General features: G+C 41.8%; 9 protein-coding genes across 13 annotated transcripts; 2 read left to right on the top strand and 7 right to left on the bottom strand.

Moving 5' to 3' along the window:
- Positions 1-3,911: 3,911 nt before the first annotated feature.
- Positions 3,912-19,747, bottom strand: rassf8b (Ras association domain family member 8b). 2 transcript variants are annotated; one of them, XM_079184103.1, is made up of 10 exons: positions 19,497-19,747; positions 16,706-16,773; positions 12,613-12,784; positions 10,629-10,979; positions 10,260-10,465; positions 9,665-9,868; positions 9,481-9,555; positions 9,062-9,184; positions 8,246-8,372; positions 3,912-7,747 (listed from the first exon to the last, which is right to left on the bottom strand). In XM_079184103.1, exons 3-10 carry the CDS (start codon positions 12,722-12,724, stop codon positions 7,632-7,634), a joined length of 1,314 nt encoding a protein of 437 aa, XP_079040229.1. In that variant the 5' UTR covers positions 12,725-12,784; positions 16,706-16,773; positions 19,497-19,747; the 3' UTR covers positions 3,912-7,631. The 2 variants fall into 2 exon arrangements, with proteins under 2 accessions (XP_079040229.1, XP_079040230.1); XM_079184104.1 differs by lacking the exon at positions 16,706-16,773.
- A 7,860-nt stretch (positions 19,748-27,607) lies between these two features.
- On the bottom strand, positions 27,608-37,412 carry pkp2 (plakophilin 2). 2 transcript variants are annotated; one of them, XM_079184178.1, is made up of 13 exons: positions 37,147-37,412; positions 35,804-35,874; positions 34,135-34,754; positions 33,874-34,012; positions 32,964-33,171; positions 32,659-32,836; positions 31,694-31,811; positions 31,230-31,391; positions 30,304-30,480; positions 29,591-29,744; positions 29,235-29,427; positions 28,999-29,086; positions 27,608-28,369 (listed from the first exon to the last, which is right to left on the bottom strand). In XM_079184178.1, exons 1-13 carry the CDS (start codon positions 37,337-37,339, stop codon positions 28,307-28,309), a joined length of 2,364 nt encoding a protein of 787 aa, XP_079040304.1. In that variant the 5' UTR covers positions 37,340-37,412; the 3' UTR covers positions 27,608-28,306. The 2 variants fall into 2 exon arrangements, with proteins under 2 accessions (XP_079040304.1, XP_079040305.1); XM_079184179.1 differs by having other exon boundaries at positions 30,304-30,477.
- A 1,363-nt stretch (positions 37,413-38,775) lies between these two features.
- On the bottom strand, positions 38,776-51,329 carry nudt4b (nudix (nucleoside diphosphate linked moiety X)-type motif 4b). The gene is made up of 5 exons (XM_079184075.1): positions 50,871-51,329; positions 44,415-44,525; positions 43,087-43,131; positions 42,768-42,855; positions 38,776-42,011 (listed from the first exon to the last, which is right to left on the bottom strand). The coding sequence occupies exons 1-5, from the start codon at positions 50,964-50,966 to the stop codon at positions 41,791-41,793; spliced, it is 561 nt and encodes a 186-aa protein (XP_079040201.1). The 5' UTR covers positions 50,967-51,329; the 3' UTR covers positions 38,776-41,790.
- A 14,841-nt stretch (positions 51,330-66,170) lies between these two features.
- Positions 66,171-70,083, bottom strand: ube2nb (ubiquitin-conjugating enzyme E2Nb). Its single transcript, XM_079183377.1, has 4 exons — positions 69,979-70,083; positions 68,313-68,559; positions 67,677-67,817; positions 66,171-66,362 (listed from the first exon to the last, which is right to left on the bottom strand). Exons 1-4 carry the CDS (start codon positions 70,006-70,008, stop codon positions 66,319-66,321), a joined length of 462 nt encoding a protein of 153 aa, XP_079039503.1. The 5' UTR covers positions 70,009-70,083; the 3' UTR covers positions 66,171-66,318.
- A 1,266-nt stretch (positions 70,084-71,349) lies between these two features.
- mrpl42 (mitochondrial ribosomal protein L42) lies at positions 71,350-72,793 on the bottom strand. Its single transcript, XM_079184186.1, has 5 exons — positions 72,693-72,793; positions 72,304-72,367; positions 72,065-72,149; positions 71,728-71,891; positions 71,350-71,473 (listed from the first exon to the last, which is right to left on the bottom strand). The coding sequence occupies exons 1-5, from the start codon at positions 72,769-72,771 to the stop codon at positions 71,428-71,430; spliced, it is 438 nt and encodes a 145-aa protein (XP_079040312.1). The 5' UTR covers positions 72,772-72,793; the 3' UTR covers positions 71,350-71,427.
- A 196-nt stretch (positions 72,794-72,989) lies between these two features.
- pwp1 (PWP1 homolog, endonuclein) lies at positions 72,990-78,869 on the bottom strand. The gene is made up of 15 exons (XM_079184064.1): positions 78,683-78,869; positions 77,869-77,927; positions 77,551-77,720; positions 77,327-77,412; positions 76,932-77,028; positions 76,632-76,742; positions 76,262-76,392; positions 75,992-76,062; positions 75,746-75,842; positions 75,566-75,627; positions 75,341-75,452; positions 75,051-75,141; positions 74,487-74,608; positions 74,283-74,388; positions 72,990-74,098 (listed from the first exon to the last, which is right to left on the bottom strand). Exons 1-15 carry the CDS (start codon positions 78,746-78,748, stop codon positions 74,001-74,003), a joined length of 1,479 nt encoding a protein of 492 aa, XP_079040190.1. The 5' UTR covers positions 78,749-78,869; the 3' UTR covers positions 72,990-74,000.
- Positions 78,870-79,317: 448 nt separating this feature from the next.
- On the bottom strand, positions 79,318-93,270 carry ano6 (anoctamin 6). The gene is made up of 20 exons (XM_079183431.1): positions 93,016-93,270; positions 89,354-89,424; positions 88,678-88,806; positions 86,510-86,575; positions 86,144-86,431; positions 85,884-85,997; positions 85,636-85,751; positions 85,249-85,383; positions 85,031-85,136; positions 84,759-84,819; positions 84,370-84,515; positions 84,121-84,198; positions 83,404-83,632; positions 83,147-83,316; positions 82,960-83,057; positions 82,637-82,767; positions 82,037-82,242; positions 81,764-81,960; positions 81,451-81,556; positions 79,318-81,355 (listed from the first exon to the last, which is right to left on the bottom strand). Exons 1-20 carry the CDS (start codon positions 93,107-93,109, stop codon positions 81,131-81,133), a joined length of 2,766 nt encoding a protein of 921 aa, XP_079039557.1. The 5' UTR covers positions 93,110-93,270; the 3' UTR covers positions 79,318-81,130.
- Positions 93,271-93,849: 579 nt separating this feature from the next.
- ints13 (integrator complex subunit 13) lies at positions 93,850-100,625 on the top strand. The gene is made up of 17 exons (XM_079184028.1): positions 93,850-94,256; positions 94,567-94,817; positions 95,008-95,082; positions 95,321-95,523; positions 95,762-95,842; positions 95,933-96,023; positions 96,130-96,258; positions 97,671-97,755; positions 98,008-98,100; positions 98,329-98,418; positions 98,517-98,695; positions 98,776-98,940; positions 99,132-99,286; positions 99,372-99,602; positions 99,740-99,870; positions 100,074-100,209; positions 100,301-100,625. Exons 2-17 carry the CDS (start codon positions 94,593-94,595, stop codon positions 100,335-100,337), a joined length of 2,106 nt encoding a protein of 701 aa, XP_079040154.1. The 5' UTR covers positions 93,850-94,256; positions 94,567-94,592; the 3' UTR covers positions 100,338-100,625.
- A 5,948-nt stretch (positions 100,626-106,573) lies between these two features.
- LOC306714192 (high affinity choline transporter 1-like) lies at positions 106,574-118,560 on the top strand. 3 transcript variants are annotated; one of them, XM_079184150.1, is made up of 10 exons: positions 106,618-106,698; positions 114,700-114,774; positions 115,465-115,657; positions 115,882-115,995; positions 116,214-116,369; positions 116,569-116,717; positions 116,846-116,989; positions 117,226-117,379; positions 117,626-117,843; positions 117,973-118,560. In XM_079184150.1, the coding sequence occupies exons 3-10, from the start codon at positions 115,474-115,476 to the stop codon at positions 118,492-118,494; spliced, it is 1,641 nt and encodes a 546-aa protein (XP_079040276.1). In that variant the 5' UTR covers positions 106,618-106,698; positions 114,700-114,774; positions 115,465-115,473; the 3' UTR covers positions 118,495-118,560. The 3 variants fall into 3 exon arrangements, with proteins under 3 accessions (XP_079040277.1, XP_079040278.1, XP_079040276.1); XM_079184151.1 differs by lacking the exon at positions 114,700-114,774 and having other exon boundaries at positions 106,574-106,698; XM_079184152.1 differs by lacking the exon at positions 114,700-114,774 and having other exon boundaries at positions 106,584-106,685.
- Positions 118,561-121,467: the final 2,907 nt, after the last annotated feature.

The following is a 121,467-nucleotide window of genomic DNA, read 5'->3' as shown; positions in this document are numbered from 1 at the left end:
TCAAACAAATCAAATACTTTTTAAAAGAGCTTTAATTAAACACTCTAGAAATCTGAATTCATTTGATGAAAGTAACTGAAGAATTAAATGATTATGATATAGATGATTAATTATCCTGCAGCACGCTGCTGAATGAATATGTTCAGAGTTTCAAACACTCATTCTTGAGAGTGGATTATGGTGCAAATGAGAAGCCAAAAATATATTTCTAAAGCTGTGCATATATCCAACATAAATGTAATTGTACCAAAAGGTGAAACAGTACCTAAATTAAAATGGTCAGAATGGCCACCTATAAATAGGTTGGAAATTATGCTAATTTGCTTTCTTGACAACACTTAAATGAGAAGATCAATAACCCTCTAATGTCTGCAATTAACTGTGAAGCTGGAGCTAGCAGCCAGTTAGCTTAGTTTAGCATAAAGAGTGGAAAGCAGGGGGAAACGGCTAGTCTGGCTCTGTTCACATTTTAGACACATTCTACCAGCACCTCTTGAACTTAAACTTAGCAATAAATACACTTCAGTCAGGAACACTCTCGTTATAGATTTTTACCATTTATTGCAACAAATGGAATACAGTTAAACTTGGCGATAATGGCTCCGCTCTTTGAATGCTCCCCGGATTAGCCAGCAGCTACTGAGCTAAGACCGGGAGCACGAGCAATAACCCCCCTGGTTTTACAGGACAGAGGTACATTTTTTTTAAATACATTTCAAACATTTGCCAGAAGATGAACTAACGAAGAGGTGGAGGCTGGGGTGGAGGAGGCGAAGCTTCGCCAGCAGTGAGGTCTGTAGCAGCGTAGATGTAGAATGAATCAGTGAGAAGGAAGCCATATTTAAATAAACCTCCGTGAAGTGAGAGTGGGCTGTGATTGGTGCGTGGCCGATCGGAAGCTATGATTCAATCGGCTGGCTGTCAGCTGGTTACAGCTGGGGCGTATAACTTCCGTGTCCTGCATGAATTTACGCAAGCTTCATGTAGTTTGTAAAACCAAAGAGTTAAAATGACAAGTTGTGGTTTCACAGGGGTTGTGTACGATTTACAGGCTAGCCATTTCCCCTTGTGCCGAGGCTTTATGCTAAGCTAAGCTAAACGATTGCTGGCTGAAGAGTGGTATCAATCTTCTCATCTCACCCTCGGTAGGACAGTGTATATGTTTGTCTCCCAAATGTCAAACTGCTCTTTCACCTTGGACCAAGCTTCAACGGGAATTACTTGAATAATACAGCAGTTCCACGCTTTTTAAGATTGCAGTAAACAACATCAATCAAGCATCAGGTCCATCGCGCTGCTGCCTGACTGACGGCACAGCCCAGTGCACCACCACATAACTTGGCAACCCTGTAGTTACTTTTATCCAACAGAGTGTGTGGTGGTTAATCAAAGCCCATAATTTCCATAATTCATGGATGCCCATCTGTTTGCTACCTCCCCCCATGCCCAGTGCAGAATAAACAAATTCAGGAGAGGGGCCAAGGGGCTATTTAATGACAGCATCAGCCCTGGCTTGTGCAAATATCCACACACACACACACACACACACACACACACACACACACACACACACACACACACACACACACACACACACACACACACACACAAATATAGTATAATCAATCTTCAGGCACAACTATAATTCAGTTTAAACACAATTGTTTAATCCATCTAAGGTGCACAATTTGCATCATAATTCACAAATTGAGGTTAACTAATTAGGCTCCGTGAGTGTAAGACTATTACTCATCCCCATCACACTGTGCCTATTAGAAGACTTTCAGATAACTCACATGAAATCTGTGATCTCCATCCACGCGGTTTCTTAAAAAAAAAGTCTTGTGACACCACGGCACTGCACAGATTTCCTTCTGATAAAATCAAACATGCTTTGATGTTATTGCGAGCCAAATGACAGCTTTGTGATTGAATCAGCAGAGCTCAGGATAGAGAAAGGCGTCGATAACAGCTCAGAGGGAAATGGATTTGTTGTACGAATCTGGGATAAATTGCCACCTAACAAACATTTTGGAAGTAGAGCAGCCAATAAAGCGCTAAATCTGACTCTGAATCTGAGTCGTTTGATTTGATTTATAATAAGAATTTGATAACAAGTTTACAGCCCGCAAATTGCATTAATAATTTTGCACACATGGCTGTCAATAAAATACTCACTGGGTATTTAAGAAAGACAAAAGTTTAGGGTATAGGGGTGTTACAACTTTGTGTTGAAGAGGGGCTTACAGTGTTCTTTAATTAAAAAATATGTTGTATATGTATCATTTAAAATCCAAATTCCTCCACACGTCTCCATTTAACACACTGATATCGAAAAATAAGATTTTAAACGGAACAATACTGTAGCGGTATAATGGCTTGAGGCTTGGCTGGTGCCTGCATTCTGCGAACTGCTGTCACTTACTTGGGAGTTTTATTTCCTAATGAGATATACTGCATAATACGTCACCAAAAGTGATGCCTGCTTAAAAAAAAAAAAAAAAACGATTAGACCTCAAGATGGCACCTTATAAACCACAGGAGACAACGATGGTTAACAAAAAAACCAACTTGTTGGATGAATTTAACAGCATTTAAGGCTACAAATCTTCAAGCATGGTCTGGTGTGAGAGGGTCACAGATGTAATAAGAGCCCCTCTGACCCAGCTGTTGAGCTCCATTAAAGTGTCAAAGCAGAAATACCTTTGGGAGAGACGTTTCGCTCAAAACTGGTCTGATAAGTCCTCCAACTGTATAGTATCAAAAGTTGAAAATGAATCTGAAACTGGTTGTTGTTTGGAGAAACTTTTATTCCAGTCAATCTTGGCAGTAGTGTGTCTGTGTGTCTGTCTCTCGAACACAAAGCCGACTGGCCGTGGGGGCTCAGAGTGATTCTGACAGTTACTTGACTTCTGAAGTGCAGGTAAAGAGGCTGCTGAGACTCTGCTTCCTGCAATTCAGAAACATATTAAATATTAAGTTGTTTTTATCCTTCGCAGATTTAGAGAAGGTCATCCGCGCTTTTATCTCATCTCGTTTAGACAACTGCAAAAGTCACCCTCACGTCTCCGGCTCCTTCAGGTTGCAGCAGCAGCTTAAGTAAGAAACCGACAAAAATAAAGTGGCATTTTGTTGGAGGATGAGTGTCCCTAAAATGTCGTGTTATCACCATTGCGTGAAATGGTGACAAGCATTTTGATTTCGGGGATACAACACTGGAAGGCTTTCAGCCCACCCCCTTTACACTTGTTTCTTCGGTCTAGCCGGGGAATGTGGATTCCTCCATGTTGAAGCGGTGTGCATGCGGCTGTATTAGGAGTCATACTTCACATAGGCCGATAACGAGTTGTACCCTCTCCTAAACCAAAGAAACAGTAACATGGTTTGACCATAGATGTTACATTTGTATCTCCACACTGCAATGCAAAAACAATGCTGTTTCTTTTTTTTCTCCATGTTTTCAATGCAAATTATTATCTGGTGAGGAAGCAGATCCTTTGCTTGAGAGCTCAAGTCCTTTAGCACAACATCCTGCCATCAGATTCATGTGTAGGACCCCTTTACATGGATCTCGTTTTTAAAACAATTTGACGTGGAAACACTAAAAGACAGTGTTTTGAAGTCATGGAGCCAACGTTAGCTAGCTTCAGTCAACTTCTTTGTGAAATCGAGGACCCACTGTTTTCTAAAATTACTAAACATTTTGTAGTGGTAAAACTATCACCATTACAGTTGTAAACTACCTAATTTGTTGCCCCACAGCAACAGCAGTGGGGCTCCCTGATAGGTGACTATGCAAATCCTGTGGATTTCCTATATGAAAAATATGAAAAACAAATATTCACCACTGTATATCAGTTTATTCATTTCTGGCATGTTTTTAAATATATTTCATTCATTTATTTGTACATTTTACATTTCTCTTGAATTTGATTTTCATTTCTTAAATGTGCGATTGAAAGATGACCCAAAGAAGAAAACGTGTTCAATTCTGAAAAATATCTAGTTGGTGAATTTGTGTGTAAACAATACAAAATAAAAACATGTTTACTGTACAATAATTTGTCTCCACAATGAGTTAATGCTATTCAGTGAAATTAGCCACAGTTCATCTAAATGATTCTAACCCCAGTTTGTCTCCAAAATGTCATGAATCATGAGCCAGCCGATACACTTTGACTTTGCAAATCATAGACTGTGTTGCAAATAATGCTACACCTCTCTCAGAACCAACTCATTACCTCTTTTGCATTTGACATGTTGTATCTAGGAGCCAGAGCTACATGGCGAATTTGTCAAACAGATGCTCAAGTCCCCGTGAGAGCAAATACACAATTGAACTCGTCAAAATGCTCGAGACGTAAACAGCATTCATCCATAATTACTTTCTGCCCATTCTTGTCTGGGTAATTCTGTGTCTTGAGCTATCCCTGAGCCGCAGCATTTCTACTTTAGCTTTCAAAACCACTGGATGGCTGTTTTCATAATGGCTCCATCACATTATTTGTTCATGCTCCATTATTGAAAAGCACCATTGATGGCACAACAAAAAGCAATCGTGAGCAATATCTGTAAACTTACTGTCATGTTTCAATGCGACACCGATCTCTTTTACATCCATAGATGTTGTCTTTGCCCGAATTTAATCAACAGGAATGACGGTAATGTGCAGGTTTTGCCATTGTTCTGCTCGTGGTACACTGAGCCGTCTGCTCTTTACCAAAGCTCAACTCTCCACCAGTGTAAATGTCAGCAAGGCAAAAAAGGGACACAACAAACCCAAAATGAAATCATTCTGAGATGAATTGTTGCATCCTTGACAGCCAGTAATTGGGAGTCCAAATAAACCAATCACACATTATTGCATGCACGCACAGCTGCCTATTGAACGAGAGCATTAAAACCTAACCTCTGTAGCATTCTGCATATTTCAGACTTCAATCTGCTTTTTAAAAAAAGTCCATAGACTGCTGTGATCTGTAGACATTATTTACAATTGTTTTTTTTTTCTGGTAAGGCATGCTATCATTCAAAAACTTTCAGTCAACTGCGATTCCTTTATTAGCGGGTTACAGTCTCCGTATCACAGCTGACAATAATGCTGCATACTAAGGGAGGCGGAGGCGAGAAAAGAAAACTTTCGTTCATTTCTGGGAATAGTTTGCAAAAGTTGTGACGTGAATTCCTCCGGTTACCTTTGTACCGCAGAGCAAACAACAAAGATCCATCTCACCGGAGGGAGGAATTCACTTTGTTATCGCTCACAGCACCAAACACAAGTCTCTTCCTGTGGGCTCAAGTGAGGGTCAATAAGATATCGAGCTGGTGAAATGATTTCAAAGCTGGTGGTTGTGTATCACGCTCTGTAAACCTGGGAGAAATAGAAGTTGGTAAAAATTATTGTAGATTTTGAAGAAGACGCCAATGTGTGCAAAAAAAATCTGTCAGTGGTTGAGGAAGTAATTGCAGAAGTGGTAAGGTATTAGCATCAGAATGTACTGAGTTACTTTACACCAGAGAAAAGATGAGGCTGCACAAACTCTGAAACAAGAGAACTGCTTGTGAATATTTGAGCACAGATGCAAATCAGAAAGCTGCGTGTGAAACTCAGTACTCTAAATTCCCACACTGTTTTCGACACTAAAGTTACACATGCACACCCAGATCTAAGTTACAAGTATGAATTTTAGTGGCGTTCTTACAGCCCAAAGTAGGTCCAAAAGGCATTTGTGTGCATTTGCTATTGCTAAAACTTGTCAAAAAGATATTTAGACATTCTCACATCTGCAAATCTTGTCTACAGAGTCATCATTTTGAGACTTTTTTTTTTCCCACAGGTTTCACATCCACAGACATTGAAATTGTTTCAAGTTCAAAAGCTTATGGACCCTTATTAGAACATACATTCCCACACAGTCTGTGTCAGTTTCATCGTAGAAATCCTCTGAGAAATATCCTTTTATTCCGTGTTGACAAATCATCAAATGAGAAATGGGCAACAGCGGTAACAACCAGACTTTCGTGTATTTTTTGTTTTAGCCTGATGAAGAGAAAAAACAAACACTTTCCTGACAATTTCCTCTGTGTCAAGTTGCAACAAGACAGAGCTCAACCATCTGGCACAGCAAACCACGAAACCCGACAGTCTGACAGAAACAGACTACTATTTGACTCAAGTTGGTATATTTCACGGGTATAAGTTGCATTCACATAAAAAAGTACATTCACCTAACTATTATAGATTTTCACACTGGCTTTGGTTCATAAGAGACATCTTTAGTTCATTATAAAAATCAGATGGAACAAAAGATTGCAGTATGTGGGTGTAATACTGCTTTAAGAAGTGTGTGTTTTCTTTATGTGTGTGTGTGTGTGTACATGCATGATGAACACAGTGAAATATGTCAAACAATCCAAGTGGCACTTCAGATTATAAACTATTAGGCTAAAGTGCTGAAGCTTTGAAACAAAAACAATAGCCAGTCATGTTTGACCCATGACAATGAACAGAGACAGATAACATCAGACCTCAGGCAACTTTCACACAGTTAACTTTCACGCGTCTGAATAATATATGTTCTGTTGCCACCTGGTGGTCAAACTGGGAATGAAGTCATTGTTTTAAAAAAAAAACTTTCCAAGCTGGATTTACACTGCAGGCACAAAGGCCTCTGTCATCACTCATCCTCATCGCTTCTTTCATGTTTCAGAGCTTTTGGAGAAAGTGCTCAAGTGAAACAAAGAGGAGATTAATGGCTCTGCACCAAATATGACACAAAACTGAACCTGGAGCCAAACAATTTCACCAAAGAATGTCCAATAGTTGAAGATGTTCCTCCATTATTTCCTCCTCTGTCATTTGTTTTATACGATGGGCAAACATTTTTCCATTTTTGTCAAACACGGGAAATATAAAGCAAATGCATTCCTGTTTAAAAAAAAAAAAAGATTGAGACACTGTTGAGTTACACTGACATCAGTTACCATGACTAGGTATCACCTGAATTGGAGTATTTTATCAAATTTCGATGGCGCATAGTTTAGTAGCTACTTTGAGTTCTCTTTTAACATTCTAGACATCTGGTTTTCAAACACCAGAGTAAGGCAATCAGATATGGCTATGGTTATAGCACAGGTGTGGTGTTTGTGCATGCTCGTGCATGGATTATGTTTATACATGTCCAAACTTTATGATTTACGACATAAAAAATAAAGTTTATCTGTTTGGCTGAAGCCTCATCGGGCAACAAAAATACATTTGCTGGCTTGTAGTTTTTTTTTTTTTTATTACTGAGAAAATGGAAGTTTAGAGTTGTAAGAGGAATCTTCCCTCACCTACTGGAGTACAGACGGTTTAAATGTTAGTTTGCAAATGGATTTTTGACATCAGTTTGATTCTCAGTCCTAGTAAGACGGAAGAGGAGGCAGAGCAAGAAAGATGCAAAACAGATGTGAGAACTGTTTTTCTTTTCTTCTTTTTTTTGTGATACCCCACTCATCCTCCATACATTGTTTCAGTGCCTTGCTCAAGAGCATTTCAACAGTTTGGGGAGTCTTCCAGTCAGACGAATTGCCTTGACAACATCAGGCCGACCCTGCTGCTCAAATAGTGTCTCCCACACAGTTTGGGGTCAAACGTAGATGCCTTCAGGGTTGAGGCTGGAGGTCACGGCGCTTTGAAGGGTGCGGAGGTCGCTGGGTAAAAGCCGAGACGAGCCAAGTCGTTTCAGAGAACCAGAGTCCACTTCTGTAGGAAGCAACAAAACAAAACAACTTGATTTAACAATCTGACATGACACTCTTGTAATCTTGGACCGTGACGCTCTACCACCTCCTGATAAAAACAAAACGTTTGCCGGGGGATTCTTCTTTTTGAGAAGGAAAATGGGGATTTTCCTTTTTGACGAACCGTGAAAGTCTTCAGCATTTAGGGCTGCCAGTGATTTGGTCCATGTAATGGGGTTACAGACTTAAAGCTGTTATTTCACCACAGTCTTGCCTCAGCAGCTCAAGTCTACAGTCCAACGTGTCCTTCTCAGGATGACCACAAGGTGACACTGTGTGCATACACATGTGACCACAATGTATGCAAAGCATTTCAGTCAAAATGTGGTTAGCTATGAAATTGAGCTTTATGAACAAGGTTATAGTAATATGGCAAGGGGTTGAGTCTCTGTTGGTGTGTACATGCATGTCTATGTACGTGTGTGTGAGAGTGTGTGTGTGTGTGTGTGTGTGTACGTGCCATTGTTGTTTTCTCCTGTAGGTTGAGCAGGCAGCACGGTGACCTTGGTACCAGTCTGCTGAATGAACTGCTGCAGGTTGACCTGTCGTAGCTCTTTAGTCAGCTGCTCCAGCTCCTGCTCCTTCTCCTGTGTTGGAAAAAAACCCACCATGACAACTAAATGAAGTCTATGCCAAGGCTAATAAATCATACGCTCAAGGTGCATTCAAATGAGTACTTCTTTTAAAACATGAGTTCAGCCCCTGTACCTAATTTGGAAATGTTTTTTCTGCATTCGCTAAACTACATTTATACATTTGCTTTTTAACTGTGCTCAGGATCTCTCCAGAATTCATAACCCAGTTGAGGCAGTTAAAGAGAGGATTTAGCTCCCAGATGGTTACGTAACTGCAAGCGAGGGATTGTGCACTTATTCAGGCCCCTCTCTAATCAGACGAAGAATGCCGTAATACCCTCCTCTCTCCCTTCCCCTTCTCATTACCTCATGCTTCCCACACCCTACTGGACCTCGCCTGTACATAGAGCACATCACTTCATACAAGGACGCACGCAGCCAAAGGATCCAATGCACATCCCCGCAAGCCAGAGATTAAACTTCGCTTCACTGCCCACAACTTAAATGAGCTTAGATTTCTATGGTTCCACCTGTGAGCAGAGGACTGAATTTCCCTGCACTGAAAGCATTTTAAAGCCGTTTTCAAAACTTCGACATCACTCCCCACGTATTCTGAGCTGCCACGTGTGCTTTAAAATTCAATTTTCAGGCTTTGGTGTCAAAAAACTAAAATTCAAATAATAAGCAGAATCTGCGCTGACCTGTAATCTCTTGCTGGACTGGCCAAGTGAGCGTTCCAACGCCCTGCAGCTGCTCTCCAGCCGAGCTGTGTGTTGGCTCTGCGTTTCAAGCTCTGCCCTCACCTTCTCCAGCTGGGATTGCACCTGTAATCCAGAGTGGCAAGTGAGGAGAGAAAGCCAAAGCTCATAAAAACTTTTTTAAGGAGTAACGGGCAAACGTAACCGGTCCTCACAGTGGAGATGTAGGAGGGCTCTTTCATGCTTTAATGTGGTTAAAACTTCAAAATGTTTGCAGTGAAAAATCGATGTGAAGTTGCATTTTTGTGCGACAGACACCTGAGAGGGTCCTCAGCTGTAGAGACCTGAATGAGATCTCAGCAGTTCACCAAACCGCTGTCTGATTTTTGTTTATTTGGAGACCAAAATAGACTAGATCGTACCTCCTCCTCATTGACCCTCTGGTTGAGCTCAGCCTCCTGCTGCAGCTGCTCCTGCTCCAGGCCACCCTCCATGCTCTACAGAACATGGCATATAATTAATCAAAAGGAATAACTGGCATGAAGATAGTCTTCGCAGAAAAAGTAATTCCACTTTTCATGCCGTTTATGAACCCAGCTAGCTCACCTGTATGTGTGCCAAGTACTCCGAGAGCTTGGCCTCGCAATCGCGCACGCGGCCCTGCAGCTCGACTAGCTGTTGCCGGAGTTGCCGCTCGCTCTCGCGCTCAATCTGCAGCTCGTTCAGCCAGAATTCCTCCTCCTCCATCTCTGCATCGTTCCTCCTCACCTGCTGCTGTAAAAGCAGCAGCTCCTCCTCCAGGTTTCCTCCCTGGTATGAGAAAATTAGCTCCATGTGAAAACTCTGGAGCCCCAAAAAACATATTTTTAAAAAAACATGGTAAAGGGATAAAATGATGATGCAGGCACATACGGACTCAAAAGCTGGGACAGTGATATAAATTGTGAATGGAACCTGGAGTTGCAGCCCATCTGCGCCCGCTGAGCTATTAACATTTCAAATGATCTACGTTGTGCGTAGTACGGAGGCTACGCCAGAAAACAGCCGGAGCAGAGTACGAGAGGCCAGTGACTGTCTACTACTTTGTGTGAATGCAATATAACTTAATGCACTTGTGAGGTTCTAGAGTGCAGGTGTTATGGCTCTGCACACATCATCTTTTCCTGTAAGTAACAGCACGAGCAGCTGTGGTTTTACTCACTTCATCGGCCTCGCCGGCGGCCTCCTCCCAGTCTTGCAGCTCGGCCTCGCAGCCCAGCAGACGGCTCTCCAGGGCCTGGAGTTTGTCTCTCTGCAGCTGCACCAACCGGCTCAGCTCTCTGGCTGGACTCCCAGGTACAGATGCTACTCCAACACCTCCAACCCTGCTCAGGTTCAGACTCACCCCCCTCTGCTGGGGCTGTTTGGCTGAGTGGATGGATGAAAGGATGGTTATTCGATCGTGGAAGGGAGGGAATGAAACAGAAGGGGGACAGTAGAACCAGGACTTTTGACAGTATCTGCACAACTAGGAACAACTATTACTGACAACAGTAAGCTTGAATATATTGAACAAACTAAAACACACTACCTTCAGCATCTCTGCTTTTCCCAAATATGTCCCGCAGACCCCTGGCCCCCCCAGTGAAGGTCAGAGACTTGCGTTTGGGTTCCCTTCGTTTGAGCGAGCGGTCAGTCCCCGACTGGCGGAACTTGGCCAGAGGTGGCAGGCTCTGCCGGTAGAAGCCTCGCTCTGGGACGCGAGCCTGCCCGTCAGAGGTGGGGCGCTCGCTAACAGACGGGCCGGTTCGCTGGAGGATGAGCTGGACGTCGCTGGCATACTGACCCCACTTGTTGAGAGACACCACAGGGTTCTCGTGCGGTGCCAGGTGACGTTCTGTCTCACGCCACTTCTCGATCAGGGTGTACCTGCCAGTGCGTCCTGGGACAAAACAAGAAAATGTATGACAACTTAAAAGGCCATGATAACATATATTTTCAATCAGCTTCTTACTATGAGCGATGGGGTTCTACAAGACCACAGAATACAGTAATTTTCCAAACAGGTTTGATTAGTTCATTAGAGATTGTTTGTATTTAACTTTTTTCTCGTCCTCTTCTCCCTGTTTTTACGTGGGCGGGACTCAGTCGCAGCTTACAGGTGACGTCATAGACTTCCATCCACCTATCACCAGTTAGCAACATTTATAATCAAAACTAGATGACGGCTGTGGGGTTGTTTTATTATTTTTGCAGAGATGATGCCTTCTGCTGATTCAGCTCAAACCTGTTCAATGAAACTCTCTTTGTATAGTTGGTATTGCTTTCTCCTCCCTTTAATCTGCGGCGTACCCCAAAGACCTATTCTTGGCCCCCTTGGACTCATTCATTCACTTGAATTGTTATTCTGCTGACGACACCCAGATTTCCGGCCTGTAAAGTAACTTGCATCATTTAATGGCTCGGTACTTCTTTGTGTATGTTGTCATGGTTCAAACTTACTGTTACCGTAAGCACGCTTTAAAAATGAACTTCAAAGTGCATCGCAAGAAAGAGGAAAGAAAGAACAGATTCAACTCTTTCATACCTCTCCCACCCGTGTGCAGCATTGGTAATTTCAAAGAACTTGACAATCATGTTTAGTAAAACAACTTAACAGTGGGAACATTCAACTCAACAAACAGTGATTGTGTTGGGAAAAGGGCTGTGTTCAATGGTTCACAGCTCTATGTGTGTGTACGCCTGCATTCTTTCCTGTGCAAATATAGATAAGAGCAAAACACTGCCCATCGTACCCTCACCCTCGTCTCACACAGTAAGGGTCCTTGTAAAAGAGGCGCATTCATCACTACAGCCATTCACATCAAAGTGCCCTGGCCTGGACAAAGGGCACAGCGAGCACAAAGGACAGTGAACGCCATAACTTCTGCTACATTGGCACCATGAAAGACGGGTTTTAGCTCTGAGAAAAATCTATGTTTGGGGATTAGTGAGAAATACCTTCAAATCTGTCCATTTTAAAAACGGTACACATCCTTCAATTTGATGAAATCATATTATTATGGTCTTGACTTCACAGCTATATAAGCACGGTACAATCCATGCAATAAGTAACATTGAGACAGAGTGTCAACTTAATTCTCTGCAATTGTACAGCACGTAAATAGACCAAAGTCTGCAGCATGACTCATCTCGTTTTGAGCAGCCCATTTATGGTGAAAATCTCTTTGTGCCCTCGAGTCACTTTTCATTTTACTGCAATTTATCATCTCCAGTATTTCTGACAAACTGCCCGGCCAATATCGGACACAACCCACAGAGCAAATCCCCATTAGGATTTATGTGGGACTAAATATTATTCACACCACCGTAGTTTAAGGAGGCAGATAGAGAAGATTTCATCTCACAGGGTAAAATCCACTCTTCTTGTTGGGGGTCTTTGTCATGTTATGAGTTGTTTTTTTTGTGTATTTATATATATATAGTCAATAGTAATTGACATCTACAGCTCATATTCTTGTGCTATTAGATCTTCTTCGAGCATCGATCACTCGGTGACGTCTGTTTGAGCTTACCAATGGCTTGTGCCAAAGCAATGACCACTTCCTGGCATGTGGTGAACTCTGTGACGCCGCACACGATGCGCTGCACTCCGTCCACCCAAACTTTCAGCTCCATGGCCTTCATCCAGAGGCCCTCATTCCTCCACACCACAAGGGGGTGCTAACAATGTTTAACTGTCCATCCCTAAAAAGGAAAAAAATAAACATTATTGAGTGCAATGAACTTTGTTGTTCTTGTAAACATTTGTAAAAGCTGCACTCAATACTTTTATGTTAACAATGAATTAACATCAGCTTGTTTTGTTTTTTACGGCCCGCTGCTGTACTGTTTGGGTTCACTCTCATGGCTCTCATCAGCATTGCAGCAGCAGCAGCTGCTTTCAGTTACAATGCTCTAAACCCACACTACGTTACCTGCAACAAGCTGTTGAACAGAATGGAGAATTTAACATTGCAAAAATAATGACAACAACATCAACATCATTCCGCTTAAACACAATATCCCTAGCCAACCTTTATCATTTCCTACACTTCCCAGAATGACTTTACAACCACTAGACAACCCACTGACTACAACACAGATGGAAAGAGCTCAAATCTTTATAAAAATATCAACCAAGCAGCACATGGTGGAGTGACACCAGCCTCCTGTAAACGAACAACATACAACACACGTTCTTCTGAAGTAGTTTCCTGTAACGCTGCTGATGAATTGCTGCAAGAACACACTTGTGGTGCAGCGATTGTGACCGTCTACATCCAATACATTTTTCATTTGCTGGTGGCGGTGCAGGAAAGCTCACAGCAGTTGCATGCACGCAGAATTGAGAGCCATTTCAAACCGCTGACACAAGCACCTCAGCAGCGAGGCAGTCATTACGAACCTGGCAAGGCCACGACGACGGAGCCTGTGCAACAGAGCAGTGAAGGAGCTGGTGCCTAATGCTCAAACTATTGCAACCCTACTGGGCAGCAGCCCTCCTTTTTCCTGAATGGGCCATCAGTTCAGCTCTGATCCTTGACTTTCATATCGCTTGAGGCCTCCCTTAACAAGTTAGGCGCCTTCCATCTTCATCACAGCTGGAATGGGACCCCAATCCCTCCTGCAATTTAACCACCGGTCCCCCCTCGAGGCCTTTTCCTACTGAGACTGCATAATGTTGCTCACTCCTCTGCACCGGAGGCATCTGGTAAGGGCAAAGCCCGCCTCTGGTGGGGAACGGGATGATTTGTAACTGCAGACAGCTACTGCAAGATGCATCTGAACCCAGATGCCGGTGAATGAGACTATATCCGTGAATAGGGCTCAGGCGAATGGGGGAAATTAAAGAATTAAGGGGGAATGAAGGTGAAACAGTAAGGGGACAGATGGATCAACAATGCAAAGAAGAAGGCTTAAGGGTAGCTACAAGAAACCTTTGGGATGAAAAAGATATGAAACAATATTCATTTTGGTGGTGGTTCGGGCAGAAAGTCAGGGCAGGAAACACATCACGTTTATTGAAAGATCATCTACTCAGCATGAGTTCCATCAAGTGAAACCATTTCTATTCTGAACGCACTGTTCATTGGAAAAGTTGGACTTGAGGATTATTTCAAAACAAACTTGTTGCAATAACAAAAGCTCCATGACATGGTTTCATAACACACAAATATCCGAACAGATGATGTGAAACTTTAAACTGTCACAGCTGCAGCTGAAATGTTTTGATTCAATGACGGTTGATATTGAATTCTCACCAGGAAGAAGAGCCAGTGTTCACACAAGCTTGTAAATCTGCTCCCTCCCTCTCTCTTTCTCACACACACACACACACACACACACACACACACTTGGTATGCGCACATCTGTGTGCGAAGTCGTACTGAAGTCATTCACTCCTCAGTGATACAATCATCATAAACCTATTATCAAAACAGAAAGAACTGCAACTGAAGCTGCAGCAAAGTCAAATTTCACATCATTTAAGTCCAATTGAGTCAACTATGAGAGACTTTAATATGCAAATGTTCATAAATGAAAGGTGGAAGATTTAGACATTATTATATTTTTATTATAAAAAACATAAAAAACTGATTACACTAACACGCCTTTCTGTGTTGTTATTTTGTACAATTTCCTGAATTCCTTGACTCACATACTCCCACTGGCCCTCTGACACAAATACCACAACATGTGCTAGTAGGCGTGAGAAACAGCGCACAGCGCCTATAGGAGCAGGCAGCTGTGCAGAAGCAGATGTTCTTATAGGTTTTTATGACTTTGATCTTTGATGATGAAACAGCATTTTCATAACCACTCAATAGCTGACTTCACAGGGATCTACAGTAAATGTTGTACCTAAGAGCAGAACAGGATATAGAAGCTGTGACCTGACGGGGTACGTCAATGTCAGACTAATCGAATTCTCTGCACAGCAGCATGAACCCTGCAGTCTGAGCTTCGATTGTCTTTACCCCGCTAATAACTTCCGCCTCTTTCACGACAGCCGTTGCTGCGATATTGTTCAGAATTTTCATCATGCTATTTCCATACTTTTTTCGCTGGTTACGTCTTTTGATTTAAATTACAGTCACTTTGAAGCCCCCCCCGCTGCCAGAGTGTGAATAAATAAATCATGCATGCTAGATGGCGAGTGTACACAAATTAGTATGCCGCAACACGTGCGGTTCTATTTCAGTGTCGGGTTCCTTGTAAATGTATACGTTCCATATTTAGTGTCAGCCTGAGACATCTCCAGAGTGAGGAACCTCTGAACCTGTGGGGAAGGTGCCGTTTGGAAATTTATTAGCCATTAGTCGCAGTTTAATAAACACAAAGACAGTGCTTCACATTCCAACTGCACACTGAATCCTTCACATAGTCATCCATTTATAGAGAATCCAGGACAGTAAATTCTAACAGACATAGTTACCACAGGTAGATTCAGGTGGAATTATCTTTATTTAGCCTTAATTTGTAATCAGTGTGAGGCTGTGTGTATATTTTTGGGGGTTGACATTTGTGGTTTGGCACAACTTTGGCTGTTGCCATGTGGTTTCACACACATGAGGAAGACGGTCTCTTCTCTGCTTCACCGTTGAGCTAAACTTAGTGGTGACTTCAGTCAGCCTCCCCTAAAGTTTCATTCTCAGGATGCCACAGGAAGGCAGATCTTGGGAGGGGACAGTCTTGGCAAGTCAAGTGCTTCTGATACGTCATTCCTCAAACATGGAGGGATATTTATTAAACGGATCAGCACAAAAATACCATTTAAAGCCCATTTAATATCTGAGACGAGCATTGAAAAGGTTCAACGATGTTACGATTGAAAGATGTAAAAGAAAAGCTTTTAATGTCACACCAACTACAAGTAGGGGTTTAAATTCAAAACACCAACCAAAGAGTTCATTTCCAGCCTTGCTTCAGCCCAGTGCTCTCTCACTCCATTACTTAATTACACTTTAACAAACTCATTGATTGAGTTTCAACCCTGGCTCATCTCACCAGCAGTCTGCCAACAACAAACAGGACACAACAAAATGATGATTATGGAGTGTCACTGTACAATCTAATTATTATTAAGGGTAGAGCTTCATGGAAATAAATACATTGTGGTTAATGTAACTGTACTGCCATGTGAACTCCTGTATGAACAATGTACTAGAAGTGTGCAACAATTTTTGACATACTAACAAATATACTTAATGTATTAATGATGTATAATTACTGAAATATGCTGTATTTTTTTAAAGAACTGCTAATAGTATATTGAAAATACCACCATTTCTATAGTGCAGAAATCATAGCACACTTCGGGGTTAAATTATATTTTACTAACAGACCTGAAAATGTGACTTTAGTGACATTTGTATCAAGACGACGTGGCGTTTTAAATCAGCAGCAGCACGGAGCAGTTCAACAACAACGATGATGCAATCAGGGGACAATTTTTAAAGCAACAAGGAGGCTGAGGCAGCAGGAGGGGGTCCACGAAAACAAGTGGTGCACAGACAAAAGAGCATGCTACAGTGTGTGCGTGTGTGTGCGTGTGTGTGCGTGTGTGTGCGTGTGTGTGTGCGCCCACATGGCTAGCGGCATGACTGGATGCAAACAATCCCTCACCATGGCGACACGGCTCTGGCTTTGTCCGAGGCCTTACACAGATGACTGGATTGATTGGAGAGCACGGTCTGGGAAAGTAGACCACACAATCACTAACAATTAAGAAGCAACCCCTACTTTCCTGTCACTTCCTCTTTGTTTCCTCTGAATGTGGGCTGCAAGAAAACGTCGAGGTGTATACTACTACTGCAGCAGCGGGGTTTCTCAAGCTCAGGAGTTTGTCTGTTGGTGGAAATTAAGTGAGTTTCAACTGGAGCCGTCGTGCAGTTTAGTTGACCTCCAAAAGGGGAAATTCATCTCTGGCTGTACAAGCAATTTAAGTGAATAAACACACTATAAAAAAGGTAAAACATACACAGCAAGTATGTTCAGTGCTGTAAATATAAAGCCTTGGGTGCTTTAGCCAAAGCAAATATGTGAACACGAGTCGGCAAACATGCTAGCAGCTCTGTGAGACATTATTTAGGCCCAGCGTTGCTTTGAGCTAAATGCTAACAGCAGCACGCTAAATCTGCTGACGTCAGGCCCAATGTTTACCATGTTCACTTTTGTAGTAAGCATGTTGGTATGCTAACATTTGCTAAAAAGAACTTAACACAAAGTAAACTTTAAACTAGTTCAAATATTTCAGTCTGTAACAAAGTGGACGAGCCACATTGCCATCCATAGAGCCACGCCACAAGATATGCTTATGTTAGCAGCTTTTTCAGACATAAAAAGCTAATTAAATTAGGATTTGACCAGTGTCCTCGGACAAAATGTCACTTTTCTTGATTGCTCAGTGGCCCTCGCAGTAATATGCTCATGACTTTGTGATTTGGAGTTGGCACACAGCCTCATATCATACAACACTATCTCATATTTCCTGTTTCTCCTCTCTGTTCCCACTACATACACTGTTAGTCCACCCTGAAATCTGACAAAGATATTAAAATGATTCAAACGTGAAATTGGATCAAAACAGACACCTTGAAACCTCCCATTTTCTCTTCAATTTACGACCTCTGCTTCAATCTCTCCGTGAGTGCTCTGCTAGCTGCAGCTGTGTGCTACTTCCACATCAACTTTGTCAGCTGAGGAGAGTGAGGTGGCTGCAGGTTAAAGACAAAGCTGGAATAAGCTGAGGGAAAAGATTCAGGGAGTAATCGGACAGAACAACTTTCAATTCAGGATACCACGGAAGATTTTCCTGTGAACAAACAGGCAGTGGAGTTTTACGTGGATGCAACACCTGCTATTTGGTGGACATCTTAATCTGCAAACATCTTATATGGCAGTGGACATGTGTTTATCACACTTTCATGTGTATAAATAAGTTGTTAAACTGCTGAAGACATATGGGAATAAATTCAAAATATAACTCAGCGTTATATTTATTGAATTTCCACAAGTGCTGGGATCAATCACCATATTGAAGTTGGGTGACCAAATTTCCATCTTGCAGTCTAAAAAGTTAAAACTAATCAGCTTGGTGGAGACAATAAGCCTTTAACCCTGTAAGACTCAGAGCTTAGCTGACATGGAGGTGGTGGGAGGGGGAGTCTGGACTGGATTTACACTGCAAAGTCTGTTAAATTACAGTGTTGTGCTTTGGGAGCGCATGTTGGACATGTTTACTAGTTTAGATAGCCAGGCATTGTGAGATCAATCATTTTGATGAAGAGATTTGATGTCCAGCTTTCTATTTTAAAAAGGTGATACAAATACTATATTGTTTATTCTAGTTTTTTAAATGCTATCTCATACAGACCTAAAGCAATTCATTAATTAGCAAATAACAGAAAATTAACAAGCAATTTTTTGACTATCAATTAATTATTTAATTAATTTGTTAGGATTTGCTGCTGAATACAAGTTCAGAAATTGTTAGTAGGGTAAAACAGGCAATTTCACGACGGCACCTTGGGCTTTAAGAAATTGTGACAGGTATTTGTTTGTATTCTTTGACATTTTATAGACCAAAAGATACATCGAGAAAATAGTAGTTGCTCTAGTTGCTATTAGTTAGCATTTTATTTGACAAGAAATGGTCTTTAAACATCTATTAGACACAATCCAAACAGGAGACATGGACTATTGGGCAAGATATCTCTCAACTACAAAAGTGTTTTTTTGCAGAAGCCAAATTCTCTCGTGCAATAATACTTTATATGTTATATTGTCCTGCACACACGTGAATAAACTGTTCTTTCATTGTATTCCTGCCACAAACACAATGTCAGTGACTTTTGCCCTTGCTTCCATATCACAGGTGCGCTTCAAGGACTTCCTACTCTCTTACTACTCAGATGAAGGAACTCTGATTAAAGCCACTGCTGAGTGAGCGCTTATTGCCCAACTCTATTAAGAGATTCATCATTGCAGGGCTCAGCAGATCCACTGACCACTCACTCATTTCCTGCTGGCTCATGCATCAGGTATGTCACCATGTGGAACACCACAATCACTCCCATTTAAGGATGTATTCTTGTGTGAATGTACAAACGTTGTAAAATAGTCTACCACGTTAGTATTTCAAAAAGGGAGGATAAGGAGAAATACATGAATACATCTGACCCAATTGCGAAATAAAGTTATGCAACTACAGCTGACCAGTGATAGCTCTGTGTTTTTTCCAGTCTTCCAAATAAATAACAAACTGGACATTCACTATGAAATAATATAACTGAGGTCATTTAATAGCCAACAACCTTGTTTTATTGGTAGCAGATTTTAAATGTTGCCTAGACTGACGCATTGAAGCTGGAGACATTGACTGCATTCAGTCCAGCGTAAATCGGCAACAACATACCTGTATTCAGCATTGGATCACTGCATTTAAACTCTGCAGTTGTGCTGTTGCCTCAGTGTTTCTCTCTGGGATAAAAAAAAAATCCGGTACTTTCAGCTGCTTGTTCTGCGGGTTACATGCGGGAGATCCTGTTTATTCCGCGCTGATCCGAGCCTGCATTAGAGTTAACGGTGTGCGCACGTCCCCCGCCTGTATCACCCGTGCTGATGTAAACATGCGTCCGGCCGGTTATTGGACATCCGACATGGGGCTCTCAACATCTGCCGCTGTGCCTGTTAGCCCGCTGCTCTGCCCCGCCAGTGTGGGAAGACCACAGGGCGCGTTGTAAATTGCATCGGAACTGAACTGGGACACCGCAAGGCATGATGGACCGGTTAAAGCTGCAACGCGACGCAAATGGACCCCGAGATGCACTCAGCTCTGATGCAGTTGGCAGTCACATAGAAGCTGAAGCGGTTTCTAGGCAGTTTATATTTGTCAGGTGAAAAGCAGCGTTTCCAGGGTGACATTGTATCCATAAATAAAAAGTGTTGTTCACATATTTATATCTGCATGGTTGTTAATGTCACAATCCAATTGGGGTATGTGTTTATTTATTTGTTTTTATTTCTTTAGGATTTGTGCAGTTTCTTATTTTCTGTTTTGTTTTTTTTAATTAATGTTGGTATATAAGTAAAGAAAAAATACTGCATTGAATGTATCTGATAGTTTTGTTAAAATAAAAGTTAAATGACCTAGTTTAAAGTTGTTCACGACATCTAGCCCAACTCCACTCCTTCTCCCTTGTTGACAAATCCATAATAACGTCCGTATTAATATACGTTTCCAAACTTTGACAACTGATGTCATCTACATCACTGAAAAGTCTATTCTCGGTGCAAGTTTCCACACCGAACTTGTGGAAGTTGCATACTGAACCGTGATTGGCTCCAAACTAGTTGTGATGTCACAAAAACCTGTTCGCACGTTCACGTCTTAAACTGAACTCTTGTGCGCGCAGAGAAACTTTGTGAAAACAGCCTTCTAGTGTCAAACTCTGCACACATACGTCATTCTGCACAGTGAAGCTCAACCATCCATCAATGTAACAACTAGCAAAACACAGGGGACTTTAAATTCCCCCTTTGAAAAGGTTTCTTTTCAATACAGATCTTTTTCACGCAGTGTTTTGGATAAAAACTTATTCTTAGAAATTTGACTTTGAGACAGAACAAAAGTGACGTCATTCCCGTCTCAAAGTCAAAAAACATATTAAAGTTAGCGTTCTACCCTGGAGGCTCTGCAAGGATTTCAGTTCTTCAATAGTTTCTTAAGATTTATAAAAAGAATATCTATAATTCAAGTCAAATGATTCCCATTCTTGGCATATATTTCATGTCCTGATGCTCCATGGCAACATCCACTAAGCTTCACTTCTCCGTGCTCTTATTGCAGCCGTGACATCATCGACTGGCCATTTGCATTATATGCACATCTGTGTTAATTCTGCCTTATGAGAGCAGCAGCATGTTATATTTAAGAGATGTGTTTTACTTGAAGAGAAGTCTTTTCTTAAAGTGTGATGTATCTGCGTGTCTGTGTCCTTATTTAAATTCCAGCCACACTCGTGTCTCACAGCATTAATCATGACAGCCGCCTGTTCTGCTGATCAAGCAAAATCACAGATGACCTTCAGCTTTTCAGTATACCATACATTTCAGTGCAGATATGATGTGTACGATATCATGCAGGACTTGTTCAGACTGAACACTTTTTATTTTTTTGTGCACAACACTTGCACACAACAGTTGCTGCATCTAGTGTTTAATCTGTTCTTTGACGCTCAATTAGGCCGTCTCTGGCAAACCCATTTTCTCTGCAAATGTCTTTACATGAGCCATAAATTTGATAAAACCCACAATATGGTTCTGCTTCGAGCCAGCTTTAATTATAATAGCACTCGATCACTCCAGTGTTGTCGGCCTACATATCAGTTTAGAACCAAACTATGCAATTAAACCCCCCAACATATGGTTCAGCTGTTGTGACAATCAAGCCATATGGGATTGATGTTTTCTTGCAGGCAGTGGTGAAAACGTTTGACAGACACTTTCAGGATTTAAAGCCCTGTCTTTAAAATTAATGTCCACTATTGACAGGCTCCTGCTTCTATAGCGTCACGATCATGATTTAAAAGCAAAGCAAAAGCTTGGTTATTCATCACAGAAAGATGCAGCGTTATGTAGGTAGAGCATTTGAGCATTTGAAGCCCAAAACACCGTATTTCAGTCTGAAAGAAACAGAAGTCATTATGGTCCCTTTACAGGTGTTGTCACTTTGCCTCATTAGACCCTCCTTCCTTGCATGACTCCACCGAGTATGAAGCGGAGCAGAGGTCTAATCAGCTAGGACAAGTGAAAACACCTGTGTTTGTGTGCAGCTGCACCTGCTCTTCATAAGTGCAAACCTAGTTATAATGTATAAGTGCTTAAAGTGGAGATTTATCTGTTACTGAATCAAAACTGGTCGCACCACCACATAAAATTAGTTTTAATACACTCCGGTAGGTCTTGCGTCGCTACATTAAACATGCTAGCTTGCTAATGTCTGAGCTATTTTTGAATGAGGAGTAAAAGATGTAAGGCACAACTTTTTCGGAACGACATCCCGCTACAAAACGAAAGTTGGGTTTGGGCAACAAAACCACTGAGTTTTTAGGGAAAACATCGTGATTGGGCTTAAAACAACTACATACAGTTAGGTTGAGGCAACAGAACCACAACAATACTTTGTGCCACGCGGTGTCAAACAAACAATCTTGTGGTTGAAAGCCCTGTTATCTTTCTCTACATTTAATACGTCACTACTCTGACCATTGCATAGTCACTTGGATGCGTGTAATCGTGTGTCACCACGAAAACTTAACATGTTACATAAAACCAATAGATTGCATTTCGTGACTAGTTCACGACCTGCCATGGTACTGGGCTGGCCTATAAGCAAAATAGCTGTAAGTATTTTTTCTAACTCTTGTTAAATCATTTTTGGAAGTTATGCCACAGCTCATGAAGCTGGGGTGACTTCCTGTTTCTGTAGTTGATTGCTTCTGGCACCATGATTTACACATGATTTAAATATTTGACAGCGAAGAGATTTCTTCGTTAACGGTGCAACCTGATTCATACAAATGACTAGCTGTCTTCACACAGGGGCTGTCATGAAATCAGATTGTCACTACATGTCGTGGCCACAATAAATCACAATAACAACACTACAGCGATATCTAAAAAAGTGAATCACATATTCTTTTTTTAATTAGTTTATTGTGCGTTTTGTCTCTTTAATGGCAAATTCATGGCACTGACAATACGATAGGGAGGTGGAGAGAAAATCTGTACTCATACAAAAGCGTGACAATATTATCATGTATTAGTAACACAATATACATGTTCCCGTTTTCTAAATATTACGGTTATCGCACCGCTATATAGTGATAGCCCTACTACACACACAAACTTTAGTTTTTAGATTTAGCTGGTCTAACCCAATCCTGGACCTTCATGAAAATATTTTCAACTGCACACTCTTTAAGACACCCAGGATGGTTCTTAAACCCTCCACTGCTAATTTTCCTCTGATTTTGAGGAGGTAGATTAAACTCCTTGTCTCTCTTCACCACCCTGACAAATTCTTGAAATTTGTGTCGAGCAGAACCAATCAAGTTCTCTGTTGACGTTGTTGTCCCTCTCTCAGACCCCTGACATTGACCTTCTGCTTTTTCTTAAATCCATGTGGCTGATTGCCATCAAGTCAAGAAGCTTGCGCTTGACCCATCTTGGACCTACAGACTATAATCACTCTTTTGATCAAACTCTTCAAATACCTTCTCTACGCCCGACACGACACAACCTCCTTGACCCCAATCAAGCAGGACTCAAGCACGCACTCTTACTCTCTGAATTCCAAAAAGGACTTTTCCTTTTTGTCACCTCTGCAGACCTCGAGATCTGAGAATTCACCTGCATATGGTGTCTTTCTACCTGGCTGACTGCATCTATCAGGTTTCATTGCTGGAATGCCTCAGAAGTACATGCAGTCTTTGGCTCCCTCCTTGCTCTTCAAGTAGTGAAGTGATTTTCTCTCTATTTTATGTCTCAGGCTGACATATTTTACTTCTATAGTATTTGACATTTGCATCACCCTGAAGACACATGAGACAACTGAAACTAAGGGGAAGAGGAGCCTTGCACATCAAAATAAATTGTGTTCAAGCAAAAGATTCAAGGACGCTGAACGACTTTTTTTTCTTCCCAAAGAAAGCATGAGTCTCCTTTAACACCAGCGATGTCGGTATTCGGTCCTCATTTTTTTGTCTTTATAGTAGATAAGGACTTTTAAAAATGGTTTAAGTGCCAATATGTTCTGGTTTTACACCTTGTTTTAAAGCAAAAAAGCATATTTATCTGTAAGGACTGCACATTTGTGCTCATCTAAGCATGTCTCAGTCCAGTTTATACTTTGTGTGCCACTGAATGTCCGTTCTTTGCATCTTATGTACACTAATGCTCCAACACTAAAGCCTGTTGTCTGGTGACTTGAAATTGTGAGAGAAGTATCAGGCGTAGACTACAATTCAAAGGGGACAACATAAAGTATTGGTGTTGGGTCTGATCCCATACAAGCTCCCATTCATTTTCAGAGTGAATATATATGTTTTAAACCAGTGGTTCCCAGCCTTTTGGGCTTCTCTGAAGTAGTAAAGTTATCTACTAATTCAAAAGGAAAAAGAAAGTAGAGAGTCTTAAAAAAGTTTGGGTAGATTAAATGCTTTTCAGCTTTGCTTCTCTCTATGATCTTGCAACCGCTCCGATTTATTTTCTTACCCCTTGTGGTATTTGTGACCTTATGGTGAGGAATTCCTTTTCTACGTTGATAATTGTATTATGTCAGAGGAAAATTCACCTCATTTTTTTAAAGGGCATGACAATAATCAGTTTGTCAAAACCAAAATGTAACTTTTTTACAGCTTTTTCATTTACGTTGCTTTGATTTTGGGGATTTATCTGCTGTCATCTTACATCTTTTAATGTCTAGCTTCAGTTCAGCTGTTTGGATTTCCAAACTTGTGACTGCACATCCTTGGGAAATTGTGCTTTGTCTTGGGAGGGTCTCACTAACTGCTGAAACCTTTATCCCACTTTAATACAATCCGACTGTTCTGCCTCCCTGTTTTAGTGATTGCTTTGTTTTCTGCCAGTTGATGACTGAATATTAGAAGGATGCTTGTTATCTGGCACACTTGGATGTTTTTAATTAGCTGTGCTTTGACCAAGTCCTCTGCTGCTCCCCAGGACAGAGATTAACTCAAACGCAGATAAAAAAAAATAACTGGGCTTTAGGGGGACATGGGTTCTCTAAAGAGACGGTGTTGAGCCAAAAAAAGAAAGGGGCGCATGGTTTGGGTTGACTCCCAAGCTGCCAAAATATATTTCTGAGCCAGAAAGAAAAAAAGAGTGCACAACACACTATCGCACCCACAGCACAAGTGACCATGTGCTCCAGCAGACTGAGGCTTTTTAAAAACTCAGCACAGCTGAAGGCAATGTCTCCTAATGAGCAGGCAGGCCCACAGCTGAGCTCGTTAGTAGTGTAGTAGTAGTGGAGGAATTTAAACTTGAAGTCAATCAAGAATAAAACTACAATGGTAGCTGCAGTTCTATTGTTTTCTTTTTTTCCAAATAACCCAAAACAAATTAAAGTTAAAATATTCTTTTAACTTCACTAAACAATGAACACAGTTCTCCCACATTTCATGGCACAGCGGTGTCTATGGTGCTTCTGAAGCTGCAATGAGCTCTGTACTTAAAACCGTCTGGTCCTGACTTAAAACGCGTCGCATGCTGTGTCTGACTTTGTGACATTACAGGGCGGATACTTCATTCCAGACATTCCCATGAGATCAGAGAAGTAAAAGCACGTATGCAGTCCCAGGAAACCAAGAACATGCTGTGCCGAGTTTGCAAAAAAAAAAAATCACTTCATTTCAGATCCCAAATGTTCTTGAGTGATTATGTCAGTAGAAAGCAATTTGAGTGCCGACATATCGACAATTGCGTCAGTGTAATGAGAAAAAAAAGAAGTGAAACTGGCCTCGCTTCAGCTTGTTTTCCACTGCTGCTGGTCCTGTGAAAGAATCCCTTCTTTGTCTCTGAGCTCTGTCTACTAAACATATTCAGTCATTATGTGGTATGGTCCTCTTCACTCCACTCTTCTCCAGGAGCAAAACAAACCCATTCGCATGTGTCTTGACACCTGTTGCTGTTGGCTATTTTGGTGTTTTGGACATATAATATTTCTATGTTGGTCGTCAGGCTTCAGGGGGGTTAATCCCTCACACACTGGCTGATACCGACAAGGAAAGAAACTTATCTTGGGCGCTTTTGAGCATAAAATGATCATGTATGTGTTGATTTTAATCGACTTTTGTCTTTAAGTCTGCTCATCTAATTAATCCTATTAAAACAGAACGAGGCTCTCCTTGTGAAATAGAAAAATTGACCAATCCTCATAAGCCGCAGAGAGACAAGTAGGTTATTGTTAAAAGGATTTGGCTTCTTCAGAGCATTTTTTTCTCTCCTTGCACCAAAACCACAGCTCAGAAATCGAGGACTTTATCACCAAAATAGTTCACAAAGTGGGTGAATTAGAGATTATGAGCGAAAAAGAGGAAAGAGCAGAGTTTAGTTCCTCAAATAGAAAGGTTTAGGGTTTTCATATGAGGGCTAAACCACTTTGAAACATGTGGGACCAAGAGTTTGTGAATATGAGAAACAAATGTGGGAACAAAGTACCACTTGGGGAACATTTTACAGATCAAAACTGATCTTTTCTCTGCTCCTCTTTGAGGTGACTGATGAGCAGTTGCGTTAATGCTACACCACTGCCCTCTGCAGGATGTAACGACAACAATCTTGTATCGCCCTTACTGGATTTACCTGCAAAAAAGGATTCTGCATCTTTAATGGGAGCATAATCCCATCGGAAAGGTGGATCCACTCAGTTATTCCTTTGAGAATTGCTTTGCGTTGCCTGTCTTGTAATAGATGCACACATGAGTTTGGATCATATACGATGCACTTCGAGATATAAAACAATTTTCAGCTCAACAAGGCCAGAAAACTGGGGAGAAAAAACCATATGAGTGCTCAAAAGTTGTTTTCCGTCACGTCATGCTACATTATGTCCCATCTACTCTCTGATGCAGACTGGAGAGGACAATCACTGATACAAAGCTGTAATTGCCTGCTTCGTTAATTTGATTTAGAAAATTCAACCACCGCCTGAAATCAAGTGAGGGCTTTATAGATTTCCCAGTTGGGATTGGCTTCATTAGACAAAAAGGTCTCTGGGAGCATTTGCCCTTTTTAAATCAAAAGTGTCTGAGCAAGACCACCAAGGCTCCGAGGATGAGAGTCCTATCCGTTCCTGTGAGCTGGGACTTCTACACATGCTCACCTGTATTTCATTATCAATTTCTGTCACACACAATTTCTGATCTTAGTCCAGTGTATCATTGCATCATTCTGTGCCCCCGCCCCCCCTTCATCTGTACCGCAGTGCAGCTCTTGCCAGGTCCCTGCAAGGTTAACGCTGCTTCAGGGCCTCAAAGTCACAGAGACGGGCCTGACGGGTGCGTGTACACACCAAACATCAGATGTCTGAGGCTCTTAAACATTCCTCATCTCCTACAATAACAGTTTTCATCTTGTCCTTGCACTGCAAGTCAAGTTATTTATATATATATATATATATATATAATATTGATAGTTTTTGATAAATGAGGCAACCTTTTCACGGATATTTCTTTCTCTGAACCTTTAGCATCTAGGGATGTTTCCAGTATATTAATAGACTTTGCAAAACAGTCATTCGTCATCAAATAACGCCTAACCAGTGAGTGACCTTTTTTTTCCGCACTCATTATAAAGTTAAGAGTGATTTATTAGGGGAAAAGAATTTACTGCACATAATAAAACAGTTCTTCTACTTCTTTTTTTTTTTTATAGCTTTTGCTACTGAACAAAGTTTACTGAACATAGAACACAATAAATAAGTTTCATTCAAAACAGTTTATTCGTCAGAGGATTCAAATCAGACGGCAGGAAATCAGCTTGTTTTTGATGTGTGTGTTACAGTAGGACATCATTCTATTCAAAAAACACATTTTAAATACATTTATTCATTAAAACAGGTTTGACAGAAATAAGGCTGTTGATTTGATTTTCATCCTTCACAATTACTTTAGTGTGAATGTTTGAATATCTTTATTGTGGTTCTTGTTGCTCAATTACTGTGTCGCCTGAAATGCTAAAATAAACCAAAACACACAAAACTGTTTTCTCAACTGTTGAGCTTCCACTGCAGTAAACAAACTACACACTCATAAAGAAATGCATTCAGTTTCATGAGAGAAACGTTGCATTTTCAGGAAAGGTTTCTACATTCATCTGTCAGTTTTTCTAACAATGAGGCATTAAGACAGTGGCCAGAAGAAGCATCTGATGTATCTAATGAGGAATGTCAACAAAACAAAACAAAATGTATTGTGTCAGCAGGTTTATTGTTCTGTTAATCGTTACCTTAATAGAACATCCCGCTCTTGTACAACTTTAAAGCCCTTTCATGGGACCTTTAAGGGAAATGTAGGAATATTGTCTGCAGCATTGGAAAAAAAACACAGGCGGCCCATTACAGGAGGAAGAGTGAGGCAACCAATGATTGTTGCCCTTATTGTAAACAGGTGCAGCTTGAGTTTGCTCTTCGGCTCAGTCTCATCTGGAGTTCACAGCCTTTGTTGTCCTCGCATTAATGAAATCCGCTTTCCTGTAGCCGCACTGTTGAGAGACAAAGTGGGGATTATGGACACTATATCTATGTTGTAGTGCAGAGGTTTTTAAATCCAATATGTATTGAATTTGTTTCACATTGGTGCCCCCCAGTGGCAGTATAGAAAGACACTGTGGCAACAACAGACCCATAACAGATGACTGATGTGTTTTTGTTAATGAATAATAGAGACTGTTCACTGTGAGCACCCTTTACGATGTAACGTATCAATGTTGAATGGATCAATGTTTACGTTGTGTGTGATCTGCTGTACACAAATGAACAGCAGGTAGTGGCTTCAGCTAAAGCATCAAGCAAGTTAAACATGAAAAAGCTAATTAAATTCCATACAGACCTAAAGCAAAATCATTTCACCAGCACTATCTGTGCCGTGACACTCGCAAAGACTGAAAACGTTCATTAAAGCTTCTAATGCTGGACTCATAAACAGTGCGGAGCAAAAAGATGAAAATCAAAAGAGGCTGCAAGAACACATGCGGATAGGATGGCAACATGTTGTGAGCAGTGTGTGAAAAGATGTTCCAGCTGTGCTCGCTCACTGTGTGCAGGGTGGTTGTCCTTTTAAGAAAGCATGTGTTGTACTGTAATGTGCTGCATGGATATAGTAGGAACACACCTTCTTGTAGGCTCCATGGAGATCACTGTGTTTCCACATGGTGTGCAGCAAGACGCATGCAGCCTGACCCGCTCTGGTTGGTCCATAACTAGGACATTAAAAGTTCAAATAAAAAAAATGTTAAGAGACTCTTTGCTTCTTGGTGCCGATGGGAGGTGGTCCTCATACATTAGTCATAACTCATACAGTGATAATAATCAAACAGGAAATGATTCCTAAGGTGAGCGCAGACTAACCCGTTGTCCTTGCTGCTGATGTTGATGATCTTTTTGAGGGCTCCCTGGTTGACGATGGCTTTGACGTGCTGCGCGTCACTCTGACTCAGGTTATTCAGGGTGTGACACAGAGAAGCCGTCACCTCGGTCGGCAGGTCGGTGCCGGTGTCGTCGTTGGGTAGCATCGCGACTACCTCTGGCAACACCTGCTTCACTTCAGGAGGAGGAAACAAATGGGAAAGTGTGCGAAATCAGAAGGTGCGGCTCGGGGTCCAAAGTGAGACAAAGCGGTCGGCAATCAAATTCTCGGTGGAAGAAAATAACGGGGTTGATATTAAAATACTTAAAGTATCTCAGTTTGTAATGGAAACAGTTACCGATGTCAGGGTGCAGTTCCTGGTAGCGCGAGAGGTTTTTGACTAAAGATATGGCCATCCTCTTCACATTACTCTCTCCCTCCTCTAACATCTTCCTGACATGCTGAAGGCCATTTTCCCGTTGAACAATAGTGAAGGCGATGGCTTCAGTCACCTGTCAGGCCACAGAGAAATGTATCAAATGTGTCACTTTGAATTGTATTCATACACATAATAACGATTGATTTATGTTGCTGATAAAAGGTTTGCTTACATCGATATTTTTTGTACACAGGAGTAAACGATCATTTTTTTTAAATCTACAATTCTACAGAAACATCTACTTGTCACAGAAACACTCATTGTGCCTTTTTAAAATAAGTTACTTGATAATACAATTTGTAATGAACTACATCCACAAGTTTTGGATTCTTCCATCACTTGAATTCCTCCATAATCGAGTGCTGAAATGTTTTCTCAAGTTATTGACGAATATCACTTCAATTTAGTTTCATTCCTCAGTCACAATGGCATGTCATCCACAGACCAGGTAGATAAAATACAGTATATTGTTTACTTAATCGGTAGGACAGGTGCGACCCCACTAACATTTCTCAATAGCAGAGTGTGGAGGGTATCAGGCTGTGTGACCCGTGTACACATCTGTGTTGTTTTTCTCTTCACAGAACAAACCTCTAAATAGAAACAGAAAGTTCACATCCGTCCAGTCTTACCGCTCCGTTCCCAGCTGTGATGTTCTGCAGGGCTCCGGTGACAGCCTCCTGTGTGTTGTGACGCACACTGCGGGCCAACAGTGACAAGTACATGCGGATAGTGATGGCACTCCACAGCCACTCGATGCCTCGGGGGTTAGCCTTCTCCTCCAGCAGGGGGCACTGTCGCTCCAACTGCTGGGAAGAAACAGTTGATTTCTTATCACCGGGTTCAACAAGAGGCGGCTATTATGCAGCAGGTTAACAATAACTGATTTACGTCATTTCTTTTGTCTTGTGTTTTTTCTTCTTCCATCTCTTATTGTGCATTTTAAGTTTGCTTAACCAGGAAGAGGCTGAGCATTAATGCCATTTTGCAGCATCATCATGCTGTAATTTCACATCATCATAAAGAATTGACTCTGTCCGATGCAGTCACTGAGCAGCTGCAATGCAGAGGATTGTTTAAGGGGTCTGATTGACATGCAAAGACTTGTGAGGAGTGTTTCATTAAATCAAAAGTTTTATAGTTTTGATGCATATTCTTGATGTGTGTATACAGTATGTAGTTGGTGATAATTCTCTCTGGGGTTCTGACTACGGGCGATTCCTTTTATATTACACGCAGTCATTTGATATGTTGTTAATGTTAAAATGTTGATTTAGATTAGCTTTAATGAAGCATTGCGACAACAAGTTTATCACAGCAGGTATTTCTGCTGGTCGCGCAGAGACCCACTCGACAGAGCAGGAATGTAAAATGTATCCTTTGCTCTGATGTTTGTCTCCCCGCTCATAATATAAGAGAAAGATAAATATGATCGGCTGCTGAGACGATGTTTTATGGGGGATTAAACCTGCAGCAGTCTTCACAGAATATTGCTCTCAAATATCGTACCGTAGAAAAACATCTTATGTATCGTAAATATGGATTATTTGGATTATACCTCTGTGATCTTGGCACTGCGATAAGAAAAGCAGCCAACAGCCTTCTGCTGGGGAGCCAAGTTTTGTCGAGAATTTCGAAGATCCAAGGTGTACTTCTTGGGAAGCTCGGCCTCGACCTGATAAGACAGGTTGTGAAGGATGCAGACGCAGTTCTCTGTGGACTTCAGAGCAGATATAGAGATAAATATCAAATTAAATACAGTATGGCAGGCTGTTAAATCACGGAGATACAACATACTGAAACTTGAATGGGAGTAATACGTAGAGTTCAAGCAATTTTGCGTTGCAAATTGGTTCCAGGTTTCCATTAACTATTTATGTTTGGATTTTGGAGTATATGCACTACAGAACAGAAAAGAAGTATGGGTCACAAAGTAAAGTATTTTAAGTCGCACTACAAATCAAACTGCGGAGGAGTCCGTTGTGAGCATTTTCTCTGGAATGGTACTCATTATCATTTCACCTTATCATCGGTTTTATAGTCAGCTATGGCTCCGCGGATGTAGTAGACCAGAGAGTCAATAAAGTTCTCACACTCCCTCATTGCTTTCCTGCCATCTGGACCAGCAGAGCTCAGATTTCTGGAAGCAAAAACAGTCAAAACAATATAGGTAATGTGATGTGTGTGTGTGTGTGTGTTTCAATCAGATACACAGTTTTCATTCCCACTGAACCATATTAGAAAAGTCCCACATTATATCGAAACAAATAAAAGTCCCCTTCTGTCAACCGCATAATTGTAAAAAGTCAACGGATGCACTGTTTATGGATCGCAGGACTTTCCAAAGCCAGTAGCAATCATGACAAATAACAAAAAAAAATGTTCATGTAATCCAACTTCCCAAGGAAAATACAACAATTAACATTCTGACTCCGCACAATATGTTCTTTGTGCGGCGATGAAATATAAATTGAAGAGGAACTCATCATTTTTCTCATCCACAGGGACCTCAAAAGGCTGGGGAACATGCTTAGGAGAACTTGATAACCAGCGAGGACTGAGTGATCTCAGTGCAGCCGAGCAGAGAGAGGAGAGAGCTCGATGAATAATTCAGCCCTTCACTCATTTGACCCGGTCGCCTAGGGAGCAGCGAGTCTGATATCTCCTGCTTGGTAAACACAGAGATGATCTAAACGCCTTAGTCTCAGACCACATCAGATAACTTATGATTTAACACAATGTCATGTAGAGAGAATGTATCAAAAATAGGATTGTGACTTTTTATTTTTTGACTATGCTTCATGAGATATTTGTGGTTGAAAATGAAATAACTTGACAACTATTGGTCATTTCAATTTGTTCAATACTTTGGTTTGTGACTAAATACCTGCAAAAGTAATGCCATTGCCATCGGCCTCAGCAGTGCTATTTAGCAAATGCTCGCAATAGCTGAGCATCTGCTTTCAAAGATAACAAAAGGAGCCTACCGTAGGCAGCCAGTGGCATTGTGGAAAGCATCGGCGTCAGCTAGGAGCTCGTCTTTTGGGTTCTCGCCCTCAAAAATGCCAGAACTGGGTATCAGAACTGACTGGGTGAGAACCAACAAGGCCTCTTTGGAGAGACACTCCTTCAAAAGGTCATGAGAGGAGAGGTTCCACAAAAGACCTAGGAGTGACATGGAAATACACTTTATAAAAAGGCAAAGACATTTATCTCAAAATGTTACGGTCTGACAGCTTCTATACACAGTAAAAAAAAAAAAAATACTTTATGTATATATTAAAAAACTGACCAGTAAGTTCTCGTCTGGTCTCCAAATTACGGCTGCTCTTCAGTGTACGCAAAACGGTGGCCAGGCCATCGTTTTCCTTCACCTCCATCTTGTTTTCGCTGCTCTGGTAAACAACATTGCGTAGAGCACCGGCGGAGACACACTGCACCACCTCATTGTCGTTGCACAGGAGCTGCAAGAGCTTTCCAATCCCGCGGAGATAGTACACCTGGAAACAAGATTGACCGATTCAATCGACATACAGACGCAGAATCTACGCGATTATTATCAGCACATGAAAGGGCTGATATCCTTTTCAAAGCCATAGCCAAATTAGCTATTCTATTGGTCCTGCTTAACCCTCCCTGTCTGTATGTATAACCCCATTCACGGCGTCTAAGGGAGAACTTTGCCAGATATAATGTTGTGGGGTTGGGCTGAGAGGAAGAAATGCTTAAAAATATATATTTTCAAATCAGGTTTGGACCAAAGTATTTTGTACTTAGTTTAAAACACGTTTGGATATAAACGGATAGTAGGATTTCACACAACTTATTAAAGGCTTTCATTGTCTTTAGGCAGTAATTGTGACACTGTGGTTCAGATCCTAACCCTCCACATCTCGCCTCATTATCTTGTCTCGTCTGTCGTGGGGTACTAGTTTGAGCTTGAGCAGAGTCGGCTGACGCACAAAGCTCCAATGTTCTACAAATGAAGATAATTTAGATTTTTGGTGCGATACTAAAACAGAAAATGTCAAACACACAGGCGTCACGTTACCATTGCCAACAAACGTGTTATAATGCTTGTTACTGTAACAGTGACTCTGTGAGAAATTGGTACATTTAAACTGTACCAAAAAAAGAGGCACAGGGGCTTCAAAAACGCGAATGCTACTGAAAAGTCATACAATGCACATGAGTAAACAAACCATCTTTTTAGCATCAGCGCTCTTGAGACATTGACTCTGTATGTGGCTGGCTGCAGAGATCAGCGTGTCCTCGTCATCCTGGGTAAGCAGGTTCACGGCCCTCTCCAACGTCATCTCCGGAGGATTGACCTCTGACTGCCTGTGTGAGAAGACAGAGTGAAAATGCTCCATCCGCAAATGTCTCAAAATACGCTTCTTGGCAAGAAGATGCAAGAATATGTCAAAAATATTAACTGAAGAGAAACAAACACACAAGCTTACAGTCTCGTGATATTCCGAGCATGTATCTGCTGAATGGGGACTTCTGCTTCCATCTGCCTCCCCATGTCCACCTCCACGCTGGTGACCGAGGGCGGGTATGAATTCATTCTGCGGATCCCCTCCCTCCTGACCTGAGCCAACCAGGACAAGCCCTCCTCGGGCGGGATAGCGCCAAGCATCTTATCACCACTTTGTCTCTGCACGGTGCGTTTCTCCTGTTTGACGATAGTCTGGTTGTTACTCCAGCGGGAGCCGTGATCACCACTTTGCTGAAACGCTGCGTTCGCAATCACAGGCTGCGTCGCCGCCGTCTGTCTGAGTGACCTCCGATAGAGGGTCCCGCGGGCAGATGTGGACGCGAGCGGCCGCGTGCGGCGGGGCGCATCTGAGAAGGCATAGCGATGAAATGAATCAGAACCAAGCGAGTGGTCCAGCATAGTGCTCGCCCTGTGTGTCTGTCTGTGTCCTGGATGGGTGTACATCCCATAGCGGGAGGCACTATGATTGAAGCGAATGCGTGGTAACTCTGGGCTCGGTGGTGGAGACACTTCCACCCTCCTCGATGGTCCCCGCACATTGTTGCTTGATAGAGAGCGGTGGGTGAGGCCCAATCCATTTACCTGTGAAAAGAAAACACAATCCACACTTTAATACTTGTTTATTCTGCTGGTACTCTCACTTTAAATTCAAATGAGAGGACTTCAAATTCAAATGGCAGAGTAGTCCAACTTGCACAGTGTTGCACTCTAGTTTACTGTACAAAAGGTCATTATGATCCCTGTAAAGAGTCAAAATGTATTAATTAGTTATTGAGTTATATAATGTACCAATGCCTACTGTGACTGTGCTGTATCACAAAAATGTGCATTATATGAACAATGTTATAATGTAGTTATACCGGGAAACTATAATGTAGTTTCCTCATTTAAATAATGTGCAATAGACAAGATAATTCTTTTAGGATATGCAGTAAGAACATTTGGCTATATCTATATTGAGCCCTGAAACAGACAAAAATGTGACTGAATCCATCGAAAATATTGTTGTAAACAGAAGTAAGAAATATAAAGCTTTTTACTTTTATATTTTTCCTTTAACCTCCAATCAGTTGGTAAAAAATGCAAAATGCTTTTCTTTTTTTTTTCTTTACTGCTGATCAGTTTATAAATTACGTGAATATATTTCATTAATTGATTTGTGGTTAAGGGAAAAAATACCCTTTTTATTTGACCACTAATCAGTTGACAAAATCAATGAGAACTTATTTTATTTCGCCAGTTTCAGGGCTCCGTACACCTTGAGCTGACACTTAAAAGTCACAAATTAACTAGGAAGTCAAGCTGAATGTAGGAACACAGTGATTCATTCAAGAGGGCAGGAAGCTCTGAATATAAAGCAGCAGCAGACCATTTGACTACATTCAAATTACAGCACACTACGTCCATGCAGTTCTTTTACAATGGACAGGTAAAACAATTCAAAGAGAGGACATCCTAAATAAGTAGCCGAAGGAAGTGGCTGCACTTGATGGCTATCTGTCACAGAATTAAGAGTTTATCAGCTGAAAAGGACAATAAGATTGCATGTACCTTTTAGTGACACATAGAGAAGATGATAAATGCCATTAAATTGTTTGTTTGTGCATTAATGAGTAAAGAGAATGAGGTACCTTCATGTTTGATAAAAGTCCATCGGTACCATCAAAGCTCTTTGCCGTGTTTTTCTGTAAATGGACACTACCTGAAACAAGTTGAGGAGGTTTTGTTAGAGGGCACCGTTTCACACTAATTACCTAAAACGCATGGCAACACTAATACTTCCTCGGATCAGGGAGATGACTCCTGGACTAGCTGCCTAAAATACTAAAGTGCAGTACTCTTAGTGTTGCTAGTGTCATCAATGTTGTCTTGAAAATTACTTTTGGTTGATGACTGACTAGATTTCATAGCTGACCCACCCACATACTTAATTAGGCTACCAATACATAATAAATAATGTACACAACTCAGTGGAAACCAGGCCAGTGTATATTAAATATATATAGGCCAATATATTATACATTATTCAATTCAAGCTCTGTCTGCTGTCACATCCATCTCCCTTTATGTGTATGAATGAAACTGCAGAAACCTGTTGGACAAGCAGACAATGCGGAATGCATTACAAAATGATAGTAGACTATCAAGGCTACACACACAGAGCGTATATCTCCTGGATCGAGATGGACACTTATAGGGTTTGGTATCTAAGTGGGGATGAGGACCCGTTAAGAGGGTCACAAGAGAATAATAATAATGATAATATTAATAATAACACATTTTATTTGTATAGGGCTTTAAAGGGTACTCAAAGGCCCTTTAAATGGTAAAGACAGAAACAATACAAGCAGTAACAAGGCAGAGAGATGACATAACAGTAATAAACAAAACAAAAACATACATAACTAGCATCACAGGTTAACAGCAGATTTAAATCGGTTAAATGATTAACAGGACCGGAAAGATGAAAAAGTTTTGTTCTGCTACTCAAATCTTTATACAGCTCACCTCTTCAGACTTTACTAGTTACAATGTAACAATCAAATGAAGCAATCCGAGAGGTGCAGCTGAACTTCCCGCAACTCAGAAACACATTCAACCAGTGCCAATGGGTTAGAAGCAGACACTGCTTCATTCAAAGAGGTCACACCAGCCTCAAAATGGTGGAATATTGTAAAATAATATGGTTTAATTGTCTAATACTCTGCTTCCCGAGCTAAAGGTCAAACTGATTTAATTTTAAATAGATATTAATTGTTGTAATTATGAATAGTGGGAGGGAGACATGTGCCACACCCCCTCTATTATTATTATATTTATTATTATCTTGTGACCATCTTAACTTCTTTTTTTAAAGATCCTTTCAGGTGTAGCTTACAAAATGTGTCAAATAGGAGTGGCGTGTCCAGAAATGCCTCTTCGGTGCAATTCAGCCATATACGAGTCATACAAAGATCTCCAAACTGAACCTTACCATTTGACACAGACTTCTTCGCTTTCCGTGCCAGTGTGAGCTGAACCTGCTGGTGAACGCGCACACTCCGCTCATTTGAGCTCGCTGTCGTCGAGGATCTTGAAGTCGGCTCGGCCGGCAGAGCCAGACTGGTGTCATCCAGCACGAGCGAGTATTGCGCAGATAACGCTGATTTAAAGAACTGCTCCTCCATCGTGGACTAACACCCCCCCAAACAAAATCCGTCTATGTCGGTCGTCTTCCCGGATGGGTAGCCAACTGCTTCTGGACTGATGATCAGTCCTGCTTTGTTGTCCCTCGGATCATGAGGTGGGTCGACCTGCCTTGCTGACACCCCGTGGGGCGGGGCTAGAGGCGACGCACCTGAGGTGTCAGGTGTCGCTGCTGGCTGGTGTCGGCTGGTAGTAACTTTTACTCAAGTACTGCATTCATTTCGACTTAATTGTATTTTAATTCAATCTATAATCATACATATTTCACATGTATAGCTTGGTGCTAAACAGTTTAAAATACCGTTTTTAATCAGTAACTTTTGAAAGTAACGTTTGTTGATACAACTTTGTACGTGTTTGGAAGCAGGACCTTCACTTGTAACTAGATTAAATATTACTTTTGAATATTGCTTTCACCTCTATTTGCAATGCATTGCTTCATCATTAACCTTATTTGTCCAAGGCGCACAAAGTTTAACGAGATTATGTGTCAATATTTACTTTAGGTTTTTGGTGGATATTTAGGGGCACAATTTGGAATGTTGCACCTTAGGTGTCAGAAGTTTCCCGGATGATCAGTTTTCAACTCTGGACCTCAGCCCCGCCCTCTTTGGCTTAAGTTGTGAGGGGAGCTGAAGCCTGAAACAGCAGGCATTTCCCACCAGGTGTGTTTTTCCCAAGGAGCCAATCTGTCTTTACACAAGTTGTGACATTTTATAGACCCAACTGCTGCCAGACATGTATAATAGAGTCTATTTAAATTAAAGGCCTCCACATTTGCACTTTGTACTGTTGACACTAATATGAGTAGCTGTTTGGCCTTATCAACTTCTGTTCAATTCAATTACATTAAGATATTATGTTGTGTTTAATTATACTACTTCCAAACAAAACTGGATTATTTTTGTGTCCGTGTGATTGTGGATAAAATGCAGATTTAGTTTAGGGACATCCAGCATTCAAGAATGATCGTCTGAGAAAGTATAGGAGTCTTCTGAGGGGCCCTGCGAATCTAGTCCCAGACTCAAAATGTCATCTGATATCATGCAAACTGTCTGAGCCAAAAATGTCAGCCAATAAGCGCGTATCATAACAGATGCCAATCGCTGCTGAGAACAGGGGGGTGTGGGTGGGAAGTGGCACACATCGCTACCCTGGGGCCCTATAGCAGGTTCATCTAGTCATGACTCCGAAGCTATTGAAACGCTGAACCTTTGAAGATTTTGTTTTCCTTAATTTAAACATAATGGCTCATCGGCTGCTGGGTCTGGCATTGACAGGTCTTATTTTTCTACTTCTAGAAGCCACTAGAATCATTTGCCAACGAACGATCCTCGACTCTCGTGACAGTTTTGCCTCATAGACGGCACAGTTGATTAAAATAAATGAGAATTCAACAACAGCTACAATACGATTTTTTCCCCTTTTTAATGCAATCTTGTCTCAAAAACAATCTTTCCAGTCTACGTCATCAAATCCCTTTCACCTTAAACTTTTCTGTGCATAATATTCGTGACAAAACGGTGAGAAAGCTTAAGTTTGCTCTGAGTAAAATGCTCTGGTTACATCCATGTGACATTACAACGTGTTCAGCAGACAATCAAGCTGTTCAAATCCACCGTGCATTTAGTGGACGCTTGCTTCCAGGCCGTCTTGCTTTTTTTTTTTGTACATGAGCACATACATTTCATTTGTGGGACTCTTATCCCGACTCTCATGCTTTACTCATAACAGGAGCGTTCTCAGATCAGCATAGACCATCGAGATGAATGGGTTTATGTTAAATTTATGTTATTTTGATTCTAGTGAAGTCTTATATGCTCAGCTACGTGACAAGTGGAATTCAAACACAGTATGGGGGTAAAACAAATAATACGTGCCTGTGGTTCCTTAAGTCTTAATTTCAACAATGAAGGATTTCAATCTCTAAATGATTATATTCTGAAATTACAATTTTTAAGATCATTATTCTTTTTCACAAAGCAGTTGGCCAGAAATGATATGTATATTATAACATTACAAATTTTCCCACCCAACACTTTTTGCAATTTGGCACATCATATTTCACGTTCATCAACACACACACACACACACGCACACGCACACAAAGGCTTGAGGTGGCTGGAGTCCTAACGTTACCAATCGAACAAGGCTGATAGTTGATGGAACTTGAATCGGTGTTTTAAAGCTTTCGATATTGCAGACTTTTGAAGCATACATCGAGGTCACATGGGAAAACTTAAACCAGTGTTAAACAGTACGTGTTCATTACAGTTGAATCAAGAATAAAATAAACATCTGTCTTTTTTTTCATCATCTTACCAAAGCTTCCAAAACACTCCCCTGATCAGACTGTCTGATTTCATTTTCCCCCCAAAAAAATGATTTAAAAAAAACCCCATTTCATAATTTATGTCTATACTCAGTCTTGTGCATCTGACGCACACAAGTTGATTAGCAAGATGCTATATACATTTTCTTAAAAAGAAGGAAAAAAAACTGAATTTATCTCCAGATCCAGTCTGTTGTTTTTTGTTCCAAGTTAACTTCGCTACCGTCCTCACAAAGACCGATTTCACCAGATCGTGATTTAGAACGGATTCATTCAACCTCCCACCAGCCAACGTGTACATCCTAAACCCGTGGCACATCGTCATCGATACAAATATACTGTACATACTGTTCTCAGTGGGTTTTCTACACGTTGGTTTTATCCTGCCATTTGTAGGCCTACATTGTTAAAAAATATATAAAATATTCAGAGAAATTGTACAGGTACATTCAGGTTAAAAACACAGTTAAATGTTTCTCTTCAAAGCTATTTACAGGTTCTCTGTACGGTTTCCAGTATTCATTCAGCGGTCAACACAGGAGTGAGTGGGCGTCTCTTTTCAGTGACAACGGGTTATATGAACAGAAAATAACTGCCAATTTGAGCCTTTTTTTCTTTGGATTTCTGTCTTCATATTTAAAATGTAGATGTCATTGTAGACTATTTCTGATAGACGGTTTTAGCCTTTAACGATATATAGTCGAGAGGCAGACGGGATCCATGAGAGAGAGAGAGCGCGAGACGGGGATGACCTAGAGCCAAAGTATGCGTCTTAGACCCCACCATGCACCCAAAATCATGACGAAATATTGATATTAAAACCGCATTAAAAGCTATGATGGGCATTTTTCACAATTTATGAAAGTTTATACTCTAGACCAAATCATTATAAGATTAACCAAGAAAATAATCCAAGGTTAATCCATAAATAAAATAATTAGTCGCAGCCCAAAGTGCTAGTAATGTTAGTTAGTAGCAGATGGTAGAAAAAAAACAATCATATCGTACATGGAAATGATGTCATTCGGTGGTGTGTTTTACCAAATGAGACATGATAAAAACGCAAACATTAATTCAAAGAGCAGTCAACCATGATTATTGTCGTTTAAGAGTTGAGATAAACTCATCTGACCCTATAGCAGCACTTCAAACCGAAGGAAAAGACTTTACACCAGTAAGTAGTTTCACTTCAAAAAACGTGGGAAACAGTAACACTGGCACGTGGCTTTGAACAGACAACGGTCCAGTTTGTTGTATCGGTCAAGGTTAGTGGAGACGTAACGTCTGTGGGCACTGGCTGCAGTTTAACTAGGAACACAGCAGTGTTTTGTCAAAGGATATCGAACACGACGGCGCGACTCCGATCCAGTTTACTGAGGCGTCAACTCACTGACAGTTGGCGCTATCCTGACAGATAATACGTCTGACCTTTGACCCTCGACCCTGGCATTGACGACCACAAGCCATTTCTGGCACGACATTTTCTATTTAATTTAGTTTGTTTTTAATTGTGTAAAATATCTTTTCTCTATTTTTAACATTATGATCAAATGAACTTTAGTTTGGAATATGTCATTAATTGATGATTACACGGTGTAAAGAGAATCCGACCTACATTAACAGCAGAGGAAAACCTTGAAACATATCAGTGCTCTGGTGTCTCATCCCCGCATGGATGTGCTCCGGGGTCAATTACTCTTTTATTGACTAGAAAGCATTTCCATTCTGCTAAAAAAAAAAAAAAAATAGACCATTAGTGAGAGAAAAAACAACCCAAATAACAACATTCATACAAAGTTTCTGTAAGGCATTCCTTCACCAGGTCATTCACGCCAGCTGAGTGTGCAGCTTCCTCGGTCTGGTGTTCGCCAGCAAAAGAAAAGTGTTCTTGAGATATTTCACAGTCTTTCTGTCGGAGACGTCTCCTGCCCTGCCACGCGAGTCTTCAACACAGTCCCGGTGATGGCTTTGGTCTGTCCTGCAGCTAAGACTAGAAATGATACATACAGGAGAGCCGCAACTCTGAAAAGTCATTAGATTCATGCAAGACTGTACAGACTTTCAGTGAACCATCCAAGCTGGACAGCGCACGCTGCAGTCCTATCTGCAGGAGGAGCCCAACACATTACCCGTCGAGGGCGAGGTCGCGGTGGCGCTGTAATGGGGGTAGTTGTCGTTGGGCGGCGGGCTCGGGAGGATGGAGTTTCCGTTGGTCGGGGAGCAGCTGAGCTGGAGCCTCCGCAGGTACTCGGCGTGGACGGGTTTGTGGATCTGCAGCACTTTGATGGCCTCGTCCACGGTGAACCACTCCCTCTTACGACCTGCAGGGGGAGACAGAGCACAATGTATGAGTTAAAAGGGCGCTTTTAAATGTTGGGTGTTCCCATAATTAGAGAGCCGTAACATAAAAATGATATCCCTCATTCCTATACAGAAGATACACGAGACACTTTTGTCCTCTTGCATTGTACCAAAGCCATTTATTCTAGTACATATACAATAAAGCTCAAGGAAATCATGAGCTTCAACATGTTACTCTCGCTTTTCTAGAATAGGAAGAAATGGTAAAAGGAAACTGGGAAACGTAATGCGACGCAGAGCTGAAGCATTGTGCAGCAAGCTACCACAACACAGTATTTCAATTGTATCCTCAGCTAATTGGTCCGTTTGGTTAGCAAGATTAATTAAAGCAAGGTGAAGGTATTGAGGATCACAGACGTACATAAATGCTCTAATATGCACACGAAAACATGGCATATATACCGACATATGTGCATTAATATGGTCCAACATAGTGGATGTAGCAGGCTCTGGTTTACACTGACGGGTAGAGGATGCACATAAAGCAAGGCTGGTGTCCAGGCTACTGTCAGCTGTGATGAACTACAGCTCAGAACCACCGCAGCTACGACCGGTGGCCTAGATTTATAGACACCTGTGGTCACTGCATACCCCAATGCCCATATAGTCTCCATGCACTATACTGGCCTCAGTGTACTGGAAAAAAGGTGAGCTCGATGAAAGACACACACCACAGCATCGGCAGACATTCAGGGGAAGGTGAAGGGAACCTGTACCTATGTTGACGGAGTCTTCCCAGGCCTCCAGTGTTTCTGTCACAGTCAGCACGTACACATACGTCCGGTGCTTCCGATCCTGGTTTTGCTTGCAAGGGAAAGAAACTGAATATTTAATGATCATACAAAAGCATGTGTAAACGTGCATGTTTCCCTTGTCAACACTATTCTAAACAAAACATATTACACAGAAGTTATATATTGCATGATAAAAACATTTTTTAAAAAAGAAGATGGGAATTTGTGCATCTAATACCCTTTAATGTGCGGTTGCATTGGTACAATAAACTGAAAGTAAGATAAAGCCGTGTAAGCTTACCTCAAACACGCCGAGCAGACGTCCTAGCTTGCCCTTCACACCGGCCTGAAGAATAAATGAAGAATATTTTTTTTTAGAATTTTAGTTTTTCCCCCTTCTGGCTCTGGCGCACGGAACAAAGACAGCAAAGGACATTTCTTTGTGTGATTTTCTTAAAATTTTGAGGGCACTCTATTCACTCCCAAATGAATAGAGGGTGGAAACATTAGAGAAGCAGTGTTCAAACAACAGACTATATTCTGTGGCAAAACAATGGGTATTGTGTATTACATATCAATGTTTAAAGGGCTCTATGTACTGAGCTCCACGGTAACCTCCCAGGCTTTGTTTGGATGTATTGCTTGACGAACAATTACCAAAACAAAAACAAAAAAAATAAATCCTTGCAAAGAGTTCATTTTTGTCCTCTGTGGCCTCACAGCTGCTTCTATATAGGTTTGTCAGCCTCTTAAAAAAGGTATAATCATTTCTATATGGAATTTATCTACACTAGTTGAGGCCTTCAGGAAGGACTTAAAGTAATTCTAATAATAGGTACCATTATCAATCCTTGGTAATGTCCCTTGGCATGGAATAAACAAACCTGGCTCAAAACCTGAATGACTATTATTGCGGAAATGTAATTATGTCCCCTTCACAACACATCATAGTTGCTTAATTAATTCACAGGAATTAAATTACTGCCAGGACATATGACATCTGTGCTTTCCCCCCTCAGCATACTTCACAAGTGTCACTGTGTCGCACCGATGTGTCCGGCGGGTTGCGTCCGCGAATGCACAGGAATCCAACGAGGAGCCAAGTTTAGACCGCTGACGTGGCTGAGGACACAAGGTTCTCAACCAGAGGGACCTCTGGAATACCAGCACATTCTCCGTTCACCCAGCTACTGACACCGTGTTCCGTCACAAATCTCACCCGCAGCATGCGCACCGCAGCCAACCGCTTGAACCCTGCCACCTCTGCTTCTGTTTTTTTTTTACTGGTAACGGACAACTGCAGTGACGTGACAGAGTCGTGTGAATGTGCATTCAAGACATTTTAGCAGGATTTTTTTATTTAAAAAAAAATGATAAATGTCTTTTCTATGTCCTCAGCCGTCATTTCAAATGGCCTTTGAGCAAATACAGACCCAGAATCAATTCTTTGCTTCTTTTAATACCGGTTATATAACCGACGGGTGTTGTTTTGGATGCAGGTTAACCTTAAACGCAGTAAAAAAGGGGGCTATGTTTGTTGTTGTTCAACCATCGACGAAGACTTCCTCTACACCGCACAAGAAGAGCTCACTTAGTCTTAAGAAACAATTTATTCTTGAGTCTATTCACCTCCTCAAACACCTCTCGCACCGCGGCACCACACGGCTCCTCCTCTGGCTCCATCCCACCCCCGGGGACGATCCACTGTTCCGGGTGCCGACTGCTGCTGACCAGCAGAACCTGGAACAGAAAGAAAAAAATGTAAATTCCTTTATTTTACTTTCAGATTGAGCTTTAGATACAGAAATCCATGTCACATCATAAGGAAGCAAGAAGTCCCTGTCGTTTCTGAGACTTAAACACAGAAACTGCAGATTGAAATGAGACATGACCCTTGACCCCTTTGACTCAAGTCTCAAAGACAGACAGCTGATGATTGGTGCTGCCGCTGCTATTTATTCTCTGTTGCTGTAGACAGGATCCTAAATCCACCACAGCCTTCGTCGCTTCAAATATTTGATCCTGACATGGTGTGGATGGTCTTCTGAGTGAGACTAATACATGAGAACGATACAAACATGGTACTTTACTTTCAACTGGTAATTTCAATTACTGTAAAATATCACACACAAAAGAAGTTAGCTCACTCTAACTCGCACATATGGAGGCATTTGGGGGACCTTAGCATGTACCCGTTCACCTGCTTTCACCCACTTTTTTTTTTCTAGGCTGGTTAAAGCTCAATCAAAGCTGAGTGAATGTTGAGGCGGTTCCAACACACACACTGAGCCCGGCAAACAATGCATGTAAACCAAGTATGAGCCTGCTCAAATTCTGCGAGTGCTTCCCTAAGCGGCCTGCGGAGCTTGAATTACACTACAGTTGCAGTGTGCGCGGATATGCACGGATCAGATGAGTCCGTGTCTGCATTTTCTAGCAGTATCCATATAGCAACCACAACAGACAGACGCACACCTGCTGTAAACATTACCACATTTGCATGGAGCAATTTGCTCATCCAGGACCGGGATCGTAGTGATATGAACAGCTGATTCAGGTGCAGAGCCTTAAGTGGTTCATTTATTTGTGATTCAACTGGATGTTCTGAATGTTACAGCTTGTGGTTGTCAGTGAAGAAATCATTCTATCATACACAATAATCAGTGAAGGTAAATATGCATGCATTAAAGGGAGAAAAGGTGTGGTAAACAGCTCGTACAACATGGTGACATGTACCTCTGCCACCATATCATCCAGTAATGGATGGACTCAGCCTGTCACTTAATCCCAACTCAGTTGTCATATATATCTTCCCTTACATTCTCTGATGGGATTGTGGCTGCAGCTACAGCTACCGGCGGCATTCCGAGTGCTCTGCTGAGGGCCGGGGGCCAAACCAATTGGACGGCGAATGCTTGGGGCTTTGACAGCGAGTGGTCGGCTGCCATCTTTCTCACATTCATCCAACCCAGCCACCTGCTTGTTCCCAGACTACGTCATCGGGGATGAAGGGCAGTGGGGTAGCTATCCATGTCAAGCGTGCCGGTGTGGATTAGGCGCATGCACGCTCCGCAAACATTTCCTGATGTACGTGATGTACATGATGTACGTGATGTACGTGTACGTCGGATGTAGCGTACAGTAAGGGACGTGTGTTAGAGGAAGGGGCATTTACACTAACAGTACAAACGGAGATGGGGCAGAACATGACGCCTGTAAAAAAAAAAAATAAATAAATATAAAAAGGTGCCAAGTTGAACCTTGTAACCTGCTTGAGTGAGGCTCTTTGATGAGCTAAAACAAAGTGAACTTTTGTCCTTTTAATGACGATGTGAGATTTTATTTTCACATCTTTTTGAACGTGAACGTCACCTGCAGAAAGTCTGTTTCCATACAGGCTATTATTGGAGGGATGTACTTCCATGCGGCATGGGCTATTTCAGTGATATGACATGATAGAATATCTATTCTTTGTGTTTTGGGTGTGTTTGAGGCCAACCCCCGCTTGTCTGAGTGCAGCCAGAAAGGCTTAAATTGGAGCTCACTGGTGTCAACTTGTCCTCAGTCTAACGTGTGAGATGTATACAAAACAAAAGCTACAGAGCTTATGGGACACCGAGGACAAACAAGGATTTGTGCTCCGGTTGTTCCATTTTTATCTTCTCCATGTTGTCCCACGAGGAATACAGCACAGGCCACGTTTAGTTTTCTTTTAATACATTTAGGAATGTAGAGCACAGAATCAACATATTACAAACGGTGTATAATTAAGAAGTCGTTCCTTCACATGTGCATCTGAGCCGAATACAGTTCATAAGAGGGAGCAGCAGGGGTTTGGTGTTGCCTTTAAGCTTTGCAAAAAGGACACGCCAGCGGGACGAGACATTCGTCATCGCAACAGAACCAAGCCTGCAAGCTTCTGTTCATCTCTCCAAGCACCACGACGCTCGGACAAGTTGAAAGAAATCCAGTGAATTCCCTGAAAATGCTAGTATTTCAAGTTCATTCACTATCCGTTTCAACCATTTCTACTTTTAGCTGAACCGTTTAAACCAATCTGCTCACTTGTTAACTACTCGTCAAGCGCTCACAATCTTAACATGTCGTGTTCAGGTGTTACAGCGGACTTCATTTGTGGATAGATTTACTTTTCGACAAATCTTTCCAAAGAAACCGCTGATTGGGAGTCACTGACCAAGAAGAACAACAAGAAGACTTCACATGTTCTGACTTTTCCTATAACTTGGGACAAACTGGGGGGGGGGGCAGACTACATAGGCCACAGTTAAAAGGGTGAACAAAATAACTCACACGGTCATGAAACATATAGGCTGACAGCTGAACTCGGAGCACAGAAACACACTTATATTAGGAAAGAGGGGCAGGGAGAAGAAGAAACCCCAGAGGGAACGCTGCAGTGTTTCCCAGGGACATTTCACTGGTTTGCAACTCGTATCACTTCCCAGGGACCTCCAGTGTGGAACAGGAACGAGGGCAAATTCTGAGGTAACATGCAGTAAATCTCCTCTGGGGTAATAAAACCCCCCCGCTGTGGACGAATGCCAGACTCACCTGGCGTTAACTAACCGTTCTCTCATCCAAAAATCTGTTGTATAGTCTCGTAACTGATTTAAAAGAGGATCAGTCACTCCTAACTTAATATCATAATTTCAGATATGTGAACTACCACTGGTAGTAAAACACAAGCTATGACAGCGACTCCTCTGGCCTGGCCTCAAGCAGGGACAGCAGGCAGGGATATTCTGGAGGACATCAACACCTCCGCCTCCTCCCCGAGGCGGACGGCCTGGAGCAGTCAAATAAAAGAAGGCCCTTGAATGCCGGGGTGACGGTAGGAGGGAAAGTCTGAGACACTCAAGTGCAGAACCTGTAGTGCTGAGCTATGAAATAGTCGTCACATTATAAAAAATACAATACAAGAGGAGTCGTTATCAGGGACTGTCGGAGGCAAACAGCAGGAGAGGCAAAGAGAGAGAGAAACTGAACACCTAGATTTCTGACTTCCTGCTGAAGAGTCCTCTCACACTGACGACCTCCCCCTCCAATGCCCAGTATGACATCGTTTACAACCTGCTGCAGTACCGTCAACACGCAGCCTCTGGGTCACACATTCATAAACATGGAGGTTACGGTTAAAACTGTTCTCTCGATCGGATCTTTTCACCTTACTCCAAATTATGCAAGAACTCGTGACATTATATGAAGATTATTTTAACAAAGCCTCAACACTGCCAAGCACAGTTTGTTGCACTTTAGAGTCGTTTCCAAATCGTGAAAACAAACAACTAAATGTGAACGGTTCAAATCAAGATTGGCAACAGTTAACATGACGGACACCTGGGGGAAGTGGAAACAAGCTGACAATATTAAGTTGATGTGTCGTGTTTCTGTGCGGTCCAATATTTACTCTTCTTTCAGCTGAGTTTTGGTCTCCACCAAACGCCCAAAGTGACATTTTTGGCCCTTAAGCCGCTAAATGCTCCACTGTGTTCATCTGTTAGCTGCTAACGTCATCTGTCATTGGTCTCTAGAGCGTTATGAACATATTCATGCCATACAGGTTTACTGTGTTCTTACTGCAATCTGATTATTTCTGCACAGCAGTCAGGTGAGAATGTTGTGATGAAATCATTTCTCAGAAATACACGCCCACACATGTGTGGCTATAAGTGTGTAACATCGATTCAGAATAACTGTAGATAAAGCAGGGGGATGTGTTATGGAACCATAAAGTTGACTTGTTTAAATTTGCATTAAATGTACAAACGAGCAGGCTTCTAGGGCTAGTTATTTAACTCAGGGTTTCTGCAACCGACCACTGCACTATTATGACGTACGATAATTAAAGAAGCTCTCTTGGCACACAGGCCCCAAGCAACTCGCATGCTGTTAATTTACCCAGGTGCCCTCCTCAGTTATCACTGGCATCCCTCTGCACTGTGAGGTTCCTGTTTTTCCCTGGTTGGGAGTTTAATTGCTGTCACACAGAACCTCTCCCTGAGGGCTCAGCTTTCGCCTTTCCTCTCCGAAACAAAACAGTCCAACAAGCATGTAGGGCTCTCATTTCACCTCCTGTGTCTAGGAACTGATTGTATATGTATCAGGCATGTGTTTAAGGAGAGTTTTGACGACACAAAGCTCCACATCTCCAACTTCTTTATACGTAAAATGGCCATTGTTGACGAACCCAGAATCATAATCACCAGATTGGTTCTCATATTTCAGGCAGTGCCATCCATACGATTGCATGATTAGACATGCCTGTCAAAGCCGGAATATCCTGAGGGTGATGGTCACACCTACACGCTTCTCTTGTCACAGAACATTCTCTGACTGTCCTCGCCTGCGATTGAAATTCATGAGAAAAGAATCACAATGCACAAACAAATTCTGAAGAAAATTGTGCAAGAACGCAGTAGTACAAGTTCTGTGTAAGAGAACAGACATACGTGTGTGTGTGTGCATGCGTGCGTGCGTGCGTGTGTGTGTGTGACTCTTCCAATCTGTGTGTCGTACAGCTAAACACAGGAGGGCTCAGGCAGAGCTCTCTGTGCCAGTCCTGGGACACCAGACTGGGCCGCTTCGACTGTATATTGTGTAACAGTTTGTTTATGCAAAGCTCAAAGAGGAGGCTAAATTTAGACATGAGAGAATATGCCACAAAAGCAGAGATATGGTCCTGATATTTGGACATATATGATAGACATATGCATGCATGACTATTATTAGTTAGTTTTAAGGGAACCAGTACAAACAGCTTTAACTTGAAAGAGTCATGTATATTAATAAAGGCTCTCTGGATAAGAATATGTCTATAGTGAGTCTGAATGCAGTCACAGGGAGGGGGGGGGGGGGCACCCAGCTGCATTCGGACCTGTCTCTCTATAGTCACCCTTCTTAACAAATCTTAATATAAGGGGGGCAAAAAGAAAACCAGAATAATTTAGTAAAATTGTGTGTCCATTTTCAGACTAATATTGACTCACTTAGAATAAACCTTTATAAAGGTGATTCTATTTACTTTGTTAATGTTCTGTAGTTTTTGTACTGTTTTGCATATTTGATACGAGTCACTGTCAATATTATTGTTCGTGTGTGTGTAAATAACAAAGACAGTGACTAACCCAACACACTTGTAATAGCCTATCACAGCTTGTGTGTTTTAAATTAGGTTTGGGGTGGACAAACACTGCTCTTACGGCACGGAAATCCGCTTGAACGTGGATCAACTATATTGTATATCACCTAGAAAAGTCTTTAAGACACAACAATACAAGTCTGCAACTCCATATCCATTATTTACATAGCGAGGGCCCCTTTAAATCCTCATCCACATAATTGCTACGCAGCTGCCCGCTCAAGGCCGGTGGGATGCAGCATAATCATGAATGGCCACTGCCTGGACCCTCCCTGTCGTGATATTAAATGTGGTCAAGTGACGCGACGGTTTATAGATATATTTAATAATAGACTCGAGGCCCTCATTCTTAACTCCTCTCTCAACCCACGCCGACGTAAACCCCCAAAATTAAAGGGAAAGGTGCAACAGAGTGCCTCGCCCCCTCCGTGTTAGCCACCTCAAGCTACGAGCAAGCTAACCGGAAGTAGAGCGAATCGGTCTTCAAAATAAGAGCTTTGCGTCAACTCAATAGAGTTTCGAATGAGCTATCGATCGGGTGTTTTGTTTTGAAATGTGTCCCCGTTGTCGTTTGTTATTAGTGGTACATACTTTGACAACAGCCTTTTCCCCCCTTTCTTTACGCGCTCCTCAAACTAGCCTAAACTGGATGGCCCAAGGCGCATCAACAGCAGCAGCAGCACGGAAACACAAACCAAAATAGTGGCATTGTGACAGACAGAAAACAGTGTTAACGCAGCTACACCTAGAAGCTGGCGCCACACGTCTAAACCCATGTGTAATATTACATATCATTTTCGATTTGGTTCATAATCACCCCTGCGCTGTTTGAATGACTGGGTGCAGACAGGGGATGACTAGGCCACGAAGTCATACACAACCCCTGCATATTGTTCATGTGGTTCAGTTTCTGCGGAACCTCTTACCTCTTCCTCACGTTCATTCTTGAAGCACAGACATGCTGCTCGTTTCTTGAAGCCCTCGACGTCGTATGTCCTGGTCTGGTTCGGTTTGAGCTTCATTGTGGATTTATTCTGCCTCCTTTTAGATAACAAACAAAAAAAAAAACAGGCAACAACAGAGAGCAAACGGTCCAGCGAGTTAACAGCAGAGCCGCCGCATCGCTGCTGCTCTCTGCATCGGTGGTCCGAGATGGTCAGTAATGAGGAGGAGGAGGAGGGGGCTGCTGGAGAGATCCCAACCGGGGTACCCGTCAGGCTATCCTGGATTTATGGTTTCCTCATACAATCTGTGGAAGATGAAGTCAAAGCTCTAGCTGCTGCCTGTGATTTCCAGTCGGCAGTGCGTGTGAAGTCCCGCAGGCAGAGATCTTATGTAGTCTACAGCCTACACAGCACAGCCCTGCTCTGGTCCCATTTGCGCACGGCCGCTGACTCAGTACAATGAACAGGCAGACTGGAGTTTTAGATATACAGATCACTCCTCTGAGGCAGGAATGAGCTCATTGGTTGGGTTAGTCTCGGTGGGCGGAGCTACACTTCTGGTCACAGAAGCGATAATAAACAAATGCGTAATTTGCGCTGATCTCCACCGGACTGGTGCTGCAGAGCATGGGACCATTTGACAAGTAGACCTGTTTCAGAGTGGGGGGGGGTCACCTATGACGACTATTTAATGATCTTTCATTTAGGACTGTTCTGTGCTTGGTGCAATATCTACAATAACTTGTCATGACACCAAATATATAGGATCTCAAATCATTTTGAGAAGAAAAAACATATATTTTAAATAGACTACATAGATGCTACATAGGATTTTTAGTAAAGCGAAAAAGTCAGTCACTCTAGATCAGGATTACTCACTCAACTTGCTTATTAAAAGTCCCATAACTCATCTTTCTTTCTTTGAAATTCTTTTTTTTTAAAACAAGCTCTATTTTGATGCTTTTTATGCACTGTTAAAAGGTACAAAAAAATCACATTGAGAATCAATTTACTTTCCTTTTGAGTTAGAAAAAGGAATGGCGGGGGCCACTCGGCCAGCACTCACTCACTGCTCTGGACCCAAGACTCCGATCAGAACACATCGAGGAAGAATAAGGAGAACATTATTTTTCAAAATGTCACAAAAGCATTTTAAAAGCATTAAGCCTCAGACTCAGCGACAGGAAAGCTATGGTGTTACATAAAGTTTTTATTCAAACTGGTTGCTTAAACTCCAATGTTTCTTGTAACACCTCCTGGATTCTTCAGTATTTTGGGGGTGTTTTAAGTCAAATATCCTGCGCTCCATGTTTAATAGTTCATGGGATAGTTACATCTTATCAAGCGTGTTGGGAAATCAGTCACTCCCATCACTCATTGAATTTACATCATAACTGTGGTCATTTTTGTTTTCTGAGCGCGTCAGTCCCAATCTGTCTGGGAAAAAACGTATTTACACAATAATTTAGGTTAATGCTCAAATTTGGAATAAAATATTTGAGGTTTGCGGTAAAGTGTGTGCTTTAAGGGTTACAGCTACAGCGCTGTATTGCAGCCTGTTTTAGGGGGAGTTGTCACTGTGAATAAGCACCACTCCTAACTGCTCCCCCTGACTAAACACATTAGAGTAAAACCTGTCTCAACTCATATCTGATGGCGCTCCCATGTTGTCGCTGGCTTCATGTTAAACTCAAAATGACTGAATGCCACCCCTTCCATCTGTAACTGCCCCACAGGTGGGGTTTTAGAAACTGTGATTGCATTGTCAGCAGCTGTAACTTATTAACTGATTAAACGCACTCACCGTTTCGGTGATGCAATTCCCACTATGACAATCAAATGACACGGTAGAGGCTGTGCGTGAGACCGTTTCCTCAGTTCACCTTTGACCTGCAGGCTGCAGGAGGATCCACATGTTGCAACTCCACAGATAACATCAGAAGCCAAAACCTCCAGCAGACAATGATCAACCAAAGAATGAGATTGATCAAAGTGGGTCAAAGAGCGAGACAATCCACTTGTTTGGTGAGGTAATCAAGTGTTGTTGCCGGTGATTCTTTGTCGTATCTGGTTGCCTTTTACCAACTTTCAGACGGATTTGCACGAAAAAAACACGATCAAAACATCTGCACACTTGTCTCCTTTGCACCAAATAGTTTTCTAAGCTTTCGGTCACTAAGACCTTCATCAGAACGTGAGCGATATATGCACAGAACATATTGTCTCTCACACAGAGGTCATCAATTAACTATCAACACACAATAGATTGGAGATACACACACACACTCTTAGATTACAACATCCTCAGAGAAGAAGATAGATGTTGAGAAACAATCAAAAACCAAGTGATAGGGGAGCATAGGATTTCACTCAAGAGACAGAAGTGTAAAAGAAGGCCCAAAACTCAAATGTTAAGCGGAGCAGTAATGCAAAATCATAGGTCAAATAACATAGATCAAAGCAGATTGACCCAGAAAAAATAACGACAACAGATCACCCATTGTCCCTACAGAAGAGCAGAGACAGAGAATCTGTACAAACATAAATTATAAAAGATAAAAGATGGACATCCATGATCCCCAGAGGATGAATCCTTCTAATCTTCTCTGGCGATCATCTGACTTTTCCTCACCAACTCCTGGATGGATTGCCATAAAATCTAACTTTGATGATCACAGCAAATCTTCATCTTGTTCCATCATCAGGTCAAAACTTTGAAAATTAAATGTCCCCACACATTGACCTCACTAACCCCTTTCACTCATATCACCCCCTAGGTTGCACACACATATTGAGTGAATTGTGGAGATAATTGCTCTCCGGATAACCCAGAAATTCCTGTATTGATGAAAAAATCACTGGGGTCACGTCATGTTATCATTTCAACAACAGAGGTCATCGCCTGAATGAGATGGAAATACAATTAGCCTGCAGGTCACATGCTACTGGAAGTCAAACTGCATCATGAGCTTGTTTTAGCGGAGTTAAAACGACATTATACTGATGTGGTTAGGATGTGATTACATTAATGATAATTGCAGCCCATAACAAATTGTGTGAAATATAGTTATCAAGTTTAAGGGAATAAAGAATATACAATATAACAGTAGATGATAACACATGTTTAAATAAACATGTGGATTGCTATGTCAGGTAACTGTATATTTAATGAAATAAGAGGTGTCATAAGTCCAAAACTGATTGAAAAAATCGTATTATATAAGCGGTCTGAACATTTTGATTAGTATTATTATTTGAGTACAATTTTAGAGGATTCTAGTTTGTATCAATGCCATCAGGGTTAGGGAGGCATGTTAGAAAGTTAATGTATTTATAGAATTGTAATGCCGGGTGCATATAATATATGATGGTGAGTAATTTATAATGGACTAAAATTAGCATCATGCTCCATATATAACAACAGACGCTCAGTCAAGTTATCATCTTATGGCATCAGTCACCTGAGAGGACAATAAATCTTTCTGTCATCGTGCTACTTGAAGCGGTTTATCATCATCTTCTTGCGTTGCAAAAGGAAGGCAGTTAAGAGGTCCCCTTTTAGCCGAGGTGCGGCGGGGTTGGGGGGGGGAGATCCAGTTTCTCCAGGCTCGCATCGGGACGGATGGAGGAACGGAGGAGCCAGAACTGAACGGCTGCCTATCGCTGTCCTCACTTTATCAGGAGCGTCACATGACACCTGCTCTCTGACATCACGACATCCATTGCAACAACGCATGCAAACACAATATACACGCAAATACATATTCAGTATATTTACACTCGTATCCAGTATACACGTGTAGCTTCGTACAGATATGCAAATACAGAAACTCTCACACTCTGGAGTCTAATCTGCCTCCTCATTTGCCTGTGATCCACTCACACCTATAACATCCTGAAGGTGATTAGCTCACCCAGAAGTCTCCTCTTTGACCTCATCACCGAGCCTTCAGGCATGTGAGGGAAGGGCTTCTTGCCAGACAGGGAAAAGTAGAGCCACAAAAAGCTGTGATGCCTTATAACACAAAAGATATAAATGGTGCGATCAAGATGACGACAATGAGGCATCATTTTTTCCCTCCTAAATTTAGTGCATGGATACTCATGCAGTAGCTATCAGGCTAATTTTAGATTGGGCCATCTGTTATCCTGTAATGTCTCCATTATTAGACACTTCAGTTTAAAATCAAGCTTTAGTAATCTCCTAGCCAGTTGTTCAGAGGTGCTCGGGTTGAGGCGAATGTTCTCATGGGATGGAGCTCATCCAATGATGAAGTGAGCTCCTGTCAGCCGCGCCAAGGCTGCTAGGATGGATGTGAGCTGCTGTCACTGTGGAATATAGAGCCTGTGACGGCATATGCTAATGTCTCCACGCCGTCCACCAAAGTAGCAACAGAGCGCTCAGAGAACATTTCTGCTTTGTCCTGAGCTTCCCCACAATGTCAATTAAAAAACAAAAAAACATGAATATCTTCAACTTTACTCCATCGTTGTTAGCCCAATGGTCTGAGAGATAGCAGGTGACGTTAGCTTACTAGCTAACTGGAAGCCTTAGTTCAGGGTCAACACGCCTGTAAGCTTTTGACAGTCTTGGATCAGGGCTAAGCTAGCTAACCATACAGGTGGTAGGTAATAAGGAAAACACATTTTATTGTACTATAGCATATTACTTTAGTTAGATTTACCACCATTCCAGGAAAGGAAGTTTTAAGAAAATCGAAAACACAAATAATACAAATATTTTGTCAACAATAGACAGCGTATTTGGGATGATGTATACTAATTATTTGGGGTAGCATTGTGTGCAACGTGGCCTCTCTCGTCCATCTTTTGTTATTGGTCGGCTAACCCGAAGAACTACTAAAATTACAATTTTCTCAATATTTTTGTGCAGGTTTTTTTATGTTTGTAGATGAATGGCATTTAATTTGAGACGCTCAACGCATTTCTGTGAGCATCTCTGTGAGATCACTGTGGGAAACAACTCACATCAACATCTCTTTTAACAGTTTATATAACAGAATAAATACAGGTCTCAAGGCCGCAGATGCAAGTATGACAATAAGTTGGTTGTGAGGGCTGAAGGACACAATGGGTGCCTGTTGGTGCATATTAAAGCCTGTCATTATGATAGATGTGAATAAAACAGACATGGATAAACATCACTTAGGGATCAGATAGACAGGGACAAATAGGGTGGGGTCAAAGCGTATGCTTTTTTATCATCAGATTAACACAAAAATATAATATAAAATAACATAAATAATCTATGCAAACTTAATATTGATGACTTTACTATGACCACTAGACTTCGCCATGTGATGTGCTGTTGTTGAGTGCTGCTGCTCAGACTGTTGAGGCTACCTGTGGGCAAATGTTCCCCTCACAATGATGCCTCTGTCTCCTTGAGGTAGAACAAAAACACAGACACTCTATAATCATGTGAAGATTAGGCTTTAAGGGGCATAAACAAAACCAGACGGTGACAGTGTGATCGCCAGAATGTGGGAAAGCTGTCTGAGACAAAACCCTGCAGTGATGATGATACAGGGAGAATGAAAACGATGCCATTTACCTAAAAGAGTAGCTTAAAACTCAAAGTGAGGCCTGTAGCAGTGACTGGAAATCATACTTTCACACTTAACTGAGAGCTAGTGAAATCGTATACTTACACTTACATTGAAGCATTATTGATGTTACAGAGCTGTCCATCATCGTCTGTTATGAAGGTTGCCGTCACTACCGGATTGCATTGTGGGATATTCACGCCGGCGGAGTGTCCAGTGTTTGCAAACTGTGATATTTCTCTGGAAATAGTATGAAATTCATGTGGTATCGGTTTAACAATATCACACACTATTTAAGCATACTTAGTTAATAGTATGTTAGTATGGAATTTTCTGACATAGTTTACCAACAAACAGGAAGTGACAAAACTAGAGCAGAAAAAGGATTTGCTCTCGAGACCATCAGATCTGACACAAATAACACTTGCAGGAAAAACCTAGAAGTCAGCCATGAAGGAGTTCAATAGTGAGTGTTCTGACAAGCCGAGGAGACTATGATAAAATCAAACATCAACTTTACGTCTGAAAACAAACAGACCTGTCACAACATGCATTTTTGAACATTTTATTCCCAGCAGAAGGCAACTCTTCAGACTCAGTGGCTACGTTGTACCTGAAGGTATTGCCATATGTGTCATTGTTCCAGTCGTCCTCCCCTTTCTCCCATTGGAGGACAGTTTGTTGGCCCATGGTGATTCATTTGTTCCAGCTATCTGAGCTTACATATCATTCCTGGAGCTGTTTTTATGTAACCAGAAGATGTGATTTTCTTTTTGAGTACTTCTTAAAGTATGTTTTTTTGGAGTTCTTTTCCTCATGATGTGCTTTCCTTAATCTCCCAAGTTTCCTTAGAGGCCCTGGTCACACAAAGCGTATTATCTGTATATATTGTTAGATTTAAAACACAAAAAAATGGTCAGTGGTCAAGGAAATGCCTCAACCGGAAGAGGAGGGTTTTTTCATTTTGTAAGATGAATTTCAGGGTGCCCCCCCCCCCCAATAAATTGTTTTGCAGAGGTAGGAGGCCCCCCAGACCCTGAAGCATCTTGCCTGGTAATCAATTCAGTGTTTGAATAATGACTTTTATAAACAACAACACGGCTCTTTTTTCCGTGGGGGACAATATTTTATCGTGTTAATGTTTTATAGTGTTATTGGGGATGGTCTAGTCGTTGCATTTTTAGCTGTTCAGAGCAAAGTCAAGAGAGGTTTTGGAAGCATTGTGTAACTGGAAAGAAATTGACTAATTTGTCAATATTATTTATGCCTATTTACCTTTTGTAATTTCTAAAAATGATCAGTTTAACATAGATTATTTGCATTTAGAACTCACCCTTCATAAATACAGTATTTTTTACAGTATAACAGAGTTGGAAACTACTTAAAACGCAGATTCTGCAAAAAAGAAACTGCTGTTAACTTGACCAGAGATACAAGGTTTCTATCTGACAGTTACAGTAAATACATTGCACTATAGCCTGACACAGCGTTTTTAACATCTGCAGCAAAATCCTCCCTGTGTAGACGTTTATATGTCTCAGCCGTCTGCAGTCTTTTCCTCGTCCATTCCCTGAGGTGTGGTGCTGTTTTATGAATGAGCTGTTATGCAAGAAAAGGTGACCTGTATACAGACAGACAGAGAGGGAGAGAGAAAGGGAGGGAAGTACCGTATGGCTGCAATTCAAAGTGACGTCATTGTGTGGTGAGCGTACATGATCCGTTTGTGTTGTGGTTGTTAGCTGCTAAATAACAACGGCTGGGAATTAGATCACGCGTTATAAATGCGTGCTGTATTTGCCAGTGTAATCACACCAAAGCTGGAGATTGACTGGTGTTTATCAAGATGCTCAAGGTATAATCACCACAATGACCTGATAATAACCAGCACCGACTCCGTGGTTCTCCAAACTGTGCCAGACGATGTGACAACATGTGTGCCAAGGAAGCGGGGGTTTAGAGGTGCATGTGAAAATCATTTACTCACCACCTCACAGGACAATACTTGTTGTTTTACAAAGTAAGTCCACTTAAGCTTACAAAGCTGCCAACAGCAGGTGTTTCCCTCTTGATTGAGGCTAATTAGACTGAGAGCGTGTTGAATCATGCTTCTTTACCGACTAAAGGGTAAAACCGGACTGGATGGTCAGTTTAGTCCTTTTTTTTTGGTGTGCAAGGTTTATTATATCTATAAAATCTCAGTTCAGTGCTAATCAATCAATCCGATTTGATTTTATAATAGTGATAGTGGTCAATAAATATAACTACAAGAGCTTAAACAATTGAATGATCAATCAATAAGGCAGTCTACAGCCATTCTACAGAGACGATTTGAGCTTAATGCTAACATGCTGCTGCTTATCAGTTGTTTAGCATGTTCACCATCGCAGTATAGCATGTTAGCATGCTACACATGTGCTATAGTCAATAAACATAAAGTACAGCTGAGGCTGATGGGATTGTGATTAGTTTTGCAGGTGTGTGAGAATAAAATAAATCATTGTAAAAAATGTGACATTTTATGGCTGTCCATCCAATAGTTGTCGAGGTATTTTAGCATTAGAAGTTCAAAGGTCAGCACCTCCTCTGATTGAAAGCTGACGTCTCTACTCACAGATTTGAAACCTTGAAACGTCAGTGGATTCATATTTCACGTTTAGTTTTACGTCGGGCGAGTCAGTGTTACCGATCCTGAGGAGCTGAAATGTGTGCTGTCAAATATCGCGACCTGGCGTCCCAATAATCTGCAAATAAATCTCGACGCTGTGTTGATCTAATCTCCATAGAAACCCACTCAAGCACAAATCAGCCAAACAGACGAGACATATTGAACCCTGAGTACTAAAAGGTCTCTATCAGCACACTGCTTGATAAGTTATTGATCAGCACCGTCAGCAGCAGACTTCCCTCCGATACTGTAATCTATAAGTGCACAGCCGGGGGTTTATTTTTATGTCTGTGGTGGTGTCCCTGCTCAGGCCCCATAAAGAGATTCAATGACTGGAGACTGTTAATTATAAATATTTAACACTGCCGGGCGAGACTACCCCCCCCGCCCCTAACGACAGTATGTACTGTATGTGTTTGAGTGTGTGATCAGATTTGATTTATTTTTCCCTTAAAATTCAACACAAATCAAAGAGAGTTACTTGTTAGGAATCATTAATTAAACACATATCTTTGCTTAATTATGACCAGGATGTTCGCTCTTGCCTCTTTTCCTAGATCCCTATACTGATTTTCTTGTATGCCTATAGAGCCTGTGCCATCTAATTATCTATTAATAATAATAATAGTAATAATCAGGAGATGAATGGGGGGAGGTGAGAGGAGTAAAAGACGAGAGAATAAGACTCCTGCACGATGTCTTGATTTGGCACGGTGGAGCTGAAAGGTGTGAAGAATGAGGGAGGAGCAGGTTTTTTTTAGTAAAATAACTTTTACAGGACATGCGGCCATTTAACTTTAAAAAGTTAGAGTTAAAACTACACCAAGAAAAAGGATAGAGTGGTGGCAGCGCACATGTCTCTCGTTCATAACATGTGGCTTCCCTTGCATTCGGGGGCCTCTGCAAACACATAAAGGCAGGCAGGCGCACACACACGCACGCACACGCACACACACACTCTCTTCTTTCCCTTTCTGCAGTGGCTGTTATATATATATAGAGAGAGAGTGCGGGGAAGTGGAAGGATGGCTGAGGACAACCTGTTCTCACTATGGATGAAAAAGTCACAGGAGCAGAAGAGGAATCCCAGCCATCACCACACACACACACACACACACACAGTGACAATGCTAACATGCTGATTCTTTGCAGGTTTGATGTCCAACACGTTCATCATTTTAATTTAGCATCATAGCACGCTAACATCTACCAATTAGCACTAAAAATAATCAGCTGATGGGATTGTCAGGAGTTTCTATATTTTCTTAGGAAGCAAAGTACTTAATAAACTACAACAATAGATGAAAAGGCTTAAGATTTATCCTCTGAGGATCATGAACGTCAACATCTTTCAGGTTTCTCTTTTGGGGACTTGCAATGTTTGTTCTTAACAGTGCTGACATTTTCTAAACTGATTGTGTATTTCCTAATCCCTGCTAAATATGTGTTCCTAACTGCTGCGTTAATATCCCGTGTACCTCTGTGAAGCACACCTCAGCTGGAATGACCTTTATGAGTGAATTTGAGTGGACTCACATAGATTTGGGACAAACCACATCGAGAGATAAAGAGAGTAAAGGATGTACAAACGGCCTCAGGTTCAAGAGACTAAACTGTTCAACGAGGAAAATGTTAGTTAACACCACAAGAGAGTACGATTTGTAACTCCTAGCTCTGAAAAATGTCTGAAAGGGCTCAGTCCTAATTTACATTTACAGCAAACTAAGCACTGCATTAGTATTCCACGGCAGCCGTCTTGTATAACAGCTGTGGTAGAGAGCATCCTAATCAAACTCTTAAAAAAGTTTGATACAGAATGAGACTAAAGTCGTTCCAGATAACTGCTGTGGCCGAAGGAGGGATTCCTTTTTGGCTGCGGTCTTTTGTTTTTCCGCATGTGAGTAATCTTTTATCTTTATTTAAGTGTAACAAAGATGGTTATACAACAGCAGGAAGGTACAGGTGAGTGGGCTCTGTTTGCAGCCCCCCTTCACTTCATCTGCAGTAGGACAGAGGAGAGGAGATAAGAAATGAAAGAAGAAGAGGGAAAGGAGAGACGGAAGAAAGGAGGGGGGGAGAAGCAGGAAGATGGAGAGAAAGAAGACAAAAGGAAAGCTGAAGGAAAGGAGAGGATATGGAAGGAAAAGGAAGATAGAAGATGAGAAGAGGGAAAGGGAGTGAGGAGAGGAAAAGAAGAAGAAGAGGAGAAATACAGGGGAGAAGAGGGGTGGGAAGGAAAAAATTAGAGGTAAAAAGGGGGAGAGGAAAGGGAAACAAAAGGAAAACAAGAGTGGAAGAAGGAAAAGAGCAGAGAGAAGAAGGAGGGAAAGAAGAAAGGGGTAGAGGAGAGAAAGAGGAGATGAATAGGAGGGAAAGTGAGAGGAGAGGAAAAGGAAGTTAGAGGGAGAGAGGAGAGGAGATGATCAGAGAAGGGGAAAGGAGAGGAGCGGAAGAAAGATTGAATTTAGGAGGCAAGAGAAGAGGAAAGGAGAAGACAGGGAATAAAGGAGATGAGAGGAGGGAAAAAGTGAAAGAGATGAGGAAAGGAAAGAAAGGAGGATAAAGGGGGAGACAAGTGGGGATGAAAGGAGAGAAAATAAGAGGGATTAAATGGGGAAGAGGAGAGGGAAGAAAGAGAGAGCGAAAAGCGAGTAGAGAAGAGAAGGGACATACAACCATCATGTCAACAAGCTCTCCACTTCACAAAGACGCACCACAACTACTGACTTCAGCAGCATGTGACGAGCATGTTCTCACCTGCTGTCAGCAATCACAGCGAGAGATGATCCGTCAGAGGAGCAGGGCTATGTTTAGGATGCTGGCTCCACGTCATCTGTGGCAGCGATCACTAGCTGTAGTATTGTTACATATTATACATGTTTGACACATGAGGCCGCGGGAACACTTCATCTGTCAATTTACCCTTCATGATTATTTCCTATGGCACTGCTCTTGTGCACTATTTCAACCGGTATTTCAAGTGCAAGTGTATTTACAGTCTCAAGGTTCTCTGCCTAGACTTGTTGTTGTTGTGTTACAGTTACTCTAATCTTCAAATGATACTAGACAGGAGTCAGAGCAATTGCCCGAAAAGAGTGGAAACAGACAATCACATTAAAAAAGGTATTAAAAGTGACATTAAATACGTCATTTTTGTACAGAAGGGAAGCACATTCTTAAAAAGTTCATTTACACTGCAAGTTGATTCCTTGCAACAGTCTATTTAAAGGAATAGTTCGACATTTTGGGAAATTGCTTTTCAGCCGAGGGTTAGATGAGAAGATTAACACCACTTTCATATCGGTCCGTTAAGGCTACAGCTATAGCAGCCGGTTAGCTTAGCATGGGAGCAGGGTGAAGCCGCAAGCCCGGTCCTGTTTAGAGGTAACAGAATCCAACACACCTCTAAAGCTCACTAGTTAACACATTATATATAGTTTATTTAATACGTACAAACAATTTACAAGGGATTTCCTGCTGAACCTTTGCCAGCGGAGACTCTGCCAAGTGACCGTCTCATTCTGCCTCTTGTCATACGTTTCATTCATCTGTCCTATAAAGTTGTCAAAAACAAACCATAAAATGTGATGTAAATGACACTAGATCAGAGCCTGAACGCGTAACTAAGAAATTAAGACATTACTATTAACCTAACCACGTTTTCTGTATCAGTACTGGCTGACATATGAGCTCATATTTTTAAATATGAAACGTGTTTATTTGCTTCGAGTGACTCAATATCACTCGGATGGACAACGCGAGAGAGACGACGGCCTCTGAGACGAGTTAATGTTTTGTCAGGTGTTTCAGATAGTGAGGGGAATCATTTCCTGCAATTCCACTCAGAGAAAAGGCTGCATACCAGCTTGAATGACTCACTGTTGCCATATAAACCAGGCCATGATCGTAAAACATTGTGAAACCTTCGTCTCTGGTGAGGAAACATGAAAAAAAAAAAAAACATGGAGGATAGGTGCCTCCCGTGGGAAGGCGGACGCTATAAAACTATTGCCCAAGACTCGGTGTATTGTGATTGTATTTGATCAGGGATCCTAACATCTTGATGGGACAATCACCCTGGGACCGATACTGTTGAGAGGATGCAATGTAAAGACGTCTATGATGAATGAATGTAAACCCTAAAAGGAAGAACACGTGCCCCACGCTTGAAAACATAATTATCCTAATGAGGCACCTCAGTTATGGCAACTAACAGGTGTGAAGCCGTCTGATCCAGGAAATGTGTTTAAGCACCATCTGGTGACATTCTGTGGAACAGCAGGAGAAATAGACCTTTTCCGAGCACATACGTTGACATGTCTCAACAGGAAACACACATTTGTGTAGAACCCTGTGAATTTTGAATGTAAAATCACATTAACAGGTGGTTTTCAAAGTAAAATACTCATACAATGTAGTGGTACTTAAATGCAACAAGTAGTGATTACGTTTCCTTCAGGTATCCGCTTATAAGATCCCAATCTTACGATCTATCTTCACTTCCATATTCCTACAACGAAATGTCAGAATATTCCTTTTTGTCACAGAGTCACACTACAGCAGCTGACTTGCTCTATTCAAAAGTGTGAATCTATGAAATGTACTGAAGCACGCCCAGGAATCCTCGGATCATTTAGTGTTTCAGACTCAGATGTGCGCCTGGGGGGGAAATGTAAGGGGCCATTTTGTAAATCCTCCTTAGCAGAATCCATAATAGGATCATTAAAAACCCAGGTGGAGATGTTTTTTTTAAGAGTTTTGTGTTCATTTCTTGTTTCATGTTGACATTTGTGTTCTTTAAAAGGCCCATCTAGGGACGGACAAAATGAACCCCAGTAAGTGGCACTGATTGAGGCTACATACTTATCCCTATGAAAATAGAATGTACTAAAACTTAACGGCAGAGCTTTCTTTTTTCATTTTTAGACATGGGAGCCGTTTAATCAGAGGTTGTTCTCTCGATATTTTGATCTAGACGTTTCAAAAATCCAGTGAGTGACTACCGTCAAGTCCCTCAGGGAAACATTACGTTAACCAGGTTTTAAGCTGAGCTCCATCTTCCAGACTTTAGTAAAATGCAGCAGTTAGAAACGGTTAATTCTGGGTGAGGACGGGACACAAACGGATCTAATCAAAACACCAGGAATTTAATAAAGAGCCCAATCAAAAACTAAAGCTTAACAAAAATACCGTCACTACAATACATTAGTCGTCCCTCAGATGTTTCCTATGTAGAAGCAATATGATCGTGGAGGGTCTGAGCCCCCATCTACGGTTGTTGATGCCTCTAACCATTCACCTTTTCAAAAAGGAAAGTTTAAAGATGTCGTGAAGAAGCCACAAGATGTCGTGTGTGCAATTTTAAGGGACTCTAGGTGATAGAAAATCTGTAATAGCCTTTAATCTTTAATACTTTTTTATTTGTAATATCATTTTTTTTGCCACCACAATGACCCAATCAATTCAATGCACTTGCATAATCATCACAGATCAGTATCATAGAAAGAGCAAAAGCAGGTGAGGCCAACTCTGGAAAATCATGGTGAAAGACAACTTTGATACAGACGACGACGACGACACCTTCAAAGAAGAAGAAGAAAAAAAAAGCCTGAACTTTCCCTTTAAAGACAACTCAACGCCCCGACTCTCAAAAACACCCGGAAGGAAACTAATTTGAATCGTCGTGATATAAGTTTGGTTATGGTACATGCCTTTTTAATAAAGTAACACGGGAAATAAAATAGAGAACAAGCAACAAAGATAGCATGGACAGACAGTTAAAATAAAGGGAAATAAAAACAGCTCAACAACCTACACCCTTTAAGAAAATTTTAAAAAAGTACATTTTCAACACATTTCAGTCCTTTTCAGCACAAATAAGTTGCGTCTTTCTACCTTTCTGAATGTGTTGGGAATGGCTTTTTCTTTTCTTTTTTTTTTAAACCATGTGGAACTAATCTGCTCACCCCTCCCCAAATTGTCCAACTTTCACTGAAACCACAGACCGCTTGATGTAACATTACATGACATTAAATCATGAGATCTTGGATTAATAATAATTACACAATCCTCATCTAATTGGGCTCGAGCATCTAAATCACACGCTAACCTGTCTTTTTCTACCAACCTAAGACCGAGATGAAAAGGATGACGAGAGATAAAATGACATCTGCTGGGGCCATAGATCCACACTGGATGGACTCCAGGCTTTTGAATGTTAGCTGTGGCTGTTCAGTACTGTGTATTCTCTACTGGTAGAGATGATGATGGGGGGGGGAAGGGGGGGATTTCTAATTTATTTTACATTTAAAATGTTGGGATCAACCTCCCTCAGTTGTCTGTGGATGAAAACGGTTCGTCCCTGCCCGCTGAGAGCCCCTCTGGTTGTCTTTTCAGTGTCTAATAGCCGCTTCGTTAAAATAAAACTTAATTGACGCTGCAGTTACAGGAAGCGTCTTTTTGAACGTTTACGAGTTTGCACTTCCTGTGTGGAGCTCTGGTCCAATTGTACAAACAAGATAATAAGTCTCTGCGGTCCACCTCTGTGCTCAGGTGTGCTCTCGAGATGAACTACAGTAGCTGCACCACCAGCTAGGTACTCAGTGTTGAGACGTGTTGGTATGCACAGACACACTAACCTTCTTGTTGAACGCAAGGGGCCACCCCCCCAAAAAAAAAAACTCTTCGCATTCCCTAAAAAGAGTAACGGCAAACTTCATCACTGGTCTTCATGTTTTCCATCTGCTTAGTACTGGTGGGAGACAGCTGTACACCAGAGTGTGTCATCTCTCACTGAAGACATGCAGATGTGTTGACAAATGATGCATGTGTTAAAAGAAGAAGAGCTTTAATGATGCATGTGTATTCTGCAAACGTACCAGTATGCGCCTTGTTCAGGACAACATGTTATTTTTAAGACTGTAGTTTGGGAGGGTGTCGTTCTCTGTCCATGCATTTAAATAGCAACACAGAAAAAATAAAGAGAGGCTAACACACACACTTAACGCATCTTAAAGAGGAAAATAAGTCACCCAGAGGTCTGCAGCAGTACATCTTGTCATTTCTTTCAAATAGGTTTGGACTTATCTTTTTTTTTTTACATTTCTTTTTTTTTCTTTTTTGTGTCTGTTAAATTTGAATGTTGACAGAATAGGAGTACATTTTGTGGATCACATTCAGAAGCCTCGCGTCTGTTCTTCTATACTTCGGTGATGCCGGCGTAGAGCCTGGTCCATGATCGGGCTGTGGGGAGACAGAGAAAGACAAAATGGTGGTGGAGGGTGTGAGGACGATACGGTGCAGGACTGTGGATAAGGAAAGCGTTGCAGAGTGTGCACAGAGGATCGGACCGAAAGCAACCGACCGGTCCCAAGTATTTCTAAATGCACAACCAAAACAATTAAGTCAGTCACAGAAGAGGGATTACCAAATGTTTTAATGATCAGTTTGTTGTTCAGAAAGTTTAGCAGGCAGACGTGCCAACAGCGGGGGGGGGGGGGGGGGGGGGCATCAGCTAAGGATTAGATTTGTTATCAATTAATCCACCAACTATTTTCGTGAATAATGGAATAATCGCTCGGTTAGAAAATTGTTTTCCAAAGTCCAAGCTGACATATTCAGAGAGCTCAGTTTGTTCCAGAAATGGTTCAAACCCCAAAAACAATGAAGGCAGAAATTATTCACATCTACTGGAACCAATGCTCTTTGGTGTAAAAATAATGGATTAAATAATCTAATTAGTTACCGGTTAATGTTTTGTTCATTAACTAATCTCTAGGTCTACTGGTTTTATCATTCTAACTCGAACATTTTGGGGTTTTGGACTGTGTGTCAAACCAAACACGCAAAACAATTTGTGACGGGTTAACGCACAACGCAGCCCAATCAAAACAATTTGCACAGCAAAGACTGCAGCATGTTTTTCTTTGCCGGTGAACAAATACATTTAGACTAAATTACATTTCGGTTCTGTTCCGATTACAACCGAGCCTTTGAATGAGAGATCATATAATACACAGTATAAGAAACAGACGTAGCTCTGGATAGTTACACGGCAGCAAAAAGTCAAGCTTCAGCCACAGAAAACCCAACAATTACAAGACACGTCTACACACACCTACCATACAATTTAAAACATAGCCTGCTATTTAGTAGTGTTGTTTTTAACAGTAACTACTTTATTGCCCGTGTGCAGGGCTGCCCAGCCATGAAGCCAGGCCTCTCTGCTCCACAACAGAGATCACGGGATAAACGACTGTCAGCACTACTCTCAACCCATCTCCTTATGCAACACAGGGGCCAGTTAAAACATTACACTGTTATCTCAGTCAGATGATTTACAGACACCAAAACTGCACCGACTCCATCCATGCTGACTTACTGGCACATTTGTCTGTATTTACAGACAGATTGTGTTGTCGACTTGGTCGACTGGGTTGTTTCCCATTCATGAGAACACCGCCAGATGAATCTAAATCATCTGTGACCACCTGTGGCCGTGGCCGTGTAGTTCAGTGCAGTGTAGAGTGTTGAAATAGAACGCCAACTGATCCTCACCTGTTTCAATGGCGACGCTTTCGTTTTTCTTCCACTGCTCTGCAACATCGTTTGCGAGGGGATCATCTGGATTGGGAGCACTTAATAACGCCTGGATAGATAGCAACACTGTGCGAATCTGTAGAGCCGGAGACCATTTATCTGGAAGAGTGGAAGTTTGGAACAATATGCAAAATGAGAAACCGGTTGCTCGTGTCAGGCGGCAAGCATCGTGAATGAGTGTTAAAGCCGAGAAAACAACATCTGGCTCTAGTAGTTCTAATGAATCAAATATGAGCTATTAATTAGTGAGCCAATGAACCACAATGTCCCACTGTTTTATTTCTCCCTTTATCACCGTAGACCACGTTTAGCTACCTCACTGCTGCTCTGCTCTTGGTAGTTGCCAGCTAATGTGAATTTCTATTCTTTTTTTAAATTTTTTATCTGAATATTCATTTCATCCACAATATAAAAATGTCAGGTTTTTACAGAAATGTTCAATTAAATGCAAATAGGTCATATTTTTATATTAGCACTGTAATGTGAAAGGGTTAAAAGAACTAAGAACAATGAAATTAAAATCCTGCGATAAGCAAAGTGTGGTTCCTATCGATGCGGCCTGTATATTTACATTTTACCATCAGTTTCTCTTACCTTTCAAAATGTCTAAACATATTCTTCCCAGCTTGTCAACATTGGGGTGGTAGATTTTGGTGATGAATCGCACTTTGGGAGCTGCCATGGGATACTCTTCTGGAAGAAATAGTTCAAGTTTAAATGTGCCTCCTTCAAAGGGAGAGTCTTGAGGCCCCGCGATGATCACATGGAAGTAGCGTGCGTTCGCTTCGTCTGGCATCGCCGTGATCCCCGGAACAGGCTCCGCCATCAACCGCTGCGTCTCCTGAGTGTGGTCAGAAGGAGAAACACACAACACTGTTGTTGACATTTCTGAGTAGGTGTAGACTTTCGAGTATATAATGGACGGAGACGAACAATTTCGCCCTGCTTAGTCACACACTCACTTCCAAACTCACCCACAGACAAAACCACATTCCACAATCTACCGTTTAACACAGGAACTAAAAGGCAGCTGAGGGACGGAGCAATTGTGACGTACTGCACAAAGACTTACTATAATCTAAAAACACCACATTAAACTCTTCAAATTCATTCAAATGTATTAATTTCTCCATCATTTGTCATATAAACTGTCAGAAAACAATTTGAAAAATGTGCATAAATTCCAAAAACATTCTGTTCAATATCAAGAAAGGGTTACGAAACCAAAAAATATTCACGTTTAAAGAGCGTCAATCAATCATCTAATTGATTAATTGACTGTTTCAGCTTTAACTTTTTAAAGATCCATTTGATTACAATAATTCAGTACTCAGGTGATTGCCGTTTTTCTGCTGTGTGGGCCTGTACAAATTATATTATTATTAGTGGAATTGGATAATTCTGAGGAGTACCGCAAATCAATACAGACTTGTGCGACACAAAAGGAGGAAGTGGAACGTTTTACATATTTCTGCATTTGGTAAAGCAGGTGCACCAAAACATCGGCAGCCAACAAACGACGTTAACTGCATTAATGGCGTGGTAACGATTGTGCACGTCTTTCGTTAAGATTGCAAACCAAAAGTACAGGTTTTCCCATAATGGAAGCTCGTGTCGTGTTTTCACTGAGTCAACGCTGTGAGAAAACCTGCTAAACCCGAGAAATAGCAGCTCGATGTGGCGGAACAAGGCTGATCGCGCCCACAGACGGGCCTGGCCGGGCGAAGTTGACAGAGGAGACCGCACCAGGCCTTACATTTATTTCTAATTTTAGTTTCCGTTTGACCACCAGAAGCAACACAAATATGTTTCACTAATTACAAGCACTTCAATGTCTCGAGGCCACAACGAACAGCGTACACATCATCGCCAGGCATGTGTACCAATCACCTAAGCTAGCGTTAGCTTAGCTAACATCGCGAATCCATTCATATGGCGACTAGGACAAATTGTCATAATTTGTTGATCCGTAGTACAAATTAGCAACCCCGTGTTGTGAAAACTATAATTTAAGTACGACAACAAAAATGAAACCACAGTTGGGAGCAGACGCGAGTGAACGGAAGTGGCAAACAAAACACTCGCAGACGCGGACCAGCGAGCTAGCTTGATAACTAGCTAGATAAGAGCTAATCGTGCTAACGTCAGGCTACGCGTCAGACGGCAGTAATTGTGCGTCCACATTCTCACCAACCGATCATAACAATACCCACACACGGCCTCGTTAAGACATGTATACAATACGTGGTGTAAAGTGTACCTTTACAATCCTACGAGGCAAACCGGTCATCTTGTGTTAGCTATTATATTTTTAGCCGTGGACTCGCCTTCTCTTCAGGTTGGATTGACTGAGTTGCCGGGGCGGGGCCAGATAACTCTCACTTCCGGTGGCTTCAGATGACGTAAGGACCTACGCTGCTGTTCAAGATTGTTTTTTTATAAAAATATAAAAAGTAATTGTAATTTTACTTCTTGGTTTTAGTTGTTACTGGCAACATTATAAACTGAATGTAAAGCTTCTTGTTCACAAATGGCATTTTTTTTAAAGAAAGCATATGTTTTTTTTATTCCTTAAACTTTCATAAATTGCATAAAACAAAATAGTATAAACAAAATGATATGCTATTGCATTACCCAATGTAATCTGCCTTTATTGCATATTTTTCTGATTTGCTGGAAGATTATATATCTTCTATTTACGCATAGTTTGTCTTTGTTGTGATACAGATAATGAAAACGTATTTTAAGGTTGAAAACTGTCTCAATAAAAATGAATAGCTCAGTTGGAAAATCAGTAATTAAAAAAACTATTACTTTCTGTTCCTGCCTCATGTAGTGAAAGATTGTTGGCGAGCGATGACAATGTTCTCTTTTTCATGGTATTTTAAAATAGATAGTGAAAAGCTATAGCTATAGCTAAGGTACATGCTTTATGTGGGTGAGAACCAGCTTTTAACTACCACATACAAACATGGGTAGAGCATAAGAAGGTCCGCCTGTGCAGCACATAAAAAAGGCTTCGAAATGACCACCTACATATTTAATGTCATCACCTTTGTGGGTGTCAATCTCTTTCAGTCTTTATCTTTTTATAGAGATCAGACTTGTAAAATACACTAGCTTTTGTCAGTATTTGTTCATTTGGAGATACATTTTCTGTTTTCTGTAATCATATTGTTGTACACCTGTGTGGTGGTGTGTTGTGGTGTGCAAGACCTTCACCACGCTATAAAAGACTCGTCTACAGTTTTGTTTTTCTTGCAGGCACAGAATAGTATTTATGAATAAATATTAAAGCTCAGCAAACTCATGTATATTCTGGGACACTAACATTGAGATACAAAAATCACTGAAGTATATAATACCCCTCTTGTTTTCCATACAAATATGATAATCAAAACTACTTTTACTCCCCAGCTACAATCTGTTCACCAGGAATCTGTTTTATGGTATACTGGTGCCGGTCCATTAGGTTTCTATTCGCAGTAGTTGTTATAAAAAAGCCCCTAAAATCCAGTGCAGCACATTTATACAGTATCAGAGTAGACGAAACTAAATAAAAGTATAATTCCCAAGCCTTATTATTGTTCCATTGGAGTAGCACTGACTTAAAAACTCATGACAACCTACGTAGTATTCAACAGTTTATTATACATCATTGTGACAAAAACACAAACATCATTTGCCGTTTTGTGACTTTGGCCTTCGACTATCTGTCCTTTGGGGGATCCTTCTTCCTGCGTCTCTGGTGGTACCTGTGAACAGTGACACAGAAGGGAATTCATTTCGATTGATGTCTCTCTGATATATATTTTCTTTCAGCTCTTACACTCTGCTTCAGATACATACTGCAGTTATAGACACACCTATTGTGCAGTGGAAACCTAAAAAGGACTATAAGAAGCCTACAAGAAGTGTCATTATCAAAATTGGCATCTAGTCCTGATAGGGCAGCACTACATCCATACTAAGGCAGAAAAATACAAGATTATTGTATGAGTGTACTTACTGTCCTACTGGATACCACCGGTGTTTGGTAGTGAAAAACATCTTGCTTAGCTCCTCTATAGTGGGCCCTTTTCTGTCCTTCAGCACCTCCTTGCTGAGGTGGGCCTTTAAAATCTGGTCGTGGGTCTCAACCGAGTTGTTCAGGGGGTCTGGTCGTTCTATAGGCTGCAAAGATTCACCGTCATGAACGAGGTTCCCTCTTACACAACTGTACATTTTATGTTTATTTCCAGCAATGAAATGTACGCCCTGTCAGACAGAGGCAGGAGTATCAGCTGTGTCAGATGAAGTGACAACCAACACATTGATATTCATGAGGCTAGACAGCGCTCTGTTACCTGGGTCAGCTCATAGGGAACGTCGACAGCGGGATGGTAGCACACTATGGTTCCTCCATCTGAAGTCACACCGATTTCCACATTACTACATAAAAGAAAATTAGAGGTTATTGTCCTGATCACAATATCTTATTCACATTATTATTATTCTTGTATGGGTGCGTTTAAGTGCGAATCATAGCTAGACTAAATATATGAGCGTGTTTTACTACATACACGCTGTTAACGTCTTAACGTACCAGTTCGGGGTATCAAGTGAAGGACCACTGATACTGGACTTCTGTCGCATTGGCACCAAACATGCTGCAGCAGAAATGACAGGTGAGACACACAGATACTAACTCGTGCATTTAACACACTTCACGGGACTTCTCAGCTTCTCAGCTAGGAATCAAACACCACACTTGAGAGCATGAATCCCCAGACAGATCCTGTACTGTGTATTACAGAAAATACACAGTACATCCGTTAAGTGCAAGCCAGATCCAAGTGTTTACCTGCTGAACATATTCTCAAGGTTAGCCTCCGTTAGCTTTTACTCCCACCACCGATGAGCTAATGGTTAAACACGGCAAATTATAACAACCTCCATCAAATACCTTGTTACTCAGATATCAACAGAACTTACTTTGTACGTGTCTTAGTTGGGTGCCGTTAGAAAGTCGCGTTAAAAGACTGTGCAGCTTGCACAAATGACCCGACGCCATGCTAAGCTCTGTGGAGTTACTTTCTGGTGTGCACCGCTATAATAGTTCCGTCTTAGCGCTCAGACTCACTCAGTTTAGTTCCACTACCAGCCATACGAATACAACTAGCCGTTTCCCCAATCTTACCACAGTACATTATTATTTTTTTTAAACGGATACGTGCACTATACGCTTGAATAAACGATTCACTTCTTGTGTATCTTATTTTTAAACTTTTATTTATATGAAACACATTTAAGAGTTTTGTCCACTCTTTACTTTGCAGGGCTAAATAATGTTTTAGTGACGTTACATGTATACTAAGGCAGTCATGTGTCCTCTGAAATGGTTTCTGAGTGTAAATGTAACACATTTTAACACCTTTTCCAAAGGCCAATCTTCTACATAGCGTCAGATGGCAATGTTGGGAATGACATATTGGGTAACATTTTCACAAAACACAAATAGTGGGATTCAAACTCTAAACTGGAAGAAGGTAAGAGATCACTTAATATGTATTGCATAAATAATCGACTGTATTGATTCAATTACTGTTTTTGATGGTTATGTAGGTTATGTAAATGAAAACACTCAATTGAAACTTTATCAATTTGACCTCAAGTTTGATCTATTTGAGGACAGAAATATCACGAACGCTTTGCATCCTCCACTATGATGAAAAACATCCGAGGGTCACAGATTCCAAAGAACAAAAGGTTTACACATTTTATGAACTGTATTTATTTACTGAATAGACATTATTCTTTTTTTAACACTTTGGCCAAATGTAAGAACACAGGCTTCTTTTAATATTTCATTATACCAGGAAACCCAGGTATGCAATGTTGATGTGAAAATAGTTTAAGTAGCATATTACATTTGTAAATGTATAAAGAAAGGCAAACTGAAAACAATCTCCGAACCATTCAAATATTTGAATCACTGCTTCCAAATAAAAAGCCCAAATAGAGTCTTTGTAATATTCACTAATATGAATACAAGAAAAATATGCCTCTTCTTTTCTTAACACAACTTCAAGTGTGCCTGCTGCTACTGTTGTTAGCTGTGCAGAGAGACAAGCTGAACACGTTTTTCAGGTATGTTGGGTCCAGATTGCATTCAGGTCAACCTTTCAAATCCTTCAGGAAATGCAGCATTTATCATTTATTTAAATCCTTTTTGCGTGAACTACTGCACTATGAAGGAACACAGCAACAAGAGTTCATTCATGTTTACAGGTTGTTGGCGCGTCACTGGGAAACCTCCATCTCTGCTGTGGCTGCAGTGCCGGATACCTGTGACCCCGTGTTCGGCACCAAGCGTTCCCGGCTGCCAAACACCGCAACCACTAAAAAGGAAACATCACAATTAACATGTGAGCATTAGCAATTTAACTATTGACTCAATAAATAAAGGTCAGTGCTGAACTGTGTAAAGACCCTTATTTTACTTTTGAATATGATTTCAATGAACAGCATTTCCTTTTGCGATGTTTAAGTGTGTGATGTAAAGAAAAAGGAAAGAAACTATACCTGCTGCAACATCACTTATATCCCAAACCCGCAAGCCCTCCCTCTGTCCCCCGAAGGCATAGACGAAGGGCAGATCAGGGCAACATGACCCACAGAAGAGAACACCCTGTCAACAGGTCGGGGAGTAAGTTGTTATAACTTTGACGTTGCAAAATACTTCTACAAATAGATTGGGTTGTACATGCTGCATGTGTAAGTTCTTACCATTTTCATGTCTCGTGAGTGCACCAGTTTGGGCTTATTGCCCAAAATGTCCCAAATCTTAACGTGTTTGTCAGCTGATGAGGTGACCAGGCATCCTTTGATCTGGCTGCTGAGGTTCAAACCTGCAGAATTGTTGAGATTAGATTTTTCATTGTACAGTCAATGTGCCTTTGAAAGAATTGAATTCCTCCATGAAGCAAACCTAGAATCAAAGCATGGGCAAGGATCCGCTTAGTTGTCCATCAAAGTAATTTACAGAAGGAAATGTATTCAAGATTACACTCACAATACCTAAATGCTAATTAAATGGTGGAAAACATGTAAGAGGATTGGCTGTTCCTCACCGGGCTCATCAAAATGTTTTCAAAGACTGACTGAAAACACAAGTTTCTGCATATTTCTCTGGTATGTACCAACAATGTTGAACCATCATTTCATCCTCCCTAAATGACTCATGACCAACTGTCTCACCACACACTGCAGAACAACAAGTGCCGAATCATTGGTGCTGTTTGAATGATGGCTAGACCGCACCGCTACAGCATTTCTACTTCCACTTCCTACCTGACACTTCTTCGTCGTGAGCCTTCAGTGTGAAAACCGGTTTATCTGAGCGTGCGTCCAGGCAGTAGATGAATCCATCCTCTGTGCTGGCCTGAAACGCGACCACAAACTCAAGTTAACCACTGAGCTTGTGACAGAATTAGAAGAAGCGGGATAAACACGGTTTATTGCACAATGGCCATAAAGCATACACACCAGGCGTATTTGTAATGAATATTTACAATCGTTTAAAAAAGGAATGTGGTTAGATTATTTCCGTTAAAATAGAGCAGAATAATTTGAGCATCTACCAGGAAGTTCCAGGGTGAAAAGTGGTCCCAGGTCAGCCGCTCCACTTGACCACTAAACCTCCAGGTCCGGTTGTTGTTGTCTGGACTGCGGCAGTCATACAGGACAGCTGTCCTGAAAAGAAAAACAGTTGTGTCTCAAACTCATTGTGAATGTAAATCTTTGTGAACAAAATCTGTGCATTTCCTTTCACCCCATTCTATAAACTAATCTGAGGTTACACTTACTTGTCATATGATCCTGATATCAGAGTTTGTGCTTCGAATGGGTGGAATGCTAATGTCTGAACCTGAAAGATTTAAAAAATAAAAATAAAAATCCCAGAAGCTGAAGCCTGCAAATTCTGATGCAACACCAACAACACACTTTAAATGACATCCAGCATCATTATTTGTCTCATTACTCACCTTGTCAGTGTGCCTGTGCAGAGTTGTGGCTGGTTTGCCTTGAGTAAGATCCCACAAGATAACCGTGTCATCTGCCGATCCACTGGCCAACACGTTTCTACGATGCATGAGTGTACACATACACAGTCATGGTACATAAACACAAGAAGGAAATACGTCTGTAGAACTCCGCACATCTGACGGCTATCTGGTGCATTTTTGGATTCTCTTTTTTTCCAGTGCTATAAAAAACATATGTATCCTGACCTGATCAGTCTGTTCCAGGATAAATCCAGCACTGCGTCTGTGTGGCCCTCGACGGGCTCTGCTGCTGCCCCCTGGCATCAACGAGAACACACAGCATTGTGTTAATGATATATAACAAAGCAGGAAATAATGCAGGGGAGCAAGACGACTATCAATGGTGTCAAACATAAAAAAAACCACATCCTTAAAAAGGCGTGAAAATCATTACAATGTGACGCCATTCTCATCATGCAGATGCTTGTTTAAGACAGTATAATAACAGGCTTGTACCTTCTTGCTCTTTTTCTTCTTCTTGGATGCCTGTTTACTCCCTAAGGAAAAGACTGGCTCCAAACAGTCCACCACATCCAGGTCCCACACATCTATCTTAGGAGTCATGTTTCCCACTGCAGCATAGTTTCCTGTAATACGGACACAGAACATGGTAAGAGAAGTACAGTGGCACATGCACATTAAATAGATACAGTTCCTTTTAGTTTTAGGTTAGCTTCACATTAAATATGATGCTGAGCACTATCTCTGTTGAAATCCATTACTGTGATGTAAATGTCAATACAACATTAATACAAACTGAGGTTTGGTTTGGAGAGGAACAGGATTTTTGTCAAGGTTTGTGAGAGCAAAGCTGAATTTTTCTTACCGGGTTTTTCTCCAGGACTGGGGTCAAAGTTCAGCCACTCCACACACAGTGGGTAAGCTGGTAGCAGAATGTCATGATGAACATACAGAGAGTCCTCCTCGGAGTTATAAACTGGAAGGCAAGAGATCAAGTGTTTAGTATAGATTTGAGAATAAAATGTTTACAACAAATATTGATAATTTCTGTTATGTTTACATGTGTTATGCATTTAGCTTATATTCTAAGCTACAACAACAGCATCCAAAGAAAAGAAGATATTTCTCTGTGTCTTCTCATCGTGTCACTTATGAAGATATTTACCATGGATCTCCAGATTGCAGCAGTCCTTCTCCGCCCTGCCTGTAAGGATGAGATTGTCACCGGGCTTGATTTGGAAGTCTTCTCGCTCATATTGGTCCTTGAGGGAAGAACAAAGACAGCTGAGCAATGTGGCTTAGACAAGACACAATGACAAGTTCACAGCAAGAACTGGATTTCTGTTGTTTTTGTAAAGTTATTATTCTTGCCCAATAACCCCTTAATATCAGAGCTAAATCAGAGACACAATTTGAAGGCGTTTTCATAGGTTTAATGACATTCTTGCACTGAAATACAAATTTCTACTTAAATTGTTCGTGGTTGAAATTAAGCTCTAGGTGCTACTTGAAGTGGGACTATACTGAATCTGCTTTCATGTGATCATTGAGTGCACTCACTGTGTCTTTGAGGGTGATGTAAGGATCCTCCTCATTACAGCTGAACACGGTAAGGCCAGCCAGACTGTCGCCGAGACTAGCGGTCGCTAAATTGAAGACAAACGGACAGCAGATATACAGTCAGACTCTCAGCTGCCTTTAAATAGACACAAGCGAAGTGAATGAGCAGTAATTAGTTTGTCTGTGCACACACACACACTGTACATAAACACCTCCCCACTCACCTGCATCCTCTTCATCATATCTATCCAGGCCGTACTCTGCCAGCTCATCATCTTCCTCTTTTCCATCTTCATCGTCACCCTTTGGATCTCCAGCGACGTCCTCTGTATCAGGAATCTCCTCACAGGCTATACCTTCATCATCGTCTTCATCCTCCTCGGCAGCTAGGTCCCTGATTTAGGAGAGTAGATCAAATTCAAGCAAACAAAAAAAACCCGACACCAGCTTCAGCTGTTAGGGGACAGCACTCACTGACAGGTAATGCTTTTCACATTTGGACAATAGATCACTGCAGTAATGTGCGTTTTATTGCAACATACCCCAGTTCCTCTTTTGCATCAGTGATGATGCGCTGTAGCTCCTCTTGGCTCAACTCAACCTGAAATGGAATAAAGAAAAGTGGCTTAAACAAGTAGATAAGCTCATGTGTCTCAAGCTGTTATCAGATGCAAGAACAGATAGATCTTCTGTTAAGATTTGGGGTTGAATCCTTAAACAAACAGTGTAAGTACAAATAAACAAAAGTTACAACTGTTAGATAATTGAACAAAATGATATGACTTTTTATTATTTATTTGGAAAGGCTTCGATCTAATAAAGACCTTGTTGCTGCTGCTAGTACCTGTTTGTAGAATTAATTCGTTGACTTGGTTTTAATGCAGCACAAATTAAGATTTAAGAAGGACCTAAAAGCCTCCTAGTTAAAGTGTATAAATAACTTGGTCTAGTTCGGTCATTTCATTACTTTTCCACAGCCTTAAATGCATTTTAAAATACGTTCCTGCATCAATATCGTTTCAGTGGCTCGATTACTATCTTATAACCGGTTACATAGTATACGTCATAATACACGTTTGTAATTCTTCTACAATGAAGTGTAACAATTCTCTTGTCACTTTGTAGCATTGATTTAAATGAGGGTAATTTCAATTATATTAAGAAAAAAATATGTATTTTATTTTGACAGTGTCGCGGGACACATTATCTTTAAAGCCACCTAGAAATGTAAATTACAGCCAAAAGGCTTAGAGTATTGGTCATTTAAATGAGTAATGTAGCATATAGTGCATCTCCTGCCATGTTGACAAATTAGCCGCCTGTCTGCTAGCATTAGCTAGCTGAACATGAACTTACTTTGTCTGGGGTTTCCTTAGCAACGCCTCTCCCCACCCATCCGACACAAGTAATCTGGGCACTCATCTCGGAGAGACCGTGTGGTTTATCGATCAAACACAATACAATAAGCACACACGTATCGGTTGTCAAAATTGTTTCACCCCAGGCACGCAAACAGTGAAATGAGCTTACATGTGAGTTAAAATGGGGCCTGTGTCGCTTCGAGATGACGTCAACAGAGCGCCGGAAAACATGCCTGATCAGATATGTAGAGCGGTAAAGCCACCCACTGAGCTGCTGTGTCTTAAAACATACAGTGCTGCTTTTATGATAGATATTTTTTAATATCTGTAGCAATAATCTGTAAAATACAACTCCAAGCAGCTTCAGCATGAGAGATTTGCCAAAGATTCTGCAATTTCTGTTCAGGAATTGTTGTGTTTTGTCTGGCATTTATAACAACCAGGTCAAGGCTTATTTTGCATACTTGCACAATGCACCTTTATTTTCGTTTTTCATCTTGCTGCAGTGATGCAATTGTCAATACACTGTGACATGACTGATGTGTTTTTATTTCAGGTGCAACAGAGCACACTTCTAAATACATCCCAGGTGAAAGGTAGAGAGGTAAAATAAATAAATAAAACACACAATAGTGGAAAGTCTTTTTAATCCTTGGAGAGTCTTTAGAGTAAGACTTAATACACATTTCATGGCACTGACAAGATCAAAAAAAGACAAGACGGATACGCATCATCGGATATTGCTGGTATATGATACTGTTTGCATACATGTTGGACATAGTACCATAGTTTAAATCACAAGGCGAGGCAAAAATGCAGCAGAGGTGTTGGTCTAAGATTTCAGCAATGACACGGGAAAAGACTGAATTACTGTACTGCCTATATCACAGGATATAACTTGCAGCTCAACATGTTGTGCATTGCAGTGGTCATGGCACAGGAGTGGAACTCTGTAAGTAAAAAGTGCATAACAGTACAGTAGATGAGAGTACATGAATAGAGAAGGAGACAGACTATACTTCCATAGTCAACTGAACCACTTCACAGGGCTGCAATTAATTCATTAAATTAAAAACATTGGTTAAACTGAATAGCATTTTGGTGTACTGCTGAAACAGCGTTCAGTTTTAAATTGTTATTGTGGTTTGTATTCTTGAATACATCAAACTTTTACTTTGAATTGTCAAATAAATAGATTTTCTGAATTGGCTGTAATTGTAACTGTAATTGAATCCCCTCCAAACATTATAACAACGTTTAAAACATTTGAAAGGCTTACAGAGATAAAAGTATTCAAGGCGCATTTCGTCAGTATATGTGGCTTTAGGTCAGTTCGTCCATGTTTATTCTAACTCGTGGTATCTCAACACTTGTGTAACATTGCGAGCTGTTCGACAGATCACCTCAGCTCTTTAGTTTGAGTAACAGAAATGGACGTGTAAAAAAAAAATCTCCATCAATCCTCAACGTTGCATTCAAAAGTGGTGCATTTTTTTGTTTACAATAATACTGATATTTCATGACAGCATTAAACTAAAACTGTGCTGTGCTGAGTTCAAATTCAACATAGTCATTAAACTAGAAGAAGAAAACTCAGGGTCTACTTACTAGCTTTTTTCCAGAGCTTTCAACCATAGCATAATCTTTCATTTTAGGCCAACATGGATGAGAAGTCCTATGGACGAAACAGCTTCTTGGCAAATTTCCATCGGCCAATGAAGACCATGTGATACTGCTGAAAGCCCTGGAAGAGCTAAGCTACAATTGTTTTGTTTGGTTGTATGTTTTGCTTCGTCCACCAAATAGTTGGTGTTCATTATTAAGCTTCAAAATGGGAGGCACTGATTTGACATCAATTTCTCGTTGCTGTAACATCCAGCAAGTCATTTAGCTTAATGTGTGTCATCCTATCTGAGTTCTTTGTGTTTAGATATTACGTTATGTTGTTTAAAATTGTTAAAAGCTACATCTAATAAGATTCAAATTCAATACTGGCTTCAGATTTGAACAAATTGAACTCCATCCCTACTTGATAAGGTAGTGCAAAAAACACTGCCATGTTACTTGATTGTCCTACACCTAGTGTGTGCAGTGGCACTGCCAGCTGCGATACGTCAACCTGTCTGTTATATTGGTCAGTATGAGAAGGAAAGTAAAAAGAAAAAGACACTCTGAGAGGTGAATGAGGTTAGATGCACTGTTCTTTCTCCTTTTGCACGCTTTCACCTGACGGGAGTCCAGAGTGTGAGGACAGTAAACAGGGGTGAAGACTATACAAGTGGTTTCTCCTTTCCTTGTCCAGCAGTCCCTTAAAGTCCATACCTTGTTCCAGGTCTTAATTGGTTCACGAGGTGTTGGTCAGTATTTGAACAGATGTGGATGCTGCAAAAAAACTGGGTAGTCATGTATATACAGTATGGTCTGGTGTCTTCTTCCATACAGTTTACTCTCCGAAATCAAGTTCCATCTCCTGCCATGTCATGTTCACCTTCGAGCAGTTGGCAATCCCGTCGTCGACTGGTTTCAGACGTTTGGTCACCAGCTTGAGGTTGGTCTCATGGAGGACGACCTGGGTCAAGTACTTCTCTCGCTTGATCTGCTCTCTGACAGCGTATGGGACGTCTGGGATGATGTAGGACAGGATGAACTTCGTGAGGTAAACGATGTGCTGTGAGGAGTCGAAGAAGACATTAATACGTTTTGAGCAATGAAAGATTTTTGTTTTTAAGTGTCAGAAAGATTTCCTGTGATGTTCACACTCACCTCTACAACGATTATAAAAGCCATTTTGGCAGCGATCACATGCCAGTAGTAGATAGTGTACTCATACTGCCTCGGGTGCCCAGGAGAATACCGGAAATCTCGATACCTAAAGGAGGAAATTTCATACTCAAACACGATTTGCCACAAAGCCGCCTCTGACAGCAGTAATCTATTGAGCTTGCCATCCCGTCTTATTAGTCTTGTGTAGGCAAAGTTTTTAAATACTTGATAGGTAATATGGAAACTGGCGTTCTCTTTATATTCAAACAAGGGACAATTGAACTCAGCACACACAGACGGCCAATCTTTGTACCTGCAGGTGGTGATGTTGTAAGGTGTCTTCAGGGGCTTGCTGTGGTTGGAGAAGTCGCTGATGTTGAATATAGACAGCGAGCTGTTGATGTAGCCCTGCATGGTGTGGTTATAGTGATCTCCATATGGGTACACAGAGAACGACCAGTAGTAGACCAACCGTGGAATCATGTCGGATGTGAAAGCGATGATCATGGCCTGTTGAGACGCCAGGTAAATGTTAGTGAAAGCAGCTAACCTATAAACCAATAACTCTGCGTAAACAGTGTCTCACATTTGTTGCGACAGCCAATATAGCGACGCCTTGAAGAATGGGCTGCCAGGCCCCGATATCCTGCGCCTTCTCTGGCACGATGCGGCGAAACTGAGTGGTGATTTTCCAAGCGTCAACCCGAATCTCAAACAGGTTGTTGACCAGAGCCAGGATCGGCGCCAGAGGGAAGGAGGCAACGAACAGGGTCACAAAGCCAAACTGGATGACTGAAAGAGACGAGACGCCCACCGTCAAGACCCCCCACAATTCAGCTGCACCAGATATTTGTATGTTGACTACTTGTGTGTAAATTTCCCTCAGTATCTCTTATTATTTACTAACTGGTTTCAAACCAGTTTCCTGAATTGGCTTGCACTATTAAAGCTTAAGACACGGGACACGCCATGAGAGTGGAAAAATATTTCTTTGAACGTCATCATTAAACTGATGTTGAATATTTCAATGAAATGTCACTAAAACATTTAGAAACAGCTAACCACGAGTGTATGAAAGACTTAGTTTGTGTGGCGCAACCTGTTTTGTAATATAGAGATACATAAGTCTAATAAGTCTGAACTTAACAGCTTGTGCAACCGGCTCCAGGTGCAGACGGGGACTTACCCATCTCCAAATATTCATAGAACAGTCCTAGTTTCGAGAGGGGCTGCAGCTGGTAGTCCTGCTCCCAGCGAGGAATCGTCTTCTCTGAAGGCCCACGAGTGCAGTGGCGGAAGATCAAATTTTTCACCCACCTATGGAGCGGTGAAAGAGATCATACAGTAACAGTATAGCTCAGTATGACGATGGAAAGCTGGCGTATGATAAGCTATTAGCCTTCTTTGTAAGCAGCAAGTTCACTGATGTTCACCTGCATCTATAAGCCAACACTGTGTTGATTAATTGTATTACTAACGTAAAATTATTTTTAGATTCTGAAATCTTACGGTAGCAAGACCTCTTGGATGTTGTTCCAGATGGCTTTCCCGCCCATGATGATGGAGAGCTGAGTCGTCAACTCAATCAGACAACCACCCGGATCACACTGCGGGACAGCAAGACACAAAGCGTGAGTCAGGAACAACACGCGAATACGTTAGACATGTAACAAACAGCTGGACGGACAAACCGCACCTCCTCGTTCCGGTATTTTCCCAAGAGGTAAACGGGATTTCCAGGATAGCCAACCGCTTTCCCTTTGGCGAAGGCGATGTAGAAACAGGAGGAGTAATAGTTGACGAACTGGAAGAGGAACATCTTCAGGGTCAAGCTGTTCTCGTAGTCCGTCTTGGTCCGTGGCAGCTCTGTTGTTGTGTCAGACAAGAAAAGGATTTTCGGATTTAAACCACATGCAAGTCAATACTGGGGACAAGTACAATTCTCAAACTCACCAAAGTCGGTGATCCAGATGGCGACCCGCTCATAGAGAATGTTGAGGATCATAATGACAACAAAGCTGATGAGGGAGGCTGTGACAGAAGTGGCCATCTGAGGCGTCACGTACTCCTTTAAGGGCTCCAGCTCCTTCAGGTCCTGAGCTCTGAGTTTAGCCGAGAAGGCAAAAAAGGCAGCCAGGCGGTAAACAATGATGGCCACAATGGACGCCAGGATCAACAGAATCTAAAAGGACAAAATAAGAGTTGAAAGACTCATGAATATTGTGTTTGTTCTGAAAGTGAAAAAATGGGAATAGCTTTATTCGATGGGTCCGTCATTTCAGAATTATGTCCTAATTGTTCTATTTTATAGAAGTTTACTGGAAAGAACTATGAATTTGGTACTAATTGTAGGTAAAGTAGAGGTCATGTTCAAGTAGTATACTTCCAATAAATAAATTAAGAAAAACCTAAGACTTCAATGCACACCATGTCAGCTAGATGCAAAAACAATATATATGGAAAGTTGAATTCCAATGATAAATGAGTAACGTATGAATATTTACATGGGTTTAAATGTACCTTCCTTTAAAAAATATTGTATTTTCCCAATCAATAGTACCAAATAACATATTCTTAGGAGCTTGATAGTGAAATGCAGACAGGAAAAATACAGTGTTACCAAGAAAAAAATGATGACATTGAAATAAAAATATAATTTATTTATATTACCCAGAATAAGACTGTCCCAATTCCTATCGACACCCGAAGACATCGTCCACAGGCTGTATAGGGCACGTTTTCTTTTACCTAAATCACGCACAAACACAGCAATATGGCAAGACTTAAAACTCATTATGACAACATAGCATCTCCAAATAGTTTATACTTTTTGAATCCATCTTTTTTTTTTTTTTTTTTTCGTAGTTCTACGATGTTAGCTGCAAAAAGAGAATAATAAAATGTGCATGTGATTTTTACCCCTGTGACAGGGTTCTTCCTCTCATAGATGCACTTTGCTTCATATTCTGGGCGAGGTGGCTCTTCCTGCTCCAGAAACTCCACAGTGTCCCACATGTACTCCAGCTCCGCCTGGTAACGCTTCCAGAACTCCAGGAACAAAGTGACTACAGTCAGGAAATGAACAGGAGCAGGAAAAAAAACAGGAAGGGCAATAATGAGAAATAAGGAAACATCGAAATACATGCAGTATTGTCAGTGTCTTCCTGTGTCTGTTTTGCCTTTAATAATGCCAAAGATGAGCACATAATAAAGATTTCAAATTGTCAGTTGTCAACACAGCTTCTTTCTGTAAGTGATATTAGCATGCTTGCATACGCTCAATGTTTTTAACATTGTATACAACTTACCCCAGATGGACATGAAAACTGCAAACACCAAGGTTCCAAAGTTATCAAATATGCAAAGTTTCTAAAAGAAAATGGAAAAAAAGACAAACGTGGATATCAAAATGGTCACAGTTCTGTCCTGCGTCCATGCAAATCAGTTCCAGACACAACAGTTGTTGTGTGGAAATAGCAGCATGCATTACATATGCAAAAGTCAGTTCCTTTTTTTTGCATATTGAGCGACATTAGCGAGAGGACAAAATCTTTGCAGAAACACATAAAGTCAAACTCACTTTCGAAGCTTCACAGGTGCTGTTCAACCTCCAGTATTTGCATTCTCTGTCACACTGCGGACACATCACAATATTCCCTCCAATGTCAGGGTCGCACACCTCCATGCTGCGGCAAATTGAAACACGCGAACAGAGATGATCAGACTGGGAAATACTCCAAAATATCGTACGTCATCAAATTACAAGTTCATCATTTTAAAATCGACAAGGAAATGTACCTCCAGGTGCTGGTGTCTTGAGTCCTGTATCCGTAAATGAAACAACCCAGTCCCACAACAGCAGCCAGAGCCAGCATCATTGTGTAGAAACCCAACCAGGCAAAGTAAATGCCGATCTTCTCCCCATAATACTTCCTGTGGAAAAGAAATAATAAAGAGCGTCAATCTACTGTGGCTCTAACTGTTCACAAAAGGCTCTGCAAGGACAAAGACATCAAAGCGATTGTATTTGTTCCTGCTTGTCACACAGGGAATGCAACTGCGGTCCAAAACTTTTTATGGACAATACAAAGGCGTTTGAGTTTTAGCTGAATTGAAACATCATCAGAGAGTCATTCTAGTGCTTTCAGTTGATTTTTTGATGAGAACATAAAGGATTGTGTTCACCTAATGAGGTTCAGTGGTTGCATCTTGTAGAAGCTTTTGGGACTAGCCCATTCTTTGTAGAGCAGATATCTCTCGTTGGGGCAGCCGTCCTCTTCGGACTTGGCATTGAACCTGCACTGAAATAATAAAAAACGATACAAACAAAGGGAATTCTTAGTTCATTAATTGCATTACACCATGCTAAATCAGGCTGTGACAAACTGAAAAAGGCCTAAACCATACCTACATGACTATAACATGTAACTTACGTCATGGAGGGGATAGGCAGCTTTGTACACTCCTCCATCTAGCAGTTTGGTGATGCCAAACTTCTTAATGTTCCCTCGTACTTCATAGGGGGCACGACTCAGGATGTAATATGCCTGCAAGAAGAAGAGGTTTTCGTCTCATCAAACGTATAAATAGGATGGTTCCAACCGCAAAAACGCCGTCCTTCAAAATAAAACTGAAATATGAAAGGAAGTCGCAGGCGGCCTGGAACTGACTGCCACAACGCGAGGCCACTTGCCATCCTGCTCCTCATGGACGCGGTGAAGAAGACGTCTTTGTCCCTCACGTAGAAGTACTCCAGGCGGTCCTTCTCAAAGGGGGCGGTGAAGAACTCCGCCTCCTTGGTGATCAGGTCTTCGTTGGGGTAGAAGTGCTTGGTGATGCAGGAGAAAAAGCGCCACGGGGAGGGGTGCGAGGACAGGTCGTTGGGCTGGATGGGAAGCTTGATGTGCAGGACCTCGGCGTAGGTGCACAGCACGTCCCACGGCATGTGGGCTTTCACAAACAGCAGTTTCTCATCTATCACCTGCAAAGGGCAAATACGCAGTGCTTTAAGTATTAGATTGCAGTCAGATAAACCTTCTGAAGAGTGTCATCCACTTACAGATTTTGTGGCCTCCAGCTCCATTCCCATCTTCATCAGGGTGGCCTCGAAGTACTCCCGCCGCCTCTACAGTGAAAAACACACACAAAAAAAGGCTTCCTGAATTAATGCTCCCTCCTCCTCTCTGGCCGTTATTATTCAGTTTATGTAGCGGGTGAAACTATATGCATGACTTATGAGCCAAGACGGCAGTGTAAATACTTTCACGAGGGATTGTCTGTATCTACGCAAAAGTAAATGGCTTTATGTATACTGTGGTAATATCTTAGCTAAATAATGTGCCGACACCTTATCACTTTGATAACCTTCATGTGATTCAATTTGCCATTATTTGTTTATACAGGTTTATTTAGGTTCCCACTGCGCACAGAGGCAAAGCAAGTCAGAGCAGGTTCTTGTTGGTGGCATGTCATCAAACGTTACAGCGAACTGAAACACACATTCTTTGAACTGCTACACAGCTTCCCCAAAACCAAAGACGCGTGAAAAAAAGCATGAATTAGTATGAAAAAGTACAAAACAATTAATACAGTACGGCAGAATGAATTGTTCCAACTTCTTTTGTTATTTGATGAGTTGGGATCAACCTGCATGTGACACCTTGACACATTCCCGCTTGATGTCAGCCCAATTCTAAGGAATACCTCCGAGAGGCTGTTGACAAAGCAAACCGTCAAATACCTTCACTGCTTTTGGTTTGATGTTTTCATGACACACGGAGAATACATTCCCTACATGATGTGCATGAACACTGAGACAAACATAGTCAAATATTGAAAGATTTATTTTAAGATAGCGATTTAGCTAACACTATTTGAACTGAGCCACACCCTTTCCACAAGTTAAAAGTCAGCGCAGAAGGTTTAGCAACTTGTGTTTGACCCAGATTAGGCTCTGGAAAAACTAAGGGAGTGCCTGGTAGAGGCTGCTGCTCTCCCCATCACTTTTTGGCTTTAGTTTGCTTTGGGATGATTACGAATGAGGGATTTCCTCAGTCCCAGTCAATCTGTGGTGAAGACGCTCATGAGCTCTCTACCAGCCGGGGCCGTTTCTCAAAGAACTGGCCAAAACTGGCTTACACCCATTGCATCCATTCACTGCTGCAGAAAAACAACATATGAGCAGTTTTTTTAAACATAAAATACCAAACAGTTTGTCAGTTTTATTTATGATTTTAGCCTCCACAGGACACAGTCTCCATTTCAAAACCACTCGGGGGATACGGTTGCAACACTACAGGTAACATCTCTAAGGTCTGTGGATCTACAAGCATTACAAGACACATCCATCACTGTAAAGCTATTGTGGAGCAACAAACAAACACACCTGGGTACGTAACCATGTCTCAGTGTTCGCGGCACATCTAGGTGTGTGTTGTGTAAAAAGTAGGTGGCACGTTGAACTGACATTTTGTTTGCTTTCTGATTTACTCGATTCAATTATGCCCCAATTGAATTTACTCATTTGTTTGAGAAGGTTTAAAGTTTCTGGACCAAAATCATAACAACGGACGAAGTTGAAGTTCAGTTAAGGAGACTTATAACCAGACTGATCTGATTTTTGTTCGTTTTTTTCAGTACGTTTTGGGGGATTTAAGTGAAGGAGTAACGCTCAACTTCCCTCAGGGATCCTACCCACTGAACAACTGAGTCACAATGCGTGTTGAATGAATGAGAAGTAGAGTGGAAAGGCACTTTCAGAACAATGTATGCCAAGCTGTTCCCGTTCCTGGATAATTAAAGCGTTATTTAAGTTCCTGTGCTGAATACACGAGTACTTAATTTAAAGTCACAGTCTGCTGCGAATGAAAACTCCCTTTACAAACAATAGAGTTTAGTTAAACACACAAAGCATGTCACCTGAATATGACTTACATGTAGGTTCTATGAGAAAACTACTACTTACATTGATAAAAAATAGTATGTTATTCATTAAGACAAATGATTTGCTACTGAATCTTAATTTTAAAACTCTTTGACGAAGGATTTGGGACGCTGACAGGTTCAAGTTTCTCTACGCTATCTAACAACAGCAAAACATTGCTTAACAATACTAAACTACCCAAACATACCACCTTTTACAGCGGCTCTCGTTTTGTGAGTAGATTACTTTGTTCTAAGATGAACCGCCCGGCTCAAAAACGATCTAAAAAAAAATGAAAGACATACCTTGCGCCGCTGGAACGTGTGCCTCTTCTCAAAATCCTTCTTATCCTCATCCTCGTAGACCAGGATGAAGTCGATCCTCCTCACGCCGTCGTTGAAGAACAAGGAGTCGGGTTTGTCATTGAACTCAGCCTGAGTGCAAAAACAAGGCTTGTCAGGTAAGTCCATATACTGAAACTCGTACTCCTCTTCCTCCATAGCGCCGTACATGTTGCACACAGAGAAGGTGAGGAGAGGAAGAGGTCCGTGTGAGTGAGATATTGTTGAATACTGACACTGACCGGCCAGTGCAATGTGGGCCATGCAGGAGGAGTGGGAAGTGTAAACAAACATTATGATACCCGCCCTTTCTCTCTCTCTCTCTCTCTCTCTCTGTCTCTCTCTCTTTCTCTCCACACAATCACACTTGTGTCATCACCAGGTATAAACTAAGCTCTTGCATGCATGCATTTTATATGTAACTACAGGCATGGTTTCATGTTAATGCGTTTCATCTCATGTGTGTTTTGTGCAGTGATTTGGTGTCTTGTGGTCCAGCGATCTGCCATCTGTTTGCTAAATAATTGTGCTTTAAGAACAGATGAAGAACAGAATATTCATGTGAATCATTACAAATACAGGTGCATTTGATTGATCCGCTGCTCCTGTCGCTGACATCAACATTACGGCGTTGACTCACCAGTACTGCTTTGGTGACTGCTGCTCCTTCTTTAATACTGTGATACGTCGGTAAAAACTCCTCGGGGTAAACTGTGAAAATAAGACCAAACACATAAATGTGAATACAGACGTCAAAATAAACAAATTTACTTGAGCCCGACCGCTACATTAGCAGGCTGATATTATCATGTTGTTACCATTATAGGCATGTACAAATGATATGCAGCAACCAATACAAATGTCACTGCATTTTACATATTTATAAATGTATATTAGGGGTGTCACGGTATACAACTGTGATATTTAAAAAAAAAGAAATATTGATATCATGTTCATAACACACACACATGATAATGAATTATCTCCACCTCCCTACACTCATATTTAGTGTAATTAATTTGCCAATAAAGAGGCAAAACGCACAATAAACAAAGGCTCGTCTTAACTGAGGTCTGTTTGTCAGTCATGAACGCAGCATCACCTGAGCCAGAAATAAATCATAGATGTATTGTGAATACTGTAATATTATTGTAAACAAAGATTTGAGAGATCATTGATGTTGCACTTCACTGTAAAAACGGATTTATTATTCTTGTTTCAGTGGTCTTTTTTTAATTCCTCTCTTAGAGAAAAAAAACTAAAACTCATTACATTCACTACTATTTTTCTGAGAAGCACATTATTATGTGACGCTCCTCTGAGTCGCCTGCGGGGGACGGACTTACCGTCGTTATACATCCGCTTCAGCTGTCATTCACCTGCAGCTCAGCTGAAGCTGCGCTTGTTGCAACAGAACAAATAGGTCCAACTTAGCACGTGGATACGACACAGTTATGGCACATATGTGCGTTTACATAACTTAAAAAGAATAACAGCTGATTTTCTGTTATCAGACAGCCATTGTGCGTGTTGGCTAAGCAGCCTCAGCTGCTAGCATATGGCTGTCTTGTCTTGTTTCATCTTTATTTGCCGGTAAAAGCGCCGCTGACCTCACAAGAACTTCACATCCACACAACCTCTGACCAGCACGATATTCATGTTCCACCTCAGCGGTGCTCACTGAAGCAGCGGCGACTGTTACTCATTTCCACACCAGTCGGAGGGTTTATAACCAGTGACCCGAACCTCATGCTGTTGTCGTTGCATTTTGTTTTTACTGCTTGCCCACACTGGCCCACTCGCCGCGATGTTATATTACTCCCCGGAACAAGAGAAGAACTAGGTCACCACCTACTGTGGTCAACACATTTACAAAATGCACTCCAGTTCGTTTCCACGAAGATTCATTTAGAAGTCTGCTCTCAGTATTCACACCACTGACCGCATCACAGCGTAACAAACAATACCACCAACATTACATGCATTGTTTTATGCCTCATAATTACAATCTACAGATGACATTACATCCATTGTGGAAGGCCCTGTCATCTTTCCATATAAAGCAGAGCGCGATGACAAAACTAACTGAAGACAGATGTTGTTTTCAAAACACTGGCCATAGTAACACTCGGGGAAACTTCACAGTGGAATAATCGTTCATCACAAGACTTTCCTTTGACAAAGTCCTCCAGGCTAACAGTCTGAACTCTAATGAACTTTGTTAAAGTCTGTCAGTATTTTGAAATGCTGAACCAGTAACGAACCCCACTTTCTTCACATTGATGTATTGTGGGCCTAAATCCTCCCCTGTACGCTGTACCATGACTGTAATATCACATTATGTGTTTTAGTTGTTTGCTGCAGACTGGAGGTCACACTGTACCTGATTAGTTTTTTTTTCTAGCACTACTTTGGTGTGTAATATAACAGAAATGTGCACGGGCTCCTGAGTCATTACACCCAACAGAAACGCTGTTACGAAACCTCTGCACCCTACAGTCAGTCACTACATATGATTCTTTTGAAAAGCATGTTGAATGCCCACGAGCTATCTGGAATAAAAATCAGCTTTCTTGCCACAACCCACCCACCCAGCGCTCACTTCCTCTCTAGAGAACATCCTCCATGACAACACCCAAAATAATAAAGGCAGAACAAAAAAACGTATTGTTTTTAACTTACAAACTTTGATTTTGTGCAGCATGAAGGTATACGAAACACATTTTATTTGACCAAAAGGCAAACATTTAAAACACTGAACTCAAGCAAAAAAACGAGGGCCGAACGCACATGACAGGAAATTCCTTTCTGCTTCAAAAAGTGGATCATTTCGTGACATCTGGTACAAGTCGAGTGTCTCTCACAGGAACAGAATCTGCTCTAAGATCTGGCTTCAGTCTAAGCAGTTAATGTTTATATGTTTTGCATGTGAAATGAGATAAACTGATGATACATCTTCATTGAAACTTGCTTCCAGCAGTCGAGAGACATAGCTCTCTCCCTAATATGCTAATCAGTAATCATCAATGCATCATGTTTACTTGTACCAATGTGCTGGGTACATGTTAATAATCAGACTTCCTGTATCACCATAGAATTACTTTTGCACATTATTAAGGTGAAACAAAACAAATCGTATCTTTGCTAATCTTTCTTCTGTTGTAATCACAGCATCACAGGCTGCAGCAAAGCGTGGCTGCAATAATTTATAACAAGTGAATATAGGCTCCATTAAATAGAGTGCACTTAGTGAAAAGCATTAGTCACTTCCATATGGTCAGGGCCTCCGACATAGTCTCAACATCCTCACAACTATTAACGTTTACCCCAAAGGACCATTTATCTCTCATCGAGCTGTGAGAAGAAGGGAAAAATGCATGCAACACCAGACAGTAGTCATTGTGGGCAAGTCAGAACATGACAGAAGCGTATAGATTGAGAAATATTTTTCCACAACTGTGGAAGCTGTACAGACATTTAGTCTATTCCAAAGTGAAGTTGCAGTTTCAGTTTGGAGCGTCAGGAATGTAAGACACGCAAGGAACAAAAGAATGTTAAGAAATGCGATCTGTTCTAGTTTGAAGCCTTCCACAGGGCCACACCGGACATATATGACAGAAACAGGGGCTCCAGCTGTTTGATTTTTTGAGGGGGGAGGCAGTTTTGATCGTCCAACATCTGTTATTTATATCAATTGGTGTTGAGCTTGTGTTTTCTTAAAAATGTGTGCACCACACCCACACAGTTGTTCTGCTCCACATGCAGCGTGCATTCATTTAAATCTTTCGACCATTTACTTCTACTCATTATCTACCCTGTAAAGGTGACAATACCTCATGTTTCATGATGGCAGAAATGGATAAACCATAATGTACGTGTCCAAAAGGGAAACCATGAACCGTGTACTTTTAGCAGACCTCTCAACCAGAACAGTGATATCCTGAGTAGAAGTGCTGCTTTTAAAATCTGGAATCATCAGCACCAAAATGTGCTAAAAGTAAAAAAAGCACTAATTACGCGCAAAGGAGTAGTTAATAACATTGTAACACTTTCTCAGGGGGGGGGGGGGGGGGGGGGTTACACCAATATAAGCATCAATGTTTATACAAACTATAAAGTAGGCTGGAGAAGTGATGAATGAGTGGGAGCTCTCAGCTAACACACCCAGAGGTGTATATGGCCTAACAGATGTGTTTCAAGTACCACATGTGAGTAAATCCGCAAAGTGCCCATAAACCCTCACCGCGTGCACACCAACACAACAACAAAATATCTTGCGACAAAACAAAGCTGTCCTCTTACCAACTTCCTCTAGTATCATGCCCGATACAGCATCACCCTCCATCTCATCTGTGTCAGACACGGAGTCCGCCTCGTGGATGTCGTTATTGCTCATAGTCCTTCTCGGGGGGTCCAGCTCACAAAAACACTGAGAACAACAAAACAACAACTTTGCTTTACCGACAGATTACTGTGTATTACAATAGCTTCAAAGCGCAGCCCCGTCCTCCACACATTCTGTATCTATTTCTCAACATGGATTCAGATAAAGTTGTGCTCAAGTTGCGACTTGAGAGAATGGAAGAAGTCTCACGGGTGGGGTCGGAGGAGGAGAGGAGGAGGAGGAGGGTGAGGAGGAGGGTGTTGCTGTTGTTCAGCCACATTTGACAGTCAAGTTACGCCCACTCAATTCCTCTGAAGTTTGTTGTTTAGCGTGCTGATTAACGCATGAACACACTTGACATCTAGGTGCATGTGGAGAAATATGTATTTTGTTTTCAAATGTTTGGCATTCAGGTAGCCTCAACAGCGGGATCCAGTGCTCTGTACGCTGATCTAAACTCATTCCATATGATTCAGTCACATAACATGTGCGTTCCTTCCGCATTCATCCGTTACCCATCATGCAGTTTCAGTTTTGTAAAGCAAAGATGTTATCGTAAACGCACTGAAATGATCTCATGATGTCCTGGGGGCAAGAACAACGGTTGAATCCAACGTGTCCCAGTTTCAAACCGTTGCTGTATAACAGTTAAAACAAACAGAGTGGAGAGTAGGAACCTTTTAAAGAGTGCGGGCCGTCATTCAGGGGAAGGAAAACGGTGACGGAACACTAGTGGGCATATATCCGCCAATAACAAGACGCTAGCTTGACACGATTTAAAGCGTATTGTTTGTGCTAGTCATTCCAAGTGTGTACATATTTAGTAAACGGTCACCTGGAGGTACATTGAATAGAAAACATTCAGTTTACTATTGCACAAATGGCATAACGGTTAAATGTGTAAGTCGGTGGTAATAAACGCGAATCAGCAAACAAATGATTCCGGCTAGTGATTAGCTTAGCTAAAAGGCTAACGCGATGGTTAGTGACACGCTCCTTTAGCAAGTAGTCATGTTAGCTTGCTGACGATTTGGAGTTATTGGCAAATAACGTATTCTGAGACTGATTGTGTCTCCGTGTAATAGGCAAAACTCGACCTAAAGCGAGCGCCCTCGGCTTTTAGCCGGTTCATATCATTTCCTGATAAGATTTTCTACAGGTGAGTTGACATTCGCCACTAAGAATTTATGAACATCGCAGTTGTCAGTAGAGATTGCCCCCAGCAACCGTCAAATTGTATTTTTATTACTGTGCCTCTTATATCTGTAGTGGTATAAAGGAAGATGCATGATGTAATAAGTTGTGTTATGTTTAAAAGGTTTGCACAATATTCCTGTGTTCATCTAACTTAAATGTAGATTTCATATAACATACTTACAACATGCTGTATAACATTTATGGAAGGGTGTGTGTGTGTGTGCGCCTTTATTAGAATCTCACGCTTGTGTATTTCTCTGTTGTCCATACAGATCAGTGCACGCTGGATTTCTGCAAAATGAAGATGTTCTCGGTGTCTCACAAGACGGTCTTTGTGGTGGACCACTGTCCCTACATGGCCGAGTCGAGTCGTCAGCAGGTGGAGTGTGATGTGCTGACGAAGAGTCGAGCTCAAGGGGTCATTCCTTTGGCCCCCGTGTCCAAGTCCCTGTGGACCTCTGCTGTGGAGTGCTCCATGGAGTACTGCCGGATCCTCTACGATGTTTATCCCCTGCACAAACTGGTTAGCTTCTTATTTTTTTGTTTTCTCTCTGTGTTCATCAGCTGTTTCTCCACCACTGGTTCCAATTAAGATATGTACCTAAACGAGTGCGCCACGAACGAATGAGATATCTTAGTCTCGTGAATATAATATCTTGCACCAATTACTTCAACATTGAATAAACGCGTTCTGACTTCTCTCTATTTTACAGATTAATTACCTTGTGAGTGATTCCGAGTTCCACATCTTGAATAGCTGGAGGCAGGAAGACCAGAGCACTCATGAGGTAATCCACTGCCCACAAAACTCCGTGACGGAGTAACAATTCTACCTGATGTATAATATGACTGTTAGTCTGCGGTAGGTCCTGCAGTGAGAGTGTTTTCAGCACAGCTCCAGTTTGCCCGCATTTTGGAGAAGTGCAACATTATTATGAACATCAGTGACCGCATGTTTGCACAGGTTTCCATCAGAACTGGACGTAGCGATATGATTATCTCGTTTCTCCTCCTCCTTCCTGGCAGCTCATGTCAGCTCTAGCGGCTGTCGGGCCGCCTAACCCGCGCGAGGACCCCGAGTGTTGCAGCATCCTGCACGGCCTGGTTGCTGCCGTGGAGTCGCTATGCAAGATCACAGAGTTGCAGCACGAGAGGCGCACCAGTCTGATGGACACGGCCGAGAGAGTTGCCAACAGGGGTCGTATTATCTGCCTAACCAATGCTAAAAGGTAAACAGTGACGTGGCGGAAAATCAAACTTTAACATGTTGGTCATTTCATTTCCCGCGCAGCAACTCTGTATTGTCACTGTTTTGTACTTTACGTGTATTGTACGTGTACGTGCATGGACTTATCTTGTGGTCGTCGCTTACCCTGATAGTATATATTCATAAAAGAACCTTTTACTGTGCATTATATTATTTAAGACAATTCTAATGCAGTGCTCTTTCTGTGTTCTATCTCACAGTGATACTCATGTGCGGATGTTGGAAGACTGCATCCAAGAGACTATTCTAGAACAAAACAAGATGGCAGCAGGCTCAGACAGGTCAGTATCAGCCGATGTGATGATCGTAGCAATTCTTTCCTTTTTTGCGCACGTGATAAATGGCTCACAGCTCATCGTCGTGCGTTTCAGGCTGATGGCCATCCAGCAGTGTGACCTGGTCCTAGTTCACATCCACCCACAGGGGGAGGACACGCTGGTGTCTGACCGGCCGAAGAAACAGGTGGGTGCTGCTGACAAAGAAGACCCGAGCTTGTGTGGAAAAAACATGGCGCCATCATGTCACAGCCGTTAGTTCTCACTGCAATCTTCCTCCCCGGTTGTCTCAGATCTCCCCTCTGCTCACCAGCGAGGTTCACAGCGTCCGTGCCGGGCGGCACCTTTCCACCAAACTCAACATTCTGGTCCAGCAGCACTTTGACTTGGCCTCCACCACCATAACAAACATCCCCATGAAGGTAAGGGGCTTCTCGCCCTTTGTTTGGCCTTGCACATGCCACGCCAGAATTACATCTCACATCAACTTTAAACATTTCATTTCTTTTGCTAGTCCACAAATGTTGTCATGTCCAGAATGCAGACCATTCCCTCTTTTTCCTTGATTGCTTTTATTTTTCCTTTTTTCCTCTCACAGCCTTCACACTACTTCTTTTGCTTGCTTAATCTTTTTACGCGTGAGCCCTTCCTCACCGATAATTACTCATGAAACTTTACAGTCTCATCTTTTTGTTTATCTCATTTGCATGTTGATTTGACTGTGAATCTGCTGCTGGTTTCATGCTGTATTTTCTGTTTTGCTAGCCCACATTAAATGTTTGCGACCAGGTTAGTACTCTTATCACACACACATCAAAGTGAGGGAAGGGTCAGAGTTTACACCACGTAGTGTGCAGTGTATGTTTGGAGCTCTACTGTTGCAACAGGCTTACAGTGTCATGAATTTGTTTTGATGTGACATTTGGTCGAAAGATTTGCCGGTGAGGCTCCAGTAAAGGACGGGCAACTCTGGTCTCATGTGGACACCCAGGGAATGCAGAGTTTGAGAGTCTACAAACTTTTCTTTAATTAAATGATATTATAACCATTTGTTTTAAAGTCATCCAAATTGTTCTTGGCAAATGTTTTGTTGGCTGTAGGATTCCTGCCAAAGACTGATAGAAAATGCAGAATATGAATGTTGAATTCAACCGTTTTAATGTCCGAACATCTTTGACCAGCGTTGCCTCTTCTGAGTTGTTGAATACTGTCAGTGTCTGTCGGGTGTTAACACCTTAAAAGTTGCCTAAACTGTCCCCTGGTCTCTGTTTCCCCCCCATCAGTTCCCAACCATTCCCCCTTTAGTGTCTTGGTGTGGTCCGTTGTGCTGTCTGGATAACTTGTTTTTTTTTAAACCCGACCTTTAGCTGTCCTAAAACTGCTATTTTTCCATGTGTAGAAAGTTGTCAAATTTTAAGCTTAATAAACAACCTTTTTTGTTTTTAGCTCAGCGGTTGCCAGACCCCATTTTTCGGGCCTGGGCCTAAACATATAGAGCTGTTTTTTTGTAAGATCGTGAATCCATGATTTATGTCAAACAAGTACAGGCTCAGTATTGTGTGAATTTAAGGACATTTGCATTAAACACTAGTCTCTGATGTGAGTAGAAGAAAACATACTTAAGTCACCCAGAGAGCTTTTTTTCTTTTACTTTGGTCATTATCATTTACCCTTTGGAACATGAAATCAGCAGTGCTAATGTGTGTTTGTGTGTGTGTGTGAGAGTGTGTGTGTGTGTGTGTGTGTGTGTGTGTGTGTGTGTGTATTGGTTTGCACATTGTGAGAGCTGACTTCATGCTGACCCGTATGTGTTATTGTCTCTGCGGATGGACAGGAAGAGCAGCACGCCAACACATCGGCCAATTATGACGTTGAGCTCCTGCATCACCGAGATGCTCACCTGGAGTTCTTCAAAAGTGGTGAGAACTCGACTGAAACAAAATAAAAGTTAAGAAGTAGCCATTCGAATACTTTGTGAGGAAACAACCTCAAACTTTATATAACTTGTGCTCGAAGTAGCTTTCATTGTTAACATTATAAACACCGGGTAAGGAAATCCGTTTGCAGATTCTTGGACACCTTTCATGATTTTTTTTGCAATATTTTTTTTTGGAATCCGTCAATTTCTCCTCAGAAATGACCAATTCACATGTCGTCTTTGTGTTGTGCAGGAGACTTGCACATGGCGGGCACCAGCACGCGAGAAAATGGACTCAAAGAGACGATTACACTGAAATGGTGCACTCCACGAACCAACAGCATAGGTGGGCATAGTCACGTTTCTATGTCAGTTGGTCGTTGATTTGAAGGGTTTTAAGCTTTGAACATCATTTAGGGGAAAATATTTCCCCATTTTTATTACATTTAAATTTTAACTTACTTTGAAATCTCCTTATTTATATATATCTTAAACAGTATAAGCCCTAAAAGCATTATTGGTGAATTGTGCAGATTAATCATTGCTGATTTGTGTTTTTATTTTCCCACCTCAGAACTGCATTACTGTACAGGAGCCTACCGCATCTCCCCCACAGATGTAAACAGTCGTCCCTCGTCCTGTTTGACCAACTTCCTCCTCAACGGTAAGCGGGAGTAAACCCTTTTCTTTTCATCCTGTTGTTTATCTTCGTCTCTTGATGGACTGTAACTGTTTGTGCCTCCTCTCCTCGATTCGCCACAGGTCGATCGGTGCTGCTGGAGCAGCCGAGGAAGTCTGGGTCAAAGGTCATCAGCCACATGCTCAGCAGCCACGGAGGCGAGATCTTCCTGCACGTGCTCAACAGCAACCGCTCCACCCTGGAGGACCCGCCCTCCATCAGCGAGGGCTGCGGAGGCCGAGTGACCGACTACCGCATCACCGTACGTTCAGCTCACACCAGCCCGGTTGCAATAAACATCAATAAGCATCAAATGGTAACTGTTTTTTTTGTCTGTTTCAGGATTTTGGGGAATTTATGAGGGAGAACCGGCTCACTCCTGTTTCAGAGTCTACCCATGATCCCTCGGCGAAGCTGCCGGTGGAGAGGGCCAAAGCTCAGCTGGAACGCCACACTCGGTACTGGCCAATGATCATCTCCCAGACCACCATCTTCAACATGCAGGCAGTGAGTGAGCGGCATGCAGCGATACTGTGGCTCCTTTTAGATTTCTATCGCACAAGTGAAGTTTCCATCACGCTTGACTTGTTTCCTGCACAGAAAAGATGATCTGTTTCCCATGTTTCTATGCCTATTGGCCCGCATCGTTATCATCCGTCATTCCTGTGTCTGCGTGTCGTCCTGTTTTCCTCCACTAGGTGGTTCCGTTAGCTAACCTGATAGTGAAAGAGACTTTGTCTGAGGAGGATGTTCTGACCTGCCAGAAGACCGTTTACAACCTGGTGGACATGGAGAGGAAGAACGACCCTCTCCCTATTTCCACCGTGGGATCCAGAGGCAAAGGCCCCAAGAGGTATTTCTTCTAAAATCAACATCGCAATTCATGAACGTAAACGGCAGAGTCACTGATTGTGTATCCGCATTGTTGTTCTTCTCAGAGATGAACAGTATCGTATAATGTGGAACGAGCTTGAGACATTAGTGAAAACTCACGCCGGAGCCACTGACAGACACCAGCGGGTGCTGGACTGCATCATTGCCTGTCGCAGCAAACCTCCCGAGGAGGAGGAGAGGAAGAAGAGAGGGAGGAAGAGGGAGGAGAAGGAAGACAGGACAGAGAAGAACGGCACGAAGGACACAGATGACAAAAGCTGGCAGGAGTCGGAGAGGTCAGTGCTGCTCGGATGTCTCATGCATCCTTATAGATGTGAATAATAACCTAAATTTAGCAGCAAAAAGAATGGGATGTGTCCGTTAAATTTCTGCTCTCTCGTGCCTCACTCCGTTTTTGTTTTTAAACCTGAAGACTTAAAGGTTTGCTGGAAAAAGAAGAGCAGGAGTCGGAGGTGATCAAGGATTCGCCGGACTCTCCAGAGCCGCTCAACAAGAAGCCGCGCCTGTGCACGGAGGAGGTTCAGCCCCCAGAGAGAGCAAAAGGTACCAACCTGCATCATACTTTTTTTTTTTTTATCTGCTTAGAATAGACACCACCCCAAGAAATCACTGACAAACAGACCAGAAAAGTACTGAGCCAGTGAGGGCCAGTTCTGTCAAATGCCATCTGATGACATCACTCGGGGGGCCCCGACTGGTTATGTGTGTTTTTTTATATCTGTGGCTTTGTCTCGCTGTTTGTTCAGGTCCGGTCTCGCTCCTCACCATGTGGAGCAATCGCATCACTGTAGCAAATTCCAGGAAGCACCAAGAGTTTGTCGGAAGAGTGAGCTCCGTCAACAACAAGTTTGAGTTGTACCAGCAGCTCAAAGACGAAAATGGGTGCGTGAGAAAAATCAATCATCTGTCACTTTATGGGTTGAATGTGTCAAAACTGCTCGCTAACCAGACTTGTCTTTTTCCCGACTGACAGGATGGATGTTCACGAAAACGGAAAGGCCTCCAGATGATGTCTTCACAGATCCATTGCTTCACCCCTGCCAAGGATAGAGATTTTGAGCCACAGAGTTTTTTCAGAGTTGGGTGTCACCTCATACTCCCAGAACCAGGGCCTCAAATAACATAGACAGTGAACTCTTAACGAGGAATTTCTACTGTTCCTTTTTTTTACTCATGGTTTTGTAGATATGCTGTTCACATATTGTGTAACACAATAAAAGCTGTCAATAGAGAATTTTGCTGTTGAATATGGAAGTGATGTCTTGTGTCATTCATTTAAAGTAGGACATTGCATTTGTGGGAAATAGCATCATTACTGTGTTGTTTAAAGAATAAGATCTAATTGATCCAAGTCAAAAACGGACTTGAGTGATTGACTGACAAGAGTACAATTACAGCAGGTTGTAATAATTTTACACATAAAACAACCTGATAGCCCTGAAAACATTTTAGAACCTGAGCTTAATATGAATTGAAACAATTAAATAGAATTAGAAACATTACTTCGTGTGACTGGACCTTTGAGGTTTTGTTATAGATCCTCTATTTTTTTTAACGTTAGGCACTTTAAAAGTCGTATTGTGGAGGACGAGGCTGTCGCGCCTTCTCAACGGTTTTCCTCACTTGCTCTCGCGTTGATGGGACTTGCCCCTCAACGCCTGGCGAAAGGTTAATCCACAGCCTCAGCGGTGGTGGAGGGAGTTCAGGTTGTAAGAGCGGAGGTCGCCTCGGTCTTAAGGCTCTCAGATCTCTGCTTCTAACTGAGAGCAACCTGCCTGTGGGCCAAATGGCGACTGTTCTTGACCTGCGTGACCTTTGCAGAAATGGAGAACTACAGTGACGAGCAGGACGATGAGGAGGCAGACAACGATGAGGGCAGTCAACATGCCAGCCATCCATTGATAGTGAGTAATCTGTTGTGAGGTGCAGAGACGCAGCTGTTAGACGTGGGACTGAGGCGAGTGTGGACAGCAGGGGTAGATCCATCAAATGTGGAAGTAGAAGTAGTGGAGAAACAGTCTGGTCTGTAGCTCACAGGTCCAACTTTAGTGATGGAGAACTCTGGAAGCATTGCCTCTCTGAATGCAAGGTTGACGGATTCATCTGCTGATCTCATTGCCAGCCACATGCTCCATATTTGATCGACATAGCACAGTGTTTCTCTACTCTGACCCGTCCCACACAAGCTGTGGTTGTACCAGGACACCACAGTGGACCTGTGCCTGGGCCTCATGGAAACTACAGAGAGGTGGTTGGAACTAGAGCTGTTGAAGAAGAAGCCAGACTGTTTTCTCAGCAGTTGTTCCACCCTGTAGCGGTGACGGACAACAGAGTGAAGTTGAGCTGTCGGGGTGAAAACGTGACGGGGCTACGACGGAGATCCAGGGTCAGAGACAGCCGGGTGCTCAGGCCTTGTCCGTCCCGGGCGGCCAGCAGGAACCGCTGAGGAGCAAACTGCAGGTCCACGTCCAGAGGAACACCATGAAGCTCCAGACCGTCCAGTGCTAACCAGGTACCAACGCTGATGGGAGGCCCGTCAATGAGCCTCATCTCCAGGGAAAGAGCGTCTGCATCACCGTCCTCTGGGTCCTGGAAGGTTTTAGGTGGGATTGAGTAGTGGAAGGGGAAGCCAACAGCGGCCGTCAACACTGGAATCGCTTTGGGTGGGAGATTCATGGAGCCTGAAATATAAAATAAAATCATGTTTTTTTTATTGTCATTGCAAAGAAATGTCTTTAAACAAAAATAAAGACATGTAAATGTGATATTTTAGATAGATTTGTAGAAATGAACTGTTCATTTGCTAAATCAAATTCAATGTTGGATGTCAAAGACACCCTGTGGAGTTTTGGACCACTTGCAGTGACGTTTTGATGCACAGGTCCTGACTTGTCAGCATCTTTTCTAGCGATTAATCGATCAACGACAGAGAAAAATCTGCATCTGATGGATGAAGGATAAGGTGTACGGCTCATGAACAGTAGAGGGAGCAGTTGGATCAGAATGGTCCTCGGACACTCCTCGAGTGCTCTCAAAACAGTGTAAGAGGAACGGGGTAGGTCACACTTAGGCCTGCTGCTGTGTTTGAATACATGCTTGTTGTGATTGCAATGACAGAGGATATGTGGTAAAATGTATCAATTTGCTGTGACTTCCCAAACAGCAGTGTATGGATCATTTGTTGCAATGATGACATGAATTGCACACTCTCATGAGCCGACTTGACAAATGGTTGTTCTTTAGAGGGCTCGTCTTTGAGCATAGATACTGGGTTTTAGTTATAGGAAGGCTCGTGTGAAGAGCCATAGAAGGGTGTGTTGGTCGTAGGGACGTCAATAAAATGCCTGAGCTGAACGTCTGCATGAGGGCATTTTGATCAACACATAATTCTGTGCCCTAGTTTTGACTGTAAATCCGTTACAAGTGGGCTTTCAGGATTATTTTGCAAAGATGGGCTCTAATTCAGTTTGTCCAGACGGGGTCAGCTGAAACTCTAGTGTGGTCGATGACACGTCCTGTGTTGTTACATTTAGCTGAGACGTTACATCCTGATTCACAACTGGGGACAGATGTTGGATTGTACTAGAGTGCTGAGTTGTTGATAATTGCTCAGCCATTAAATATGAGGTTGGTGACGCATCTGGAAACAGCCGAGTTGGCAGTATTGTGCTTGATGGTGGCAGTGACCGCATTGTCTTTATTGTGGGGTTCAGTCGTGGGACAGCGTTATAATCCTCTGTTAGAGGCGAATGAGATGGGAGGTTACAGAGTGTTGGTTTGGCATTGTGGTGGTCTTTAATTGGCCCTTGGTTATAGATAATGTGACCTGTGAAAGAGAAAATGCAACAATCCAGTACAATGGTAAAACAAGATATCATTGCTGTAAAATATAGCCAATACCTCCGACTTCATTTGCTTGTAATGACGCTCTAAACAACATGAATTGAACTCAGCAATAGACAAAGTTAGCAGCTAGCAGGTTAACACAGCAGAGCATTTAGCTGCTAGAGAACCATGTCTTACTTTTAGGAGTTGGTGGAGACCAAAACAAAGCTAAAAGGAAAATGAGTATCCTTTGACCACAAATAAGAAACCCAACGAATGCTAACGTTGCTCTCTAACTGCTGGATGTGTACATAAGGAACTGTTTGCTGGCAAATTTGGCTTAAAAGGTGCAGCGTTTGCAATATTTATGCTGTCTCCAAGTAGTTATTGTAGGTTTACATGCATTTCCATCTTGTGTGTTTTTATCCATAATTCACAATGCATTTCTTCATGTGAACTTTAACATAACAAGCAACTGTAACATAGTCATATGTTTTCCATGTCATTCATGCTTCTCATATTTCCCACACGACATTAGCCATATGTTCTTCTATTCATTCAGTTCCATTCAGCTATGGGCCTCTTTTTCAAACAGGGTCAAGTCATCACAGCATATGACTTGAATGACTCAGCACCCGCAACAATCCCACATAGTCATATAGAAGTCAACAGCAGCAGACTTACCCAGTGAGCTCACTGTGGGCCGGATTTCTGAGTCAGTGTAGCCGGCTCTATAAGAGCCGATCCAGAGGGGGGTTTCCTTCTGGTCGGGGTCGGGGGGGTCAGACGAGTGGCGAGCGATTTTCTGTTGACTGCCTCATGTGTCAGCGTGGAAGTGACACTGTAAGAGGCTGGGGTCAGCGGCAGTGAGGGGTACACACTCTGCAGTGAGGATGATGGTAACAATGTCGATAGAGCGGTGTCAGCGACAACAAAAGCACTGACTGTTGATATATGTTCAGGCAAAAAGAGTAAAGGAGGTCATTCTGTGGTGCGGAAATACTCAAAAATACTTTGTGATGTATCTGATGTGATTTCTGATACTTGCTCACTGCAGCCAGTCGCTTCTACAAGTGGTTTTGTTTTTGAGGCAGACAGTCCAGCTGGCTTGATAAGACCACAGTATCTTCATCCTGTGTGTGTATGTTTTGGGTCCAGCCGTGTCTCCACATGGTTCATATGCAACAAGATGGTCAATAAACTTGGTTCCAGCTCGGTCGAAGGAAGATAATTTATGTGTGAATGCTCAGGTTTCACAGCCTGATAGCCCTGAGTTGGAGGGGGAACAATCATGTTTGGAGCAGGTGTAAATCTTTGTCTTTATATTGGACCCCTCCAGGTGCACAAGGCACCCTCCATCCCAAAACAGGAGATTCCAGCAACTTGGCCAACCCTCCTCTCTTCACACTGTATTCCAGTACCGTGGCTAAATCATAATGTCGTTCCTCTCCTCGACAACCGACAGGCCACAGAAGCTCAGCGTCGTCTGCCGAGGCATCTTGTTTCTCACAGCCACAAGTCCTTTTCTCAGCAAGCCCACCTTGCTTGCACATTCTGAGCTTCTCTTGTTGTTGCATGAATGATCTTCTTCTTGTAAACATGTAGACAATGTCCAGTGGCAGGCGCAGATAGTCAGCCATGGTACGCTGGCTAGCATCAAGAGAAACGGGGTTCAACTGAAGTAGAAGGTCAGCCCAGGTTTCCATCTGACCCTGAGAGCAGGACATGGTATTCCTATTAGATATAGACAAAACAAAATCACGGTCTTATTCATTGTAAAGGATAAGTCGTGTGATATTCTGTATTATGAAAAGACCAAAACCAACAATGAACTGATCCCACCAACAACTATCCTCTGTGGAGCCAAAATCAGATGAAGCCAGTATCTTGTGCCACAGACCTCCATTGTTGTCCTAAAGCAATTCATAACATGCCAATGAGTCACTCTGTCGCTCTGGGTGACATGTTTTCTTCATTATGATGATGAATGGCACTGTGAGTCGATCCCACATATAACCTTCCAAGTGTTTTAAATACTCACTAGCGCGGCAAATCTACCCAACAAATGTTTGAGTGACGTTTTCTAAAATCTATGTGCCCAACTAAAACTATATGTTTATGTGTGTTTGACCCGACAAGTCGAGAGATGACCCACCAGGCTCATGGAGGCAGAGGCGTCACCAAAGAAAGGTGTCACAATGAAAACTTTAAAAGATAAATATATAATTTGGGAGTTGTAAAATCCAGAACGTATTTATGTCAGTGCTTCTAACCATTTGCATCATCATTAAGTTGACTTATGTCTCGTTTATTGTTTTTCTTCTGATCTAAACCCATTTCATAAAGGCTGTCAAAAATTGGACTATAGAAGATGGGAATGAATTGCCTGCTCTTTGCAGATGATGTGGTTCTGTTGGCTCCATCAGACCATGACGTTCAGCATGCACTGGGTGCTTTGATGAGTCTCCATTATTGCTGCGACATTCAGATGGTAGGGTCAGAATTTGGTGAAAACAACATGAAAGCAGGGATCCATCCTGATTGTATCAACGGTTCAGGCTTGTGATAGTGTAATGGCGTGGGGGATATTTTGTTGGCCCATTTTGGGCCCCTGATACCAACTGAGCATTGTTTAAATGCCCCAGCCTACTTGAGTATTGTTGTTGACCATGTCCATCTTCTATTGGCTACTTCCAGGAGAATAATGTCACAAAGCTCAAATCATCTCAAACTGGTTTCCTGAACATGACAATGAGTTCACTGTACTCAGCCTCCATAGTCTCAATCCAATAAAGCACCTTTGGGATGTGGTGCAAAGGGGCATAATTGGTAGTGAGGGGCCCAAAATGTGCCAAGAAATATGATGAATGAGTAGGATGGATCCATGCTGATACAAATTATGACTCTACCGTCTGAAATCTTAATGGGTTAAAACTCACATACCAAATCAAAGTTTGTCTCCAAATGACACACACTGTCCCTTAGAGCCACTATACCACTGGTGTGGTGAATGACAAACATTATGATGAGTGGAAAACACTGTTATGGTCCTATTAGCAGGTGCATTTAGCATGTATTGTGTTAGCCCAATTGGCTTGATATGTTTCTGAGAATTGTGAACTGAAAGCTGGTATGGATGACTCCCTTCATGTAACTTGCCTCTCACTCTGTCATCTGTCTGCACTGGAGAGTCGCAATGTTTACACCTGGAATGCACACTTGATCTGAGTAGTATCAAGTGGGATGGCTTAACTTGCATGCAATTGGTCTGTGCGTTGCCTCGTCCACTAAACCACGAAGGTAAAGACAACAACAGCTGCGCCGGTTAAAATAGAAGTGCCCCGTGAGGTTTTAAATCATAACCTTCTGTTTTGGTCCGGGTCCGTATGGGTCCGGACCGCGGTCCTTCAGATGGGGACCCCTTATTTATAGGAACTTTAGCCGAAAGTTCCTGCGGCCCGCACTGACCCTGAAGGTCTCATCTGTTCACGGGGAGAGACCGCAAATAAAAGTGCATTCTCCTGAAATTTAAGGTAAATCAAACAGGTAAGTGACTGTATAAGTTACGGAGGAGGAGTTGCGGACCGAATGCAAATTGTTTGTGATGTTTTATTTGGTAGTCTAAACAAAGTTTGGATGAGTTGGTAGCTCTGAATTGTGACATTTGAGCGAATGTTAATTTGTTAGTTTGAACGAAGTTTAGACGAGTGTAATATTGTCATTGAGTGAGCTAGGCGGACTGAGATCGCGAAACGAGTTATCTTAGGAGAAGGCGACGGCTCTTCTGATTATTGCATTAGCGTCTTGGGTCTAGTAAACTAACGGCTCAAATATACGGGAGGGAATATATTTAATACGAGCTTAAAAAAGCCGAAAATAACGGGTCACGTTTTCATGAGCTCCGCTGGTTGGAGGCTAGCTGCTGGTTTTAACTTGAGTTCACGAGGATTGAATTGGGGTGAATAAAAGCGGAAATAGTACATTGTGTTTGGTAACGGTTGTATTTTGTGATAAATGTTGTAGTGTTGTTGAAGGTTGTGTTGTAAGAAATGGTAACGTGCGGTGTGAATGAATTGTTTGAAGCCGGGAGCTAAAGGCTTGCTCCGGTGCTCACTTTAGATAGTTAAATAAAAGAGGAGAGTATAAAAAATAACCGGTGCATTGCTGAAAAGGCCCGGTCTAGTGAGATAAATGTGTGGATTCGGCATGCTATTGAGTAAAGACTACGGTGCTTTGTGTGTGTTGAGCCCTAGCCTGTCAGCTACGGCGCACATGAGGTAGTCGCATGTTTTTAAAAAGCATAGAAGAAGAACAAAAACCTACAAAACAATGTTGCCAACTAGTGACCAGGGGGAGTAATTACATCAGAGTTAAAACTAAGTACGCCACCCAATGGATAGGTAGATCAATTACAACAGAGTGAGTTTTTACTTTTCATTATTTTTGATTTTAATATTGAACGACACCCACCACTCAACACGCCGAGAATGAAGACTAACGAGACTCATTCAAGATCTACAGTGTCAGCCCTGACTGAAGGCTCTCCGCCATCCATGAGCCTGGAAAACATCACACGAGAGAATTGTGTGACGTGGACAGAGAAGTTTCGTCAGCACAGATGCAAGGATGCCCAGCTGATAAGATATCGGGCCATGAGAGGTGTGTTGTAGAGATAGATCCACATTTAGAACAGTTTTTAGTTTATTTTTTAGCAACGTCATGAAAAATCACAACCGTTGAATTAAATGACGGCCAATATCCAAGTCTTCCAACTAGAATATAGAAAATAGGATAGGAAGGAGATTTTTTGGTAACTGTACCAGGCAGGTTATAATCCCTTTCTTCAACAGGTTAATGTATCGCCTCTCAGTACAGAGCTGGTTACACTCACTGAGACAGCAGCTGCATTAACCCCCCTTTCCCCAAACCACTCCACACCCTCCACCCGGAAAAATTCATCTTGGAACGGACAGAGCGCTGGCATGCCGAGCGCTGGCATGGACAGTTCTCCTCACCACCCACACGAGAACAAGCTACCCGACAACAGTCGCTGCACTCACAGACTCGCCTGAACCGTTTGACAGTGATGCACACCTACATGAGTGAAAAGCAAATTCACCACCGTTGGACGACGATGAAACACCCGGAACTATGTGGCCTCAGAGACACAATGTGTTGTCTACTGTTTTTTTTACCATGTAAATTGTAACACCTATTCTGCTTACACATCATGACGACAACTATGAGTAAAGAATGATCCTTTTCCCTCCACAGCTTGTACTTATTTTAGTAATGCTACACGAGAACTGTTAGACATGCTTTTGAATGTATTGGCCTCATGAATTGTTAATGCAGATGTTAAAGTGGATTCCTGCAGAGATTAATTGACAATTAGTCAAGGAAGGCCATACCTGTCTGTCGTGTGGCCCAAACGGGGCCTCATATTTCATGGCATTATATGTTTGTTTTGTTAGTTTGATGTTTGTATGGATAATAAATCCATTAAGATATTGACTTAAACCTGCTGTTCTGTTTTGGAGGCGATTGAGGAGCGCATGGCGAGGGGGTTGGGGCGAGCTCTCTCCGTGAACAGGAGCTTTTGTTTCCGAACACTTTTGGAGCCAAACTCAAGTGGCCATTTGAGGAACTGCAGTTTTTGGCACTTCTACGTTGGCGTCATTTCTCAGCACCAGCGGAGGCCGCTTGATCGGACACGGAGCAACTGAACCAAAAGCCGTAAAGTCGAGGGCCGTAAACAATTATGCAAAAACGCTCAATACAGCTGAAGGGAACTGCAGATTCAGGGGATTATTGTCTGTGGGCTTGTTTCCCCTTTCTCATTATATATAGAAATGTATTTTATTGTTGATACAAAAATAGAATTATGCAGTTTTATAGATTTCTATCTGAATTAGCTAAGCACAGTGCTACAGGGAGAGGTAGTGAAGTTATAAGTATGAAGAGAAAGACTAACGCAGTGATGGTTTTGATATTTCATGGGATTTGTTGAACAAATAAAATACCACCAGCCTTAATCTTTAAACTGTTTTTTGTTTTTACAAGCAGTTTAAAAGATAGCTATTGATGAGAGTTTTTGGAGAATTTGGTAAAAATAACTCAAATGCATAAAGGAATGCTGAAGGTGCAAACCAGAAGAAAGCAGTGCAGGGTGGATGTGGGATAAGAGAAACAGAGCGACAATGTGGGCCAACATTTATAACCTACATGCCCAGGTGAGTTTAATCAGCTGACGACCCTCACCTGTCAACCAACTGCCTGCTGAGGAAGGCCAGGAATCCTCCAACACTGTGGGGAAGTGAATGGCAGTATTGTTGAGTGAAGTTTCAAAATCCAATGTTGATTCAAAACAGTAAAAGTCTTAGGAGGCCCCGCTTAATGGAACATTCACACCTGAACTCTGTTTACTAGGTTGGCAAACGCACACTGCTCAACAATGTCCTCTGCAGTTAACTTTGCGCTCATACTGACTTAATCAGTTTGACAACTCAACCTTTAAGACAACAGAACCTCAAACTAAACCTTTGTGGACACTATCTCATAAAGTCGTCCACCCACTCGTACAGGGAGAGGCCTGATCAGAGAAAGAGGTCCTAAACATTTTAGGATAAATATATTATTTGGAAATTGTAAAATCCAAATGGATTTATGCTAATTTAAGTTGTGTGATTAGTAAAATGTGTTCATGTCAGTGCTTGTAACCATTTGGTCATCTTTAGATTTACCGATGTCATGTTTGGTATCATTTTACTTCTTTGGAAGACTTTTAATTTAGCCCCTTTTTAATGATTCCTTTTAGAACTGCCAGCTCAAATAATGATATTAACTAAGTGAACTGATGAGGCACACAACTCGAGTCCAGAATTTCATTCAACAAAATGCGCACATAAGAAGTATCGACGAACATTCATATCTCTAGGCCATGGTCAAGCCCCACACCCCCGCCCGACCACCTCGCTCTGCTGCCTCGGGGTGATTGGTTGCCCCGTCGCTCAGAGGTCCCTGCGGCCGATCGACCCGGTCACGGCTTTTCTCTGTCCTGGCCCCACAATGGTGGAATGAGCTCCCCACTGACGTCAGGACAGCGGAGTCGCTGCCCATCTTTCGGCGCAGGCGGAAAACCCACTTCTTCAAGAACTACTACCCTGAGCCTTCCTCTTAGCACTTATTGTATTCATATTAGTTAGTTGCACTTATTGTATTCGTATTAGTTAGTTGCACTTATTGTATTCGTATTAAATTGTTGCACTTATTGTATTCGTATTAGTTTGTTGCACTTATTGTATTCGTATTAGTTTGTTGCACTTATTGTATTAGTTTGTTGCACTTGTTGTGTTCGTATTAAATCGTTGCACTTATTGTATTCGTATTAGTTTGTTGCACTTATTGTATTCATATTAGTTTGTTGCACTTATTGTATTAGTTCGTTGCACTTATTGTATTCGTATTAGTTCATTGCACTTATTGTATTAGTTTGTTGCACTTATTGTATTCGTATTAGTTTGTTGCACTTATTGTATTCGTATTAGTTTGTTGCACTTATTGTATTAGTTTGTTGCACTTATTGTATTCGTATTAGTTTGTTGCACTTATTGTATTCGTATTAGTTCGTTGCACTTATTGTATTAGTTCGTTGCACTTATTGTATTCGTATTAGTTCATTGCACTTATTGTATTAGTTTGTTGCACTTATTGTATTCGTATTAAATCGTTGCACTTATTGTATTCGTATTAGTTTGTTGCACTTATTGTATTCGTATTAGTTCGTTGCACTTATTGTATTAGTTTGTTGCACTTATTGTATTTGTTTGTTTCTGCACTATACGTTTGCTCTGGTTTACGCTCTTAGATGCTTGTTTAACAAAGCAGATGCACTTATGACTACTGGTGACGAGTAGTTCTCTTGAATACCTATGTTGAATACACTTATTGTAAGTCGCTTTGGATAAAAGCGTCTGCTAAATGACTGTAATGTAATGTAATGTACTGTACATTGGTTATTGTGTTTTCTGCCTCTTTACCTTGCCGGGTCCTTGTCAGTCCCTGTTCTGTTTCGGATGTGCAGGTAGAAGTAGGCAACACACTGCCCTCCAATAACGGATTCTTTTGGATGATATATCCCACAATCCTCAGTCAGAGCCAGGCCGGCTAGACTGCTTGGCTGTTGCCTGAAGACCATCCAATGGGGCAAAGTGTTGCCTCCATCAGCCAGGGATAGCTGGGGGGAAAAGTAAGACTGATTGGAGTAATTTGAATTTGATAATTTCACATATGCTTGTGTGTCTATAGTCAAGGAGCTTGAGTGACCACAGTGCTTCTATAGATGACAGTCACATCACTTTTTGCACGCTTCCCTGCTGTTTCTAAAGGGAGGATGGACAGTAAAATCACCAGGGAAGACGAACATCATGTCATCGTCTCCAAAAACAGCAGTGACAAATCCAACTCTGGTCAGGGTTACCCAAGTGAAAGATATTCCAATATGACAACGACAACAAGTACTTGTAACTTAAGCTCATGGCACCACTCTGTAGACATATCTGCCCAAAGATTTGTCTTTTATTTTTACTTTTGTGCAATGCTGAGCTCACCTCTTGATACTGCGTGTGGTTCAGGGTTGGAGGGACCGGCAGCCTAAAAAAAGGAAAAGAGATCCCGCCTCAGACGTGAAGTTGGGAAACACACCAAATTCTGTCCTTATGGGACAATGTTGCACTAAACTGCGTCACACTCTCCAGGATCAGCAGCAACAGCTTGAGCTAGAAGTCCAGGGTTTTACACGACGGTAGGGAAGCAACTTTCAACCGAAAGTGGTGAGTGACAGACAAGATACATACCCTCCATCTTTCAGTTACCTGTTGAGCAAAAATAATGAAAAACGACAATCTTTCTTCTACTTTCGGAACAACTAACCAACCGTGCTCCTCCCTGTCATGACTTGCAGTGCCCTCTCCATCGTCCATCGCTGAACAGGTCCAGAAAGAGATTGAGATCTACAAAAGTCTGCCTTCAATCCCATCAGGACAAGACCCTGCAGCCTGGTGGTGGATGAAGCGGGACAGCCTCCCCATATTGTCTGCACTTTCAGACACATACCTGTGTGTACAGGCCTCATCGACACCATCTGAGAGGGTTTTCTCCTCTGCAGGACATGCAATTTAGTCTGGAGAGGTGTCGTATTTTGCCAGAGAAGGCAAATATGCTCATATTTCTGCAAAATAATTGCTGAAGTTTGAAGCTGTAGTGTGTGTACAGAGTGTGTGTGTTTTGTATGTATTTATATTTATTTATACTACCGTTCAAAAGTTTGGGGTCACTTAGAAATGTCTTTATTTCTCAAAGAAAAGCACTGTTTCTTTCAATGAAGATAACATTAAATTAATCAGAAATACACTCTATACATTGTTAATGTGGTTAATGACTATTCTAGGTGGAAACGTCTGGTTTTTAATGAAATATCTACATAGGTGTATAGAGGCCCATTCCAGCAACTATCACTCCAGTGTTCTAATCGCCTTAGAAGACTAATTAATGATTAGAAAACCCTTGTGCAAATATGTTAGCACAGCTGAAAACCGTTATGCTGGTGAGAGAAGCTATAAAACTGGCCTTCCTTGTAACAGTTAATATATTGTTCATAGTTTGAGGTTCAAAAGTTTGAAGCTGTAGTTAGAAGCCAAGTGTTTTGTATTTATTTATATTTATAGTATTTTTAAACAGTTAATATATTGTTCAATTTGAAGAAAAAAATTTGCCTTGGCAATAAAACAAAGCCTTTCTTTAAAGTCTTCAATCGTCGTTCTGTGCTTTTTTTTTTTTTTAAGTATTGGTTCAGGCACCGTTTAGCCACCGGTATCGTTTTAAAAGTATTGTTTTAGCACCGGTATCGGGAAAAACCCAAGCGATACCCATCCCTAGTCATGACAGTGTGCTTTGAGGATCTCCACTCAAACGTCTACCCTTCTCCACATTCAAGGCAATACAGGTAGATAAAAAATAGTCATTTTTATAATTATTTTGAGAGAAAATACGATTCTAATTTTACCAAAGAGAGAGTAAGAATGTCAAGTAAGTGTTCACAATTTATTTGCAGTAAGTTTGAATTTAGTATTTTAGGGGTGATAGTTTATGTTTAATGGAAGGAAATCAGACCAATGGTTCGTCAATAAACCCAAGCGGCAGAAATACAAACGAAATGGGGGACAGGGGTCAGTTGGGACAGAGGAACAGTTGGACAGTGTTTTTAGTAAGTTAGAAAGTAACTATAATAATACACTCCATCCCGCGGAGCCGACGGGATGGAGTGTGGTGGTGAAGCAGGTCGGTGAGGTAGGAGGGGGCCTGATTATGGAGGGCTTTGTGAGTGAGGAGAAGGATTTTGTATTCGATCCGTTGTGGGATGAGGAGCCAGTGGAGGTTCTGGAGAACAGGGGTGATGTGGTCACGGGAGCGGGAGTGGGTGAGCAGGCGACCAGCAGAGTTCTGGATGTACTAGAGTTTATTTAGGATTCTGGAAGTGATGAAGGCGTGGATCAGAGTTTCAGCAGCAGATGAGGAGAGTGATGGGCGGAGACGGGCTATGTTTTTTAAGTGAAAAAAGGCAGTTCTGGTGATTTGTTTGACGTGGTGTTCAAAGGTGAGGTTGCTATCTAACATGACTCCAAGGTTGCGGATGTGTGGGGAGGGAGACAGAGTGGAGTTGTCGATGGTGAGGCAGAAGTTGTGACTGGTTTTAGTGAGGGATTTGGGACCGATGATGATCATGTCAGTTTTATCATGGTTGAGTTTGAGGAAGTTGGTTTGCATCCATGATTAAATGTCAGTGAGGCAGTTGGTGAGAGTGGAGTGAGTAGCAGTGGTAATGGCCTTTGTGGAGATGTAGAGCTGGACATCATCGGCGTAGCAGTGAAAGTGAAGACCATGTTGACGTATGATGTTACCAAGAGGGAGAAAGTAGAGGATGAACAGAAGAGGACCAAGCACCGAACCCTGGGGGACGCCTTGAGACAGGGGAGCAGTGGAGGAGGTGCAGTTGTTGATGCTGATGAACTGTTGTCTGTTTGTAAGATATGATTTGATCCAGGAGAGAGCAGCTCCGGTGATGAACTATGCCTTTGTGATGCACCATAATAATAACTAATAAGACAGTTTGTGGGCTGCACGGTGGTGTAGTGGTTACCTCACACCAAGAGTAGCTCGGGTTCGATCCCCAGGCGGTCCTTCTGTGTGGAATTCTCCCCCCGTGGTGGCAGCGTGGGTTCCCTCCGGGTTCTCTGGCTTCCTTCAAAAAATATGCAGTTTAGGTTATTTGGAGACTTCGAAATTGCCCGTAGGTGTGAATGTGAGCATGAATGTTTGTCTGTCTCTATATGTGCCCTGCGATAAACTGGCGACCTTCGCCCAATGTCAGCTGGGATCGGCTCCAGCGCACCGCAACCCCGAATAAGCTAAGCCCCTTGGAGAATGGAATGGAAAGACTGTTTGTGTCTTAAGTGCAGCAATGCTCTCAAACTGGTTCACTGTTTGCAGATTCACTCCCACCTCAAACTGAAGACGTTCTTCTTATTCTTCACATTTCTTTCGCAATTTTGAAGGCTACAGCATGTGAGTAGATTTTGGGCTCTTCTGTTATTTTTCTTCCATCAATACTGTTTTTAGTTATTCCATATACAAAAAAGTTGAGAGTGTTCTATGAAGTTATAGCTGAATTTTTGAAGACTTGAGTCCAAGACAACGTTTCTATCCCTGGGATAGTTGGGACAGATAGCCGGGGACGGTTGGGATTGTATTGTTTAAACAACAAAAAACAGACTTACACAAGACAACGGCTTATTCTAGTTGAATAACATTCACTGTTAAATCTTTCTCAAAGAAATCTGTATATAAGTAACAGGAATTTAATTTCCTCAATTTAAATGATAGTTTTAACCTAGAACAAGGTGTCCCAACTGACCCGGTAATAAAACTGTGGCTTTCACATTTGGGTTGGTCTCCAAAAAACATGATGAATTGTATCTGTATCTGTTGGGGGGAGAAATTATTTGTATTACCCCTGTTGCTGCTCATGTAAACCACTATGACTTTGTGACTGCCGATTACAAGATGGTAGGTTGTGTGGTGTGAACAGTACGGCCATCTGACTACTTTAAAAGTTGTGTCGTGTGAAGTTTGCTTCGGGAAACGTTCATGTAATCATATGGCCGTATATAGCTGCAAACAATGCACGCTCAATGTACAGCATTCACTGAAAAGGGATATATAAGATATTATTTTCTTTGTGTCCTTTCCCAACAGACTCGCAGGATGGCGGTAAATTGGCCAGGACTGGTGTCCATAGGAGTGTTTTACATGATGATACTGGGCACGGGTATCTGGGCATCCAGGAAGTCCAAACGTGAGGAGAAGAAGTGCACGGGGAACCGCAGTGAAGTCACAATGGTTGGGGGGCGGAACCTAAACATCTGGGTCAGCATCTGTACTATGACAGGTAAAAATAATGATGATGACAATAACATCATAGATTATCGTAGTAGCTGAATGGGGCCTTATGCGTTTGTAAGAGCAAACCATTCAGGGACATTTATTTTGAAATCAGGGGACTATAAGCCAATGTTTAAAATGTTTTATTTGAATCTATTTAATTGTAAATTGGTGGACCTAGTTTCATTAAATCTCTTTCATATTGCCTGTATGTGTCCTATTGTTTTGCAGCCACTTGGGTGGGAGGAGGCTATATTTTGGGTAATGCTGAAGTGATCTATGATCCAACAAAGGGGTTGGCGTGGGCCACTGGACCCCTTGCCTTCGTCATGAACTTCATTATAGGTGAGTGAGGTCAATTACAACTGCGGTGATACACAGTGAAACACATCTCTTACAGGGATTGTTTTAATAGCTAATGTTTTTATCGGTAGGCTGTCTTTAAATACAGAAATATTATTTTTCACTACTAAACATACTAATGAAGACATTATCACTACATTTTACTAGTGATTAATATGTCAGAAAACTTAACTTAAATGTTTCCGTTTGTGTAACTTTAGGTGCACTCATCTTTGTCAAACCTATTCGGTCGAAGAATTATGTCACCCTCATGGACCCATTTCAGGAGAAATACGGCAACGCTGCCGCTGCTGTACTTTTCATTCCCGCCCTCATTGCCGATATCATGTGGATAGCATGTATTCTTGGCGCACTGGGTAAGTGAGAAACAGCAACTTAATGAACGAAGTCCTTGCAGAGAGACATTTTACCATAAGTATGATGCAGCACCACTGCAGATGACAGATGAGATACATTGTGAAATACACAGAAAAAAAAAGTCAGTGTGGTATTTCAACAAGCATCTGAGTTTGAGTTTAGGGAAAGTTTTGCCTACCTCAGTCTGTATGGTTACAGGAGGGACGATAAGCGTGGTCATGGATATCTCCTCCTCGCTGGCCGTGGGCGTCTCTGCTGCTGTGGCAGTCCTTTACACGTTAATGGGAGGACTGTACTCTGTGGCCTACACTGATGTCGTCCAGCTGGGCTTGATGCTCTTTGGCTTGGTACAAACACTACATTTTTAAGTGAATTCAAGGCATTTAACACACGATCTTTGACTTTAATGCTGTACAGCATTACTGACTAAATATACTGTATTTGTAACTCAGTTATATTTTCCTCCCTATTTCAGTGGCTTTGCGTGCCTTTCATACTGGCAAACCCCTCCTCCGCCAACATCACTCTTGCTGCAGTAACCAAACTGTACCAGGAGCCATGGATCGGCAGCCTAAAGCCGGAAGAAGCAGGTCGCTGGGTGGATGACCTATTGCTATTGGTAATGAACACTTGTAACAGCCCCAAAGTACATATCTTTAAAAAGGCTATTCCACTGAAACCTATTCTGTAGTAAATATGCAATATCGACAAGAAAGACTGCACTGTGATGACATAAACCACATTACCTTAAGTGTTTCATGGACAACCATTTTTTTAATACTTGAGTTAAGCACTCATTGTCGAACAAACATGACGTTTCCCCCGACATGAACATGGTTTGTATTCCTCCCAAAGGCCATTGGAGGGCTCTGCTACCAGGCTTTCTACCAGAGAGTCCTGTCCACAGCCACTGATGCGCAAGCCAAAATGACCTGCTATGCTGGAGCAGTATTAAGCCCAATCCTTGCCATCCCGTCACTCGTCATTGGGGCAGCAGCTGCATCTACCAGTACCTACATTTAATTAGCTTCCTATTGTCTTTGTTATAATAATGTCTTCAGTGTTATAGTAGCTGTGATGAGTAATGAGTCTGCTATGTTGGAATTGGGCAGTAATGTGAAAAATAATCCACAAAAAGAACCATGTATAATAATAATAATAGGTGGTTATGTATTCGACACAATCAAACATCTCTCACCATATCCCGCCTCTATACCCCTGTGACTAACATGTCTGTTCGATGTCTTTTTGTCAGATTGGAACGAGACCAGCTACGGTTCTCCCAGCCCGTACGAACAGGGCAAAGCCGGGATAATCTTGCCAATTGCCCTTCAGCATCTTTGCCCATTTTACGTCTCACTGATTGGTATGGGAGCACTTGCTTCCTCTGTGATGTCATCGGTTGACTCTGCACTTCTGTCTGCCGCCTCCCAACTGGGCCGCAATATCTTCAAGAACGTCATCTACAAAGGGGTAACAACATCTTACATACTCATGTTGTGGCATGTTTGTTCTTTTTGGCACCTGGTTTCCTGGGAACCAGTGAGTCGCCACAGACACATTCTAAAGAAGTAAATACCCTGATGACTTTCTCTATTTCAGGCATCAGAAAAACAGATTATTATCGCGGTGAAAGTGTCAGTCCTCCTGTGTGGAATAATGGGAGCAGGTCTGGCCATGACAACAGAGTCTATTCATCTGTTCTGGATCATCAGTGCAGATGTCTTATACTCAATGATGACTCCCCAGGTGATATGCACCTTCTACTTATCTCGGAGGGTGAACCACTACGGCGCCTGTGCTGGCTTTGTGTTGGCAATACTGCTCAGAGTTCTGGTGGGAGAACCAACGTTAGGCCTTCCTGACATCCTGCCCCTGCCGTGGGACAAGATGGTGGACGGTCACCGATACCGCTTGTTCCCTTTTCGCACTGCCATCATGCTCACCACCATGGCGACTATTTTAGTAGTGTCACGGTTTACTTGGTGGTTGTCTGAGAAGGGGCTGCTGAGAAAAATAAGTGACGCTGAAACAGACACACGCATGACTTACATGGCACCGGTCCAAACGGATGTGGAGGAGAAGGAGAGTGAAAAAACAGCCTCACTTATCCGCTCTACTTGAATACTTTTCATACTGCATGTGGGTGCTCCAACTCGAGAGAGAGTTGTGTTTAAAATCATTTCTCTGACACATGAATAAAAAATGAATAAATATAATATTTTGTTTGTGCGTCTTATTTTCCTTTGAGGCAAGGCACAGCGTTGCACCTTTACCCTGACATTGCATATTTTCAACACAACAGCAGCAATTTTTAAAAGGAGACTTTCAGTGATTTAGCTTAAAATTTTGATTAACTTGGGCCAAATGCTGGGATTTCCCTCGCTTTAACCTCATAGTTTGACTAAAACACCAACTAATACTGTATCCTACAATTCCCATGATGCAACTGGAGAGCAACAACAACAAACAAACCCATAAGATTGTATGTGCACTAAATTGCCATGTTGTTTGGAACAGTATAGCTTTGCATAGTTTTCAGTAAATAATGACTAATCTGGTTCTTAATGCAGCATTAATGGAGTTACTGTATTTTTATGTAAAACAAACCATGTGCAAAATAGATTATAGAGCCCTGCTCATCTATTAGCAGGGCCAATTAGCATAACAATAACATGGGGATATTTTAAAAGCCAGACTGCTTGGCCAAACTATAAGTTGCACTAGTAAGGCCATAATGACACCTGTTATTTTACACGTCTTGTATCCAAACACCAGCTACTTCTTTCAACTATGTTGTCTGAACATGCATTTTAGGAGTGTCTTCTGACCTGAATATTTTTCCGCACTTCAAGTTCTTCTTGTTCGAGTGGATTGGCGCGCTCCAGTTGTCGCAGTAGAATCTGGTGCTTTTCTGCCCATTGAAATATTTTTCGACAATCGGTTCCTTGAAGTTTGGTCATATTTAACGAGCTACTGAGTTTAAAGTATTCATATCAACATGCCACCGTTGTTTTTAGTAATTGGATGAGTGATATTAGATTTGTGACATACACTGATGTTTTTCTTCTTCTTTTTTTGTTAAATGAAAAAAGCCCACAGATGATCGTCATCTTTCTTGTTCACTACTTTTTTCTGCTCAGTATGTCACTAAAATGCAGATCATAGCCAACCAGTGTTGTTGTATTCCCTTGGGTTCAATCACTGAGACACCAAGCGTGTATTGCAATCACCTTTCAGAGCTGAAAAATGCAAAGTTGTGTGTCCTTCAGCTGATCTGGTAACCAAAACCAGTTGTCCAGGTTCTTCTTCCATGACAGAGGGAACGTTGCTCAGCCACTCTGCTGTCTGTGTGTGCACAACACAAATTAAACATGTGACAAGCAAACAAACAAACAAGCAACAACAAAAACATGGTAATACAACTTCAGCGATCGTTTTCTGGCTCTTTATTTAGTATCTAGTATTTAGTATTAATACATTGATGAAGTCGCTATTGATTAAACAGTCCGTCATCAGATCACCACATGGGGGTCAATAAGTGATTGACATAAATATTATAAGGATTTAAAAAAAGCAAATTAAAATAGAGAAATCTATACAAAAAGTCCTGAATTTGAACATTCAGTAACACAGGAAATGGAAATATAAGATATATGAAAATGGCACAACTCTAAGGAAACATCAATTAAACATCAAGCAGAATGCTGCCTGGACTAAAATCCTAAGGGAATAAAGGAGGCAGGGAAAAAGTCAAAACGAACCACAATAAAGAGCAGTCATAACAAACAACATGAGACCTCTGAGAGGGAAGAAGATCATTGCCTCGGGCATGAGATCAGATCCATGGACGATGTCCTCAATGCTCTCTCAACGCACTAAAAGGGCTGAAAGAGGAATCCTGCTTAATTTGGACTCTGAAGAGTCAGCCTTTGATCTCGCAAAGTTCAGCAGCCTCACCCTTCTGTTTCATTGCAAGAACAACGGAAGCCCTTGTGCTACAGCAGCGTGCGCCATCAGAGCAGCTCAGCGTCTGCCACACACAGCCAAAGCTTTGTTGAGGTGCTGAAGGTGACGAGTGTCATAAAGATTAGTTTTAACGGTGTGTGTGTCCCTCTTTGTAAAAATGAGTTTCCCCAAAAACTCAAGACATATTCCCATTTAAAGCTCCATTTTCCAAATATGTGTATAACATTGAACGCGGTATTTATACTGCAGATCCGACTGAGAATCGACATCCAAAGATGCAAACACACGTTTTGTTGTGAGGTTTAAAACAACACATACCATCCATGAATCCACCAGAGGTCGCTCCACCAGGTCCACGAACACCATCCAAAACAAACGGGTCCACTTCCTTCATGTTTTAAGGTCATTCCCTTTAAGATAAGATGTGGCGTCTTATTAAATAAATAAATAAATATAAATTAAATGAAGTGAGGATTAATGCAGACAGGGGTTTCAGTACATGGCTCTTCGTTCATTTTAAGAACGGAGATAATAAAACTGTGAGATAACTCAATGGTCAAACTCACCCAGACCGTGATGACGTATGTGGTCTCGTGGAAGCATAAAACAACAATCTATATTACCACAATCTGATTTTGACACTGCAAAGGAAGCTCTTCCTGCACGGTATTGACCGCAGAAGGCATCAAACTTCTTCGGGGAGCAGCTGATGTGTTCTCCAGCAGCACCTGCTGTAGGTTATATGTAATTGCATGAATGGAAAAAAAAATAAAAATAAGCAGCAGAAAACAATCTTTAGACGATAAGCAGCCACATTAAGCTAGTTTCTAGTTTTGGTTTCGACTCACCACCAGTCTTTGAGCTGAAGACGTCGGCCATGATGGCAAACTACAGGACTGTCTCAGAAAATTTGAATATTGTAATAAAGTTCTTTATTTTGTGTAATGCAATTAAAAAAACAAAAATGTCATGCATTCTGGATTCATTACAAATCAACTGAAATATTGCAAGCCTTTTATTCTTTTAATATTGCTGATTATGGCTTACAGCTTAAGAAAACTCAAATATCCTATCTCTAAATATTAGAATATCATGAAAAAGTATACTAGTAGGGTATTCAACTAATCA

Source organism: Pholis gunnellus (assembly GCF_910591455.1).
Source record: "Pholis gunnellus genome assembly, chromosome: 22".
Lineage (NCBI taxonomy): Eukaryota > Metazoa > Chordata > Actinopteri > Perciformes > Pholidae > Pholis > Pholis gunnellus.
Note: the sequence above shows the minus strand (reverse complement) of the source record. Positions and strands in the feature narration are given on the sequence as shown.

Coding starts and splice junctions, on each gene's coding strand:
- rassf8b (XM_079184103.1), bottom strand. CDS start 12,724: ATGAAGGCCATGGAGCTGAAAGTTTGGGTGGACGGAGTGCAGCGCATC. Junction 9,869..10,259: donor CCGCCGGCGAGGCCGATGAA/GTGAGTAAAACC, acceptor TTCTCATACCAG/GGAGGAAACCTGGAGGAGGA. Junction 9,185..9,480: donor AGAGGGTCAATGAGGAGGAG/GTACGATCTAGT, acceptor TCTGGATTACAG/GTGCAATCCCAGCTGGAGAA.
- pkp2 (XM_079184178.1), bottom strand. CDS start 37,339: ATGGAGGAGCAGTTCTTTAAATCAGCGTTATCTGCGCAATACTCGCTC. Junction 31,812..32,658: donor AATGCCACTGGCTGCCTACG/GTAGGCTCCTTT, acceptor TTTTGCTTCCAG/AAATCTGAGCTCTGCTGGTC. Junction 28,370..28,998: donor TCCATGGAGCCTACAAGAAG/GTGTGTTCCTAC, acceptor GTCTCTCAACAG/TGCGGCTACAGGAAAGCGGA.
- nudt4b (XM_079184075.1), bottom strand. CDS start 50,966: ATGAAGCTCAAACCGAACCAGACCAGGACATACGACGTCGAGGGCTTC. Junction 44,526..50,870: donor AGAATGAACGTGAGGAAGAG/GTAAGAGGTTCC, acceptor TTTCTGTTCCAG/GTTCTGCTGGTCAGCAGCAG. Junction 42,856..43,086: donor GTCTGCTCGGCGTGTTTGAG/GTAAGCTTACAC, acceptor TTCCCTTGCAAG/CAAAACCAGGATCGGAAGCA.
- ube2nb (XM_079183377.1), bottom strand. CDS start 70,008: ATGACCGGTTTGCCTCGTAGGATTGTAAAG. Junction 67,818..68,312: donor ATGTTTAGACATTTTGAAAG/GTAAGAGAAACT, acceptor CCACTCTTCCAG/ATAAATGGTCTCCGGCTCTA. Junction 66,363..67,676: donor AAGCGTCGCCATTGAAACAG/GTGAGGATCAGT, acceptor GTCTCCCCACAG/CCCGATCATGGACCAGGCTC.
- mrpl42 (XM_079184186.1), bottom strand. CDS start 72,771: ATGGCGTCGGGTCATTTGTGCAAGCTGCACAGTCTTTTAACGCGACTT. Junction 72,150..72,303: donor TCACTTGATACCCCGAACTG/GTACGTTAAGAC, acceptor TCTTTTATGTAG/TAATGTGGAAATCGGTGTGA. Junction 71,892..72,064: donor TTCCCTATGAGCTGACCCAG/GTAACAGAGCGC, acceptor GAATCTTTGCAG/CCTATAGAACGACCAGACCC.
- pwp1 (XM_079184064.1), bottom strand. CDS start 78,748: ATGAGTGCCCAGATTACTTGTGTCGGATGGGTGGGGAGAGGCGTTGCT. Junction 77,721..77,868: donor GATGCAAAAGAGGAACTGGG/GTATGTTGCAAT, acceptor CTCCTAAATCAG/GGACCTAGCTGCCGAGGAGG. Junction 76,743..76,931: donor CTGCAATCTGGAGATCCATG/GTAAATATCTTC, acceptor CTTGCCTTCCAG/TTTATAACTCCGAGGAGGAC.
- ano6 (XM_079183431.1), bottom strand. CDS start 93,109: ATGAGCAATAACGACATCCACGAGGCGGACTCCGTGTCTGACACAGAT. Junction 85,752..85,883: donor CTGCCTATCCCCTCCATGAC/GTAAGTTACATG, acceptor TTATTATTTCAG/TGCAGGTTCAATGCCAAGTC. Junction 82,768..82,959: donor ATCCAAGAGGTCTTGCTACC/GTAAGATTTCAG, acceptor ACCGCTCCATAG/GTGGGTGAAAAATTTGATCT.
- ints13 (XM_079184028.1), top strand. CDS start 94,593: ATGAAGATGTTCTCGGTGTCTCACAAGACGGTCTTTGTGGTGGACCAC. Junction 95,524..95,761: donor TGCCTAACCAATGCTAAAAG/GTAAACAGTGAC, acceptor TCTATCTCACAG/TGATACTCATGTGCGGATGT. Junction 99,871..100,073: donor GCCCCCAGAGAGAGCAAAAG/GTACCAACCTGC, acceptor CTGTTTGTTCAG/GTCCGGTCTCGCTCCTCACC.
- LOC306714192 (XM_079184151.1), top strand. CDS start 115,474: ATGGCGGTAAATTGGCCAGGACTGGTGTCCATAGGAGTGTTTTACATG. Junction 116,718..116,845: donor GCTTGATGCTCTTTGGCTTG/GTACAAACACTA, acceptor TCCCTATTTCAG/TGGCTTTGCGTGCCTTTCAT. Junction 117,844..117,972: donor AGAACGTCATCTACAAAGGG/GTAACAACATCT, acceptor TCTCTATTTCAG/GCATCAGAAAAACAGATTAT.